The sequence below is a fragment of the Diadema antillarum genome, unplaced genomic scaffold (genome assembly GCF_040938485.1).
Source record: "Diadema antillarum isolate AM-2024a unplaced genomic scaffold, OU_Dant_1.0 scf00000028, whole genome shotgun sequence".
Taxonomy (NCBI): domain Eukaryota; kingdom Metazoa; phylum Echinodermata; class Echinoidea; order Diadematoida; family Diadematidae; genus Diadema; species Diadema antillarum.
This window is the reverse complement of record NW_027270917.1, coordinates 1,699,213-1,815,006: the sequence shown is the minus strand read 5'-3', so window position 1 is coordinate 1,815,006 and position 115,794 is coordinate 1,699,213. Positions and strand designations below refer to the sequence as shown.

Genomic DNA, 115,794 nt, shown 5'->3' with positions numbered 1-115,794 from the left:
TGCAGTGATATCACGAACTGTTGTAGTCTTTCCATTCAGCGACTGCGGCACTGAAACTTTAAAAAATCATTAACTTTTTCACGAATTCATTATCCAATTTTCCTCAAACTTTTACTGATACAAACATTGCTGCCTTAACTCACTCCGTAACTATTTGGGCACCATTCCTTCTTAAAAGCATTATTTACCATTTGCAGATGAAACAAAACCCAGCTTTAGTGCAAGTAATGTAAGTGAGGGATAGAAACAACCAATATAAAAAAGCTAATCAGTATATCAATGTTAAGTATTGTTAAATATAAAAATGTGAACAATAGTTATAACAATTTTTTTTTTCTAGACTAAACCGTCTACAGTTACGGTTTAGAGAGAAAGATAGCGATATCTCCTTATACTTTAGGCTTTATTGCAAAATCTATATATGGTAGGATGTTTTGTGATCCAACTGACCTACACATATGCATCAAATGTGATAACTTGAACATTTTTGAAATCACTGTTCCCAATGTTAAACAATGCCTTTAAGTGCATTTTCTTACGAGTGTATTGTTGTTATAAGGGTATACGGAAAGGTTAGTCTATCCAGCGGAGTTCCTGGACCACAGCGAACAGATTAGTGAATACCAGCAGTGTGTAATGAAACCGGACTAATGACGTGTCATGTACAATGAAACACGGAAACTCTTTATAGTAAAAGAGAAATCATTTCGGAAAAATAACCCTAAAAGTATATAACTTTAGATGAGATCTCATGGGCAGCTAAAAATAGTCATCTACTTCATAACAAGTCATAGCCCACATATTTTGTTCGGGATCCTAAAATGCCAGCGTTGTCTCATTATCTCATTTTTGAAAGAACCTACATTCATATTGACTCCGCATGTATCAAAATGTTTAAAAAAAAATAAAGGAAACAGACTTTGATACATTCTTCCTCTTACAACGGCTTCGGTTCATTTACAAAGAATGGATGATGAAAATTCCGGGTATTGTAAATTCATCATTGAATCACTTCATGCAACGCAAAGTGACATCATAAACGCATGACTATTATTTTTAAAAAATAACTATAACTATCACATAAGTCAAGCTATAATTTCCCTCGCCAATGCGAAATGATTTTTGATGCATAACTTAATTTCATTCTCTTCGAACTATACGTTTTAGCAGACATTGCCATCTCTTTCTGAAAGTGTCCGAATGCCCTATGTCATCTTCATGCAGGGTGGTCCACGAGGGGTTTTAGCATGTCGCTGCAACATGCTAAAATTCTTGTGCAACATCCTAAAAAGCCAGCAACATGCTATGCAACATCCTCAAGAATTTGCAACAAGCTCAAAGTAAAAGTATTCAAAAATGTGCAAAACATGTGCATAACATAAGAAACATCAAACTACCAGGTACTTTAGATATTTGTGTGCAAAACATGAGAGAGAACATTGAATGTAAGCAGCACAAAGAGAGATAAGCAGCAAAATATTGCGTACTATGTACTCATCGTGTGCGCTCCGCGCATATTCAATTTCTGCAATATTTTTCAGATTCTGAGCTTGCAACATGCTAAAATTTAAAGTTGTGGACCACCCTGTTCATGTATAGTAAAAAGCGTGCTATGTGTGATGTGTGTATCCATTATAGAAACTGTGTCGTCATAACATATAGATACAATCGATTTTGACACATTCCGTTGGGTCTTTTGTTCTGTTGGGTCGTGGTGACACGTCCCACTGAAAATAATCTATTATAAAATGGGTTCAAGAATGTAGCCAATAGGAAGCGCTGAAATGAGTCACATGTGCTTCCTTTATTCTAGTCCCATTGCACTGCGTGTTAAATCCTATTGCCGATCGTCTGTGCGCGTTGCGGCTCCTCTGATGAATTGCATGCATACGCGCTGTCAATCCTGTAAACAACTTCTAGTTCGGGCTGCCGGTGTCACAGTCGATCCGTTCCGGGTTCCGGGGGAACCGGCCGGCCTTTCTTCCCTTGTGCATAACATGTGTACGTATACTCTACATACACTTTGTACAGTACAGTAGACCAAGCGTTGTGGGACCGGACGCGTATATGGAGTCACTTTGAAGGGCAAATCCAACGATTTAGCAGGTTAATTCTCACGCCGTTTTCAGAGTATGTTGTCTAGTAGGCCTATATGAGGAGTATATATCAAGTCTTTAAGGTAAAGGGTGCATATTCTATGTAAAATAAGTAAGTTTTCATGCGGGAACTTAAGTGTCCGGAAACCCAACCCCCCATTATACTTAGACGTCTATACTGTATGTGCGGGATTTCCGAGTGCGACGTGCGTAAATGTTTGGGACGAACATATTCGGACGTCTTGACCCACAAAGGTACGTGAAAAACGCTGAAAAATGCTGTTAGTTTTCGAATTTTCGACCCATTTTATAAAACAAATGATGCACAGGATTATTTCGTGGCGTTAGTGGAGGCGTAGCTCACTCTCGGGTATTTACAATGTAGTGCATGTTTCACAATTGTAAATACCCTTGAGTGCACTATACGCCTACACTAACGCACTCTATCCTGTGCATCATTTGTATTATAAAATCACAGGTGGTGTGAGATTTGCACTGAGTAACCCCGCCTTCAATCAAGACACATTCGTTTATTTTATTTTGACCCCCACCGCATACAATGCTTTTTGTGTCCCTCCGAGAGGAAGTACATGCTTTTGTATACCAACCTTCTTGATTAAAGGATTTATACCGCAGGAGTAAAGGGATCAGACAAACTGTTTTGGTTTGTTTGTTTGTTTGTTTCATTTCCATCTGGAAGGTGGCTGGATAGCACATATTCAGCTACAATAGCTGGTCTTCCATGGGGTCCATCAGTTGGATGTAAGGCGGGACCACTTTCCCGGTTTTATACCGTGCTCTTTGCGATGAATATATGAAGCGGGATCTTTTACGTGCATGAGTTGTGACTCTCTCCCACACGGGACCTCCATTTTAAAATGTCCTATCCAAAGGACAGGGTGTTTTGCCTCCTATTACTATATAGAAGGGACTGTATGATTACACACAACTTTGCTCAGTGGGACCTGGGAATCGAACCGAGGTCCTTTGGATCGTGAGGCAGACGCGCTACCGACTGAGCTAACTCACCGCCAGCAGTAATACTCTGAATACTAAGTAATTTGGATAGACCTTTATCATCAAAATTATATCGAAGGGAGATATTACAATGACTGGGAATTCCATGCAGATACACAGTTCATTGAGATATCGACGGATTGTTTGAATATTGAATAAATATTGTGTGCTTTGGCATATGCGTAATATATAGCAAACAGATAAAACACAGCAGGGAATCCCAGCATGATTGGAAGTAGGAAGGTGATACGGGAGCTTATACTTCAAGTGGAAATACTGTAGTATTGTTTCGTCAGTATTGCGCAACAGCATAATATAGTCAAGACCAGATAATAATAATAATAATCATATTGATGATGATGATAATAATAATGATAATAATAATAATAATAATAATAATGATAACAATAATAATATTAATAATAATGATAATAATAACAATAATAATAATAATAATAACAATAATAACGTCGGTTGAGAATGATAAGGGCGTTAAGTTGTCCCTAAACCCATAGTGTTCAAGACCACTTAACACCCTTCTCATTCTCAACAGACGATAAGGTCTTATTTACCCTGGGTAGCCTCTTCAGTGTAGCCACTGTTCTACCACAGGGCCCTGCTATTATCACTACCCTAGCGCTGCCAGGTACCCATTTATACACCAGAGTCGAGAGGGACATTCCGTATAGAAGGTAAAAACATCTTGCCCAAGGACGTAAGCACTGGGCGGGATTCGAACTCGGGTCCTCCGATCGGGAGTCGGGAGTCTTATCCACTATATGCCACAGCATATCACCATTACTGATATCATTCTCAACGCAAAACACAAAACACACAAACAAACATGAAGAGTTAAATAGATACAGGTGTATTAGATGGAGTAGAGTGAGAGAGAGGGTGTGCGTTCCTTAATAGTGACAACGGTCATTGACGGTGCATGGTTGTTGTTTTTTCCGACGAGATTAGAAATATTCTTGAAAGACGAGAAATTGTTCCTCCACAGATATATCCAGGTCTTATCTTACGCTATCAATTATATTATCAAAAATGATGTAAACAGCCTGGAAACTAGAACAACAACGATGCAGAGAACACTGAACAGAGAGTTTCGTGATCAAACAGCTTGTATGGGGAACAGCCGCTGTTAGGTTATAATATCCATAGAGTAGGTATGACCAATTGTATTTGGGCCAACTTTCTTCTGGCAAAGTGTCTGAGGTATAATACGTGCATAGTGGCTGATTTAAAACCAAATCTTTATATTTCTCAGAAGGATTAAACATTCATCATCTCTGAATCATTTGGAATTTGCTGCGCAGGACATTGAAAGGGTTCTACTCCGAGAAAATTTGTCTCGCTGAGGCGATTTGCCCAGGATATCGAGTTGTTTTGTGAGTATATCCAGACCAAAGGTGTAAAATAGTTTCGATCGTAGTGCACGAGCTTTTATTCCCGAAAGGCCCTCACCATGCATTAGTACCAGGTAGGTAGAACGTTGTACGTGATGATCGATCGTGCCCTACAAATCAATCGTATTTTCCAATAAATTCCATTCGATGCACTGATTGCGGACAGATCGGTTGATGTACCTTACAATGTTACCCCGTTTATACTCCGGGCGGGTTTCAGATGCCTATAGTCCTCCGAGGAGATTCGAATGCCCACTCGAATAAGCGGTCTCTTGTCTGTTTATACTGTTCAGTATGAACGGGTCTACTATTGATGATCGATTTTGAAGTATTACGAAGCAACCAAGATCGAATATGCTCTGAGATTTTTGTTTACACTTCCGGCAATATGCACCCTTTCTGCCTGATTTGTTTGTTTTTTTTTTTCTAGTTATTTCTGTTTTTGTTTTTGTTTTTGTTTGGGTTGTTTTTGTTTTGTTTTGTTTTGTTGTTTTTTTTGCATTTCCGTCGCTATTCCCACGTAAAATTGTGTTATCACAGCGTTTAATATTTCACACATTTCGTATAAATACTTGTACATCTCTAGAGCAAAAATCGACAGTTCTGCTGGCAAAACTGTAGTTGAGAGAACAATGTTTTCCCTTTAACGAGAGGTGGATAACCTATACCTGGCTGAACTTTATCGTCAAACATAGCGAAGGAAGAAATACGAATGGGAATTCCAAGTTTGAGACAATTCAGATCACTATCGGGATATCAATAGATTACATGATTTAGTGAATCGCATGCTCTGGTAGGTGCAAGTAGCAATAGATAATAAGAAACTGGGAATACCAGCACCTTTGAAAGGTACATTATTCCTTATGGGTTTACCAGAGTATATCACTGGTGATGTTATTATGGCGTGTCGTTTTGCGCAACATCTTAAAGTGTCATTACTGTGGATAAGGCCAGGAAAGTCATAGCAGTTATAATGCCCACACACAATATGGGGCCTATACATAGTGCACAGACAGAGGTAGTGAAGGGGGGGGGGGGAGTGAATAATGTCATAAATACAATTATGTTCCCTATGTTACAACAACAAGAACAAGAACAACAGCTTTTCCTCCTGATATGAGAAGAGTATTCCAGAAAGATTTTAAAAATCTATACAAAATGATTATCATATTTTCCTGATCAATGCAAAACGATGCGAACTTCCGGTATATCAAACAGATTTTATACGCCACAATTACGTTTTGTATAATTAGAGCATTTATATTTTTATGTAAGTGGCGAGTTTTTTATCATAATATCATATTCAACTATGCAATATCCATTGTATTGTATTGTAGTGCATTAGTTTTCTGCATAAAATCAACATAATAATACACAAACGACAATCAAACAGTGTGGAATGTGATTAGATTGGCCTGCTCAACTGTTATACCTATACAAGACACAGCTGTTCCACCGAGGAGTACAGGAAAATATATAAACAGAAACATTTTACATCAAAAACTGAATTTCAGAAAACAATATATGCAGCGATAATAATTACAAGCAGAAAGAGGCCTACACGCTACCAAAATGAACTAGAAATATCACTTAAGGTGATTAATACCCCCGCCCCGTGACGACAGTCTTACCCAAGGAGTGATCTTTCCTTGATCTTCTGCCATTTAAATGCCGTTACCATGGCAACGCAGCTTCCGACACGTCCGAAAAATATGTCTTGCACATCTTCCCACCAAGACTATTGTGTGTGCCACATTTCATAAGCTTTTGTCAAAAACTGAGGAAGTAGTTCAATCCACAAGATCTTTCCTTGATCTTCCGCCATTAATATGCCGTTACCATGGCAACGCAGCTTCCGACACGTCCAAAAAAATATGTCTTGCACATCTTCCCACCAAGACCAATGTGTGTGCCACATTTCATGAGCTTCAGTCGAATACAGAGGAAGTAGTTCAATCCGCAAGATCTTTCCTTGATCTTCTGCCATTTATATGCCGTTACCATGGCAACGCAGCTTCCGACACGTCCGAAAAATATGTCTTCCACATCTTCCCACCCAGATCAAGGTATGTGCCACATTTCATAAGCTTTGGTTAAAAAACTGAGGAAGTAGTTAAATCCGCAAGATCTTTCCTTGATCTTCTGCCATTAATATGCCGTTACCATGGCAACGTACTTTCGGGTACTGTCAAAAAATGCGTCTTGCACATCTACAACCAAAGGCACACATCTGTACCAAGTTTCATGGAAATTGGGCAAAAAACTGAGGAAGTAGTTTGCAACACAAAATTTTCCATCATTTTGGCTCATAATATGTGAGCTGTTACCATGGCAACATACTTTTTGTCACTGTCAAGAAATGTGTCATGCTGACCTATATCCTAAGACAAACATTCAATATGAATTCCATGAGAATTGGAAGAACACTGATGAAGCAGTTTTGCCATGAAGCATTTTGCCCTATATTTTACCAATAACATGCCGTTACCATGGCAACGCACTTTTTGCCACTGCGGAAATATGTGTCTTGCACATTAACATATTCAGATGAACATCTGTACCTAATTTCATAAAAATTGATCAAAAACTGTGGGAGGAGTTCGCGACGCAAGATTTGTACCCATTTTTGCCCATAATATGCCGTTACCATGGCAACGTACTTTTGGGTACTGTCAAAAAATACGTCTTGCACATCTACAACCCAAGGCACACATCTGTGCCAAGTTTTATGGGAATTGGTTGAAAACTGAGGAAGTAGTTCGCGACGCAAGATTTGCAACGGACCGACCGCCCGACCGCCCGCCCGACCGCCCGACCGTCCGCTGATTTCCTATATACCCCCTTCAAACTTCGTTTGGCGGGGGTATGATAATAAAAATAAAAACACTACACCCTTCCCCCCCCCCCCCACACACACACACACCTACAAAAGCTAAAGTTGAACAAAATGCTCTGCATTATTCAATATAAAGGTGAAAATATAGGTCTATGTTGTTGAATAATAAAAAAAAAGATCAGTTATCACTTTGTTGAAAACGTTTACATGTAAACTTGAATAAGACTTTCATTCTGGCTGTAAATCATTGTAGCTCCAAGTTCCCCTGTAAACATATACCAGGGGCGGATCCAGGAATTCTGTAAAGGGGGGGGGGGGGGGCGTGACTAATATTTCTGGTGCCACTTCCGGGTTTCATTTCCATTTTTTTTCCTTTTATTTCTTTTGTTTTTAACGAAAAATAAAGGGGGGGACGTGCGCCGGTTGCGCCCCCCTCTGGATCCGCCACTGTATACATAGTACATGTACATTATTCTACAGTATTCGGGCTTGTTCTTGGGTAGTGAAAGATTTCCATTCGAACGAAGGGTGTAGATATGCGTAATAACTTTGAACGAATCTTCAAGATAAGGAGCACATGATACAAATCAAGTAGACACTTAAAAAAACCCGGGAATATAATGTTGTTTGAAATTACGTCCTTTCATCAATTTCATTCTGTCAAATTAATCACCTGTCATTGATCATAATATACGGTTTATGGGGAAGTATACGGGGAAGATAACGTGTATACTCAGTAAATACAGTGTACAGGTAAAAAACAAACAAACTAACGAAAACCCTACTGACACACTCCGCGTGAAAGGTTAAGGAAGATTGTGCAATCCATTCAAAAGTTCGCATGCCGCCATCTATAGAGGAATTCAATACGCCCGCAAATTATTCGAGAACCTCCGCATTGATCTCTTCCGTATACGTTCAATTTGTTGTTTGTTTTTGCTTTTTTGTCTTCAGCGACTGCATACATGCATTTAGGAGAGAGAGAGAGAGAGAGACGCAAAATCTAGAACAATTCCATCTCTTTCAAGGAATGCGCAAGAAGAGATCATAAAGGAATGTACATGAACCCATCCTATTCAGGCCGCAGGACTCATTTACAAACATAACATGACATAAAATTTTGTAGGCGTTTTAAACGTTATTTACAAGTTTTATCGTCACTGTCTTGCGCAATATGCACAGGGCAAGTCATTAGACACGTGCGTGGAAATGCATTAAACTTATTAGAACGCACGCTCTATATTTGATTTAAAAAAAAAAACTGTACGATTCGATTACGGTTAATGAGAAGCACCCATATGCTCAGGCTTTAAAGGGATGGTACAGTATTGGTGGAGATGAGAATTGGGCTTTTAACTTTTTGCGAGATACCAAGAAAACACTTATGACATAGTACAGAGCGTCCCATTTTAAGAGGAATTCAAAGTTTATTTGATGAAAATCGGGTTTGGAATGACTGAAACATCCAAAAAAAGAGTAAAACAAAGCGATCGTAATAAAGCGTGAGTCCCACACTTTATTCCAATCGCTCTTTTTTGGATATCTTAGCCATTTCAAAACCAATTTTCATCAATAAACGTTGATTTCCTCATAGAATTACATAATCTTTCATATTTCATAAGAGGTTTCTCATTATCTCACCAAAAAATGTTAGAAACCTAAAATTAGGTCTCAACGCTGAGTTTATTGCCTCTTTTCAAGAAACACTGCCGACCATTGCTACATACTATATGATCTTAGGTTGTGAAGCATGGTAGAAAATAATGTTTGTTTGTTTTTTTGCTCATTTTATTATACATTGAGTTGAGTTGATATATTATGTACCACATGTTATTGTAATACACTGGTACCCCTCTAGTACCATTTGTGAATGTACTTGTAACTACTGTATATAATTCGTTTGTTTGTTTGTTTGTTTTTGTGTCGGTCACCTACTGTTTGTTTTTACCTGAAAGTTTATGTATGCATTGTATTATCGTATACAGGGCTTCCTTGAAAAGCAGGTCTGCTGGCTGTCAGCAGAACTGAACGGAATGTCCCTGTTAAAAGATGTTGTGAATAAATAAATAAATAAACCAAAACTATATGATCCCTTTATAGGAAAACATGTTAGAAACAAACAAAACAAAACAAAACAATCATGCGTCCCGTACAGCGGTCAACCTCAATCCATTAATGCTATGATATCCTTGTAGTCGTTTCGTACTATCAAACCGCTGCTCGTCCCCATCAATTTTTCATGCCATGTCGTAATCCGCTTAACCACCCACGTACTGCTTTTGCAAATTTCGTTTACATTAATTGCAAAAATTTGCCATCGGCTTCGTGAAATATTCATCCATGGAAGGAAGGCAATGTCTTGTCTCTTTCTCTCGATTAATTCATCGAAGCCTTATCAAACTGGCGCGCTTGCAATACCCGTAATGACTGTATACCAACCAACAAGAACCGGACGCCGCATGCCTCTTGCAACCTATTTTGACAGTGATGTTTACTGTGACGAAAGTTACTCGTCGATTGGAATGACCGCACGAAATAGGACCGGGGGGGGGGGGGGGGGAGGTGGTGATTGCTTGACCTCTGTTTTTTTTACCCCCCCGCGTGTTTGATCAAAAAGGCGTGCAAAGTGGGATGCAGGCTGCAGAATGAACGAAGCCATTGACAGAGCGCAGTCAAGGAGAACATCATTTTCTCATTATCGCCGACTCGGAACATGCCGGTTTCTTTTTTTTTTTTCTACTACGGTCCAAACTTAAGGTAAGTGATTTGTACATTATTATCTTGCACGTCATCTTTTTCCATGAATAATATGTACCTATTCACAGTTCGGAGAGCACACAAACGCCGACTGATATGATAATGAAAGTATTATTTTGATCGGCATTTTATCATATACATGTACGTACAGGCCTATAGTCAAAATTATTACTTGGTAGGGCTAACGATATCAGTCACTCATCTTTTTTGAAATCATTCCCTATGACCACGCTAGATACAACAGGGCTGATGGGAAATAATGTCACAAAGTTCCATGCTGTATCACTACAAAAATACTCTTCTTACATTAGGCTTGCACATCGATATCATTTAGCTCTAATGGTACGCATCTTAATATCTATTTTATGCATGATCGGGGGAAGGTTGATGCGTTTTTTGTTTTTTTGTTTATCTCGAGGACTAAGAAATTCGTAGAAGAAGTAACCACACGCAAAAAAAAAAAAAAAAAAAAAAAAAATGTGTCGCGTTATTCAGTCAGCAAGCTTGGTACCATAGCTCAAAAAAAAAAAAAAAGGGCAGGCACATACAGTTCTCTGAGAAAAAGAAAAAAGCACTGGTAACCGTATGAGGGCGCTCGTCTACAACAGACGAATGTGTTCATTGTCCTTCCCTCGCGCTCGCGTGCGACCCAACTACACAAAACACTGTAGAGTCCTATGGACGTTCCAGCAGATTACAAGAGCACATCACGGTCCCACCTGTCTGTCCAAGTTCGGGTTTTTTTTTTTTTTTTTCATTTGTTTGCTTGCTTGTTGTTGTTTTTTTAATTCGAAAACTTGTAGGAAAAAAATGCAGAAAATACCTCAACAGAAAATTGTCGATCTGTATAGTTGACATTTTTTAAGTGACAGAATGTGGCGTAAGAATTTCAATCCTCGTTGGAGTTATTACATGTTAATTGCATCCAGTGTGTCAACTTGATTTTGGGAGATGAGACAAAGTACTGAGATGCCACAGTCGGCTTTTTACACGTGTTGATTTATGAGTGCATAACACTTAAGGGGAAAGCAACACAGCAATACATGTTTGTGACTGTCATAAGCATCAATTTTATTGAAATCTTAGATTTTAATGAAATAGTTATGGTAAAAAAAAATGACCCCACATAATTTTATATTTCCAAGGGTGTTTATATTCTAAAATCCCTGGAAGGGTCTATTAACAAAACACATAGCTAACAAGGGTGGAACGTGTATGTGAAGGTAACATGGAATATGTAAGTACCCTACATCACACTAAAGTCCATCTGTCTTAGAGAGAGAGAAAAAAGAAATCTTACCGACAATGTATACAATTGCTTGCAAGTACCTGTAAACAGACAAAGTTATAAACTCTTTGAAGACTCATACTCGTATATTGGTGACTTGTGTATGAGGTAGATTATGAACTTGCTCAGATCTAGTTTGAAAGTTTCGGCCTGTCTCTTTGAAGGATATTATAAAAAAAAAAAACAGACACACACTAAATAATTATGAACCAATAAAGTTTAGAAAATAACCCAAATTGGCAACTCTGCATGACATAGGTATTGATCAGCTCTCCATTAGTTTTGTACACAAAATTTCATTGATATTCATCTTCTCAAATAATTTGGCAAATAGCTTATCCGCTGAGGAGTACATGCAAAAAGGTATTACAATATACTCTTATCATACAAAGTGTACACCAAGAACAGATCTGAAGAACATTCTTTTTTTCTCAAGAAAAAAAGAAGAGAATTTGTGACTTTTTGAGTACAGATAGAATGGATAGCTGCTGAGCATCTATGTCACACAGAGTTGCCAAACTGTTGTGCTCTTAAAAATTGAACATTTCAAAACTGTGTGTGTGTGTGTGTCTATTTTTCCCAAACTTTTCAATGATCTTCTTTTCTGATTCGTATGTTTTCACACCAACCACCTTGATATATGGGGGCATTTCATAAGCATGTTGTCAGATATTTTTTGACTCCTGACAAATTGTTTTAAGCTACTGAAATCCTTGCATCTGATTGGCCGAGAGCAAATTTCCCCTTTAACTTGACACCAGGGAGGTGAGTACAGGTGGACGCCCCCTCACTTACTTCCCCGCTGCATTAACAAGGGGTTTGTGCAGCCAGACTGCAGCATAATCCAGCTACTTTGGAGGCAGGGGCGGTGGTATGGCTCAGTTGGTTGCGCATCTACCTTCAGATCCAAGGGAACCGAATTTGATTCCCCGAGTCTCACTGAGCAATGTTGTCTGTATTGTAAAGCATTCTGTCCCCTCTTGTCAGAGGCAAACCAACCATTTCCCTCAGATACTGTACAAGCAGAAATTTTTGCGGTGATGAAATTTTCGTGCATTTCGCGCAACCAGAACCTAGCACCAAAATAAAAGCATGCGAATATTTTTACATGCTGTATGTTCCAGTAGTTGATGTCTTGATTCTGCGCAATTAAAAATATGCGAAACTCTTCTTGCCCGGCCGAGCGCGAAAAATCAGTCACATGAAAATATCCACTCTTAAAGTAGGACATTAAATGGAGGTCCTGTGTGTGAGTTAGCCATGACTCACGCACGTCCCACTTCATCCATTCATCGCACAGAGCAAGATACTAACTTGGTGAAGTGGTCCCCCTACCCATCCAAACAAGAAATTGGGCGAATGATGCGACCATTCTGGTTCGCCCTACGTGACTAGCAATAGTCAGCAAATGGTGTCAACCAGGCACATTGTGTCATATGCTTCAGAGAATGAATGAACCCCTGGAGAGACAGGCTGAAGTTTTCAGACCAGCTCAGACCCAGCTAGCCATCTTGAGACGAGACTACACCACCAGCCTTGCCAATGTGAGCTCAAATTTTGTCATATCAGAATATTGAGACACAAAATTATTCCCCCACTCTGTTTAATTGTACCGTGATGTTAATTACAATTTATAAACCTTGAACAATTTTTCATTGTGGTATAATACCAGAAGCAGAATGTGCATATAGTGTATTATATTCCACATACTAAGAATGTTGCAGTAGGATTGGTCCAGAGCTGATCACGTGATGAAGCGTAGTTTTGCCCATCACATCACCTGAGAAGAAAAGTTCGTTACACTCTATGTTGATAGTCCCTTTTGTTTCGCTGATCTCCACACAGTCCACACAGTCCTAACGCAAGATGAGTACGCGCGAAATAAAAGTGCGTTGCACTGTAAACTATCATGTGACCTAGGTCACTCGATAGTACACAGTGCAATGCACTTTCACTTCGGTGCCGCGCGGTGCTCGCAGCAAATTCATTGTTATGTCATCTACGCGCACACGTAGCCTAAGCCTTAGGGATACCTAAAGACAGCTAAAACGGTTTCAGATGTGGAATAAAATGGGAATTTCTAGGACCCTAGAAGTGGAATATTAGTTTCAGGCAATGAGACAAACTATCAGTCACTTCCTCGGCGATCTAAATGTGTACGCTATCTTTCCTCAGCTACATCCAGATCGCCTCGGAAGTGATAGTTTGTCCCATCACCTTCACCAACGTGGATTATTTGCTTACTATGCACTATGTTATGATTACAATGGTCAATGCACAAAATACATAATAAAAATGTGAGCAATTTTATTGCAATAAGGGACTAGGCCAAGGTGAAGTAAACTTACAAAGGACTGAATATGCAATTGGAATAGTTGCCGTCTAGAATAGAGTTTGACAGCGTGTGCATCATTTGTTGTTAATATGAACACAGTGTATTCATAAGACACCCTGGGCATCTGGCACTGGGTATAAAACACTTTGCAGTGTTACATTATTGATTGGAGAAATTTTTCCCCAATCCCCTCCCCAAGCCCCTTTCCTGACAAAGGGCTACATTCATTCTGCAAATGCTGTACAGACATTTCATTTGTATGATTGAGGTCCTCCTGTAGTTGTACCGACGGAGTTATATTTTGAAGAGTGAATTCAGTCATATGAAATGTTATTACTTAGCCATTTTGTTAAGTTTTAGCTATGTGATGAAATCAAACTTTCAAGAAGCTAGCTATACAGGGGCGGATCCAGGAATTCCGTAAAGAGGGGGCGCGTTTACAAAATTAAAGGGGGGCGCACGCACCCCTCCCCCATTTTTTTCCTTTTTATTTCTTTTTTTTTCAACAGAAAATAAAGGGGGGGGGGGCGTGCGCTGGTTGCGGTCCTCCCTGGATCCGCCCCTGCTATATAGACTAGATATGAAGCGCTTTTAATATTTCAATCTCTTCCAAGATATATCCGGGTATTAATTTGCAAGCTCGGGCTACTCTGTCATTGTAATGTATCAGACAGCGGCCCTGCTTCAACTTGTACGAAGGCCCTAATATTATAGTATACTTACAGTATACATAAAATATACATTCCAACAAGGCAAGGCCCAGGGTATGTTTATACATACAACTACTCAATCTAACACTAAACAGAGCAGAGAAGTACCACATGAAAACACATGTACCATACATAATTACTGAGTGTATGTGGTGCATTTACTCATCGTATATTTGTAATGTCCACAAATGGCAAGCATGATGTAGGCAATGAAAATCATGACTCACCGAAGTGGCACAACAAAGCCAGGTTTTCGATGATTGCCTCTGTTCTTGTGTTTATGTGGCAATCAAGGTACGGTGCGGTGCGACTGCCCCACGCTTTTTCGATGGAAACATACACACGCAAGGGAATAACTGACGACTTACGCACTGTCACTGATGACTCAGTACTCACTACACTGAGACTGAGTACACGATTTTTAACAAGCAATTCCACTCGATCACAACTCTCTGATAGGTGGTGTCTTTCGTCCGAAATATTCCTTAATGTATAACATCACTAAATGTCACAGAATGACATGCAGTATTGGCGTTTGTACTCACGAAGTTGGTTAACGTCTCGACATGCACTTACTCTCGACGTGTACTACACGTTGATTGCAGCTAGCTTGCTAGGTATGTTTTTGCGATGGACCGTACCCGCGTTGGCAAAAAGGGATTTTACACACTACGTCACGGGGAATTCCCATTTCGCAACTAACAGACGTTATAGCGCCCTCTGTAATACCAAAACAAAATAGACCTACGTATAAACTGAGGTCAGAGACAATTGGGGATTCCCACCCAGGTGGAAGTCAATCTAAAAATACATGATACTTGTAAACATTAGGAGACTTTCTCATGTCCATAACATTGCGCACCAGCAGTGTCCAAGGAAGAATCTACTCGTTTGTTTTGTCTCTGTATCCAGATCAGTTGCATCACATCCGATCGTCTAAGGTCTAAGATTACACAGCCCAGTCGCTGTATAAATAGCGAGGCTTCGTCGAGCTAAGATTTCATGAGCGTGTTCTTCACAAGATTGTCTTGACTCGAAGAACAATGATTTCAGTTAAAATGATACATAGTTTATGAAGTTTGAAATTCAGTCTTTGGTAAGTTTTAGTTATGTATCACTTTAAGATGTTTGCAACATTCTTTTCCAATCATTGTTAGGCTGAGAAATATGGAACAATTCAATTGTATGATAATTCGAATGAATATGTCTCACAACTATACTTGGCTTTGCACATATGTATTATATATATATATATATATATATATATATATATATATATATATATATGACCATGAAAATATCATACATGAAACAAGAAATAACTCGGTAAAGAAGTATAATGAAGAAACATGAGAAAGGAATGTCATGCAATGCACAGGGAGTGTAGTTTTATGGAGCTATCTTATGTTTGTTTGTTTTTTTGTTCCTTCCTCCCCATTCCCTCGCCTACCCGCTCCCTCTCCCTCATTTCTCTCCCTCGTCTCTATCCCTCCCTTCCCTCTTTCCTCTCTCTCTCCCTATCCCCCCCCCTCTCTCTCTCCCTCTCGATCGATCGTTCGATCTCCTGCACAGCTTTGTAATCTTCCATTTGTAGACCATATTATTATCGACAACTAAAAGCATACCAACAACACTGATTCCACAGTCACACACTGAAGCACGCGCACGCACACTGATCATGACTCGTGTATAGTGAGAACACTTACAGGACATAAAACGAAAAAAAGACACACCAGGAAAAAAATACCAAAGCTCATTTCGAGTCATCCTCTTCCAAGGCTGCAAATTTATTTGACCACACCAGGAGTAACGGACACAGTGTTTCGTCTCCAGAACATAATAAGAATCTTAAAAACAGATCACTCTATAAGCTAAGAATATAGCTACGCCTTTACATGTAAATTCATTAGATATCATAAAGAGTTAAATCCTCACTTCAGGCAGTGATACGAGCAGAATAATACATAAGCAAAATATTGCTCTAAATCAAAGGTTCTGAAATAATTGTGCTATCCAAATTGACTGTTTAGACGCATTCATATCAATTATGACTACCTATGGAAATAAGAGATTAACTTCCTTCCGTATTTCCAGGGCAATTTGACATTCTCATATCCTATAAAATCCACGAATATCAGATTAGCACTTTTCTCTTATATGCATGTGTCCTAAAAGATTTTAATGCAACATTATCCCGTAACAGACCTGTTATAGTTGTTTCCAGATTGTTAAAATGTTACCTTTACCAATAACGAAGACAATATACATGCGCGTGGGCTTATACTGGTCCCTGTTTTTAGTCTGTAGTGATCAGGTTTACAGCATCGCCCCCTTTTTTCTATTACACTGAATATCTGTGATGTTCTTATGATCCTTACACAATTTTGACTAGCACCAATATCATTCAAAGATGCACTGTTCCTTTTTGGAAGCATACATGATACAAGTACAAGTGAAGTCTTTCCAATGACATCTATCATAAATCATGGAAAGTTCCCTAAAGATCAATAGATTGTAAATAAGAATGGACACAGATTCTACTGCAGTATTTTAACACAACGTGACAACAACAACAACAACGACAAAAAGCTCGACACATTCATAATCATCGTCAATATTACCAACTATAACGGTGTGTTGTTGAAGAATTAAGACACACATGTTCATATGTGTATTTTTTGTGGTACTAGACCAATTACACTTCGGATTCAAGATACACGCTAATTTCGATGGTCATTGCAAAGTCGTGTGTTTCTGTGCAAATCCAGACCTGTACTCACTATAAAGTCACTCATGTCAGTATACGTATAGGTAGATAAAACATTCAATATTTTAATATGCACTATTCCATCTAATAAAGCACGGTAGTTTTCTCTACTGAGTTCTGTAGTACATCCACTGCAAAAAATGAAACTCCGTATTTAGATTTCCAGTTTCTCATTCTTTGTTATCTTTTACTTGCAATTTACATTCTGATGACAACCACTGATCCTGCGTTCTGGAGGTTTTTAGTACATGCAGGTTAATAAAGAAAAAAATAATATAGGCAAATTCATGATATATTTCATTCTCAATTTACAGCATCGCTGTTCCGGGAACACTCTAATCTTGATGATGATGATGATGATGATGATGATATATATATATATATATATATATATATAACATGATATGCATACTGGCCTTAATTGTCGATGACGGAATATACAGGACAGTGAATTAACCATTGCTAAATCACTGTGCGATGTGTTTATACTAGAGTTCTGTTTATAAGCCAAAATTAAAGTAGAAATATACATTTTCACGAGGGTTTGAATCTTTATTTGATTTTCTACGAAATGTATGTGTTTGCGCACTCTGTTATGCAGGCCGATTCGTTCAATCGATTTGAGCATGGTTTTATTGTGTGAATCAATCGGTCACTATGATTCATTTTGTTTTGAATCATTGTGATCATAATCATTATTATTATCATTTTGGCTATGCGTACCACTGTAGAAAGAGGAAGGATCGAGAGCTAATGGCATCTATACATCTACAAGGTTCTGAAGCCGCGGGGCAAGGGCGCGTGTACCACCCAAAGCCCATGACCACACGTTTACGATATTCATAGTGTTATGTCTTACTTGGTTGATATCATACTATTACGATACTACGATCCAACGATACAGCGGACGCACTGCGTCAGTTGGTCGCTCATTCCATCATGGGCACATCTTCCATTTCCTGCTGGGGCCTCTCCTCAAGTGAGAAGTGGAACTGGTCGCTATGAAGTGATTCGTAGTGTTCCAAGGGTTTGATGTCCGCGTCGTCCCGGCTGATACCCGTCACCACCTCCTCGGCTTGCAGGTGCTGGATCCTCGCCCAGACCAGCTTGGTGGTCAGGGGAGAGGATGAGCTATCCCACTTCTCCGCGAAGACCAGCCACACGGCCGGCAGCCGTTGGCCCTCCATGCTCTTGTTGGCGTACCGCCACCGCTGCTCCTGCTTGAAGGCATTGTAGTCGAAGATCTTGGTCGCAGCACCTCGCTCAAGCGGCTGCGCCTGAGAATGGGCGCACGCTGTGCTCAACCAAAATATCTTCGTCAGGCACATGCGCTTGGCGAACAGATTCCCTTCTTCATCAGTGTATACCAAGATCCTGCAAACAAAAATAGATATGCAAAAATGATCAAGAGTTTTGTGTAGTTCCTTTTTTTTCGTGAAATTTCGTTTAGAGCTCTGCTAGCACGCTTAATGGTTTTCGCCTTAAACTGGGTAATCATCTCAGTTTGTTTTTGAGGAAAACAATAAAAGTATACTCTTATACCAATATCCATGAGATGAAAAGTGCAGATTTTGATTTGTAATGATACTCAATAAGCATCATCCAAAGAAAGCCAGAAACCACCTAATGATATAAAGATGTCCTGACGTGCCCCATCAGTGCATGGGATTATTATGGTTTTTGGTCCGATCAGCAAATAATTGGCACAAATCGAAAACGCCCTGATGATCGACCTGCACATGCTAACTGAGATAAAGCCAATGCCCGTGGGTTAGAAGCGGGGAGATGGAGACGTTTCACCTTCCTGTTAATTATTTATAATAATAATAACAATAAGGTCTTATTTACCCAGGGTAGCCTCTTCAGTGTTGCCACCGTTCTACCAGAGGGCACTGCTGTTATTATTACCCTATAGCGTTGCCAGGTACCCATTTATACACCTGGGTCGAGAGGGACACAGTGGGTAAAACATCTCGTCCAAGGACGAAAGCACTGGGCGGGATTCGAACTCGGGTCCTCCGATTGGGAGTCGGGAGTCTTATCCACTATACCACAGCGCCCCCAATTATTACATTATCTAAATCATTAAGAAATACTTGAATTGAATTGAAGAGCAATATTCTTGAGTAAGTGGAACAAGATCGAGTAGTGATCCATTTTTCGAAGTTATACGTACTGTTATTTCATCTTTATCACTTCAGTTCTCCTGACAACAATATCACTACAAGGTTTTATACTCCTCAGTGTACTTTGTTTTGCTTATATGAAACCTTTATCTCTATTACCAAGGAAAGTGAAATTTCTATGTTCTTTTCGAAAAATAAAATGGAATTTGAATTGAGTTAAATTAAATTAGATTAGATCAAATTAGATTGAATTGAATTAAATCTAGATTAAATTAAATCAAATCAAATCTAATTAGATTGAATTAAACTGAATATACCCTGCGCTGCATCCTTCCATTATCCGTCCCGTGTAGGTGCGATGCTTTTCGCTCGCCCACGTGATGTCGGATTCACTGTCGAGTCTTTTCTGTATCGACAGTGGGGTAGCAGAAACAGAACCAGACGGGTGGTTCGGACGAGGAGGGTGGTAGAACAGACACCCGTGCGGATTTTGGACTGTCTCATCCATCATTATGTTATCCCTGAACTTGATCGTAATCCGGAAGTGGCGCTCTTTGATCACAGAGAGAGAGAGAGAGAGAGAGAGAGAAGGGAGTCATCATCAAAATACACGAGTTCTGTCTTTGTGGTTCCTCCCTATTTTACATCTTATTGAAAATATCATTTTATTTAGATCTCGTATGCAGACACACTTTCTCGTTATATCTATAGGCATAACTCCACTGTTATATTTTGTCTTTTGTATTTTTTTTTGGTCTTCGGTTGGATATGACAGTATCAATTCAATGTCAAGTAAAATATTATGAAACTAAATGTGCTGAAACTGTCTACTGAGTTTCAAAATGTAAGACCGGGGCAATTTAAGTGATCAGCTCAGATAACGACATGCATAAATCAAAACTTTTATCTATTTGGATCTGGTGATACATCTCTATGTTTGACTTGGTCGTCTTCAGATTGATTTTTGCTGTGTGTGTGTGTGTGTGTGTGTGTGTGTGTTTTATGTGTTTTAATGTATGTATTTTATGAGATTAAAGAAAATATGCAGTGCAATTTCATGTTGTTGTGAGGGGTGAACGAGCTGACAGGACGTGGATTTGCGCATTTGCACTTCGGCAACGTGCGGTTATAATCTAATATTATAGTCTTTGTTAAGAACCCTGAGGGTATTATGTCTATGTCTCCCTGATAAGACTCTTTAACCTCTGCTTGCCTTATTAATTTCCTGCCCAAATGTATGTGTGATAAATTTTACACGTTATTGTCCAACTTGCACAGAAAGGGCAAATAAATTCGTCACTGGGTGTGGAATAACCAAAAACAGCCCAGGCCACGGTGTGTTTTCAAAAGCTCAGACACAATAACAGTTACACAATCAAAATTATTATTTCTATATGCGCTTCCTTCTCGTATCATTGGATTTTGGCACATCAGTAACTGGTGCTTGAGAAAATGTCATCATAAATACTTGCCACTGGTTAAAGTGAAATTTTTCGGAATGCCTCCCGTATCATCACACGAGCTACTCTGGGCCCCTTCAGTCCCATTCGTTGCCATCGGTGGCCGCTGACTCTGAACTTGCTTCTGCCTGTTGGCTCGCTGAGAATTTCGGCGTTCTCGACCACTCGTCGAGGCACGTTGCGGTCTGCGATCACCGTTTTCAGGTGCTGAATTATGTGATCAAGGTAAATGAAATTCACAATCACATAAACCAGCAATTATGGAAGTCGCCATACACTCTATTTGATCTTTCAGTGTGTGAATATTTGCTTATTTTGACTGCTCGCTATAGGTCGTGATACACATAACCATATTGCTAAAAATAATGATTTCATGAGCTTCAGGAGATTTGATTTATTTTTCCATTATTTTTATATGATTTACAAATATTGAAACAAAACTATTATTGATTGATTAGAGACAGATGCTTTCATTCCCTGATCATTATCTTTGCAATTGTTCACTGTCCTCACACAAAATGATAGTCACGTCAATCCGAAATTGTCAAAAGCCGACAATTTGAATTAAATTAATGACAAGATCCATCAAATCCATGCAGTAACGATATTCGAGCATGGTCTGACTTACTAGTCAGAATCTGAGAGATTCTATACGATTTACATTGTATGAAAATAATATCATCGCCTATAATGCTGATCAACGTACCTTCAACTGGAACGCTGTAGTTTGGCGGCGAAGATATCTGGATGGTGAGTGTTCAAAAAAGTTGGGACAAGTCGATTATGAAGGGTGGTATACAACAATATGCACCGAATCTGAGAAAAACTGAAACTTATATCCATTCATTTTCAATTGATTTTATTTTTATCTAGCGTAACCCCGTTAGGGTGCAAAAACATGCTGATACATTGTAGTTTGAATCTGAACAAGATATTCAGTCTACCATAGATTCAATTGAGTGCGTTGTAACATGAAATATATAAGAGTTGTCAGATTCCAAATAAAGCTGAAAAAAGTAAACGTTATTGAGGGTTGGTCATCTCGACATCTGAAAGAACTGTCGGTAATACGTGAGTATCTATACAGCTGTGAAGTACGCTCTGAGAATATCACTGTTTCGTGTGTGTGAAGAAAATATCCACAAGAGTTAGATTATAATTGTTATTATTATAATTATATGAATAAATACGAACTGAAACAAAATAAGCCCATTTCATCGACGTAATGTAAATTCATATAACTCACTCAATATCCATCCATGGGTGTGTCCCTATCTCATAATGTAAATATCAACCATGTTAGATGTCATTATAACCAAGGAGAAAATAGGGCACATTGTGAGTATTACCACATAAACCACACTGTGTGACCGTGTGTTTGTTCCATAAAGGTTGTCTGGGTTGTCTGGTCTCTGATTGACTTATTTTCCAGATCGACTCTGAATAATAAGAGCGAACGTCTGGAAGTGAGAATCGGGCCTGCGGTTTCATAATGAACGTCTGTCTACCAGCGCGATAGTGACAGACTTTTATAATCACACAATATGGTGTGATTTCTCCGATCACAGGCAGAGATGGACATAATCCACAAACAGGGGCGGATCCAGGAATTCCTTAAAGAGGGGGCGCCTTTACCAAATTAAAAGGGGGCGCACGCGCCCCACCCCAATTTTTTCTTTTTATTTCTTTTGTTTTACCCAAAAATAAAGGGGGGCGCCCGATGCACCCCCGCCTGGATCCGCCACTGATAAAGATATCTTACTACATTGTATTTCTGTCAGTGCTTCATCATCAATTGCCACACTGTTTCATATGATAATAATTGTAGAGTGCTTTTCAAGATCAAACCTGTATATGGACAGTTACGATTGCCGAAGCTATACAATGTAGATTACATTCCAGTTCTGGGTTTTGCTCAAAGGGAAATGGATTAAATCAAGGCAGAATAAGCTGAGGAGGGAGAGGGAGAAAAAGATGAATACAGAAGATGAGAGATAAAATGATGAGAAAGCTTGATGATTGTTCTTGAGCAATAGAGGGAGACATCCCGGAAGTGGGTATATTTTTGTTTTTATTTTTCCTGTTTTAATATTCATGTGCATTCCTAGCTTCCGGCACTCAATATCATTCTGTTTGATTACTCACCGGCAGGCCAAGGTTGTTTAAAAAAATCCTTTCCAGTTCTGGATCTGCGAGTAACGGAAAATATAAACAAATTGAGGCTCTAACATGAACTCACATTATCAATTATTAATGTTCCGAATCAGAAATTTATAGCGCGTTATTTCGAAACACCGCACTGTAAAAACATCGGTATTAGATTTAACACCACGGGTGTTAAATCTAACACCGATCAAACTTCAATAAAGGACCACACCCACAGGTGTTAAAAATGCACTGTGATGGTGTTGAAAAGTGTTCACCTGACACTTCTTGGTGTTAATTTGACACTGTACCTGGTGTTATTTTGACTTTTAATTCAAAAATGACACCACACGGTGTTGATTTGATATTTGCTGGTGTTAATATCAATGGTTTAACACCCTACCAGCTTCAATAAGGGACCACACCAGCTGGTGTTACTTTGGTGTAAATTCATTTTCACATTTTTTCAAAAATCTAGTATTTTAATGTAAAATTCTTGATCGTCTTGTTTAAATTAAAAATCAACAAGAAGCGCAGTTACTAAGAAACTCTTCAAAAAACAGTTTAAAATTTGAAAATGACACCCGTAGGTGTTAATTTAACACCATAAATAAGCACCGAAAATTTAACACCAGCTCGGTGTTCACTATTTAACACCGGACTTTTTGCAGTGCGGGCTGATGTAAAAAGGCCCTGCCCGAGCGTACTTAAGAATTGTTGAAGGAATTGTATAGTAGTACTGACATGTGGCAGTAAAAGTTGTTATTTGACAGTTGTTTGAAAAAAAAGAATGGGTAATTGTATTTAAATTAAAAAAATCAAAGTTGCAATTCAAACAATTGTCGTTAGAATATTTTCATACACACCTGCCCTTGCTTTTATTGTGTATGATCATAATTATATACAGGCACCTTCAATACTATTTATCGCAAAGCACTGGCTTTTAAGCCAATAAGTCTCGATTTCATATGGACATAATGTGACTGATAAAATTTGCTCTTCTGATTATTAGAAGTAAACAATAGTTGAATGTACAGTATACATTTGAGGTTTAACTAAAGAGTTAAAGGCATATATACTAGTTTCAAACCAAACTTGTTACATGATCTATGCTCTGAGGAAAGGCAAAAAAAATTATCTTAATATTATAAAAAATGCACTCCAAATGTATTATCAACCTTCATGCCTTTCTGTCTCACGATCTGAACTAAAACTGCTGCTGTTTCGTTTGTTTTGTTTTTGTATTATCGTGAGCTATTATGATGCAATATGGAAAATCGCATGGATTGGAAAGACATCTTTATTTTTCCAGAAAATGAGTGAATTTGGAGAAACATCTCCAATTGTAGCCTGAAATACCGAAGGCTAAAGCAGCTCTGTAAGAAAACAGTATTTCTTGTATTTTATATCAGCTATTGTTCTTGAGTAACATACATTATGTTAGTAAAAAAAAAGGTTTTTATTTAATTTTTTGAATTAATGTAGCAATGATAGTTTATAATTACTGTATCTTTATTTTATCTATATACAACTTATGATTAAAGGGAAGGAATAGTATTGGTTGAGGCGAGAATTCATCTTATAACTGTATGTGAGATATTTAGAAACCACTTCATGAAATGCTAAGAAACCTACAATTCTAAAAGGAATTAAATGTTTATTTGAGGAAAATGAGTTTTGAAATGGTTGAGATATCCAAAACAGAGCAAAACAAATCGATCCTAACAAAATATTGGTCCCACCTTTTATTAGGAGTGCTTTGTCTTGGATACCTCAACAATTTTAAAAACAATTTTCTTCAAATATACTTTGAATTCCTTTTAGAATCATAATTATGCCTTTTTATATATCACAAGAGGCTTCTCACTATCTCAAAAAAATCATCATAAAAAAAAAAAAACACACGTTGGAAATCTCATGCCCCATCTCAACGGAAACTTTACCATCCCTTTAAGCTGTCATCTGTAGCTACAATGTATCGATTTTTATTTATCAATATCCCCCTTTCCTAAATTCACAATGCTAATCATTACATGCTGTGTTATGAAATTTGAGACAGTCACCAAATGGCGCAGACAACGAGCCACTGGCACTGTAATATCAAGGCGGTTAACACTCCTTGGTGAACATATCAATACATATTGAGTCTTGATCTTTGTAAAAGTTACCAAGCGATTCTGCTTCTGTCAAAGAAATAGCCCTTATTTAGACTTTATGAAATCCTAACACTGTGGAAAAAATGATAAAAATACAGCATATTGACAAAACATGTCATATCATAAGCGGCACAATATTGAATGAGTTGAAGTTAAAACAAAACAGTAAACTAAGAGGAAATAAAAAAAAAAACGATTCAGATTTGTATGGCCAACTCACCGCAGTACAAGATTGAAATTGTGTCTTGCAAAATGCTGATCTTGAACAGGTAATGTTCCTAAAGACTTCGTACAGAATGTATGAAATGCGAATCTGTTCGACACTTGACTTAATAGACTTCGGAATTCCCAGAGCTCTGATTTGTTTGTTTCTTTGTCGTTTTACTACACGTCGTGCTTCCTTTGAACCCACAAATATGATTAAGACAAGATAAGGCAGTACCCTCAATCAAGAGTTCAAAAAAAAAAAGAAATGCAAAATCTCTCTGGTAGGCCTGACATATCGCTCTTTTCAATGACTACTAGTGAAGTTGGACAGCATTCGCACAGCAAGGGCATGAACTGAGCCGAGCAAATATTTACGGGCAGGGAATGGTGCGCGCGCTGCCTTGCGCAGTGGCGAGTCGTGTGTGACTATGTAGATGCGATTTCTGCGGTTTGCTCGGTCGGTAGTCGAGATTGCGCAAAGCGATTGGCACAGATCAGTGCGGTTGCTTCATCGAGTTGCTTCACCACTTAGATGAAGCAATAGGCTGTGAAGAAAAATGGATTTCAATGCCCTCCTCACAAACACATACACACAAATACATGCACACATACCAGTCAGATAGTAGGCCTACATGTACATGGTCGCATAATAAAAACATTACAGACTATTACAGTTAAACTGAATAATTTAAACGAACATGAACAGTGCAGGAAAACAATGTACGACCGCTAGATGCTATAGGACCTACTAGTACTTAAGTAGCTCTTTACAACATTGTTATGTTAAAGTCTATGCACCCACCTCTTCTGTGTACAGAATAAACGTTGTAAACGATTGCAAACGATTGGCTTCAAGCAATGTGTTTTCATTCGGTAGACGTGTATGGACTGAACACAGTAAATTTAACCTCAACTTTATTACGTCGTTCTATGCATTATTAATACAAAACAGAAAACATGCTTTGTTTTCTTTTGTACAGCGTGGATGTGTTGTGTGTGCGAAAGGTGTGCAAATTAAGGTGATAAAGGAGAGACCGTATTTCCATAATGAATTTCGATTGAACTGTTGCTTTTCGCTTTGTCAATTTTTTTTTTATTTATTCAGGACGAAGGTGTCAGACGGTCAAAGAATCGAGGAATGGGGTAAAGGTTACCTACCTATTTCTACATCGTCGTTGAAACCAGGCGGAATGTCTGGATTCATGACGTCATCGGTATGGTCGAATCCATTGGATGCCATTATGCTGACCAGTTAGATTATTTGGAAGTAGATGGTAGGTTGTTCGTAGCACTTCTTTCCACTGAAATACAAAGGAACAGTAATCAATGATGTAGTAAGATACTGGCAAAGAGGGAAAGAGTAAGAGTGATTGATAGATTGGCAGATAGATAGAAATATAGATAGATTGTGAGAGACTTAATGACTCCCACGTAGCTGCGAAAGATTCTACCGTGACTTTTTTTAATAGACACGCTAACACACGGGCCTACAAAAGAATTATCTAAATATACGTTGTGCGTGCTTTACAGAGAGAGAGAGTTTGTGTGTGTGTGGGGGGGGGGGGGGCTGAGGAGATATATATGAATGATCAAAATGATGATTTAATGAATATTTTCTTGATAGGGTAATAGAGAGGACGAAATAATAATGCATTGATACGCTCATTGGTACGCTCTCTAACGGCACTTCCAAATGCATGGGACGTATACTTTCCGCACGACTTGCAAATTTAGTAACTCCATGAATCCACGATTCTGAGGCTAAAATGTAAACAACAACAACAACAACAACAACAACAGATCCAACTGCAGGGACAGTATAAAGATCTACTACTTGGAAATAATGAACGGGATACAATTGCAGATATCGATATGACGGGTCGGATACAGTGACAACTATAACTGAAAAAAAGAACTTGCCTCATGCATGCAAGAACATTTAAGCAAAACGAACAAACAAACAAACAAACAAACAAACAAACAAACTAGCAACCAACAAACTAACAAAGAGATCATTGTCGACTCTTAAACAAGACGAAATTGCATCATTTCTATCCGTTGATGTTCTTCGAGTAACGCCTGTGAGCTACAACGAGTCCACAGAGTACAACAAGCACCTCAGTATGTCGTGTGTGGTCTAGTCTTTTATTTTTCCAGACTCCTTGGCAACTTTAGTCCCTTCCACAAAATGCGCCCTCCGCGGGGACGGAGGTAAAACAGGAACATTCAGCTCTCACTCTAAATTCTTTACATAGAAATGGGAGATGATTTCAGATTGAAAATCTGAATTTGATGGATTTAGAAGTCAATCTTTTTTCTCAATCTTAATTTGGATTGGTCCCTCACAACAATCTTATATTAGACACTGATTTCCAATCTATGGAATTTTAGAGAGGCAACATGCTACATGTACTTCTTTCGTCGTTAGAGAGGGTGTGAATATTCTGGATGGGAAATTATAGTACGGACAGATGGTCTGAAAGCAAGACTCTCTGATGTAGTCACACATGTATTGACAACACTTGAAGAGCATGGGATGAGGCATTGCGAAATTTCAGTCTGCTTTGAAACATCCGACTGCAATGGCACTCACATTACAAGCATCGGACTTTAAAAATTGCATGCAAATTTACGATTGCAAGTCGGGGCAAAACCGACAAATCTCTTTCAATGAATGAATGAATGAATAAATAAATAAAATAAAATACAGGGATTCGTGGCATGATTCGTACTTGATCTTAAGACTAACTGGAATGAAAGGATTTTCTTTAATGATACAATTATTTTGCCATTGCATCAAAACTTTATATTTACATTTAAAGAGCAAGTATGATTACATCACAAACTGGAAATTTAATATATAAAAAAGAAAACTTAGAATGCGCTCAATCGCATAGAAATTGTACACAAAAGATAAATGATAGAGAGGAAGGGAGAGAAAAAAAGATAGAGCACAGCAGGTATCATTAATGCTGATGAGCTATGTAATTTCAGGAGTACTACACACACATGAACACTAAATCAATGGAATGAAATATTCACACTCGAGCCCTTCTCATAATAATAATATACACACAGACAAAATGCGTAATATCCATATGCATACATTAATACACTTATTCAAACATATACCGTACAGAGATGCGAACACCACACACATCGAAATATGGACACATAAATGAATACTAAAACATTCTGTGATAGCTATCACGAATTTGTCCCTTCATCGGGACAGATACAGGGAATGATACAGTTGGACGTGTAGAAGAAGGGGTATATGGAGCCGACGTGGGCTATTCTTGAAATTTGGACGGAATTAGCCTATCAAAAAGAAAACACAGGTGATAAATGTATCTGTACTTATCGATCTAGTACAACGATACTAACCTGGTGGTGACTGCTGAGGCAATGTCCAACCAACGATGCGGGTATGAATGTAGGTCTAAGAGTCGTCTGCTGTCGATCGATATCGGTGGGCGCGAAAAATGTGAAGTACTTTCTGCTCACCGCTATCATGGATGTCTGATCCGTCTTATTTATATATTTCTCGAATGCAGCAAAAGCTACATGTTCATTGATCTTGTCGTTGTTGTTATGGTATGCTAATGTTAAGATTGGCTCAATGTCAACGTCATTAGTTTTCACTTTATCCATGTTCTGATTTCGTCCCTCCCTTTTTTTTCTTTTTTTTCAACAAAAAGGAAAACAACGACTAGGGCCCAGTAGCTCCTCCCTAACATTCAACTTTGTATTTCCTTTATAATGTATTTTAGGGTATTTTTGTTGAAACGTCATTTTTAAAAACAGAAACCAGCGGTATCTGGGACAAGGGACTTTTGACGCTTTTCATGCACTTGATTCACATTACTCACCGGGACTTGCCCTTTTTTCGACTACTAGTATTCAGATGAGATGCCATCTTTTGGTTTTGCGGCGTAAGTCGGTTGAGGATGTATTCATTCAAGTTGTGCTTGTTTTATCTCATGGTGTAGTGATATGAATTCTCCCAAGTAACCGTTTTTGGATGACATGATTTTTTAAACAAGTTTTGAATATCGTGCTTCTTGAAGACAGGTATAGATGCTGCCGACGGGAGATGGAAGGTTTCGTTGCTTAAAAAAAGACGGAGGCAAACAAATAGTATATGATCTTTGAAGGTGGAGGTTTGCATGGTGGTGTCGGTAAAGGAGATTGAGTTCACGGTTCACCTTGTGGTAAGTCCTAAAAAGGACTGTTGGAAGAGGAGATAGTAGAAGTGAAGAGAGAGAGAGAGAGAGAGAGAGAGATGAGAAAAGGAGATGTGAGGTGGAGAGTAAGCGAAAGCAGAGGTAGTAGTCTTTCTTGAAAATGTGTGAAGTCCGTACAAGGACTGTGAATCAGAAGAGAGGGCGAAGAGAAGAAAAGAGAAGGCTCGACGTTCCGGATAGCTTGACTGTCCGTCCTCAGGAGTCAAACAGATACTACTGGACAAACCAACAAAAAATCAAACAAAAAGCCATTAATCATGGTACCTGAATGTATTGTACGGTTATGCAACAGCGATTTTTTCTCTTATTTGTGGATACCTCTTTCAAACTTCGTAATCATCTTCATCCTTAAGAGGATTGAGAAAATTTCACATTAATGTGATATAGATCAGCCGTAACGACAATCTTTTGGCGAATGGTTTGTAATGCTTACCCTCAAAAAAATCTCTGAAAGGCTGTGACCGAAATGCACTTTGTACCAATGAGATAACCTGAAATCCAGTATTAAAATGTGTGTGTCAGTTTGCCAAATTGGTTTGCATAGACAATTTATTTCTTCCACTTCCATTGTCCTGCGTCATGTTGTATTATTATTTTCAGCATGATCCCAGCAACACTCGGCCTTCTGACTATAAAATGCTCATCCCACTTTAAAACTGTTTTTTTTTTCAAATCTCTGCTCCTTTGAATGATGTCCACATTTTCATGCATCACCTGTCATTATCTCCTTCTTGTCAAGTTTGTTGACTATTTCCCATTAATGATCCAAACTGTCGCTAAACACACAAAAATATCCCCCGAGGAACCCGAGGTCAGTACTTTTTCGTCAACCTGTCGTCACACAAGAGTCGAATTGGAAAGAGCGCCCTCTTTATAGTGTTACAGTGTTCAACCCTTTTGCGTACTGTCTTATGGGTTGGCCAGCCGTGTAATGACACCCCCCCCCCCCCCCCCCCCCCCACACACACACACATAAAACGAAATATACGACAATTCACTTTTGTGGAATTATTCGTCATGATTTAAATGTTTAAGCCAATTGCTTACAGGAGCCTTACGTACATGTACCATGCATGGAATTTGCGGGTAAAGACCGTACACTTTTGTGAAATTATTCTTTATGAATAAAAGGATTACGGTGTGCCAAAATAATTGCTAACGGGAGCCCAGTTAGGTAGATAATCTATGCGTGGCATAAGGTGAAGTATCATTCTTTTCACATAGCTAGCGTGATTAAAACCACGGAGGTAAATGTACATAATTATGTCTCTTTCTACGCCTTACGTGTCTCATCCTTTGCATTATCAATCGGCCTCTTGTGTGGCTTGTCTGATAGAAAGAGCGCAGGGAGAGGGAGAGAGAGGGGAAGAGAGGGAGAGTAAGAACGTGAGAGATTGAGAGAGAGAGAGAGAGAGAGGGGGGGGGGAGGTGCTTGACTACCGTTTCCCTTGTGTTCGAAAACAAAACATCGTTAAAACCAATAAAGCAAACGCTCAGTATATAGCTGACAGGAATTTTCACATGTCATAAAAAAAGTTATTACATCAGATCTCATCATGTTGTATCTTCATATTAATCATCCTTCCGTTTCCTTCTTCTTCCTCTTCTTTTTGGGCTCACTTCTTCCACGCATATACTTCTTTTTGTTTTCCGACAGAATAAACTAAACATTGCGTGAGTAACGAGAAAGCACATTGCAGTGTAACTGTACTAAATTCAAGCGGGACAGCAATAATAAACCTGATTGACAAATTGCCTTACATCAACGTAGATTAGCGCGTTTTAGTTTTTTTAGTAGGGTTTTAGTAGTATATTCATGATAAAAGAAATCATGGGCGTACGTACTCGAGCAGGATTCGAACCTACGACCTCCTGATCACGGTCCAGGCGTCTTATCCACTAGACCACCGAGCTTCCACCCGACAGCCAGTAAGCATGCAGCGGGTACTGCGTGAATAGTTCGATAAGACGCCTGGACCGAGATCAGGAGGTCGTAGGTTCGAATCCTGCCTGAGTACCAGTACGCCCATAATTTCTTTTTCTGTATTTTACTCAACTACTAAAACTAAAACTCGCTAATTACGTCTGTGTAAGGCAATTTGTCAATCAGTTGCAATAAAAACAATTCGACGCAGGAATTTCATGAATTTGAACAATAAACCTGCATATTACAAGACATAGTCTGGTCTCGCTCAGTTCATTCATTAGAGTAGTCATTTGTCTTTTCTTGGTGCATATATACTCGTCAGCTCATTTTATCTATGAATGGCTAAACATCTTTACTCACTTCAAGAATGCTTTATTTTTTTTTAAATCAAATAAAATTGTAGTGGAGATAATGAAATGGAATGAAAAAAAATGGAATGATACATGCATGAGACTTACAGAAATGTTGATTTCTTCTGGAATTTCTGTTTTGAATGTTCTGGACAAAGATTCTTCATATTATGTGTTTAGAAATTTCCTCCTTCTAGCACACGCACACACACATACACACACACACTTAAACAGACGGAAAACAAAATTACAACACTAGCAAAAAAAAAGTAGACTGCGGTGTGTTTGATCTTGTTTGCATGATTTAATAATAATAATAATAATCATAATCATAATCATAATCACAATCATAATCATTACCATAACCATAATCATGATAATAATAATAATAATAATAATAATAATAATAACAATGATAATGTTAATAATAATAATAATAATAATAATAATATTGACAATAATGATAATAATAATGATAACAATGACAAATAATAGTAACAGTAATAATCATCATCATCATCATCATTTCTTGAGGGCAGAAACTATATCTATAATTGATATTCAACTGCTCTGCAAGAGCCTTTTAATACTATCTTGCTCCACTGAGCTGAATAATAGATATTGAATGAATATAAAAATTATTCAACATGTTGAACCGCGTTTATTTTACATGTTGAACCGTGTCAACAGGTCTATCAAATTGTAACTTCGTAGATTTCGAAGTCCCCGAATGACGTCCTGGCGTAGCTCATTTAAAGCCCCTCACCATGTCCCTCAGCATATTTTTGCCAGGATGCACAATAGCAGACAGTCGAGAATCAATGGACTATTGTCCTCGCGTTTATTGAGCCATGTAACCGCGCGCTTCTGTGGAACTCGTTGTAAAGCAGTTAAACAGGTCTTTACGTAGTAAACAAAGAAGCATGGCAAAGTCTATTGCATGGGCCTCGCCCCTTTACCCGAACTATACTAGCTATACCGGTAGGCCCTACATTGGATTGCAACTTCTGATCAATCACACATCGGGGCAGAATATCGCGGTGGATTAATTCACTAAGCAAAGTGGTCCACCTTATTATTCGGATTGTTTCATCGTGAGACTGGAACCCGCTACCATGGACTGAACGTATAACTATTTCATGACGGTAAGCTAAGTCAACAACTTAAATCTTAGTCTTTAGATATAAGTAGCGAATGAATCCGACCCCTCGTGGTTCGACCCAGATGACTGAGCAGTAGGCCTAGTCAGCAAACGGTATCAACCAGGCACACTGCGTTATGTGAAAAATTGGCGAAGAAGCGGACCCTTACAACTTGCTTTAACTGCATTTCAAAGCTCGCATGCATACAAAACCACTAGTAAACTTCATCATTCGCAAGCTTTATCATAAAGGAAAACAACAATATGATTCGCACCTAAATCTTTTATAGTGCCATAATAACGGTTTGTACACCACTCTGCTGTGCGCTGATCTTCAACTTTGAAGGATGCACTTTTACAGAAGAAGGAGAAGGAGAAGAAGAAAAGATCACAGAATGCGATGTGATGCAAGGGCCAGTATAACATGAACCATTCGATATGCATGCAAAATACTATGGATCTACAATACAGTATAGCACCATGGTAATATCAAAAAGACAGTGCTATTCGACATCGGATTTTGATTTGAAGGAGTAGTCACGGTTTCTCATTCATCTACTAAGTACTCAGTTATCTACTTGGAAATTGATACATTATTTTTCTGTGTTGTTCAAAAGCTTACATGCCATATGAGGAAGCAGTTTGTGGTAACACCATGTGTATGTATTCTGTAAAGAAGAAAGCCACCCAAAAAATAAATAAATAGATTTCAAAGGAAAGAGAAAAATATTCTCTACAAAATGATACAAAATGACAAATATTGGATAAGAAATAAGGAAGATGTGACATTTTGAAATTTCACATTTTTTGGATAACATTACTTCACCAGTCCTTATGAATATTCAAATCAGCAAGTTGACGATGTCATGCTCTCACAATTTCTTATTCATTTCATGTACAGAAATGACTAAAATCCCATATTTCAACTGTATAATTATAAAACTTGCCTAAAAACACTCAATATGAAAAAAATAATAAATGTTTGCTTTAATATGTCTTGGTATTGGAACATACTTTTACTTATATTAGCTAAAAATAACAATTTTTCTGAATTTAATTTAGAACATACAAGAAAAATTATAAGGGTATGACATCATCGATTCGCTCATTTTGACATTCATAAGGACTGGTCAAAAATATTTTCCAAAAAATGTGAAACTTAAAAAAGTCACATCTTCCTTACGTTTATCTAATTTTTGTCATTTTTATATCATTCTGTCATAGGGAATATTTTCTCTTTCTTTTGAAGTTTATTTATTTTTGGAGTGGATTTCTTCTTTAAAAGGACTGTTGGTTGTCGAAGGGAGAACCTAGAAAGGGGAGCGTAGAGGTGGGAAGCGACGTAGGGAGATTGTTAGGAAGGCAAATAGTAACAGTCGAAAGGCAGCGGTGAGTTAGGAAGTTGAGGTTCACGAATGGAGACTGCAATAATCTATAGGAGACAGGGGCAGTTGTAAGGAAGAACAGAGTGAGAAAAAAGAAAAGAAGAGTGGATTTTTTTTTGCCTCTCAATATGGTTTATTTCTATCGAACGTGAATGAGTAGATCATGCCAGAAATGAATACGTGATAACATTAATGGCAATGGCAAAACTGATACCGTAATGATAATCATAATATTTGGAAGAAATCAAATCTACATTGTAGAATCTCAAAGTAGTAGTCCAGTGCGGCAGTGCTAGCCCCTTTCGAGAAACGTTCTCTGTGAAGAAGGTGAAAGGGAATAGAACGGCAAATGAACGTGAACCAATGAAGATAACCATTAGAGCAGGAATGGGAAAAGCCAAGAGACATCAAAAGATCAAGTCTGTAAGAAAACAACAACAACAACAACAACAACAACAACAACAACAACAACAACAACAACAACAATACGAATTTAACGAGGCGCGGTATACTTTCCAAACCATCATACATTGTAGGTCTCTGACACAGGAATAATCATGAATTTACCAATGACCTTAATTATGTTATGTTACTGCATGATACATTGATTAATTCTATCTGCATAAGATATAAGTGTGATGAAAATCAAGAACCGATAACCAGTGATGATCGCATCACATCGGACTTTTTTACCACGTCATGTTGAGCACCCATCTTTTACATTGCCTGTCTTGTTGCCCGCATGTCTATCTTAATTGTATGCTTTCGATTGCGCATTCTATCGATCTGTATTGTTCTCATCCCATACTCATGTTGTCTCTCTTAATAACATAGCTCTCCTTCTTTGTAACAGCTTCATTTTTCACAGGGTGTTGCCGTCTCCTTTATCCCACGAACACCACGACACCACCATCATCAACTTCCCTCTTCCTGCTCTCCTAATTACTTCTTCTTGTCGACCATCACCACCACTGGTACCAGACTACCACCAGTCTCTACGTTCCTCCACCGAAAATTCCACCATCGATGTCACCTATTGGTGCTCCTCCTTCCCCTTTTCACCTCTCCTTCCCTCCTCCCTCTTCGTCTTCCCCTTCCTCAACATCTTCTTCCCCCTTTAATCGTCTTCTCCCGCCCCTGCCGCATGCAGCCATTATAATTTTGATAAGGAATGACACCGGAGACATTATATTGGATTTTTCAGGGGTATAGGTCGACTTGAAATCGATCCGGCGGCGTCTCTTGAGAGATGTTCTACGTTCCAAACAAACCTTCGTGCGAGTGCGTTGGTTGCAAATACAATTTCTGCTACTGGAGAGTCGGACATACACGAGCTCTGTATCAGCCAGAGTGATGGCCCGTTCATTGACTTAGCTCCGGAAGCTGCTTGCACGAAAAGGTCTGTGGCGGGATCATGCATCGGTGTTTTTTGTACGGAATAAGAATGCGGTAAATAATAGTTAAGCTTCAACATAGGATGATGATGATGCGTCACATTTATACAGGTATGTAACATAGTTCGTCGAGGAACTCCGAAGAATAATAATCTCACTTGGCTTGTGTATATAGAAGGCAAAGTGGATCGCCCTCCTGCTGTCCTTAAACAACTTCATTGCATTGACGTATTTTAAGTGTAGGCCTATGTCGGCCTATTAACGTAGAGTCGTCATATCGTCGGGATTTAACTTCATGTAAGGAATTATACATAGGAGTGTGTTCATGGTTTCTAGTTCTACATGGTTAACAAAAACAAAGGCATTCCTTATAGTGATGATAGTGATGATGATTTGATGATTTTGATGAAAACCATGACGACCTCTTGTTGTTCAGGTTTGAGATGATACCAGTGTCTTATGAAGTGGAGAGCGACATGCGTCTAGAATGGAAAGGTGTTCTGGATATGTCATTTCCACGTCGAGTTCCAACACAATTAATGATTATGAACGTATCACTCTTTTTGTTAATCGAGAGATGTAATAGGTATTTATAGGTATGATGATACCCGACTTTTTATTACCTGTTTGAACATTTTTAGTTATAGCTGTAGGCCTACTGAATGTATACCATTATGTTCTCACTGCTTTAAATAATGAGTAGATATTCTGGTAGTTAATTTCTCGGCGTCAACCATTGAACGTGTTCCCGATAATATAGAGCTTCAATAATCTTAGATGCCGCCGCGGTGGTATGATGATGATGATGATGATGGTGATGATGATGATGATGATGGTGATGATGATGATGATATGATGATGATGATGACGATGATTACGATGATGATAGTGGTATCCTTCGACTCGAGGCTGTTATTATAGCGGGTCATTCATCCGAAGTTCAATAAACCACTGTATTCTCATATTGTGACTGTAAATTTCTACGATTGTATGCCTCCCTGCTTGGATTCTGTGTATGGTTCTCCCGCATTGCACACATATTTCCAGAGGACAACGTCAGAGATCGAGAATAACATTACAGCGCACAGAAACTAATCCCTGCTAAATCAAACAATCACACACACACGCACACGCACGAACAAACATGGCAACTGGAGACCGTTCGGCCCCATTAGTCCGAAAGACAAACTTGACTTTTGCACCTTGCCTAAATGAAAAAAAAAAATATAGAGGAGCATACCTCTATCATGGCAACGTATAGTACCAGTGAGGTGACCGCTATGGTATTACAATATCCAAACAGCCGAAAAAGATCAAGTCGACCTCATAAATTTACAGAAATTTAAAGGTGCAGTGTGATTATTTTGTGTGATTTACGTCGAAATCTCAAGAATCTATCATGATAACGACTGAATGAAACATCAGTTTGGGAAGCTCCTATATCAACGGTATTTTTTTTTTCTTACGCAGAGAACAAAGATCCACGTCAGTGACACACAAACATGTTTTACAGAATAATTGTGATCGTTGTAATCAATGCAGCAGCATAATCAATGGATATAATAATGATAATGATTTATATCATGCCATGCATTTTCATTTCGAGCCGCATTACTTTGGACCGGATCTAAAGTGCGGACCATGTTCGCGATGGCTGTATCAAATCTATAGAATAAAATCGCAACGAGAGATGATTCATCAACATCAGAATGAAAAGAAAGTTGTGATATTTATACGTTTTTGCCCCAGTTTATTTCATAAGATTCCTTCGGTGATTTTAACGTGTGTGTGTGTAGGTACAGTGTACGAGTTCTACAACATAATGTGGTTGGCACAGTAAAGAATTTGACCAAAATATTATATACAAGCCTGCACACACACACACACATACACACACACACACACACACACACACACACACACACACACACACACACACAAACAAACAAAATGAATGAAGCCGGTCAATCATTAAGACTCCTATACCTCATTAAGATGTTTTACATTGTATACGGAAATCCCGTGTCGTTAGTTTTAAAAGTTAAATTACCATTTAATGATCTTACTAAAAAAATAAAGTTGAGACAGAAGATGGATTTGTCAGTGGTTCGACGTCGCACAGCACCTACCTCTATTTTTGTTGACTTCCTTGAAAATACCAAGGTGTTAAACGTGTTATTTCCTCATTTAGCTTTATGAGGACTTGTGCACACAATTCCTTTAAATAGTCCTGAGGGTGTACTGCGCCTTTAAAACAAGAATAATAGATCACTGCTTTTGAATACTAGTACAACGTATATAAAGTCCTAGTGTATTTTGTATCTCCGCGTGATACCTTGTGCAAGCACTTGACGAGAAATTCCAATTAATTTTTGCGTGGAATAGAAGCTCTACATATAGGCAGGTATGCTCGCATCCAGGGTCTGATCAAAGCGTTCTCTGTAGACCGTTTCTCCTTCTTTCACAATAATTATGGAGCAGAATTCAGTTTCTGGGCGTGATACTTCTTGTCACCAGCCATCCCGTGACCGGGTTCCCATGTATGTTGCGTGGATCATCAGCATTTTGAATGCTCTTCTCAAATCGGAGTGTCAAGGGATTTTGCATTTATATTTTTCCACGACAGATTTCCGTACAGCAGGGGAGTGAATATTTTCTTATATGTATCCTAAACTTACTTCATAGCTCGATCGTATCAACTTGACTCAGAAGCTTGGAGTTGGCTGTACGAATTGCTTCTCTTATGATAATGTAAACTCAACGCGCAAATGGCGTTTGAGATTTTTTTTTTTTTTGTCGTTGTGACATTGTTTGGATCGAAGCATATGACATTGTCAGTATTTTCCTCACACAAGAGAGTATGAGATGGTTAGATTTTGATTAAAAGCGATTTTGTTTTTATTACGTGGAAATTCTGAAACTAATCTATATGTTCATTATTTTACATAACATTCATTGGGCGTGTTATTCGTTTCAAAATCATTTATGTAATGATAATGATTTCATTGTTACCCCCACGTGCAAAACAAGTTCAAGAGAATGCAGTACCTTGAACAATTCTCTGTGAAGACTCTTATTGTCTCAGTGAGTTTAGACGTATAAGTTGCTAATTATTCCAGCGGAGTTTACGTCTGTTTGCAAATTCATTTTAGTAAGAGAAAAGTTGCATTGTAACCCGAAGGTTCACTACTGGTGAAAAACAGAAATGGCAGCATGTCTCTAGACGATGTCCTTGTTGTTGTTGTTGTTTATGATATTGTTCATGTTTCTATCACCGTTCTGAAGGGCCTGCTCAGCATGTTTACAGGGATGCGGCGATCACATCTCCGTCCCGTCGCCACAGACTGACCGTCACTCTGTAACGGATCGGTCGCGCGAACTCGTCTGCAGGCACGATATCGACAGAAGAAGAGACCGCGAGGAAACTGGGGGATCATCTTCTCGTCGTCCGTGTGAACGCACCAGTTCCGTGACCGTTTTCATCGTGGTACGACAGCCGACCAAAGTCAGCATGGGTTACGATCAAGACCGGTTCGTTAGCCCAGTCAAGGACGGACTCATGTGCGGCATCTGCAAAGACGTTCTGGAGGACCCGCTACAGGCGCCGTGTGAACACGCCTTCTGCGCCACGTGTATACACGGATGGCTGGTGCACGAGCGAACCTGTCCTGAAGATCGCAAGGTAATCGATGAGCCATTTCTTTAATGTATAGTAGGTTTTAATTACGTATCATGAATTCACGTGAACAAATTGCGAATTTCCAATATGTTAAAAGAAATGCACAGACTTTTTGTGATTTCTTCAAGAATATTACATTTACAGACTTACACCTACATGTATGATACGATAACAGACATCATTACCAAACGTCAGCAATATCATTGACGTCGAACCGTTTGTTGACCTTCTTATCAGACACTGATTCAGGCAGGAAACACGTTTGTATTCATGCACTAACATTGTAGGCTTATGTATGAATTAGATTTGTCGAAGATAGACATCGATTCGATGTCGATAAGAAAGCAAAGTCGAACATGGATGATGTGTTCCAACCAAAGAAAAAGTTATTGGCTTGACATTCGATGTATTCTGGTGGCAGTCAAAATCAGCAATCAACTATGATGTTTGCAAGGGAGTTAAGTGGTATTTACGAACATACACAAACTAGACAAGAAAAAGAAAAAGGTTCGCAGAGTGTACCTCTGTGTGAAAAGAGGTTTGATTTGGCTTCTGCCTTTATCGACCCGTAACAATGGGATTGGAATGTTTCAAGAAAGCTGGAGTCGTGAAAGGACAGTACATGTACATGATTTCCTTTCGGTAACTGGGGTATTCAACAGTTATGCACTGGGTTACAGGATACAACAGTGACACCAGGCGGTCCTCTTTTGTCGTGATTCTGTCTGGGGTGTGAACGGAAAAAAAAAATGCAAGGGTAGTTTTCCTTCATTTTTGGACCAGCTATGAAGGGGATGCATGGCTGTCAACCTGTTTGCTTCCTTTTTGTGCGAGCTCATGTTTTTGTTGTTTTATAATAAGACGCTGCATTGTTGGAATATATGATTTCAGTATTCATTCGACCTGTTTGTCAGCATCATCTGGCAAGCTTATTCACAGTTTGCACATGAATTTAATTTTGTTTTTCAAGATCCATAAAAGCCAATAAAAAATAAGCCAATAAAAAAAATTTACACACACACACAAAAAAAAAAATCGAGATAGCGATATTTGACGAAAATTCGGCAATCGATCCCATGGTCATTTTTGGATGATTATTGAAACACGACGTTGGTTGCAGATAAAACTAGTGGATGACGACAAGGTAATTCAGGTATACTCTAAAATGTCAGCGCGTATTGCTAGGCTTCCTATACAATCATTTATGTTATTATTATGTTTCTTAGATCTTCATACATAATTTTGGTTTCTCTATTTTGTGTGATTTATGTGCTTAGAATCTGAACGAATCTGACCTTCGACCCCTCTTCCGGTACATGCGCAATGACCTCAACCAGCTGCAGCTCCGCTGCATCAATTCGGACAACGGCTGCGAGGAGGTGACCAGCCTAGAGGTCATCGCCCGCCACGAGCGCGAGTGCGCTTACGGTGTCGCCGAGTGTCCCAACAAGTCGCGAGGCTGCGACGCGGTGCTCGAGCGTCGCCTGCTCGACTCCCACCTGTCCGCCTGCCACTATCGCAGCTCCAAGTGCCAGCGCGGCTGCGGACTCACGATCCTCAGCTCCGAGGTGGACTCGCACAACTGCGTGGCCGAGCTGCGCACTGAGCTGGAGCTACTGCGGTCGGAGATGATCTGCAAGCAGGAGGACATGCGGCATGAGATGCAGCTGCGGCTGGACTCGCAGCGAGCCCATATGGTCGAGAAGGTAGCCATCATGCACCAAACCATGGACCAACTCAGAGGTATAGCAACAAACTTGCATACACCCTTTACAAGAACTCCATTGATTATGCTCACAGAAAATAGATGATTTGGCAATGATATCTGCATCTATACTTCGTATTGGCAAAGCAACATATGCCAACCCCATCTCCCATCAAGACAGGATATGAATACGAAAAGTGTAAAGATCCCCGATTAGGAAACAACTACTATAACAGTTTTTGTCCAGGTAGGCCTCAGATATGATGAAGACAACAATCATAACTGTAGCTTAATACCAGTTATTTCTGTCAAACCTTTCTTATCCCAGTTAACTGTTTTTCGACATAATATTTCAACTTCGACTTGAGACTTTTTTTTTGGGTGGGGGGCGATTATGCCGTATCTCCACCTAGAATATATATTTTTTTTGTCCTGCATTTCTAATCAGTCACATCATTTTTCTGCTACAATGTTCTCTTTCATTATCGTTTCCCTTTAAACTATCATTTTCGTCTCCTTTCGACGCCAGTTTGCCTTCCGCTCAAACATCGTCATTACATTTTACCCTAATCATCTGTGATCGTCTGCCATCTAGGTGACATCACGAGTCTCCAACACGAGCTCAGGGTGTTGAACGCGCTGGAGACGCAGCGGAGACAGCACATGGAAGCGCTGGAGCTGGAGCGGAAGGAACTCATGGAACTGCTGAAATCTTTGAAGGAAGGGGAGACCGCCAAGAACACGTGTAGGATGTGCACGCGGACGGAGAAGATCACTGCGCTATAGAGTCTGCGCGTAGGTCTGAACTTGGTGTGGACCAAAGAGACCCTTATAAAATCTCTTTGGTCAAAATGCATCGCCCGATGAATCTGCGACATCTAATTCATACCTCACTCGTCCCCTGTAGAATTTTGATTTCCCATTCACATTGCAAGTTTTTAAAGTTATCTTCCAGGAACATCACACATGATTAGGTAAACGTGGAACTGCAGGGGTTTTGCCTTGGAAATTGAACTACATCCGGGGCAAAGGTTATCATTGTATTAATTTCATCATTGTACTTCTGTGGACATCAGTTTTTTTAAGGACATATTTTGAACAATATGTTCTCGCTTCGTTTATCTTTTCATGAGGTACAACGGATTATACGAATAATAATGACAAGGTATAATCCTGTTCTCATAATGTTCTTGCCTTCTGTAGATAGAAGATTATTTTAGTGAGGGGGTGTAACTGTGATCCTTGCTTACTACTACTAATTAGAGATCGACGCCAATCATGACCAGTTATGTAGCTCTGATTTCATATCCAGACTCCGCACTGATTTGTAATCGCAATTCTGGCTTTACGAAAGACATCTGTCAGAACGAGTCCTGTTTTTCGTATACTGTATGCAAGGCAGCACGGCTGTCCTCGATCTCACAAATATCTTCGGGATTGCCTAGTGAAGTTGTAATTTACCATAATTTGTGTTAAAGGACAAGTTCACCTTCATAAACATAAGGATTGAGAGAATGTAGCAAATAGTAGAACACATCATTGAAAGTTTGAGGAAAATCAGACAATCCGTTCAAAAGTTATGAATTTTTGAAGTTTTTGTGCAGTAACCGCTGGATGAGAAGACTACTACAGTGTATGAATAACTTAGATGTCACATGCGTACAACAATATAAGGAAAATATAAAGAGAAATTCACAAAATTCCATCTTTTGAAAAAAGTACACATTCCCCTGACTCGTTACCGACAAATGTTATGGGTAATATTATTCCCCCTGCCTTTAGAAAGAGGCAACTCAAGTGCTCTTTTATTATGCGAAAAAAGTGAAAATATGTTGAATTTTCTTTTACATTTTCTTTATGCTGTTGTACGCATATGAATCACAAGCTGTAGTAGTCTCCTCATCCAGCGGTTCCAACACAAAAACTTTAAAAATTCATAACTTTTGCATCGATTGTCCAATTTTCCTCAAATTTTCACTGATGTGTTCTAATAATATTGTTGCATTCTCTCAATCCTTATGTTTATGAAGGTGAACTTGTCCTTTAAGAGAAACGCGCCCAGGCTACAGGAAGCCAGATTCTTTTGATGCTTGGTGAAGTAGACTTTGCGATGGCTCGCTATTTGCCTATTAGTATAAAAGTGTACGAGTGTGTGTAACTGCTGGCATGAGCGGTTGTGTTTTTGTCGTAGTGTTTGTGGTGGTGAGCTCTGTAAAAGATCTAAAGGCCGTTGTACTGACTTCTCCCAATACCTGATGCCAATGATCTTGAAGATTATAAGGCCAATGAACATTGGTCGAGCGACCGGGAAAAGACTCTTCAACCCGCGACATTTAAGAACTGTCTGAAATCTATGCGGGGCCTTAAGTTTGGAGTTAGAATGATTATATTACAACTAGCAGCACCCGTGGAAATCCACGGGTCTGAGGGGTTTTATTTTTTTTTTCTCATAATACGATTTTGCACATTTTTATTGAAGAAATAAAAAGAAAAGTCTTCTCATTCTTTCGTTAATTGTGCTGTTTTCTAAATGACCACCCTTCCCAGAAATTTTATAATACATTTTTGTAGTATATGCCAGGCGATCCGGTCCATTGGTAGGGATCATTCCCGCCACTACTTGCTTTTATTATAGAACTTGAGTTTCGAGGGGTTATTTGCACCCGTTGAAGTCCAACAGTTGTCTTGTTGCCCCTCATCCCTCCCCCCCCCCCCACGCACACACACATTTCCACCTCCGCAGGGCAAAAAACAAAAATATTCAGGGAAAAATTACCAAAAACGCAAATGAGATTCCCCGAAAGTTCTGCCCACAGGTTGTTCCCGTCGAAACGGGAAGATATTAACACTATGACTTTGATTACCCCCTGCTCTTGCATCCACGCGGGCACCCGCGGGAATCCACGGCTGGTCTCAAGGCCTCGGTTTGTTTTGTGTTTTTTTCATGTTTCTTTTCCCCACGTTATGAGAGAAAAATAAGATATTTTCGTCTTCATAATTTTGCTCCCTCCTTTTTGTTTTTAATCACCAAAACTTGGCTTGATATATCATATCAATATAGAACTACATCTGCTTCAGATTGTACATTATCATAATTAATATTTGGCCTACAATTATTGCTCCTATTATTGTTATTATTATATCATTATTATCATTATCCTTATCATTATTATTATTATTATTATTATCATCATTGTTATTATTTGGGGAGGGGGAGATCATAGTCATCAGGTTTAATAAGCACCCGTGGGAGTAGGTTCTCACGACCTCGTATTTTTTTTCTTTAATATTTTTCCCATGTTATGGAGGAAAGAAGAATATATACATCACTGCATTCGTCTTCATTTGCTCCCTCTTTTTTTGTCACCAAAACTTGGTTTGATAGACCATAGGAACCACACATTCTATTTCCACTTGCAATTTTAAAAATAGGCGGTCGGCAAAGCGAGGTTTTCCTCTACGTCCGCTCATCTTATGAATATGTATGATTACAGCAGCTCTGCATTAAACGAATGGACACAGCTGCGCGTGTAATCTGATATGTAAGGGTACGATCGGCAAATATATTTAGCCGCGTCCTAAACAGTCTGCGTACAATGACACCGGACTTGAGAGCAAACGGCGAGCAAACTAAATGACGTACCTGAGCTGCATATAGTATTCTGCAGTTGTGCAAAATACAATTACATAACCAACGTTCGTTGTTTTCATTTGGGGACGCCAATAATGGCGAACTGTACGTAAATGCCCTTGTAGTCCATATCACGCACACACAGATTCGTGTAACCATCGTCAATACATTCAGTACACGTAATGTTCAGGCGGAGGCAAAGGTACATCCAGGGAGGTGGTTCCACCTCCCTGGTACATCACAGAACTATATACACACAGTGTAGAGTGTGTATAGAGTTCTGCGAGGTACATTGTGTGTGTGCGTGCGCGTCCGTCGGAAGATGTCAGAGATTTCGCTGCACCATCATCTTTAGTATCCCCCAGTGTCTCTGCAAGCTAAAAGATGGAAGATCGAGAAAGCAGGAGGCCAGCGCAGGATCCGTGAATATTGAAACGCTCGGCTCTTTCGTCACGCACACAAATGCATTATGCATGTAGCTAATTAATTTTTCTTTTTCGTCCTCGACGTCGACACGGAGGCGGAGAGGGGACGAAACCCGCGCCATTCGATACAGGATACTCTCCTGCGGCCGACGGCACCGGTCGCAACTGCCCGGAGCCGACGGCTCGGGAGGAGATAGAGAAACCAGCAACGCCGAAATAAAACAGGAAATACATAAGGCCGCGACAACAACAACTTCGAGTATTATAGTATAGGACTAGCAGCACCCGTGGAAATCCACGGGTCTGAGGGGTTGTATTTTTTTTCTCATAATACGATTTTGCACATTTTTATTGAAGAAATAAAAAGAAAAGTCTTCTCATTCTTTCGTTAATTGTGCTGTCTTCTAAATGACCACCCTTCCCAGAAATTTTATAATACATTTTTGTAGTACAGTATTCATCGCATAATCGGGCATCTGATAATCGGGATCCTCGCTTAAATGATATACGCTTCCCAGAAACATTTCCAACGCACGTTATTTTCACTGGATAATCGGGCGGGGACCTCTGATAAACGGGACAATTTTTCTTCAAGCGATCTTTGATTTTGTTAATATTTTACACAAAAAATCTACCAAAATACCACAACAATATTTCAAAGATTCCCTATCAGTTGTTTACATCGAACTTACAAAGCAAGCTTCGGACTGGTGTGTTTTGACCTCCGTCCATCCAGTATACGTACATGCATAGCCACGAAAGCGCCGTGTATAAGTATCCATGCCATTACAAAGCACATGCCTTCGCGAACATTCTTCTCCCCTCTACATAAGCAAAGCCGTGTGCTCGCTTGCAATTCCTACTCGACTCACATCCAATAAAAAAACATGCCTCGCTCATACAGCCCAGGCTGTGTGCGTTGTTTAATCTCAGTCATACACTCTGAGGGCAAAGTCCATTGTTATCGCGCGCCTTCGTATCTTGTTATCTACTGTCTTTGGTTTCAACTTTCAATACAGCTGTACACTGTGATCTGTGTGTACGTCACAATCTTCCTCAGTTGTGACTGGGCAAAAGTTACGTGATTGAAATGAGGGCTATGAACAGTTACGTATTCTGTGAAATGGGGGAGAGAGTGGGAGGGAGAGCGTGAAGGATGAGAAGGGTTCAATGTATGTGCGAATACGTAACGTTTTATGAATCTAGACTATGAGCTGACATTGATTACGTGTACACGCGTGTTTGACAGAAGAATCGAACCCGGTTGCGATTACTCTACATCATTGCGAGAATGCAGGGAGAGCTGGATGTTCGCGCCGATGGGTAGCGTGTTGTGTATTCATGTACATGTACAGTACGTCAGTATGCATGTGTGTGTGTGTGTGTGTGTGTGTGCACTACATCTACATGTCGTATGCCATTAGTGTATGGTGAGTATTCATCGCGAAATCGGGCACCCTCGCTTAAAGGGGCCGTGTTTGTTACTCCCAACCTGTCCCGATTATGCGATGAATACTGTATATGCCAGGCGATCCGGTCCATTGGTAGGGATCATTCCCGCCACTACTTGCTTTTATTATAGAACTTGAGTTTCGAGGGGTTATTTGCACCCGTTGAAGTCCAACAGTTGTCTTGTTGCCCCTCACCCCTCCCCCCCCCCCTCACGCACACACACATTTCCACCTCCGCAGGGCAAAAAACAAAAACATTCAGGGAAAAATTACCAAAAACGCAAATGAGATTCCCCGAAAGTTCTGCCCACAGGTTGTTCCCGTTGAAACGGGAAGATATTAACACTATGACTTTGATTACCCCCTGCTCTTGCATCCACGCGGACACCCGCGGGAATCCACGGCTGGTCTCAAGGCCTCGGTTTGTTTTGTGTGTTTTTTTTTTCATGTTTCTTTTCCCCACGTTATGAGAGAAAAATAAGATATTTTCGTCTTCATAATTTTGCTCCCTCCTTGTTGTTTTTAATCACCAAAACTTGGCTTGATATATCATATCAATATAGAACTACATCTGCTTCAGATTGTACATTATCATAATTAATATTAGGCCTACAATTATTGCTCCTATTATTGTTATTATTATATCATTATTATCATTATCCTTATCATTATTATTTTATTATTATTATTATTATTATTATTATCATCATTGTTATTATTTGGGGAGGGGGAGATCATAGTCATCAGGTTTAATAGGCACCCGTGGGAGTAGGTTCTCACGACCTCGTATTTTTTTTCTTTAATATTTTTCCCATGTTATGGAAGAAAGAAGAATATATACATCACTGCATTCGTCTTCATTTGCTCCCTCTTTTTTTGTCACCAAAACTTGGTTTGATAGACCATAGAACCACACAGTCTATTTCCACTTGCAATTTTAAAAATAGGCGGTCGGCAAAGCGAGGTTTTCCTCTACGTCCGCTCATCTTATGAATATGTATGATTACAGCAGCTCTGCAGTAAACGAATGGACACAGCTGCGCGTGTAATCTGATATGTAAGGGTACGATCGGCAAATATATTTAGCCGCGTCCTAAACAGTCTGCGTACAATGACACCGGACTTGAGAGCAAACGGCGAGCAAACTAAATGACGTACCTGAGCTGCATATAGTATTCTGCAGTTGTGCAAAATACAATTACATAACCAACGTTCGTTGTTTTCATTTGGGGACGCCAATAATGGCGAACTGTACGTAAATGCTCTTGTAGTCCATGTCACGCACACACAGATTCGTGAAACCATCGTCAATACATTCAGTACACGTAACAGGCGGAGGCAAAGGTACATCACAGAACTATATACACACAGTGTAGAGTGTGTATAGAGTTCTGCGAGGTACATTGTGTGTGTGCGTGCGCGTCCGCCGGAAGATGTCAGAGATTTCGCTGCACCATCATCTTTAGTATCCCCCAGTGTCTCTGCAAGCTAAAAGATGGAAGATCGAGAAAGCAGGAGGCCAGCGCAGGTTCCGTGAATATTGAAACGCTCTTCTCTTTCGTCACGCACAAAAATGCATTATGCATGTAGCTAATTAATTTTTCTTTTTCGTCCTCGACGTCGACACGGAGGCGGAGAGGGGACGAAACCCACGCCATTCGATGTAGGATACTCTCCTGCGGCCGACGGCACCGGTCGCAACTGCCCGGAGCCGACGGCTCGGGAGGAGATAGAGAAACCAGCAACGCCGAAATAAAACAGGAAATACATAAGGCCGCGACAACAACAACAACTTCGAGTATTATAGTATAGGATTTATTTGCAGATGATCAAGGTATTCAGTCACACGCCATTACATTTATGGTTAAAAAACAAACAAACCGACAACGATCAATGAAAACTACGGACACCTTTCACTTTGCGAACAAGAGGGAAATTATGGGAGTTAGAAGGGTAGCTCTTCTCTTTAAAATGCCAAGTGATATTTGCGCTTAGAAGTCGACAGAAAGAATTGTCGAATTCCATGTAATATAGAACAAACAGTACTGTACTTTTCATTAATCGTGAAGTGCGGTATACAATAACACCAGGCGTGCGTGACAAAATGTCAACAGATAAACATTGTTGATATACTGGCGATGGAATGCGGCGCGGGTAAATGCACTAGATAGGAATTTGTTTTGTGTATACATGGTTGCCGCGACAACGCATCAACCCCATTACCTCTCGGGTCATGACTGGGGGCAAGTGGGCGAACGGGAGGTTGAGATCGGAATGCCCGCCCACAATGTATTCACTTCCAGACGGCGGGAGAAGAATATAAGGCTTGTAGGATTATATCAGTTTTCATCCAGGAAGGCAAAGTGATTAGATGGTAGTCAGAACCAAGCAATGATTCAGCAGAAATGTAAAGGAAATTGTTGTTGTTCGGATGTGATGTAATTCGAAACATATTATTTTACCACAATGGTGGCCATTCTTCTCTGGATGTCATTATCATTCTTCAACAACTACAACATTAAAAACAACAACAATGATAATGATATAATCATTATAATAATAATAATAACAATGATAATAATAATAATAATGATAGCTTAAATTAGTATTTCTACTTTTACTCAGTCACTGTAAATTCCTGAATTAAAACAGTGACGTTATACGTAGTGCATGGTGGTCCTGTCAGAATATTTTTGTTTGATATCTTTATAAGTATACAAATCTCTTACTTTAAGGGAAAGTTACGCCTCGGAGGGAGTCAGTTTGAGTGGAGAGTACGTCATAGTATAGGAACAGGAGTGTTGATTATGACTTTAGAGCACTGTAAAACCGAACAAATGAACAAATAATAGGGAATCATGTTATGATTGTTCGAGTCATAATAGACCGTGGGGCCTGTTGAGGTTCTTGCAAGATTACAGACGATATCGTATAGTTCCCACTTTCCGGTAGACACAACCATATTTTTAGCAGGGTCTTTGTGTTGTCCGTTGGTTATAAATGTCACTTTTCTTCTATGTTTTTCCCAGACTTTGAGCGATTTGCCTTCTGATTTTTGTAATGATTTCGTTCATGATTATGATCAATATCGTCTGTAGAACATAATCTCCTAACCTTTATCACTGTCACGTTTTATGTGAGAGCTGTACGTATAATGCTGAAATAAGTCAGAATGCTTGGGGGATTTTGTGGCGCTCCTCCTCCCAAGCCCCGCCTCCAGACTCGTCTCAAAAGTCTCGATCGATATTCCTTCAACCGGGCTTCTGGATGTGTTCAATAGAAACTGGGACTTTTACAGTCATTTTGCCATCTTGAATGCTCACATGCGGCTCTGACGAAATCTTTGATGTGAGGTTCGTGCCAACAAACGCTCTTTCAGCAGCACCGAAATATCCCTGGGGTTGACGTCCCGTTGAATCAAGGGTAGAGGTCTCATACATGTAAATAGAATGAGGGATCTATATAGAGCCACACCTCTCGTGTCATACCCACCGGGCATACCCATTACATACTTGAATTAGTCGGGGAATATTCTTTAAGAAACCCAAAGCTTGTTATAAACTGTTTTTTTTTTTACCTCGTGATTAATGAAAATGAATGATCATACAATAAATATATGATCCGAAGTATACCTCATTGGACAAGCTGTCCTCGAAGTTTAGAGGAACTGAATGCGTTTTGGTGGAAATTCATGAAACATGATATTTTCCTTTTAAGAGGTGGAATCATATGACCTTCTTTTAAACTAACTCAGAAAGGCTTTGGAGTAGACTTTCATCCTTGTAAAATTCCCCCATCTGAAAGTGGTCATTTTGTTTGCGTGTCAAATTCACATTGCAAGTGCATTATTGACGTCACAATGATTGTGTCAATCAGATGAAAATGACTTACACTGTTCTCCACATGACACGTGTCATAATCTGCAAAATCCCCACGATGCTTGCAAATCATTGCTGTGTGCACTTACCCTGTCAGTCATGATTTAATTGCATCCAATTATTTTGTCGAAGCCCGCATCAAGACACACGCGCATGTATCTCTCTATACAGAAAGTTCGTACTTCTACGTTTTTAATATTATGCAAATGTATCTCAGGGTTTGATTGGGGAAAAATCGCTGGTTGGTCGAGGCCAATCGCCGTTATTCATGGTGTGATGTTTGATGCCTACACAACATTTGATACCAGCATACAAGTTTATCATGACATGGTTTAAGCAGCAATGTTGTTAATATTGTGGACAATGTTGTGATGAGTTGTTGTCTTTCTCAAACTATTATATTATTGGCGACATAACAACGTAAATGTATACTCTAAAGGAGGTTCATCCATATAGAGACGCTTTTTCTGCGTACTTACTAATTAACATAATATTATCATAGTCAGTTGCATCGTAGCAATTCTAGACTTGGACATGAGCTTGATATAGGTACCTATACATGTATAATGTATTTTGGCCTCGATTTGAACGGGAAGCATTTGTGGCGGTGTCCAAACCTGTTACGACAACGATCGCTGTCACTTCCATATGCCGTGGGCACGAGAAACTGAATGTGTTTATATGCCAGGGCGATGAACATCATTATGCAGATCCGTCATGTACAATACGACTCCTGAAGTACATATGTATATGCACATACTTTAAAATAGGTGACCTGTGCAGGAGTGTGAGCGACGTGTAACCCAATTAGTGAGGTCATTGTGCCGCCCATTGGTCAGTGTCTTAAATATTTGTAGCAAAATTGCGTTACAAAAGTATCTCACTTATTATGGCTAGCTTCGCAGTATTTGTGTGCCTGAATAATGTACCCATTTCGGAGTTCATTATGTCGTCAGTGTGTGCTTGTGACAACGGGATTTATTTGTAGTTTTCTGTGTGCTGCATGCGTATATAATCATACGTTCCTATTTGTTTATTCTGAATTCCCGCTATCATCATTGATCATAATTGTTACCGTTATATGGCGACAATATCATAACTTTCTAGCTTCACCAAAGCCAACGTGCTTTCAATTAGACTAATCGTAACGTCGATCTTCCCATTTCTTTCTTTCTTTCTTTCTTTTTTTTTTTTTGTTCAAGTAGTCTCCCTATATGGAAAATGACATTAATTCTTGCTCCACAAAATATAAGAGTACCGATTATGTTGGGGAAAACCATGGAGTATTCACCATTCAGTCTTTGAATACCTCCGATAGGCAAGTTGCATGATGTTGAGGGGCTGCTCATGACGTGTCCACTTCCCATCAAGTTACCAGTGCAACTGCAATGTTGCTATACTGTATATTGACAATCAATTAAAGTCACAAAAAACCCCTTGCCATTAGTAAAGCTCTCTGGAACGACTTTCCAGTTTGTTATGTTGAATACCGAAAATAAAACAACTGTATATCGACTGCCATTTGCTCCTACAAGTCGGACAGCTTCAAATTTAACATAAGCAAAAGATAGAAACTGTCGTAATATCTCTTTCATATTACCTGTCCGCATATTGATACAAATATATCTGATGGTGCCGATGACTGTGTAGAATGATATGTTTTGTCAAAGCTATTTATTCATGCTCATGGTAATTAAATCATGTACGCTTTATCGAAAATGCTTAGTCTACTGGCTAATTTCAGAGGCATTTGGCTCAGTTGCCTGCAACTCCTACACGCTACACCAGCCCTGCGACGTGTCCTTGACATTTGATATTGTTGTTTTTATTGTCAGCAGTATGGGTGTTTGTGTTAGTGTTTGTGTTGGCATTGGCATTGGTGGAAGAGGTTATGTGTGCGAGGGTCAAAGTGTTCTAGACCTCTGAAGTTCGCTTACATTGTTGTTTGGAGCCGACAGTTGCTGTCTCAGAGATTTTGTTTGTTTGTTTGTTTGTTTGTTTGTTTGTTTGTTTGTTTGTTTGTTTGTTCGGTCGTTTGTTTTCTGCTACTCACCGTGAATAAGATCGCATGCTCGATCTGTATACATGTAAAGCATGAACAACCAAGTGGAAAAGAAGCAACTAGCGTGGGATTTAAACCCGAATCACATACTGCTTGCCGAGCAGCGGCACTACCACTGAGCCAGGACACGGAAGTGACATGATGATGTTTGATCAATACCCAATGCCTCACCTCTCTTTCATTCTCGCGGATCTTAAGTCTTATTTCGTAATTCATAAGCCTTCATAAGGCGAGTTAGAAGGATAAAAAAATCCCTTTATTCCTATAATTTCTGTCTCGTGTATAGTTATACTTTTTTTCTCACACCCTTCCCTGTCACTGCTCCCTTAATTTTCCTCTCCCCATGAGAGAGAGAGAGAAAAAAAAAATAGTGACATCCATTACAATAATGAACCAGACTCTCACGCAAGGTTTAAAATAAGCTTTTATCATGTTCATCCTGACTGTACTAAAACAGCGCGATAATTATAACGTGCCTGGGAGGCCAGGGGATTCCCCGAATACCTCACAGTGCAGCGAGTTTCTAAACGCGCCATAGGTGAGGCATGAATTGCAGTTTGCCGTGTCCTTGGACCTCGTGTGACACAGTGAGAACATGAACTGGGATTTCCACTCAGAGAAGGCCATAGAGAAGATAAAAAGTCAAAGAGAGAGAGAGAGATATGCAGACAGGAAGAGGAAAAAAAGGGTGAAGAAGAAAATGGAAATAAGCACACAAATATGGAAAAATATGTATTTTCATGTATGGAGCTGTACTTATCTTCATACATATAATATACATACATAATATTATATGAATATATGTATGATATGCATATGTATATCTATATAGAACTAATATATAACAGTGTCTACATGTATATATATATATATATATATATATAGAGAGAGAGAGAGAGAGAGAGAGAGAGGAAGAGATAGCTATACACATACATTTATATGAACATGTACATATTTATCTGTTTATAAACATTCATGTATGTAGGTCCCATGTATACATGAAAATTATGAAGAGAAGAAGAGAGAACGAAGAATGAAACAGAACGATCACGGTCTTTGTCGTCAATCTCAGGCTATCTTCCACTAAATGTCTTCCAAATCTTCCTGTCATGTGCTGCACCGACTTTGTGACTTGGCAGAGGACGGCCCTGTCCACTCCAGGATGTTATTATCCTCCCCTCCCCCTTCTTCCATCCACCTCTTTTGTCTTCCTCCTGGTACTGTGCCTTATAAGATGTTTTTCTTTCCAAGGCTGGTTAGTCTTGTCACCTGCCCCCCCCCCCCCCCCCCCCATCCCTCTTGCTCCTACCAGCTCCTGTTTCATGATGGTGTGGAGCAAGCTGTCATATGGTGCATAAGAAAATTCTGTCCCTGACTTCATCATTTGTGACGTTGTAATGGGATAGAAGAAGAGCCTAAATCATGGTAGTGGCATGGATTTGACAGGTAGATACAGATAAATTTATGATATCTTATCCTGGCACTAGCGAGGCCATTGTCCTCGTCAAGCATTTGCCTATGACGATGGTCTCCTGTATTTCTGTTACATCAAGAGTTGCTTAATTTGTCTTTGAACGACAGATACACAGGATCCTATGTTTGCATAATACTGTATACGCTATATATTTCGCGGGGGTTTTATTTTCGCGAATTTCGTGAGTCGGGAGCTATTCGCGAAATTAACAGCACGCGAAAATATTACCTTCCAAAATGAATCCCTTGCCTTGGTGATACGAACATTTCAGTACTAGTATACCATGTCACGGCTTACCGAACAGACCACACTGGCTAAGCTTGTTTACGCACGTCCACGTCAACTTACGAATACTGTAGAGAGCCAATCCATTATCGCAAGGGGACCACTCGTCAGAAATCTAGCGCAATGGACTTAACCACTTCAAAATGTTGAATTCTAACTTACTAGTTCGCAGAGTTTGGCAAGTCTTTTTCATGCAGTGTATAACTAGTGTCATTCTTACTTGCTAGTAAGTTGAAAATCCACACTTTCTTTGCCACTTCATATTTTCTCTGGTCCCCCAATCGCGAATTTAACCACTCGCGAAAATGTGTGACAGCGACAATTCGCGAAAATTTATGTACGCGAAAATTATAGCATATACAGTATGCATAAAATAATGCCCGTTTGTTTTTAATTCTGCATTGTGTTAGAAAAAATGTTGGATATTTCAATTAATCATTTATCTGTTTTAACTGTCAGATTCAAATTATACTGTCTTCAATTAGTTCATTCAATTGACTTTGTACGTATTTCATTTATGTATGAAAAAGACATTCAAAAATCAAATCAAAATCAAATCAAAATCAAATCAAATCAATTAGAAATTGAACTGAAGCATAAAGTTAGTGATATGATTGAATGCAAAGCTGGACACATTTCTTTCAGGCAAGTGAACAGACAGGCCTTGGGAATAAAATGTAGTTTCATTGTTTTCATGAAATGGCGAACTTCAGGTAATTCGATGCCATGAGCAATAGCAAAATTCCTTTGTGAATTGACATATACTTGGTTGCTGGATGTGACATGCTATATAATGACAATGTGGAAGACTTTTTAGCAAAAGTTGATGTTACATGTAACTCCATGCTCCATTCATTTGTTCTTATAAACCACCAAGCCATTGTTTCGAGAGAATTAAACCCTTTGTTGACAAAATGTTCATCAATGACAAAATATCTGTATTACATAGTCAAGAATTTAATTCTTCCATGAGGAAATAACAAGTGGCTCTCCTTTCCATACACAGTTGTTTGGTTCACCAGTGAATCGCACAATTCAATTTTCAGACATGGTAAGTACACATCTCACAGTCATGTTCTGCTCTGTCACACATTCTGCACAGCTGGTATGCAGAGACTCCAACCCCAAGCACCTTCTGATCTGGAGAACTCCCGCCTGAAACCCCAAGCAAACGGGAGACTCCAACTTGATGTGCGCGAAGCGCGCTGTTCCTTGTGGCCGGGGTCAAGCTGTAGAGTTCTAGACTTTATCTCGTGCTATCTAAGGCTTGTTTTTCAACATACAATGACACTAAGTAAGAAATCATTTCAAGCGGGAGAAATTAAATCTCAAGTGGGAGAACAGGAGATTTCGCAAAAATGGGCTTTTGGCGGGAGATCTCCCGTCGAAAACGGGAGAGTTGGAGTCTCTGGGTATGTTGGGAAGTACATGGAATACAAAGTCTGAATGATCTAGCTATACAATTGTACTTGTACACATATCTGTATTTCATACAGTTCATTTGAATCTCCTGTGTTTGGCTGTCCCTTTAAGAGAGAAAAATCAAGTTTAAAAAAAAGATATACAGAAGAGCAGTATGCAGAGCATCATGAGATTGCCTTCATAGTAAAAAATCACAATAAAATATCTAAATAATAACAGCAATAATGACAATAACATGGCTAACATCCTTCCCCAGTGTCATATGAGTGAGTGGGTGTCAATACTGTGACAGACCATTGTATGTTTTTCCCTTTGTTTCTCTGAGATCCATTGAATCAAAACTAGAAATGACATCTCAAGACTTTTATTATTTCATTGATCCCCTCTCCCCAAAGAGCAAGTAAACAAACAACAACAACAACAACAACAACAGGAAAATAGAACCCCCCCCCCCCCCGAAAAAAAAAAAAACAAAACAAAAAATAAAAAACCCCAGGCATATATGTATTTCCTTCTCAACTTGATTACCAATTTTGATTAAAAAAAAGAAAAGAAATTGTCTCTGGCACCTTTTGGGGAGGAGGCATAACAACCCCCCAGCGTGATGTATTTTCTTGATGGCTGTTTACTCAGTCCATTGTCAGTCCATTTATTCCCCTCAGTGAGGGAAATAAATGGACCGAGTAAAATAGCCGACAAGTCACCTGAATGTCATCATGGCATGCTTAATCACTGATGTAAAGCCCAACAGACAAAACTCAGAGGAGATTTTAGGAAAAACTCAGAGAAGATTTCAGGAAAAACAAACACACACCAAAGATTTGCAATACAAGTTTAAAATTGACAATCACAAAACAAGCTTTGCCATCTCATCACATTATTACACACTTGATTCTTGAAAGGGATGGTACAGTTTTGGTTGTGTTGGGGCTTCAGGTTTCTATTTTTTTTTTTTTTTTTTTTGTTGTTGATGATAATTGTTTGAGATAATGAGAAACGTTTTATGCTATATAAAAGAGCATATAATTCTAAGATTAATTCAAATTTTATTTGGTTAAAAATTTGTTTTGAAGTGGCTGAGATATCCAAAACAAAGCGATCCAAATAAAAGGTTGGACCCATCTTTTGTTTGGATTGCTTTGTTTTACTTTGTTTTTGGATATCTCAGCCATTTCAAAATTGATTTTCATCAAATAAACTTTGAATTCCTCTTTAATGGTATGCTCTGTATAACATTTCATAAAGTGGTTTCTAAGTATCTTGCAAAAAAAGTTGAAAGCTGAATCCTTACCTCCACCAATACTATACCATCCCTTTAACACTTCAGAACATAATGGTTATGTATACTCTCACAGTGCTACTGTACTGAAAGGGTTGCAGTGCGACGAGACAGAATCAGTGCACCATTGCGCAAGATATAGGAAGAGGTGTTAGCCGATTTCATCCCACCCCAGGCATGATCAGCCGGTCCGGTGAGAATCCCCTGGCAAGAAGCCAAGGGGACGAGTCCTTCAGGAATACTGGTGTGCTGTTGCACTTGGCTATGACTAATACTGCCTGCCATGTGCAACACTGGGGGCCTGACTGCTATTTCTGTGGCAAAACATCGGCAGCTGCTCTTGTGGAGTAAAAAAAAACCCATTCTGAAATCAGTACGTAGTAACTCTTCTTCTGGAGGTCATCCAGACTAGCAAATCTCACATGAAAGTGCCAGAATGTGCCAATTTCTGTCTCATTTTGTTAAATTGTTATCATTTTGGCTTACAAAATCAACAATGTTTTAATGATATTCATTTCATGATCATCAGAATGCATTAAAGTGTGTACACTACACAATAACAGTATTAAAAAAAAAAGTCTGCATGAAATTTCAATTCAAGAGTGTATAAAAATTGTACGAAGATAGTCTTTAATTTGCATTGAATTAGGAATTGCTCATGGGTTGATTCTGCAACAAAGATCCACTCAGTGTGGGATGAAATGGAATTAGTTTTCTTTGAATCGTGAAGACAGACTGTCATATGATATCAATGTACAATCTAAAAGTCACCACACCTTGCTGAAGTCTGAATGCAGCCTACACACCAGATTCTCTGCTAAGGGCAAAATAACTGTACCCCTGTCAGGAGTGATTTCGATGCGACAAAATGGAATTATTTTCTTTGAATCATGGAGACAGACTTTCATCCAATACGTACGATCCAAGCAGTCCCATTTTGCCAAAGTCCAAACGCAGATTGCACAGCCGATGCTCCATTGACCGCGAATCAACAGTACCCCTTCTTCTTCTTGTGTACGAGGTCTGCTGCTACACTGTGTCACAAAGAACAGTATCCCTGCCAAGCGTGACTTCAGTGGTTAAAAGTTTAGCAATGTCATATTGGTCTGAGGACCCAGGAGGAATTCCTGATTGTGAGCTGCAAAGACAATTTGAGTCTCTGCCAAACTTACTCCATCCTCCAACAAGGCAGACCACATTATTCTATTCTTGCTCTAACATTCAAGGTAGGTCACGGTGAGAATCAGTTGTGAGAGTTTTTTTTCTCAGAATTCGATACAAAAAATGTCACATACATGTAGTCATTTAGAAGCCACGAGGTTAAAGTTCACAGTAGAACAGCGTAGAGTGTCTTTGTGAAAACAAAAACACACATTGCTTTCATCTCGGGTAGCTGTGACTTGATAGATTCCCTGATTTGTTGCAGGAAAGGACAAACATGTCTTTTTCATGGTAATAATTTAGGTCAGGAGGTTCTGGGTTTCAGAGAGTCAGAGAAAGGAATGAGGTGTGCAACCGATGGGCAGATGATCATCTTCTACCCCGTATGACCCTTGCGCTAGCGGGTGAACGACCGGCTGTGCCTCCCCTGGCTGTCTCTGCTGCCGCCGCCTCCCATTCGGTTTCCTCGCATCGGCTTTGGAGACAGGAACCTGGACAAGCGTGAAAAACAGTGAAGCAAGAAGGCATTCATTTACACACATGTAAAGAGTACTTTCGTCTCATGTTAGAATATGAGGAGTACAATCGCAAAATGAATTAGCTCTATTCTTGTCAATTTGAGATATTTGCAATTACACCTCCATAAAAAAGAGAGAAAATAATAAGAAAATACAGGATATCTTTATTCATAACTCAAAGAATATTCCTTGTTATGCAACAAGTGAGGTACCATAGGAGAAGCTTTATTTTGCTCTATCTGATGGTCAGTGACCACTGGATGGCACAATTTCGACTACTTTTTCTGTGGCATTTAATTTTTGATCTTCTCTCTCGTTTTTGTTTTTTAATTTTGGCTAATTTTCCTGAAGTTTTGTCTTTCTTCTCACTGTTTCAAACAGAAGTGGCAGTTCCTTCTTTAGATTAGTCGCAACAATGCAATTATGAGGGTCTTGAGTCTACAATATCATAACTTATTCTCCACTATCATATTATGTGTCTGTGTGGTTGGAGAACTCTTGATGATTAAGCTGAAGTCCTTTTGCTTGCAATGTACATGACCACAGTGCATGTGACAAGACCAAGTCACATGGTAATTACAAAAGAACCTCATTGTAACGAGGACTTAAAATTCATAACAATCACCTTGTTATATCAGGTTTCTCACTATATCAGGGTACAAAAAATCAAAGAAATGTAAGGAGCTAGGACCCGCAAAATAACCCTGTTATAAGAGGGTTTTGTTTTGTCTGACCTCTTTATAACGAGGTTCCTCTGTACCAGTAAATATGTCCAGGGGGGTGTTTCATAAAGCTGTTTAAAAAGTTACAAATAACTTAAGAACAACTGGTGATCAGTTCTTGTGCTGAATTATTGAAATTCTGATAAGCATGGCACATCAGCACTGATCACCAGTCATTCTTAAGTCATTTGTGACTTTAACAACAGCTTTATGAAACACCCCCCTGGTAAGAAAAGTTGCCCTTCCTCACCTGCTTCCTCCTTCCATTCCTCCCCAGCGCTCGCCTCCCTGTGAGCTCCCAGGTCGGTAGCCTCCTCTTCCTCCTCCGCCTCCTCCTCCTCCTCCACTCCCTCCTCCTCCTCCACCTCTTCGAGGACTAAACATTCCTCTAGACATGCCACCACCACCACCACTGCTGCCACTTCCTCCTCCTCCCCCTCCTATCGGGCGGTTCCCTCCCCTCACTCCTCCACCACCCCGGGGCCCACCGTGCAGTGTGTAGCTCCGCTCATGGGCCCCATTGCGGTTGTACACCTGGTCCCGGGGCCCCATCCGGTTGTCGGGACCACCATCTGACCGACTATGCAGAGAACAAGCGAGAGATATTGCAGAGATTGGAATGTACATCTATAACGAAGCTGAGCTGAAGTTATTAATTGCATGTACATTGCAAAGCCTTTAGCCCATATAAAGTTTAGTCTCACTACATCGTCATCTTTTCATTGTCATGCTTACCAACATGCTTTGCAACATCATCAGCTTTTATATCAGGAGAGTCAGTGATATTTAGTGCAATAATCACCATCTTATTCACATTCAAGTGTTTGTCTATAATGAAGGTCGTGGAACAAGTGCATGGTGGTGTCAGATATTTTAATCTTAACATCTGAACATTTCACTTCAATCGTTACCACAAACATTGGAAATTTCTCCACCTCAGCAAATGACTTCACTAGAATAGATAATACATCCCTCAGTGTTATTGTATCACACATGATGATAGATTGTCTACACCAGGCCTGATCATTAGTAGTATCACCTCCATCCCTCCTTCTCCTCATCACCACTTAGATCTGTACATCAGTGTCATAACGTATAATCAAATTAAAAGTGTCATTATTGTTACATCCCCCATCATCATCGTTATCATCACCATCATCATCACCATCATCACCATCATCATCTCCAACACCGCCGTCATCATCGTCATTATCACCACCATCTTCACCATCATCATTATCATCATCACTATCATCATCACTGCCGGCATCATCATTAGCATCATCACCATTATCATCACCATCATCACCATCATCACCATCTTCACCATCATCACTATCATCATCACCATCATTATCATCATCATCATCATCACCATTATCATCATCATTATCACTGCCAGCATCATCATTATCATCATCACCATCATCACCATCATCACCATCATCATCATAATCACCTATGAGTAAGGCTTTTATGATTGCTCAAATCACCATCATTATTGTCATTATCATTATCATCATCATCATCATCATTATCACCACCATCACTGCCGTCATCATCATCATCATTATCATAATCACCATCATACTCATCATCATAATCATCATCATCATCATCATCATCATCATCACCATCACCCACGTGCAAGGCTTCTACGATAGCTCAAATAAGCTTGGGTAAAATCTTTGACATCAGAAATCATCATCTTCCTCACAATCAATTATAATTTTCACAATCACTGTCATCAAGATTTTTGTCATCATCTGTCAGCAAGATCATTATTATCTCATCATCACAGCAGCCAAAAACTCTATCCTGACCTCACAGGAACCTTACATAATCAGGGAACACAGGGCCGTCTCCGACTCACCTCCTCTGTGCAAAATTCCTCTGCCCACTGTCGAAGGGGCCTCTCTGCTGGCGATTACCCCACTGACCCCTGCCTCGCCCACCGCGACCCATGGGACTGCCTGAAATTCACAACAGAGTGCACAAATTCAAAACTTTCTCTACAAAAGTTCTATAACAAACTCCCCACAGTCCATGGTGCATATCCCTTATTGCCTTTCAGTTAAAGGGACTGTACAGTACTGGTGGAGGTGAGGATTCAGGTTTATAACATTCCTAAGTGAGATAATGAGAAACCTCTTATGAAATATGAAAGAGCATGTAATTTTAAGAGGGATTCAACGTTTATTTGATGAAAATTGGTTTTCAAATGGCTGAGATATCCAAAAAAGTAATAATAATAAAAGGCGACAGGCCATGTCTTTTATTAGGATTTCTTTATTTCACCTTGTTTGGGGGATATCTCAGCCATTTCAAAACCGATTTTCATCAAATAAACTTTTGATTCCCTTTAGAATTGCATGCTCTTTGACAGCTCATAGAGTGGTTTCTGAATATCCCGCATAACGTTAAAAGCTAAATCCTCACCTCAACCAGAACTGTACAGTCCCTTTGATGTATCATAAATAACATGTTAAATTTCATACTACTGTGTGTGAATGGATGCATTCAAAGATACACTTCTGACATTGCAATAATCATCACAAGGCCTTGAAAGTAGCAACCCTTATTTGATCAATACGACACAGCACTTGCATTCAAAGAAAAAGAGATGCGTCATAACTATTTAACTTAGTCCCATATATGCACAGCATAATAAATCATTTAAATCAAGCCCCACAATGTATTTGATACAGTAATGAAGAGAACCCCTTTTTATTTGTAAATCATAAGTAGAACCTTACCTCCATCTCGCCTGTAGTTTGGCGCATTCCAGGATCCTTGGTTGCCATGGAAACTGCCTCTCGTTCCTCCCATACCTCCTCGCTGGAAGTCACCCCTGCTGCTCCTTCCTGGTGGACCCTATATAAACAAAGATCATAAACATTACATACAAAACACTGTTTATTCAAAACCCAACCGTGAAAATGCAACACATGCTAGTAATAAATCCAATCCAAATCCAATCTAATCCAAAGGTCATTCATTCATTAATTAATTCATTCATTCACTTATTCATTCATTCATATTCATTCATTCATACATTCATTCATTCATTCATTCATTCATTCATTCACTTATTCATTCATTCATTCATTCATTTACTTATTCACTCATTCATTCATTCATTCATTCATTCATTCATTCATTCATTCATTCATTCATACAAAATGATATGTTATGTTGATATCATTTTCTGATTTTTGCTAGTCTTATCTCTGGAGTACATCATCAAGTAAGAGTCAACATCATTCCATCATTTCCCCATTTGTGTGTGAGCGTGGAATGAATTACTTCACCTGGTATGCATTCTGTTCTTTTAAAGAAATGAAGTTTCCCCCTCCCCCCCCCCCCCCCCATTAATTATGAGTGAGTTGTGGTTCTCTCTCACATGAGACCTCTAGTAAATGTCTTATCTGAAGGAACAGAGCAATTTTTTGTCTCTAACTATGAAGGGACTGCAGGACAACGCACAATTATAGCTCACCTAGACTCACCTGATTACAAGACTTGACTGAGCCATCTCCTGCTATACACAATTTGCAGAGTACGGGAAGACATACAGGAGAGTTTAAAAAACGTTGGTTGGACATGAGACTGTCCAACACAATAATGTCTGAAGATCTAAACCGATTGTCAAAAGGAGTCCTTCAAGGGAAAACTAAAATCATACATGTCACGTTACATCAAGACGAGGACCTACCCTTTGCTGCTTCTGTTGAGGACCCGTGTGGGCCTGTTCGGCAGCAACAAAGTCGTCCACATGCATGGATGGGGGGCGACTGGTGTTCTGGGCACGCTGACGAAATAGGTCATAGCCGCCCCGCCCTCGACCACTGAAGTCTGGTCTTCCATAGCCTCCTAGGCAAACACAAACAAAATGATTGTAACATATCGTGATAAAAAACTAGGCGAAAACATATATCTTCAAGTATGAATAGAACATGTCATAAATGACTTTGTTACAAATTTAGTTTTGGATGACTTATCTCCGATGTTATCTGCCTACTTTCAATTTTAAGCGTTGCAAATACAGCACAGGTCTCAAATTACGATAACTGATCTCATATCCATTGGAACATGCATGTCAAATATCAACTTGCACTATACTATTGGCAATGAAATACTTATATCTTAGATATCAACACCACCTCAAATAGATATTTGAAATTCTATTTGCATATTTGTCGCAGGGGTGACTTTTTTTGTTTTTTGTTTTTGTTGTTAAAACAAACAGAAAACAGTGAAATACAGAAACATAATCTAAATACAGACAGAAATACATACATATAGGAAATACCCCTGCAAGAATAATATATAATTCAATGAAAAAGTGAATTAAATGTAATACAGAAAATTATCTTTCAACCATCATTATTATCATCGCCATCATTGTTCCTAAAGAAACTTATGAATTTAGTTTCTTTATTTGAACTAGTTTACTTAAAGGTTTCCTTGACAAACCATATTCACATAATCATATCTCGGTTGCTCAAGGGAAAACACACAAAATGTAAAACTCACAAACATGTGTTTCATAAAGTGGTATAAGGTGGCAAGCCTTTCTCCTATGGGTAGGAGGGGGAGGGGTTAAGATTGGGGGCAACAAACTCTGAAAAGTGACAATTTCTGGCGCCCGACTACAACAGAAGAACAAAAAAGATAAAAAATCAATTCAAAGCTTTGAGGGTGACTATCACATACCAAGAATATCATTCATTCCACATTACCAAGACCAACAGGAACTAGAGGAAAACTCACTGTGTGCTCGACGTATTCCAGTCGCGACTTTATGGCCAGATCGGTAGGTCAGGGGATCATAGCGTCTGGTGAAACCCCTTTGAAGAGTCAAGAGAATGATATGTTTGTTTTCTTTATTTGGTTTACATGAATATATTTTTTCACACTTATAACTTACCACAACAAAAACAGGGTGTTGCTTTGTATTTCATTGTGTATGAAAGAGTGAAGTGTTATTGAAAACAAAACACATGTAAGACCAAAAACTGGCACACTCAAAGTATGCACTAACCTGAATCTATGCACACTAATATTTTTGCTTCATTCAATTGCAACAATGAAAGCATATAAAAACAGTTTCAGCCAGTTATCGATTTGTATTACATACAAACTAAGGGTTTGTCACAAAGAAATTAGAAAAAGGCATGCACTTGGTTCCTATCCTACGAATAAAAATATTCTACTTTAAATATCAGGCCAACAAACAGTAACTGATGCTGAAAATGGCTAACACCAATCACCTCTTCTTTTTATCTGGTGACACATCGTCTGTCCCAAGTCCCTTGGCCAGTTCCGCCTGGAGGTCAAAGGTCGGCAGGAGTTTGGAACGAATCTCTTCCAGGTCACATCTCACCTGCACAACCAAAACAAACACATTGACACACTTTGTTTTATTTTATTATCTGATACTTGAACACCTAGTCTTAGATAAAAATACAAACAGTGAGAAAATGTATCATTGTCTTCTATGCCTAAAGTAAGCCTTTGTGCAAAACAATTAATTCAATTCAATCTATCATCCAGCATCATCATTATCATATTATTCAGAAAGAAACATCTTTCTAATCTGATGTGTTAAAATGAGGTATCATCAGCATCATTGATCAAGACACTCAGAATGTATGAATAGAAGACTTTAAAAATATATATAAGAATCCATCAGCACTGCATCTATACAGAAATTCTATGGAAACATTTGTGACATCATGAATTTAGTGGATTCACAAAGTAGGCAACAAGCATGTTAGCAATTGGTCAATCAGCAAATGTTTGTGTTGCACAAACATACTCTATATATGCCATACATTTCAGGGTTTTTTATTTACTTTCACAAATTATACAGGCCAGGTGCTCTATGTGATTTTAACATGTAAAAATATTAACTCTTATCCAATGTAAATGCGCTGAGCAGTCAATCATTATTGTGTAAATCAATTCATGATGATTCATGACAAAAAGGGGAAGATGTGATCACCTCCTTTCAACAAGATTGCACCTTATATCCTAACACAGACTACTGTATACGGCATATATTTTAGCGAGTCTAAATTTTCATGAATTTGAATTTCCTGATGATTTTGCTAGTGAATGAATTCACAATTGTGGAATACTGTACTGAACGGAGAAATACATGTACGTGTGCGTCACATTCATATTGGGATCAGAGTCATTATTTTCATGTGTCTCAAATTTCGCAAATAGCACCTGACTCGCGAAATTCGTGAAAATAAAAACCTCACGAAATATTCAGCGTATACAGTATGTCTGTCGCGCTATCAGGTCACAAGTATTCCAAACTAAAGTTATACCACTATGGAGCTGAATCTGTAAACAACAATCACAAAGTCATGTCCACTACAGACACAGAATTCTTAGGAAATGTCTGTAAGCTTCACGTCCATGCATAAAATAAGGCTACCGGTACATGAACTCCAAATGCACAGCAGAGTGTCACTTCTAGATGACAAATCCCTTCAAAGATTTATGATATCAATTTACATTTGGTAACTCCACAGTTCAGTCTCCTTACTGAAAGAGTATGAGCAATTTTTTTCTCATTTCCCCACACCGCGCTATGATTATGCCTTTACATTGGAGAGAAAGCCAAAGGATTTCTTGGTCTTACCATCTCTGGGTCAGTGTCGAGCTCGTCCAGGGGAGGCAATCCCAGCCACATGCCGGAGGTGGGTCGCTCCTCGTCATCCTCCGTCACGTAGAAGACCAGGCGGGCGTTGAACTGGTCGTGGAGGCCCATCTCGGCAGGCAGTGGGGCGTAGGGCTGGTTCTCGGGCCGCGCCTCGGGACTGTCCAGGGCCTGGGACAGGGAGCTGACCGTATCCAGGAGGTGCTCCATTGTTTCATCATCCTTGCAGCAGTCCTGAATAGGGATAAAGGCAATGGCAATGAAAGCAAGATAACATCAATGCAGGCTATCCCCGATTGCCTTGAACTATCTAACATAACTAGAGACTCCAACTCTCCCATTTTCGACAGGAGATCTCCCGCCGAAAACCCATTTTTGCAAAATCTCCCGTTTTCCCGCTTGAGATTTAATTTCTCCCGCCCTGGCTCAATGTCTCCCGTTGGAAAGGATTTCTTATTTATTGCTATTGTATGTTGAAAAATTAAGCCTTAGACAGCACCAGAGAGCATCTATAACCCTAGGAACTTCATGCTTCGCAATAACACATAAACTTGGAGTCTCCCGTTTGCTAGGGGTTTCAGGCGGGAGAATCTCCAGATCAGAAGATACTTGGCATTGGAGTCTCTGCATAAAGATGTCAGAATTTCACAGCCTGTGTATTTGTTTGAAGTTCTTTGCGTCACTGCCAGCAACCAGGATAGCCTGGTGGTAGTGTTGCTGCCCATAAAGCAGTAGATGAGAGGTTTGATTCTCACTGGTCCTTTTTTCTGACATGTTTGTTAAAACGTATAATATCAACAGCTGTGATTTTACACATACATTTGTGCAGAGGGTGACAATTGATAAAAATTTGTCACAGCACAATAAAAGAGATATTGTCTGGATAGTTAGCAAGGTACTCTTCCAATCAATAATTAAATAATTTCTTTACCCTCCAAGTGCCCAGGCACTCACTGTAAAAGCTATACTTCAGTGAGGGTTTAATTTTGCAAATTTTACAAATCACACATGAAAATATTGCCACATGCTAGGGTACGCAGAATCTTTGTGCACTCTTTTTATAGTCACCGTGTCAAATCACAAAAACAACATCTCACGAAAATGTCTGTGACCTCCTAATTCGTGAAAAATCTGTAACACAATAAGAACAATTACAGCTTTTACAGTAGCTTAAATTGCACAGTTTTAGCATTAGTGTTCAATAATCTAACCAAACGTGACCTAGTGGTAAAGTCAGCAAGTCATAATCAGGTGTAGCAATGTGCTTCATTTTAACAAGAAGACCATGGTGACACAATAGGAATAAGGGGGATTCGGTCATTTTTATGACTGACAATTGGGTTTTGAGACATCTATGCCAATCTGCAAAAAGAAAGCACCCCAGTGTGCATACCAATTAGTGCACACAGCACAGTTAGGGTTGAATCAAGATGGAAACGTCACATGCCATGTATTGGAAATATGTCACTGACATTTGACAAACAGCAAGCAGACTTAGGTAACGTAAACCCTGATATTAAAAAACTAGACATATCGCTACGGCTACTGATATGCCTCCGCCATAATGCATGGTTCTCCTAATAGGTCTATAGTACAATGTCTTGACAATGTGTGATGACAGTTTCACACAACTGGCAAAATATTAAAAGGACAGGTTTGACACAAATGTGCTGAATGTTCACTTTCCTAGAACTAGGTTCAATTGGATGAATGATTAAAATGTCAGAGTGCAGGTATTTGGGGAACTGATGATTTTTACTTGACTTTTGACCCTTTTATAAGTTTATGCATTGAGTAATTTTCAAGGTATTGAGGAAAAGTATAATTTCAGTATCAAATGGGAAAATAGCATTATCTAAACCTGGCCTTTGACCTTTGACCTCACAGTTCCAAAGAGAATCACTGTTAGGTTGAACATGCATAAATATGTAAGTTTCATGATGATACCTGGAGTTACTTTCGAGATATGGAGAAAAAAGTGCAATTTAGCACTTTCACTTGACCTTTGACCTTTGACCTTTTGGAAAGAAACTTCCCCAAAAATATATATTGGGTAATACATGCCATACATCAAGTTTAAAAAAAAACAAACCTTCAGGCATATTGCATTCTAAGGAAAGTAGTGATATTTTGAGGAGTTGACCTTGACCTTTGACCCCCTGACCTTTGACCCACGACCCCAACTTCCCTAGATAATCACTGCCCATCAGTACAAGCATATATACCAAGTTCCATGAAGATACCTTGAACCATTTGCGAGATATGGAGAAAAAAATGAAATTTCAATTTTTTTTTTCACAAAATAACCTGTGACCTTTGACCTTTGACCCTGTGACCCTAAAATCCACACAAAGTATTATCCCCCAAGGATATACCCTCATACCAAGTTTGATGTAAAACAACCACACGGTTCTTGAGATATCGACAAAAACAAAACGGGACGGACGGACGTACGGACGGACGTACGGACGTACGGACGTACGGACGTACGGACGTACGGACGGACGGACGGACGGACGACCCGAAAACATAATGCCTCCGGCCACTTCGTTGCGGAGGCATAAAAAAGTATGATATGGATGAGGTTTGTATTTCCCACTGCAATGAAATCAGGAGCCTGCCTTGTCTTCAACTTTTTACAAAAAAAAAAGATTAAAAAAAATCCATTTTGTTTTATTACAAAAACACCAAATAAAAGTCCAAATACTAACTGTATTTGGTTTACGTCAAATTAAACCTGTTTAGGATGCAATGCAAAGACCAAGAATCTCACCACCAGGATCTTTTCAAGGCGCCTCAGTGGGTGGTTCTCGTCATCCGACCATCGCAGCGTCTCTCCCAGCTCCTTCACATCCATGGCCAGGGTGCGATAGGCCGCTGCACCTGCCCCATTACCACCACTACCTACCACACCTCCACCTCCTCCTCCTCCTCCTACGCTCCCTCCTCCCACTGCAGTGCCTCCGCCCCCGGTCCCTGCTCCTTCCTCCCCGACCACGCCCACTTCCTGATCGCCCTCCTTGGTGAGAAGGAGGTGCAGGAGGTCCAGGGTGTTGGAGAGGGTGGTGAGGTAGTCCGAGCTCTCCCGACTAAATGCCTCCATCAGTCGGGTCAGGAGGCTGTGGAAGGCTCCAGGCCGCTTGTCCAGGGAGCTAGGAGAAGAAGGGAAGGCAGGTGCACAAGTGCAAAAACTTAAAAAAATGCTTTTAAGGACACTAATCCTGTAGAGACTCAATTTCCTTTTTAATTTAGTCTTGTATTCTCATAATTTCAATTTCGAGAAGCTGATACCCTGTCGCAGACAGTGGATAGGAATTAGAACGGTCCAAACAAAAACACTAAAAACTTCACAATAGAACCATTGCAAATATCTTTTCAGCATTGGCAGCTTCACTCGAGTAAGTCAAAAGGTGATCATTATAGGTCACAATGGCACACCTAGAGCTGTGGCGCTCAAGCTTGCAGGGATGCCAACTTTGTATTCTGAGGGCTTAAAAAGCATATTTTTGGCGGCAAAACTGCAGTTTTACCCTTCATGCCATAAACACTATACAGGTGTATGGATACAATTTGAGAAAAAAAACCCCACAGTATTTTCCATGGAAACCTGCAGTATTTTTTGGGCAAAAATCAGAACAAAATACTGCAAAATTGTAACAGTTGGCATCTCTGAGCTTACACATTCCACGTTGACATGTGCTAATAACATTTTACACAGAAAATCAAAATTGGCTCAGCTGTGTATTCCTGGTGCTCATTCCACATTCAAGAGAACCATTATTAGACCTTGTAGTGTACAAAGACCACTGGTATCTGGTCAGCGATCCACTAAATGGATATCAACAAGAAAAGGATGAAAAGCAAAATGCCTGGGGAATAACTCTGAAGAGCAAAAAGAGACAATGGCACGACTGCCAATGTCCAGCCTGGGGGGCAGACTGACCTCTTGAGGTGAAAGAATCCGTAGTTGTGGTCAAGCAGCATGGTCAGCATGCGCAGGGCGGGCAGGATGCTGGCGTAGGAGTGGTCGGGGCTGGTCACGTGGTCCAGCAGAGCCCCACACACGGCCTCCATGTGGTCCTTTCCCGGCAGACTGCTGGCCAGGATCTCCTGGAAGGCGAGGGACTCCGAGGGCAGCAGAGTGATGTCTGCGTCGCACAGCGACTGCAGGAAGGTCTGTCGGGAGGATCACAAATAATCTTGGTGAAAGTTGATGGCATATAAGAATCATTTCTAACAATCTTCAGGACAGGATAGAAATCACAAGAAGAGAGGAAGAAGATGAAGAAGAAGAAGAAGAGGAAAGAAGAAGAAGAAAAAGAAGAGAAAGAAGAAGATGAAGAGCAAAAAGAAAAAGAGGAAGAAGGAAGAGGAGAAGCAGAACAGAAGGAGGAGAAATTACGGAAGAAAAAAAAAAACAAGAAAAAGAAGGAGAAGGATTGAGCGAACAAGAAAGAGTAGGGGTAGCAGAAAACACAGATGTTAAGAAAAAAAAAAGAGAAGTAGAGATGATGACGACAATCAAAACAAGATGAGGAAGAGCCATGTTATTCATTGTGATTTTACATGCAATAAAGGCGACTCTTGTTAGAATGAAGTCCTTGGGACCAGCAGTTATCTTTTGTTATACCCAAATTTCGTTATAGTCGTACACAAAAGATAAAGATACATAGATGATAATTTGGGACCTGAATTTTTACTATGTTGAAACGACGATTTCATTATAATTGTGTATGTTATGACGGGAGTGTAAAGTATTTGCATTTTCACAGGCTACTCTAACAGAGTAAAAAATTCATCTCTAGTTGCAACATCATAGAAAGAATACATTTCATTCTTATACCATATATATCACTAGAAAAACATCTCATGAATGTACAAAATTTATGGAAGTAGTCAACTCGGAGATAAAATGTTATGCCTATGCACGCTACAGTGCCCAAACTACTCACAACAATGCACTCCTGTGCTTGCTGATGGCTGGGACTTTGGGACGGAACATTCAGCAATGCCAGTAACCGTGGCAACACGTCAGCATATTGCTCATCAGATCTGGAGCTGATAGTGAGGAAAGAGGCATGGAAATACACCCTTATTATTAATGACATTTACAGGCAATAGCCCAGTAGAATGGATACCTGAGCAGGGGCCATTGACTAGCTGCAATAAAAACGAGGTGCTCTAAAAAAAAACGCTCAGAATAAGAGACAGGGCAGAGTTGCTCATTATAACTTTATTTTAACTGACATAAAAAGCACTCCAAGCAAAAGATATTGCGTGAAGCAAAATTATTATATACACAAATGCAATATGTTACCTAGTCAGAAGTACCAAGTACTAAAAGACAGTAAACTGGTGCTGTAAATGCAAGTTGCAATGCAAGAATTGTTTTCATCTAGCAGTATTATCAGCACTTCTACATGCATCCCAAACTTTACCCATTCCCTGGCTATCAAGTGTCACTTTGTTTTCATGCAGCAAAGCGATGGACAAAGTATGTTCAGTCCAAACATCTTTTCTGTTTTGGATGGCATGTAAAGTGTCCACACCAACAAAATATTCAGCAAGCTCATGTACTGAGAAGAGTATTCTTGTTTCCTCTGAAAACATTTTATTTGATTTGTCTCCAAGATTGGGTTCTACTTCAATGTCACTAGACCTGATAATGGCACACATGATGAATTTGTCTTGGCATATATGTGCCCTGATAACTTTGTAAAAGGCCATTGGTATGATGGAACAAATTCCTCCATGGAGTGATCCTCTCGAGATCCTATCAGATCAAAAGCTTTCTTTGAGAGAAATAACAGCACAATTTCTTTCAAGCAATAATTGATAGATAAAGAAAGGATAAGTCTAACAATACTATTCACATCAAAATTTTTCTTCAAAAATGATTCATTTATTTATTTATTTCTATTCTTCCATGATTCAGAAAAAAAATGGTCATTCAGGTTGCTTGATGGGAGAGCTCGTTACCATGACTACACAGACTGAGGAGACCTCACCTGGACCGGCCTAGATGGAGGAAAGCCACCTTGATGGCGGGCTGTGAGATCAGATAGACAAGTCCAGTCAGAGTTCTGGTGGCATCCGGGCCACATGGTTTCTCTCTTTTAGTGCCCTCTTCTCTCTGCTCCAAACAGGACAGGAATGCCTGTAGGTGGGACCTGTGTCAGAGAAAGAATATATCTTGCATATGATGTAGGGGGAAAAATAATTAGTTTGCTCTAATTCCTTCAATTCCAAAAGCATTACTTTGTTGATATACAGTATGGGCAATATAAAAATCATCATCATCATCATTATCATACACACACAGGTACATGATGACCACACCCGAGGTGAAGAGAGAAAAAGCGCACACATGAAAGACACACACCTGACGACGAGAAGGGCGGTGGGACCAGCCAGATCCGCCAGCTGGCAGCTCACCCTCCTCAGGAAGTGCTGGAGCAAAGGGGAGCTGGAGAGGGACAGCTCTGTCAAGATGGCCTGGATCTGGGCCATGTTGGGGTGCAGGTGGAGGCTCCAGAGGCGCCTCAGGTTCAGGGCCTGCTGGACCTCGGCTTCCGACAGGACCTGGACAAATCAAAGAAACGACTGCATCATGCCACTGTCAAATGTGATCGCCCAGCTCAAAACCCACAAAAAAGTCGCAGATTAGGATTATCTGTAATGGAACAAATCATGGCATTTGGGTTGACTGACTCAAATTTTTCAAGTTTGTCTCACCTAGAAGAGTAATCTTTTCTGTATGTACTGTCAAAATGTGGTGGCTTAAAATAAAACCAGAATCAAAATAGTAGCAGTTTTTTCTGGACCATATTTTTGTGGACAGGCGCTGCTTTCACAGAGAAAAAGAACATGCTTTCATTGATCACTTCTTCGCAGTACACCTGACTGAGTGACCCTACTCTTTAAATCCTGTTTTCTCCCTTTTCAATAAACTGCACCTCTTAACTCTTTCTCATTTCATTCCCTGTTTTGAATGGGTAAGAATGGTCCAATTTTGCTGAGTTACAATGTGTATGCATCATTTTAAAGCCTAGAACTTATACTCTTTTATACTACGCAGAAAGGCAGAATTTCATTTTGGGCTATTGTTTGTGGGTTTCGAGCTGAGTGATCGCCAATGCCACATCACTGACTTTACTTGCAGATGACAGGTCAAGCAGCTAAATCACCTCTCATGCATGAAAAACTATGACCTGCTATTATGTTTGCTTTTGACATACAATACAATGACACTGCTCTGAATGCTACAATATGTGTCCTCCTTGAGAAATTGATGAGAGTAATAATAAACATTTCTTGTTATAGGTGTCCCAAGGTCAATGAGTGAAAAATGATTAATAGAAGAAGTATCATACACAAACAGCAGCGATCTAGAAACATTGATAATTACAATATGAAGAACCGTATGATTACAATAAGAAATATTGATATGTACTATTATTGTTTATTATTATTTTCATTATTATCATCATTTCTATTATCATTACTACCAATATTATTACCATTATTATCATTATCATTATTATTATTATCATCATCATTGTCATTATTGTTATTATTATTAGTATCATTATTATTGTTATTATTATCATTACAATTATAATCATTATTATCATTATTATTATCATTATTACTGTTATTACTGTTATCATTATTATTATTATCATCATTATCATTGTACTCATCATTATTATCATTGTAATCATCATTATTATCATAATCGTCATAATGATACTGCATACCTCTTGTGTCTGCATGGGCAAGGGCAGTGGTAGCATCTCAGAGAGGAGCTGGAGACCACCCACGTAGGAGTAGGGAGCTGATGGGATGTACTCCAGTACTGTTCCCAGCATCACCGTCCACGAGCTCTTCTTGATTTCTGACAGGGAAGATGGGACAGTGTAGGCCTATACTGTGAGAGGGTTATTCAACTCAAATTGCTTGCAAATTGCACTCGGGACAATTTGGGTTGTGAGAGAAGCAAAACAGGGTCCCTTGATCAACTATCAGGCTGATAAGAATTTGGCATCCATTCGGGGTTCATTTTCAAAACTTACACAAATTCAAGTACATGGTGCTGCAGGACACTGCTGTTACAGTAGCATATTTTTGTTTCAACATAAACCTACACAAGGAAGACAAATCTAATTTCTGATGTCCTATACTCCTCTTTAAAGGACAAGTTCACCTTCATATACATGTGGATTGAGTGAAGGCAACAATATTAGTAGAACACATCAGTGAGAGTTTGGGGAAAATCCGACAATCCATTCAAAAGTTATGAATTTTTAGAATATCTGTGCAATCTCTGCTGGAGGAGAAGACTACTACGTTGTATGATTGAGTGTTCTTTTATTATGTGAGAAAAGTGAGAATATCTTGAATTTTCTTTACACTTTCTTTATATAGTTGTACTCATATGACATCACAAGCTATAGTAGTCATCTCATCTAGCCATGACTGAGCAGAAATTTCAAAAATTCATAACTTTTGAACGGATTGTGCGATTTTCCTCAAACTCTCATTGATGTGTTCTACTAATATTGCTGCATTCACTCAACCCACATGTCTATGAAGGTGAACTTGTCCTTTAAGTCACATTAAAGGTCCAGTTTACCGTTGGGAGCAGTGATCTTAAAATGTTCAAGATATCACATTTGATGCATATGTGTAGGTTTGTTGTATCACAAAACATACATATACAATTTTCACAGTAAAGCCTAAAATATAAGGAGATAACAGTATTTTTCTCAATAAACCATAACTGTAGACGGTTTCGTCTAGAAGCATTCTTATCATAACTATTGTTCACATTTTGTGTATTTAACAATGCTTAACATCAATTACACGGATTCAAATTTTTACAGTGGTTATTTCAAAGCACTAATGTCAGGTTTTTGTGTCACCTGCAAATGGTGGATTATGCCTTTAAGCATCGGAAACATACAACAATAGGCATGTTCACCCAGTAAGATGACAAATTAATAGCTTTGGGTCTGTGCATTTTATGTCCTTGCAATCTACTGGGAAAAATCTATAAGGAAGGAAGCCAGACAACAAAAACTGTTGGTGAGTGTATACAGTGTTCCATAATCTTAATTAGTGCACTATGCCTGCTGACAAATGACCTTCTGGTTATGCCAGATTACATGCTTTAGCTCACACAATTAAAGTTTTCTCCTTGAAGGTTTTAAGAAGTGGCTTGCATGATCAGCTGAGTTCTTATATGACAAGCCAAATCCCAACGTGATTAAAATTTCACCAGTTGATTAATAACTCTCTCGTTGCCAACCGCAGTGTTAATACACAAGTAATTCACTTCCATTCCATACAATAGACACATACAATGTTAGCGTCAAACCTGATGAAAATGGAGAAAATCCATATTGAGAAATGTGCATTATCAATGGGAAATTAATCATTATCAGTAATGGAATGGATGAGAGCACAATATGTGGTTCTTTTTTCCTCCCTTGATTTTCCTCATTAGAGAAAGGATTTGCAATGTGAATTTACAGCATAAAAAATGCTGAAAAAGCAGCAATATTGAGTTCATACTGTCACTCCATTCATAGCAATCTCACGCTTCATCATTACTTTTTCCTTGATGTGAAGAGCTTCATCCATCTTCATTATCATACACACAAACATCGGATGCATATCCACTGAATTATCACATTAAAAAAAACAAAAACTCTCATCTGTACACATCACTGGTAATAAAACAAAACGATTTCCCAACTTACATGCCACACGTGAAGAGAGCCAGCATTCATTTTCTTTCATTTGTAAACATAAAAGTTGTCTCTTGTGATTCAATCACTTATTTGCACCAAAATTGTCCTCACTTGCTTGAAATGTGGCCTTTGATATTAGAAACAGGTTAAAGGGACTGTACAGTACTGGTTGAGGTAGGGATTCATGTTTTGAACATTCCTAAGTGAGATAATGAAAAGCCTCTTATGAAATATGAAAGAGCATGTAATTTTAAGAAGGATTCAACATTTATTTGATGAAAATTGGTTTTCAAATGGCTGAGATATCCAAAAAAGTGCTAGTAATAAAAGGCGACATGCCACAACTTTATTAGGATCTCTTTGTTTCACCTTGTTTTTGGATATCTCAGCCATTTCAAACCCGATTTTCATCGAATAAGCTTTTGATACCCCTTAGAACTGCATGCTCTTTGACAGCTCATACAGTGGTTTCTGAATATCTCACAAAACGTTAAAAGCTAAATCCTCACCTCGACCAGAACTGTACACACCCTTTAAATACACACTGACTTGAAAGCTACATGCCAACAAGGCGTCACAGCCTGCTGAAGACCTGTTCAGTTTGGGCTCTGTTTTCTTATGGTAATGTCTACTGTAAACGTCAATATTTTCGCGCGATTAATTTTTCGCGCTGAGCGGCTCGAAAACGTATTCGCGGGTTCTTAAATTCGCGCTCCGCAGCAGGTTACTTTACTGTAGTACACATTCACTGCTTTCATCCAAAGCCTCTGCTACATAGCTTGCTATGCCAGCGTACGACAAGCGACGTAGCGAGCGGCTCGACTGCAAGTACAAGCACTCAAATACGTAGTACAGCTGTGACTCTAGTACCGTAGTCACGGGGGACTGTAGCATCGATGCGTGCGGTGCACACATGCATGCTACAGTACACAGCAATCTAGGGTATCGTCTCTTCGCACAGTACTAGTAGCGTAAACATGCCTGTACATTGTACTACGTAGCAGGATCATCGATGAAGCGCACACAATTCATCCCGTTCAAAATGTGCGTAGAAAATTGTGAAGATATATTCGCGCGTTTTTGAATTCGCGCTAGCCGAGCGTAGCGCGAAATCCGCGAAAATTAATGTACCGCGAAAATTTCCACGTTTACAGTATTTCAATCATAACTGGGGGGGGGGGGGGCTCCAGCAAGTCTAACAATTGTTGATTTATGCACAGACATAAAGACATAGCAATGCACTGAACCCATTGAATCATCTTTTTTTTCTTACTTTAAAATCCCCTTCCCCCCCCCCTTTATGGCTGACATGAGTTACAGTACTTTAAAACCAATAGGTCTATACGATTTGGAGTTGTGACTTTGTGTACATGTGCAGTGATTGATTGGTTATTACGTTGGTCTTGGGCATTCCTTGCTGGATGATGGGGGAACTGACCTTCTTCCTTGCCCTCGGCAATGTCCAGCGTGGGCTGGGTAAAGGTCAGCAGGACGTCCACTATACCGGCCTGGATGCGGGACTCCACGTCGCTGAGGATACCAGTGGCCGGGGCAGAGCAAATGACCGTGTGTAGAGGAAGGAGGTTGCTAACGATGCGCTCGTCACAGTACTGCAGAAGAACACACAAACGGATACAAAACAAGGAGATTGAAAAAACAACAACATATCGTACAGATTTCTACATTTTCAAGATATGAATATTAAAGACTCCTGGAAAGACTGAGAATGGTGGTGGAATCAAGTGTAAATGAAGGGAAAAGAACAAGTAAAAAGAAACTTAAATCAAATTCTTCCATGCTTTGTACAAAAGAATATTTTAAAAAAAAAATTTAAATGCTCTATTGTCTTCTCGTGAAAAAAGCAAATACAAGGAAATGTGAATTACACTCTAGAAATCCTAACAGGCTTGCGCCTCACTCGACAAAATAGAGCTATGATTACAGTTTGCAGGTCAAAAGACACGTCGTTGGGAGTGCACGACCAAGTGAAAAGCATTGGTACATACATTGTACCTTTCTTCATGCATTCATGGTCTGCACTGAAACTACAGAGCAGAAAATTACATATATTTCACTAACTCTTGCCCTACAAAATTTGTGTGAGATGTGGTTTCTTTGTCTTTATGTGGAAAGTGATTTGTCCTCGTAAGTGATGGTTGACATTGCCAATGCCTACAAAAATTATCTACTAGAGAGCCCAAAGAAAACACATGACTGGTAAGAAAGTTATTTGAATTGTGAGTGCCAGGACGAATATGAATCTCATACAGTTTCTCTCATAATGCACATCTGTTTCTGTGGATACTGATATTTAAAGAAAAAAGATGATTCACACAATTTAAAGGTAAAACATGGTTTCCATATGACTGGAGAAAGTGATAAGTTTTGTTCTAGAACAGAGACAGAGGCACAAGAAATGGGTGTAATAATGCTGTGATAATACAATTTCCGTTGGGTAATGACAAAAATGTCACGTACGTACTAAAAAGGTTAGGCAGAAGTATTGCAATCACATCGCATTCCCCGATTGTCGTTGCTACATGATGTTTTTGAATCAATTACATTGATCACAATACAGCGCGCTAAGGCAGTATCTATTGCCCGAGAGTGAAACACACAGCTGCACGTGATTCATTACAAGAGCTAGGGCACATTTCAATCGTCACAAACCACTAATGACACCGACTTTTATTACTTCACACTCTTTATCTCAAATACTCCAAACAAAGCAAGTCATTAACCCGGCAAATCATATCAGCCAGACAAGTTTCATGATAGACCCTTTCGATGTATTGCATGCAAATTCCAAAAGGGGGATGTTGAATTTTGAGCAATTCTGAGAACTATGTTTTGGCTTTAAGGGAGACGGCCTAGAGTTTTTTGTACTGCGCAGTAGAGTATATTATTATAATAGCTGCGCAATATAAATGTCCTCTATTGCTTATCATTATTAGAGTGGATGGCCTTGCGGTCACTCACCTGCATGCTTTTGTTGTCTAGCAGCTGAACCAGCATGGTGCGGATGAGGTTCAGCAGACACTGGGTGATGGACTCCAACATGTGGGTGTGGCCACTGGACAGGCTGATGCCCTGTTGCCACGGACGCAGCATGTAATCTGACACTTTCTACAGAGATCGAGGGACAAGGAAGATGAGGTAGTTGAAGAGAGGAAGAGGAGGATGAGGAAGATGAAGATGAAGAGGAGGATGAAGAGAAAGAGAGAGGGGTAAAAAAAAGAAGAGGATGAGGAATAGGAAGAGGAGGAGGGGGAGGAAGAGGAGGATAAGGGAAGAGGAGGAGGAGGAGCAGGAGGAAGAGGAAGAGGAGGAGGAGGAGGAGAAGGAGGAGGAGGGGGAGGAGGAAGAGGAATATAATAAGGGAGGAGGATAGGGAACAGGAAGAGGAGTAGGAGGAAGAGGAACAAGAGGAGGAAGGTGAAGAGGCATAGGACGAAGAGGAGGGAGGGGGAGGAGGAGCAGGAGGAGGAGCAGGAGGAGGAGCAGGACGAAGAGGAGGAAGAAGCGGATGAGGAAGAGGAAGAGGAGGAAGAGGAGAAAAAGGAAGTGGAAGAGGAGTAGGAGGAAGAGGAAAAAGTGGAGGAAGGTGAAGAGGCACAGGATGAAGAGAAGGGAGGAGGGGGGAAGTGGAGGAGGAGGAAAAAGAAGAATAGGAGGGAGACATGGGAGGAGGAAGAGGAGAAAGAGAAGGAGAGAAGGGGAGGAAGAGAAAGAAGAGGAAAAGGATTAGTCACAAGGGGTCGCCTTATACTTCACACAAATGGAGAGGTCAGGCAGTATTATGGATGCAAGTTTGAGAGAAACAAAGATTTTTTCAATTCCTTTTCCTTCCTTTACGTACTGTTTACAGACAGTCACATCTACCTGTTAAACGATAACAAAAAGTCTCAAAGACAAATCAAACTTTCTGAATATCATAAAAACTTAGCAGAACTGGAACCCCCCTAAAAACAAACAAAACAAACAAACAAACAAACAAAACAAAACAAAAACAAACACTGAAGGAGTATGAGGGGGAATCTAAAGGCAAAGTAACATGACAAGAATATTGAAACCACAAAAGACCATAGAAAGGTCTCCCACATATGGATATCAAAACAAAGAAGCCAAACAAATGTCTGTGCTCTGAACCAAGCTAAGAAAATCTTTCAGTCATCCCTACCTTGGTGCATGCGATGAAAGTACTGAGAGCACCGCTGGAGTACAGCTGCATCGTTGCAACTTTGTACTTGAGGTCTGTTGGCTGTACTGTAAGGACAATAGGAAATGCATATGATTATATATATGATTGGAAAATATGATACTGGAGAAAAACTTGACAGGTGCCTTTGGATTAAGTCTGATGAGTTCATTTTGGGGCAATTTTTGTGTGTGTGTGTGCATTTGTTTATTTGTTTGTTTGGATATTAACATTGTGAGGGGTGTAGAATCTAATCTAACATATGGAGACAACAGCGTCACAACAGCTACTGATCACTGCATCTTTGGAGACATGATTTTATGAGGGTCTTTACAACAAAAAACAGTTTCTGAGGACATGTAATACTCAAGTGGACATGAGCTCCTGTAAGTTTGGATAATAACATTCTTAAATTCACTTTTTTCTAGGACATCAACTATTTTTTGTTGATATGATCTCCAGAGGGCAAACCATGTGCTGCAGAGCTCAAAGACAGGTCAGGATGGTGGGGACATGTTATTCAATAGGACATGAGCTTCTGTAGGTTTGCATACTAACATTCTTAATTTGTTTGTTTTTTTCGGACATGATTTTTTGTTTCCAGGACATCAACTGGTCACTACCTTTGGTGGACATGGTCTCAGGGAGACAGACCATGTGCTGCAGAGCTCGGAGGCAGGTCAGGATGGTGGGGGCCGTGGCATTCAGGTTGGAGGTCAGCTGGCCCTCGCTCTGGTTGATGTGATCCACCAGGGTACCGACGCAGCTGGAGTCCAGACGGATGCCCTTCAGGGGCTGGACCCACTTACGAACAACTGAGAAAAAGAAGAAGGGACATGGGTCTCCTTACGGGATGGCATGAAGACATTAAATATTAATCATTAGTGTTTCCCCTGCTGAAAACCAAACCAGTAGCTGAGATATCCAATTTGCATGCTGTATTATAAAAGTGGACATTTTTGCAGTGTTGAAATTTCTGCGCACTTTGTGCAACCAGAAGCTAGCGCAAAAATAAAAGCACACAAATATTTTTGCTCGCCATATGTTCCAGTAGCTAATGTCTTGATTTTGCGGAATTAAAAACACGTGAAACTTTTCTAACATGGCCAAGCACGTAAAATTAGTCACACAAAAATATCCACTTTTACAGTAAGTATCTGATTCACAACTCTTTTTGTTAGTGGGAGTGGGGAGACATGTACTAAAAATCATTATTTTTACATTGGTCATCAAGACTTATAAGAATCAATGAAGAACTATGCAGAAGCATCACAATACTCAAAATCAGGAGAAATCTGCAGGAGCGAAACTCTCACCGACTTCGAATTGACCAAGGACACTCACCATGCTCCTCGGTACAGCTGTCCATCAAGAGCGGGGCATACTTGTGCAGGAATCTCACATCTTCAGAGTACTGGACGATGATGGACAAGAGCTGGGCGGCATAGCCGTAGGTGGCTGTCTTCTTGCTGGCTAGCGCCACCTTCTCATCACCTGGGGGGTTAAATGTGACACAAAGGGCAGAGAGGCTAAATGGCAGGAATATTTTGTGATTCTTACTTGCACATGTTACAACACAGTCATGTTTGATTCAAGACGTTGTAGTTTTGAATCAATGCAACCTACGACACTCTTGTTGAAAAATGAACACAGATTACATAGCACCACAGGCAGGAATGAGAAATAATGGACACCTCCGGTCACCTGCATTACTTGTCTCTGTCAGGTGAGCCAACGGCAGCAGACACTCCAGGTTGTCGGTCATTCCAAACACCCGGGCCAGGGCCAGCCGTCCGTGTGGGCCCCCGGCCATCAAGTAGGCCCCGCTCAGTGCTGCAAGCACCCCCTCATTCTCCACGTGGGTGGCGAGGTCGTGGACCGCCGTCCGGTGCTGCCGGATCAGGTCGGCGTACTGCAGCGCACTCAGCGTGTAGATCAGACGGAAGCCGAGTTGTTGGAGGTTGGTCTGGCACTCGGATGGTTCTTCGTCGTCATAGTTACTGGTCAGCGTCTGTAGTAATGCTTTGCTCGTCTCTAGCTGACTGAAGAGGTAGAGAAGACCTGGAGGGAAAATAAAATGGGATCTTTTTTTTTACCTCACTGTAACCTGTCATCTAAGAATCAGCTACATGCATCAGCGAGAAATAAACATTTTCTCTTTTGCTGTCAGTCTTACACCTGTATACAGGACAAATTTTTTCATTGTGTTAATCAAATCATGGTGTCTGCAATTGTGACAGCTTTTTAGTATGTTCTCTACTGAGAAAAAAAAAATGGACTGAATTGCATGAAATTAACTGAACTGCACCTTTATCTAATAGTCCCTAATTTTGAGGATATACCTTCTGGTATATGTTGGGTACAATTTGATGAATTCTTCCTTTGCCTCACAATGTGACATTATGTTACATCAACAACAGATCTATTTTGATAATCATTATGTCAGATGGTGATTTTTGACAAAGAAGGGAGAATCACAATCAAAACATGCTAATCCAAAGAGTACGCAGGATGGAGGACAGGTCTGAAAGGCCTCGGTAAAATATTCCCCACAGCTTGAGCAAAACCATTGGTTTTCCAATCCATGCATTGCACTTTCAGATGAATGAATGTATGTGAAATTCCTTGTACAGTTGAACCTCTCTTATCCGGCCTCCCTTTATCCGGATCTCTCTATTATACGGACGCAATCTCGCCATGATTTTTTTAAAAATAATTACGGGGGGAAAGGGGGATTCCTAACTCCTTGAGAACTCCTACACAAACACACATGAATTACATATTACTTCCAACATGATTAACATACATTAAATCAAATTTCCTTCCAAATTGCTTACCTTCAGACATTTTAACATCCCCAAACATCCCCAAATGTAACAACGAAAAGGTTGCAGCATACACATTACTACATGTGGTACTACAATGGGCTACATCAGTACATGTGTATGTATATGTACATGTATAAAGCATTGAGTCTCCCGTATCCGGCCAAATCCCTTATCCGGATGAGCCCCGGTCCCGACTTGTCCGGATACGAGAGGTTCAACTGTATGTCTTTCTTTACGTCATTTACCATAATTGTGGTATCACCAAAGAGATTTTCCCCAGTGACTGCTAGAGTGCGGGGTCTTCATACGCCCTGTACCATTGTTTTGTGAGCGCAAGGGGAGCATTGGATGACAACGAGGCGGTAGGCTCACCCCTCGTGCTAACACGCTAGCAAACGAGCAACCGAGGAGCAGCCAAAATCAAGTGCGTACTTGCGTAAAAGTTCAGAAGTTCGCGTAATACGCGCTGTAGAAATGTATAATTAGTACGCAAAGTCCGCCATTACTAAGTGGAACAATGGCGGCCCCCATGAAATCACTGACTCCATTGTAGAGTCCGCCCTCTAGTGGTGGGGAGGAGAAAAATCTCTTTGGGTATCACTAACTGTTGCAGATTTTTAGTCCAAAGAGGGCAGCACATACAATTGAGCAAAACTTTGAAATTCATAACTTTTGACACAAGTTGGACATTGCCTGAGTGCTTTATAACTGTTTTGCATTTTGAAGCAAGTTGCCCTTCAAAGCATTCTTCCTTTTGGCTGCACAGAGCACTTAAAACACTGGCTGCTCTGAGAATTGGGATCTTCACACAGCAATGTGCAAAGGTCTCCTTTCCTGGTTTGCTCACCAGACCAGTGACTGAGAATCTCCTCCAAGACGTCGACGATGATGCTGGTGATGCTGTCATTGGAGGAGGTTGCTGGGCAAGACAGCAAGAAGAGGATGCACTCCAACAGATTCCTGGGGAAAAAAAGGGAATGACCAAAAAAAAAAAAAAGAATGTTTGCCAAGAAACACTCCACAACTGTGATCCCCTTTTGTCACAGATGTAAACAACAGTAAACAAAATTAACCCATCGGATGCTTCGAGTGGAGACTGGCACAGAAAACCCTGTGGTGTTGTACACCGTCCGATATCCCAGGCACAGAAAGGGTTAACACACAATAAAATGTGAATTGATAACATGCTGATTGTCATAACTATACTGTTATCCACACTGTCATATTACCCTTACTTTAGAAAAATGCAGTCCTTGAATGGCACTTGTTCCAATGTCCATGTCAAAGTTTGCTCGGATTAATAACAAAGAACCTGAATACAATCCACTAGATACCACACTAAAGTAAATCAACAGCGAAATTTACCCACTTTATATACATGTGGATTCGGCAAATGCAAAAAAGTTTAGTGAAAACTGAGTGAAGGTTTGAGGAAAGCTTGATAATCCTTTAAGAAGTCATACAAGTCAATTAATATAGCCCTCTCCTTCCATTAATCCCCCTTTCTACTCTTTCTACCTGTACCCAAGAAAAAAACAATTTCAAAAGTTTCTAATTTCAGTAATGGGAGACTGAACTGCCCCAGATCACGCCTCAGGAATAGAAACATCTCTTACCTGGCCCTAAACATGTGGCACATGACCGGCCAGGGGTTCCCCTGGGGTGGACTGTTGATGGTGACTGAGGTGGGGAATACCCTGGGATGAGGCTGCACCTAAAAATAGAACACAGCACCATGGTGACATTGATGATGATGGCATGGTCCGTTTGTCACAGCTTGCACTACAGCATCACTCTGAGTTTAAGGCTGCGTTCATGCGAAACTAGAATTGCGTTTCTAAACACGTTTAGTCGCTAAACGTGTTTAGTTGCGTTGCGTTCATGCGATTTTTCCATTTAAACGCGTTTCAAAACGCCGATCTGAAACGCGGAAAATAGGGCGTTTTGAATCATGATTCAGCCAGAATCACGATCGCAGAAACCGCATGAACGCAACCGTGATTTCAATCATGATTCTATGACGTCATTGTGCGTTGTGCGCATGCGTGTCTCGAGGGGTATCCCACAGCTTCTTGCTCTGTTCGCGTGCTTGTGTACGTCTTATGAATCGTGTGTTTCGGTACCATACTTGCACTTATTTGTTTACATCAACGCCATACACCGATTCTATGCTAGTATCTAACGTTAGCTGTTTAATATGATAATACATGTAATTACTCTCCGATTTAGTTGATAAAAGTAATGCCTGCAGCGCTGTGTCTACCTAGGGAAACGATTGGAGAGACGAAGAATTAGGATTATTCCCTTCTGTGGGCAGAGCCTGAATGCCACACCTTAGTATCGGAAAGTATTCACTGAAATTAAAACGTAAAGGCCTATAATAACTGACTGATCAGTTGGCATAAGGAGGTCTGGCTCGAGTTGCAGAAACTGCGCAGTGCGCTGCGCAATGGCAAAGGATGAGCAGAGCCAGAATCAGCATTGCGAAAGCCCGCATGAACGCTCTTCCGCTGAGACCGTGATTTGAAACGCCGTTTTGAATCATGATTCATGTTTGTGATTCTGGCTACGAAATTCGCATGAACGCGGCCTAAGTTGGTTGCATCCCATTGCATTGATAGCAGTGTGACAACAGGCAATCATAGAGAAAGCAATTTCTGTCTGTAAATGTCATCATGATAAAAACAGATACAAATATATATACTTTGTACATTTTACAATCCCCCGTAATTAATCCAGTGCAATATATTTGAATAGGTATACATTGTACATATCTCCTGAGAAGAATCTCATTGATCAGTATAGGCTTTGATGATCAGGTGTACCTGAGTGAGCACTGGTGTGTAACGAGAGTAGGAAATCAGCAGGTCTGATAATGTACCAATATGTTGTGTGAGCGTAGTGGTGCATATGCAAAAACATGAGAGAAAGAGTGAGTGAAAATGACAAAGAGCGAAAGGGTGTGTGACAGTGTGTGAGACAGGTGTCGAAAGACAGAGTGTGAATACCGAACCCTGATCATCTGTGTTTTTGTCATGATGTTATGTTTACGGCTTGCTCAGTTTGTAGGTCTACATGTTCTGTCGTATGACCTCGTTTCTCAATGTCAGTATTTTACGTGTTTCTTTTGTATGGATACTTGTTTTGTAATATTTGTTGTCTCTTTTACGATGTAATTCTATGTGCAATTCAGTCATATGACTGCGAGACATGAATACTTCAATATAATACCATTTATCAAAATAAAGAAAGAAATATGCTGACATTTTTTGTAAAGCTATATCATTGAAAATAGACTATTATGTATGGGGTATTTGTTGACTCCTGGCTAGTATCTTGTTTTGTTTTGTTTTCTATTTTCATCTTTGGTTATTATCAGGGGCCAAAGGTTATAGTGACTCCTGTCACCCAGCTCATAATTACAAACCGCCTGCCGGGTATAGTAAATGCAGCAAGATTGAGGCAACTTGTCAGAGCAAATGAAATTGAATGCAGATGAACACAGAAAGGTATTTCTATTTAAATCATAATGTAGAATCTGTGTGTGTTTTTCTTTTGTGTTGTCTGACAACCTCCTAGTCTGTCTCTCCAGACCATTTTCTTGGTGCCTCTATTTGATTACAACACCTCATTGACAAAAGTGAGCTAGGACTAATGACATTTACCTCATAGCTTGTCTCCTCAGGTCATTTTCTTGGTGCTTTATGCGACCACAACACCACACTAACAAATGTGAGCTATTCAAGACTAATCATATCAGCCTCCTAGTCTGCTTCCTCAGGCCATTTTGGTGGTACATTACTTGATCCCACAACCTCACTCAGAAATGTGAGATAAGATTAACATTATTAACTGAGGCTGACACATGAGTCTCCGCTTGATCTTACAATTGTGTGCGGGGCCGTCCTGATGATGGTCAGCAGCTCGCTCAGGCAGCCGACCACCTTCTCGACGTCGCCGGCGTTGATGGAGGCGCCGTCGCCGTCCATCCGCTCCTCCTCCAGACTGCTGGACTCCACGGTGTCGATGGTCTCCTCTCCAGCCTCGGCTGGGGGCTTGACCTCTCCCTTCATCTCGTCCATCCCGTCCTCACCTGCCTGGTAGGCCTCCTGATCCACCTCCACCTCGGAGGCGGGGACCTTCTCCACAATGCTGGAGGGAAGAAGGGGAGGATCAATGTCTTGAATTAACAAAGGAAAGCCTGAAGAAAAGTGTTAGCTAAAACACAAAGCCAAACCTACCATAAAATATCAAATTCGTATCCCCCCTAAAAAAACAAAAAAAACAAAACAAAAGTGAGACAAGAGCCTACATGTTTTGTTCTAATCTATCAGTTTATAGATCATGCTTTGACCTAATCCTATCCCACATTCCTACTCACTGCACATCTGCGCTTCATCGCATGAATGTATTATCCAGTAATCAAAACATCACACTTCCACCAACACTGCATACCAACCCATTTCTTCTACTAGTCCAACCTGTCCCTGTTACACCAGTAGATGGCCACTTTTTGTGTTTTTTACTGGTCCAAACCTTAAAATTTACTGGTCCTGTTCTTTTTCTTTTTTTTTTTACTGGCTCTGTCAATGTATTAAACTTTCTTTTTTACTGCTCATGTCAGACCAGTAAATTTGGCAAGATACGGGCCTGACAGTGATTTTTAATGGTCTGGAACCATCGGACCAGTGCCAGTGTTATTAGTTAAGCGTTGCTTTGATGGAGACAATTAGACCTTAAAGGAAACCAAAGCTCATATATAAATGTGGATTGAGTAAAAGCCGCAATATTAGTAGAACATCAGTTGAAGTTTGAGAAAAATTGGACAATCCATTCAAAAGTTATGGCATCTGAACAAAAAGTCCAGAGCACTAACAAGATAATAAACAGACATATTCCACTGAAAATGCAACAGAAAGAAAAAAAGTGGAGAAGCAATGATCCAGCCACAGATACGATATATGATTTCCTTCAAAGCAGAATGAGAAGTATGTCGCATCGATGATTTCTATCTACTTCCAGCTCAGGGATGAAAAAGCAGCCCTTCCCTGTTCTTACAAACATGACTTATGACAGCAGCTGCACCAATCACATTCCATGATCAAGGTTTCCAGGAAAAAAACAAACCAAGAAAAAGGCATGACAATGGAAGTAACTTGACAGAAGCAGACAAGCCACTTAACCCATTGAGGACGGGCTGATTTTGCTACAAAATGCATTTCCCAAAGACACCTGCCCGAGTATACTCGGGACTCATCTTTAACGGGTAAAGAGATCAGTGTTTGCCAGAAAGGGAGATGTTTCATTCTCCCACAAGTCTGCGGGTGAAATGGGAGCTTCTTAGAATGGGGATCTGACAGACATGATTCTAATTAGGTCAATTGATCATGAGAGAAGGACAATTTCTCTATCGCTGTAAATAATGTTAAATAGGTCTGGCAATAGATCTTCCAGTGCAATCATCTGCACGGAGATTTTTCTCCAGTCTTCTTCCCACTGAACGGGTGCACCTGGGGGTGTTGCACAAAGAATTTAAGTCCAGTTAGGATCAACTTAAAATTATGGTATACTGTGGGTGTCATCAATGGTTTTCTTACTTCCTAATGAAAATTAACATTTTGGAATATTTTTAATGCAGCCATTAATATACAAAATAAAACAACTGACAAAGGATCTTTTTTCTGAAAGTTTTCATAACAATTTGAAGTAGATTCTGAAAGGCTAATAAAACTGAACAGAGAAACAAGAGGCATATAATTCCACAATTTGAAGTTGATCTTAACTTTTAAGATGGACTTACAATCTCTGTAAAACACCCCCCTGGAATAGCGAGTGGCTATCCATCCATGAATGACTGCAATTCTTCATCGACACAAATGCGAGGTACTCGAAAAGACAACATCACATTCAGGGCGGGGCAGGGCAGGGTGGGCTGAGGGAAGGGGGTGTTTTGCTATACTGACCTCTCAGTGACATCGCCAAGTCTGGACAGGACCTCAAAGAGGTGCAGCTTGTTGAGCAGAGAGGCGGCAGCCGTCACCACGCGGACTGTCTGCTCTGCCAGGAGCAGTTTCAACAGACGCTGGTAGCAGCTTGACACCGCATCCTCTGGGGGCTGCTCACCTCCGAGGAACTGCTCTATGCCCACCTGCCAGTTGGTTGTAGAGTCCAGGGCTGGGGAATTTGGAGGATTAGAGATCAATGTGGCATTACAGAGGGTAACACTTGCATGTCATCCACAAATTCTTGGAGAAGTGGTATTCAACAGACATAGGTCTGTCAATGATGACAATGATGACTGGCATTAAGAAAACAGCAAAACAGCAAAAATTTTAAATTACAAAAGTTAGGCTTTATGTTAATTCTACCAATCTTGGAGCCTAAATTGTGACAGGTATACATTGCAAATGTACTGAGAAACAGTGTAGTGCTATCAGTAATTACAAAATGTACTAATGAAATATCAATGAAATCAGCTAAAAGTCTGTAAAATTTCCTAATATTGACCATCCAATAGAAGATGCACCCTGTCATTATCTTCAGCTGATGCACTGAAATATAGAATGTTCAAACAAAATTCAAAGCAGTGTTAAAGGGACATTCCAGACGATTTTCGTAATTTCACATCACGTAGCACATAAATCGACAACTACATGTATAGATTTGTGGAGTCTATTGTGGTTCTTAATCAGAGAAACAATACCTTGAAAACCTCAAACAAATTACACTGAACAAGGATGATGACATAGGAGGTTCACATATTTCAGAAATGTAGCAGTGTAATTCCGTTGCAATACCATTTGCTTGTGAGTTCACCTGTGTATAATCTATGCATGCCTTCTTCTTTTGTTCTGCTTCCTTGAGCCCCAACTCATGCATACTTAGGGTGGGATTTCACGGAGCACGCGAACGATTTGCGAAGGACGCGAATGGCAAAATCCAGCATTCGTATTTTATTCTGCAAAAGATCGCAAAACGAACGTGAGGGTTCGTAAGCGTCGTCAATTGTTCGCGAATGTCGTTTTTACTTCGGCGATGATTTCAAAAAAGTTTGAAATTTTTTGCGAAGCTTTTCCGCACACTTGGTCGTGATTTGCCCGCGAATTGTTCTCGAAAGTGTCTTTAAAGCCTCGTCATATGATCAAGACCTTCGCAAGACACGCGCGATGTTCGCAAAATGTTCGTGAAACCCAAGACAGACTCCGAAACTTTGAAGAATGTCTCGCGTATGTTACGCGAAATCTGCGAAGTTTTTCCGATCATTTTACGACGTAATCGCAAACTGTTCGCGTACCTTTTGAGACATTCTCGCGAACGTTTGCCGCACGTTTGGGGATGTATGACCTATACATCCTGTCTACAAATAAAAATAATACCATACATCCAAACATCAATTATTAACAACTACAGTAACAAAACAAATTAAAGACTACCAAAGAAAAAGACATGTTTGATATACAAAAAAAAAATCGCAGAATACACTTAATATTAATCTAAAGTATGCAAAATTTCATTTGAACTGTATATAGAGATTATGTGTTGGCGGAACTGCAAAAAAAAAAAAATCAAATGCTTTACTAGTGGAGATAGGTCCTAGGGAAAAAAAATGTAGGCAAGCACTCAATAGAAAAATGAGAGAAAAAGAAAGGAGAAATAGAGGAAAGAAAAAAAAATCAACTCAAGTCAGCTTCCACCTCTCCTTGGGTAGATCTTATCCCATGACTATTGAAAATTTTTCGTTGTTCGCATTTCCGTCGCATGTTCTTCGTGTAGGTAACATGCTGTACTTTAGCAATGATACACACGACATTCACACATACGTCGTGGAAACTTCGCACAAATTGCGCACGAATATTTTTCGGCTTCTTTGTCGGAACGCATTCGGAGAAAAACTTTTCCGAATGTTGGATTTTGTCATTCGCGTCCTTCGCAAATCGTTCGCGTGCTCCGTGAAATCCCACCCTTATGGTGACTCTGCCATGTCATCATCCTTGTTCATTGCAATTTGTTCTAAATTTTGAAAACATTCTTATTCTTCATCCCAGGTATCATAATTTATGAAACTCTGTCCTCAGTGTAACCAATTTATAGTTGTTCAAATGCAAAAATCTGAAAATCATCCGGAGGTCTCCTTTAAGCTTACTTGAAAACTCATATCACCAAACCTCTCAAAATGCAAAACCACTCCTTCATGTAAGAGAACACCCAAGAGTTTGAGGATTTATATTTTCTCACGGGAGTGGGTTAGTGCTGCCAAAACCCACAACACTTTTTCACAACAATGTTAATTTTCTTTTCTCTTATTTCAGAGGGATGAGCCAAATAGTACACATACACAGACGGAATCATGCCTCTTTTATGCACAGGGTGACTCAGTCTCATGTTTCAATTTGTAACTTCATTTTCAGACTTATCGACAACCCTGCACTGTGATAAAGCGTATTCCAGTAACAGCATTGACAGTGAATCACACAAGTGTGGCATTTTGCAATGGAGTTACAAATTATATTTCACTTTTTTTTTCCCTCCGAATTTCGATTCCGGGGGTTGCCATGACCTTCCCCACTCAGGTCACATGCAAGAGGATTCAGAGGTTTACGGATGAGGACAAGGAATGGGGCTGAAAAGATTCAAAGGTCACTACTCTGGAGATTCTGATGCAGAGGCAGTGACTTCCACTCACTGGAAAAAAAAAAAAATCCTCTCAATCCAACAAAGTAAAAGGATTAGGTGGAGGAGGAGGATCTATGGGATTTACCTGTGCATACTTGCTTGGTAACTGCATCCTTACCGGACTGAACAGGTGTACTGTTTAATGTTTCCTCTTCTCTTATATCTGGCTTCATGCCAAAATTGATTCATCATCTCATCACGCAGAACTATCGTTTCCAACCTGAACAAATTCCTCAATTAATCGATCAAATATTTCATGTATCAAAACTGCTGGCACGTGTCATGGTCATCGGTTTCCTTCTTTTCGATTTTTTCATTCCTGCACGTCTTCAATCCAGCTGGAGATGATATTTTGTGCATGCGATGATGATGATGATAATGCCGGAAGGAGAAGATGCCAAACTCCTCTTGGCAAGTTTCCTTTGCAGAGTTCACATTCTTATTTCCTGGTACAAGGTCACAGTCTACAGCAATGGAATGTGCCACAGCTTGTTCGTGTGGATACAACAGACTCTGTCGCTCTTTGCCAAAAATAATTAAAATAATGATAATGATAATAATGATAATTTGAGACAAATATTACCATGTAACTTGAGCTGTGAACCTCTTGTCTCTCATAACTTCCCTAATTGCAAAACCCTTGTCATCATAACTTCACTTGGTGTCCGATAAAGTATGTCATCTAACCATAAAGTGGAACCAACCTTTGATTGCAAGAAGCTTCAGTGACGAGGCCATGTTGTCTCTGGAGATCAAATCTAGCAGACCATGCTGCACATTTGCGTTCTGCATAATGTACATGAACATAAGATATGAGAATCAGCATGTATACATGAAGGTAGTTCAGAAATGATGCAAAAATTCTGCCAATGTCACATGGTTAACAGTGGCTGGTAGGGTACAAGATAACCAAGGCAAGCTTTACAGCAAGCCTTGAAATACAAGTGTAGCCAAACAGCTCTCAAAGGTACATCCATGGGTAGATTACAGTTGTCTAGATAATTTATCATGGGAAGTACATGTATGCTGATTTCTACAGCACAAACAAAACAAAACCAAGGTTAACATAGAAAGGGTTTGGCACCTATTTCAACGAAGGTGAGTAAATAATATAGCACTCTTTGTAGTAACAGCACATCTAGCACATTTACAGGGATGGTATAGTTTTGGGTGAAATGGGGACTCAGATTTTAGCTTCTAATGACAAACCTCTTACAAAATTATATGAAAGAGCATATAATTCTCAGAAGAATTCAAAGTCTATTTCATGAAAATTGGTTTTGATATGGATGAGATATCAAAGAACAAAGTAATACAAAGTGATCGTAACAAAAGGTGGGTCCCATCTTTTATTAGGATCTTTATTTTTGCATACATTTGTACAGTATCTCAGTCATTCTAAAATGAATTTTCATTAAATAAACTTTGGATTCCTCTTAGAATTGTATGCTCTTCAATATCTCATAAGAGATTTTTCATTATCTCACAAAAAGCTATAATCAGCAACCCCCATCTCAACCAAAAATGTATGATCCCTTTAACAGTTGATCCCTTATAAGTCTTCACATTAGAATTCCTCTCACTGCACACCTACAGTAGGTGGCTCATTTATGACAGTTGCACCTTAATTTTTTGCCTCCTAAGATAAACATTTAACAAAACTGAACGATAACAAAGTCTCAGTAAAATTGTCCGAGGAGAAAAAAATCTTTAAGTGTTTTCAATGCTTAAAGGACCAAGTAAAAATGTCTATTCCAATTAAACAAGACACTCTCACAAATACACCAACTAAGCATGATTACTATACTAACAAGTATTCAATGAACACCTCCAATAGGCCTTCTTGGCAGCATGACTGCAAGGTTACTGCACTTTTTCGCCATGTGCCAGAATGTCACTACCTTCATATTGCAGCAGAAGAGATATTCAATCTCCTCTCTGACCCTGGTTTAGAGGTATCAAGGACTTTCTGCCACTATAAGACTGCAGGACAAAAAGGAGCTACTTGATTCAAGCGTATGACTTTCAGAAATTTTGAATGTGTGGCTTTAAAATGGAGATCTCTGTAAAATGGTGTCCCTCACATGACCAGCATACACATCTAAAGGTCTCCGTACCAATATCTGCAGAGGTTTGCAATGATTGAAAGTTGCCGCTATTGCAGTTACCACAGTTCTGACTCAAACAATCACATCTCACTGGTTGCACGGCTGCAGTCATAGAAACTGCAATTACTGTAAAGTGGAAATCTTCACACAAGTAATTTTTTGTGCTCAGTTGGGTAAAATCAATTTTGCATGTTTTAAATTCTGCAGAATCAAAATGTGAAAAAGTGTTGCATTCAACGAGCAAAATATTTTGCATGCTTTTATCTTATGCTGGTTTCTTGTAGTATGAAATGCGCAAAAATTCCACACTGCAAAAACTGTCCACTTTTACAGTATTGCAACTTATAATCAGTGTGTGGAAAGAGATTTGTTAAACAGTGTGGATGCCATGCTAGATGATTTATCTCGATTCAAAGTGACATAGCATTAATCACATCTTTGTAATTTGGCTCAGACCTTCATGGGAAGTAATACTTTGATGGCATCACTGTCTTTTAAAGTAACCCTGTCTTTAGTACAAGATTATTATTTTTTTTTTAATCATTTCTTCAATTTCTTTTGGTAACATGGCACCAGGAACATATTCTGTTCCGCAAGTCTGACTGGCTGCACTGTCTGCTATGTTGCTCCATAAAATAATGATGATAATGATAATACTACTACTAATAAAAAATCATCATCAACATCATCATCACCTTCGTCGTCACCACCATTATCATCACTATTATTACTATGTTAATAATAATAACATAATAACAAAAAAAAAAACATTATGATGATGATGATGATGATGATGATGATGATAATGATGATGATGAGGCTTTGCTGGAGGAGAAAACAAAAACAAAACAAAGGCGACAGTGTCCAAGGACATTCCTGAGGTAGTGCAGACCACCAAACCTCAAAACTCACCAGCAGCCTCTCGGTCATCGTCGGTCCAGCATCACAGAGGAGCCCCACCAGCTTCGTGCCCGCCTTCAGCTGCCTGATGTTGATGGCGATGGCCTGCTGGAGCGCCACATCGTAGTCCAGGGCTGCCACAGTCCAGCCGACGATCACCTTCAGGACGCCCTCACTCACATAGGCCAGGCCGAGGGGGAGGTGCAACGAGAGTTCCTCCAATGTCGCTACCCACCTGCAATAGACGCACGACAATATACGTACGAGTTTAAGGCAAATCAGAATATTACATTTCACCTTACAAGAAATCATTGCAAAGCATTTTCCATTCTTTCTTTTTAAAACAAAACATAAGATTAACAATCATATGAAATGAAGAGGTACTTAAACATATCAATACCTGTGTCAACTAAATACAGAAGTTGTAAGCATTATAGAATGGAATATATGAAATACATGGTATAACTGTATGAAATATCTATGGTTTCTGCATCATTCCAACATATTGTGAATTAGTTATAAAACTTCAAATATGTACACTTTCTAGAATTTGTGTTGCGGGACATGGTGCCCATTTCTTCTTCTTCTTTTTTTTGTCAATCTATCACTCTATCAACAACACATTTGGTGACTTACTTGACTGTGCATTTTCAAGAAGATGAAAATGTAAAAAATTGGAGCCAGTTTGGTCCCCCTGAACCTCACTCATAAACATGATCATGGCTTTATCATTTCTAGTTTCATAGAAGATTTTTTTTTCTCTTTTTTTTTAAGATTCTCTAATTTGGGGGTTCTTGGAAACTACAATTTGTACTCCTGTCTGCTAGTTTTATAAAAGATTTTTTTTTTGAAGATTCTCTAATTTGGGGGTTCTTAGAAAGTACAATAATCAATGTACTCCTGTTTGTTGCTTTTATAGAAGAAGATGTTTTTTTTTAAGATTCTCAATCAAATTTGGGGGTTCTTAGAAGCTACAATCATCAATGTATTCCTGTCTGCTTTCTATAATATACAAACTCTTCCAACATCTTTCTGGTTTCAACAGATAAACTGATAAAGTCTTGGCCTCTAAAACACTTACTTGGTGTTGTAGTCAGCTCCTTTCAGATCTCCACCATCTCTGTAATGGCTAGAGCCTCTTTAGGTAATTCTTCCGGCTTGTTTTCCTCCATCTTCATCTTCTCTTCCTCATAGAACGTCAGATCTGGATCAGTGTAAGTCTGTACAAACATATGGAAACAAAAAAAAAGAAAAAACTAGAAATGTCGCTATGGCGACTGATGCCTCCGCCATAATGCACGATTCTCCCAACAGGCGTATAGTACAATGTCTTCACAATGTGTGATCCATGACAGTTTCACATAACTGGCAAAATATTGATATGACAGGTTTGTCAGAAATGACTTGAATGTTCACTTTCCTTGAACTGGGTTTGCTATAACTGTCGAAGAGTGCAGGTACACATATTTTGGGAAGTGAGAATTTTTACTTGAATTCTGACGGACCCTTTTATAAGTTTATGCATTGAGTAATTTCCAAGGTATGAAGAAAGAATGTAATTGCAGTACAAAATAGTTTTTTTTTTTTTTTTTTTTTTTTTTTTTTTTGGGGGGGGGGGGGCATTGAAACCTGGCCTTTGACCCTTAACCTTTGACCTTTGACATTCTGGCTGGAAATTTCCTGGAGAATCTCCATCAGGTAATGCATGTATATATTAAGTTTGAAAACTAATAATGCAAGCATTTCATATACTAGTGTATGAGGGAAATAGTAAAATATTGAGGAGTTGACCTTGACCTTTGACCCCATGACTATTGACCTATGACCCGTAAATTCCCTAGATAATCTCTGCCAGTCAGTACATGCGTATGTACCAAGTTCCATGAAGATACATTGAACCATTTGTGAGAAAAGTGATATTACATTTTCACCTAACCTTTGACCTTTTGACCTTTGACCTTATGACATGAAACTCTCTCTGGAGAATCTTTATGCAGTAGTACATGTCTACACCAAGTTTCAAGAAAATACCTTAGGGCATTGCATAGATATTGGGGGAATAGCAACATTTTTAGCATTTGACCTTGACCTTTTGACCTTTGACCTCTTGCCAATGTCACTAAAATCTACTCAAGTAATTGCCCCATCATATATCATCCTTGGACCAAGTTTGGTGAAAGCTGCTTCATCCAGTTTTGAGTTATCACGTAAACAGATAAATTTCAGGATTTGACCTTGATCTTTGACCTTTGACCTTAGTCCGATTTCACTAAAAAACTAATCAAGTAATTGTCCCATCATACATCATCCTCCGACAAAGTTTGGTGAAATCTGCTCAATCCAGTCTTGAGTTATCGCGTAAACGGATACAATTTCATGATTTGACCTTGACCTTTGACCTTTGACCTTTGGCGGATTTCACCCAAAATCTAATCAACTAGTTGCCCCATCATACTTCATACTTGGACCAAGTTTGGTAGAATTCAAGTCAATATTACTTAAGTTATCGCGTAAACGAAAGCGGACGGACGTACGGACGTACGGACGTACAGACGTACGTACGGACGTATGTACGGATGGACGGACAACCCGAAAACATAATGCCTCCGGCACCACTTCGTGGCGGAGGCATAAAAAAGCATTAGAAGATGGGGAGGGGGTAACCAAGCTCTATTATAACCCAAGGTACTCCAAAATATGTCTGGCCGAAGGTGTTCAATAACAGGACATCGTGCTTAGGGGAAAGCAATTATGATATACAGTGCACTCCCGTTATAATGAACACGGTTATAACGAAATTCCGGTTACAACGAAGTAAGAATTCAGGCCACAACATTATCCGGTCTTTGTATTTCTATTGTTTATTTGTTCGGTTATAATGAAAGAAAACTGCCGGTCCCGAGGACTTCACTAACGGGAGTCCACTGTATTGCACAAAAAGTGTGAGAATAATCATGGTGGCAAAGCTAAAAGTGCTGATTGACGCTGACCTTGAGGGGTAGCAGTTCGTGCTGAAAGGGGTCGTAAGGAGTGATGTCTGGCCAGCTATCGTCCTCCAGCCCTTCAAGGTCCACTCCGGCTTCCAGCAGTCCTCTCAAGCTGTCCACGTCCTCCAGCGCCTCCTCGTCACTCAGAATGTCCTCGTAGCTCTGGCCGATGCTGTCCACATCATCGTTCTCTTGTGGTCTCTGTCTCTCTGCTGAGAATGTTAGAACAGATTGTTTATATAAGGATCAGAATCCTCATTTGATCTCCTCATCCTTCCCTCTGTTTCACTTTCAAAGTAAAACGGTCACTATTCAAAGGAAGCTTACTCTTGCAGGATTAGAGAGAGTGATGTCACCCTTGCATCCACCTGGAAAAGTTACATTAAATACTGTAAAACACAATATTTTCGCAGCATGAAATTTTCGCGAATTGGAGCCTACAGCCTTTTTCGCGGCATGAAATTTTCTTGAGTTGCACTCTAACATGCAATGCATAAAGTGTATACAAGAATTTTCATGTGTATTTTAATCTTGCAAATCTTGGCTCCCGTGAAATTTGCAAAATTAAAATGCATGCGAACATTCCTTGTTTTACAGTATCCGTAACAGTTACAACAACACACTCCACAGCTAAATCATTCCCATCCGAATGACATAACTCCCACTAAAACTTTGCCCCACATTCGCTGATCTTATCTATTGATTCACGCATCAAGAATGTAACTTAACAAGGAAATATCATAAATTTCCTCTCCTCTGTCATCATCTAAAGCAAATTCCTTAAAACAAAAGAATTAAAATGGAACACACCTTCGGCAATATTCTCGAGGTCCTGACGAGTATATTTCCTGTGTTGCGGCACTTCCTCTGGTGACAATGGCTCAAATAGTTCCGCCTCATCTTGGCCCCTATCAATTCCATCTTCCTCGTCATCACTGCTACCCGCTCTTCCCCGTGATGCTTTGTCGCCACCATCCTCCCTCCCTCCTTCAACAAAGTCTGGCGATTGCAACTCGGGCTCTCCCGGGGGAGTCCTGGGACCACGGTGGATCCTCTCTCTCCGGTCCTCAGCCCACTCTTCCTCATTACCCTCGTCCCACCACGAATCGGTGGTCTCCCATCTCTCTCCTCCGTCGCCGGGCTCTGGAGGGGCGGGCGGCCCACCCTCTCCCGCCCACGAGTCTGTGGTCTGCCACTCCCCTCTCCCTTCACCCGCACCTCCCTGCCACATGTGGGGCGGGCCACCATCCTTGCCCTGAGGGGGCGGTGGCGGCTGTTCCCACAATTCTCCCCCGCTCCCAGCCGGGTGGGGCGGAGAGGGCGTCCGCGGACCCTTCTTCTGCGGAATCGGCTGGGGCATGCTGGTGGTGGTGGGAATCGGGCTGGGCTCTGAGATGGGCTCTGGCTGGGGTTCGCTGTAGCGTGGCCGTTTTGGTAGGGCTTCTCGCTCGTGCGACCAGGGCTCCCACTCAGATGGCTTGTTCTGCTCTGGTTGGTGAGGATGGACCGGCTCGGGTGAAATAACCGTCTCAACTAGAGGAGTGAAAAAAAAAAAGAAGATTTATGAACACTTCATCCCATGTGTACAAGGTGTAAGACACTGTGACAAATGTATGTACACTTCACAATCTACATTGTACACTTTAGACATCTGTCAAGATAGACTTCAAGGATGAGTTAGACCAGTCCCCTCTCTAACTTACTTGGCCTTTTGCTTGGCTGAGGTACTTGCTTCGGTGGTGGGGGAGGTGGTGGAGGTGGAGAGGGGGACCTCTGTGGTTTTGTGCCACTGGATGCTAGTTTTCCAATCACCATCAATGTCAGGCAAGCGTAGTTTCCCCGGACGACCATCCTTTCTGTTGCTTCCTGAATTGTCAAGCATGAAGATGTCAGCTTTTCTTTTTCTCTTCATTTCATAATCAACATATGATCACAATCCTATCATCGTCATCATCATCAGCAACAGCATCATCATCATCACCATCATCATCACCATCCCCATTATCATCATCACCATCATCATCACCACATTACTAAATGTATTTTATCACAGTTACCACAGTCACTTCCATCAATCACATCTTAGGGTTAATGAAATTACACTAACAAATAAGATTATGAAATATATTTATGAGATGAAAATATAATTTGAATGACTCAAACAAAAGCAACACCACAGCAACAAATGAATTACAAATATTATCAATGATACTACATTTTGACTGCTTGTACGGTGGCTAATATGGCATCTAGAGGGTGTCTCAAAAATGGTCATTGCAGTCTAGTGATTGTGGCAATGCTCTCCTCATCTCAGTTGAATTGTGCATAACAGGTCTCTTATATCTTTTTTTAAACAACATTTCTCTATGACCTTGCTCACGTCATATCATGGACTCTACATATCATACATCTTCCATGATCAAAATTAATCTTTTTCTATGGCAAGTGTGTTTGCTGGCTTGAGTATAAGTTGAGTTTCTCGTATAAACACGACTGTGATATGAAAACACAGCTGTATAGCCTAGTGCAATCATCACCTTGCATTGTATGGTTTTATGCATTCATTAAAACAACTTTAAATCACTATGGTATGATAAGCCATGCTTAGTTCATTACCACTGGTACAATGTGTCTTCCCCAATGATATTTTCCTCTTCTTTTTTTCTTTCTAACAAATAGCATCAACCCTTTGCCTTACTGTGATGAGAGGAAAGAAAATAATAAGGCGACACCTTTGATTTCGTCAGAAGCTGTATATCACAGCCCTCCTTGTATTCCAGTGTACCAAGCCTCTCAAAGGTTGCGTTGGAGTTGCTCATGTTGTGAAAAAATGTCTCCAGTTTGAAGCTTGGAGGTGACGTTTGTCTACAGAAATCAACATAGGGGGAAGGAGAACAAAAATCAACATTGTAATTTCTGCTCAAAATGCCAACAATACAAATTCAACTTTATGTTCTATTCATTTAGTATTACCTGAAGAATACCTTAAAAATTCAATTAGCACTAACAGTTATTTCTCTAATTTGGTATACAACATTGACTACATGTAGGTTACTTATGCTACAATGACTCGGGTTTGATGACAAAATCAGAAGTACATGTATTCACATGTGTGCCTATTCCACTGTAAGTTCAGGATTTCAGTTGAAAAAAACAAATACAAAAAATCTATATATCCAAGAAATTCCTACTCTGTATGCTTATTGGATAATGGTCAAATTGTTATCATTTAATTCCGATAATGTCTTACTCCATAAATGCCTTCGTTCTTTGCATACATGTATGTTTCCATGCTAATCCACATATTGACCGATTCTGTGACGCGCTATGTGTATTTTTGGCACTGGGCGCAGCCATAGTGGGTGTCTCAGCCGACCCCCCCTTCCCACTCCCCACCCCTCTCCCTACATTAGCACGCGTGCAGAATGAAAAACTGCTTTAGCCAATCGGCGTCTCGTACTGAGTGCGCGAATGCTTGCTTAGTGCGCGAACCTTTGTTACAAGTGCGTGATAAACATGTTGCCCGGGGTGGGGGAGAGCAGGGGGGGTCGGCTGAGACACCCACTATGGCTTCGCCCAGTGCCATGAAATGTCTGCTGCCCTCAACGAACCCGAATCAGTCAATATTTGTGTCTTGGAGAACCAGCAGCAAGGGGATATCATGCAATAGGAAGGCTGGCCCAACCTGGGTGTACTCGGGGAATCCCCTTTACGAATTGTGAATTGTGAATCCGAATTACAAATATAGTGAATTGTGTTTCATCATCTATCTCTATTGAAGTACAAATGCAGTCAAAGAATCTCGACTGGGGTCGAATGTCACTGATCAATGAGCATACGCTTTGATGCACATATTTGCTGACAGCCGATTCCATTCTTACAGGCTTTCACTCATCACGGTCTTTAAAGGACAAGTCCACCTTCATATACATGTGGATTGAGTGCATGCAGCAATGAAAGTTTGGGGAAAATCGGACAATCCATTCAAAAGTTATGAATTTTTTATGAATCTGCGCAGCCACTGCTGGTTGAGAAGACTACCATGGTGTATGATGTCACATGCGTACAACGATATAAGGAAAATATAAAGAGAATTTCACAAAATTTTTGTTTTTGAAAAAGGTGCACATTTCCTCGACTTGTCACTGATAAAAGTTAAGGGTAATATTATTTCCCTTGCCTACTGAAAGAGGGAAGCCAAGGGTTCTTTTATTATGCGAGAAAAGTGAAAACATCTTGCATCTTCCTTAAACTGTAAAAGTGAATATTTTCAGGTGACAAATTTTTCGCGCTCAGCCGGGTAAGAAGAGTTTCGCATGTTTTTAATTCCGCGGAATCAAACCTCAACTACAGGAACATACAGCATGCAAAAATATTTGCATGCTTTCATTTTCGCGCTAGTTTCTGGTTGTGCAAAATGCGCAAAAATTTAAACGGCCCGAAAATTTCCACTTTTACAGTACTTTCTTTATATTGTTGTACTCATGTGACATCACAAGCTGTAGTAGTCTTCTCATTCAGCAGTGACTAAGCAGAAACTTCAAAAAATCATAACTTTTAAATGGATTGTCCGATTTTCCTCAAACTATTGCTGATATGTTCTATTGATACTGCTGCATTCACCTAATCCACATGTCTCTGAAGGTGAACTTGTCCTATAATTCAATGTACAGTGTACCCAGGTGGGCAGCAAATGAAGATGGATGCAATCAGGTCAACCTTCCCTTCTCTCCCCATGCTACCAGGTTCTTAACCTGTTGAGGAGGGGCTGATTTTGCTACAACACGCATTTTCCATAGACCCCTGCCCGAGTATACAGTACTTGGGACTCGTCCTAAACGGGTTAAAAAGCTGTGTACATTCATCTATTCAGGTTCTCTCTCTCCGACAACGGCACCAGACTTACCCAAGCCTTGAGTCATCTCGGATGCTTGGATGGATGGCATATCCCCTTGGAATGACACGAACCTCAGTAATAAAGACTGGCATTGAAAAATGGACTAAGTCCATGTTCACCTCCTGTTGATGAGCAAGAAAAAATACAATATGGGTCATCGTCAGAATACTTCTGACGCCATTGGTTGCCACTGATGGTCTAAATCCACGCACTATATCCTAATGTAATGAGGTAATTTTAAATGGCATACTACAGTGGGCTGTGTGTGATGGACAGTGCAAGACACACTAACTCATCACAATGAAAGCCAATTAAACTCAATTATATTTCTGATGCGGTAAATTATTCTCACATTGGTCAGGAAGACTTCCAATGTCTAGCATTTGGGGTGGACCATTTCACCATACACTACGCTTTGGAGCTTGGGTTTTGCACCGGCTTTTTGCATTGAAAGAATGAAGCGGGAACTTAGATAATGAGTCATGAGTTGTTACTCTCTTACATACGCTGGATACAGCCTCAGGACCTCCTATATACATGTATATGTCCTATCCAAGGGACAGAGTGTGCTTTGCCTCTACTGGAGGGGACATCATGATAACACACATGTGGCATTGATCAGTAAGAATGTTAAGACTCACTTGGATTAAAACCCACACTCAAACCCAAGCCATTCAATTGAAAGGCAGTTATGCTACCAATCCTGGCCTGAGCCACCTTGCTGCCCTGGCCCTGGGACTGGGTTTCCTAGACCTATGGTAGTGAAAATCTGTTGTTTTCCTGTGAACCACAAGTTCATGTTTGTATTGTGGATGTTTATTTAGATCTGAAATTTGTTTAGACTGGCATGACTAGAGTCTAGAGTAGGGTAAGCCTACCAGTATTCGGTCACCTACCAAAATTCTGTCACTTATCACTAATCACAAGCCAGTAAGTTCTACTGTCACAACACACACAAATCACATCATTTCACATTCTGGCACAGTCATTCACAACAAGAAAGTCCCACAGTCCCCTCCAAAAATCCATTCAAAATCCAAAATTTTGCTGTTAAAAATGTAGAATCGGCACAACTTTTCCAAAGCGTGCACGAGTTAAGCCAAGTTGTAAGAGTACGGGTCACCCCAAAAAAGGGCTAAAAATCCAGAAATACGCTGTTCTCTTGCGAGATTTTTTGCTTATCGCAAGCTCAGAGTGTGATGGTATCTGCAAATATGCAAGAGAAAAACAAAATCTCCATACGTGACGATGCAGTGACTCAATGTACAAGGGTTGAATGTAAGTGCCGACTTGCCAGAATTCGGTCACCAACGGGCGCTGCAAGTTCCCGATGTAATTTTGCGCCAACAAGGTACAATTGTATGGCACAGCACATTTTTCAGTGGCCTTGAATGGGTATTGACATTGAATGCGCATATCGCCTGACCGAATTCTGATCCCGCTGACCGTATTCTGGGGGATTTTCAAGGTGAGATATTTGGGGATTCTGTGAAAATCTATGATGTATTCAACAAAACAAACATTGCGATTAGACCTAAAGAAATTTTATCAATACATTGCTGTAGATATGATTTGTGTATGTATTATTTTAGTTTAAAAAATATTGCAGATTGCAGAAAAGCTTAGATGACCGAATACTGGGGGTTTTACCCTACTTTATATTCAGTTCACTCTCACCAGAATTCTATATTCTAGTGCGTGGTGTGCACCCTAATACTATGTGCACTCTAATACTATTAATTCATTGGCAAAATCGTGAAATAGGCCCCACCGCAGTGTGCGTGCACCCTTGCGTTACAAGCAAGGGTAGGTCCTAGGGTTAGGGTTAGGGTTAGGGTTCAGGGTTAGGTAGGGTTGTATTTATGGTTAAATTGGCCGTTACATTAGTCGAGGGACATTAGGGAGTCCTTCCGAGAAGAAAGGGAGGGCGAAGATGCTATGCTGTGGAAATCGGCCCCACCGCTGTATCAATTTCGTGTAAACGCCGTTTGGTGGGGCCGCATTCACGAGTATTATACTGTGGAAGGAAGCCCTACCGCCGTGCTTACCTACCGATGAACGCCACACGGTGGGGCTGAATTCACAAGTATAATATAGGCGAGCCGTCGTAGTATTAGTACGGACACGCAGTGGTGGGGCCTATTTCACGAGTATGCCAATTCACTAGTACATTTATCTATTCTATTCTTTTTTTAGTACCAGTATTATTCTATTAACAATTAAATTTACTGAGTTTTCTAACTTTCCGTTGAACGGCCCGTTGCCTAATCTTGTTTCGAATACACTTTTTTAAATAAATAAGCCAAAGTCAGCTGTGGAAACAACTACAATTAACAGATTCAAGTCAGAAGTTGATGCATTCTTGTCAAAGAAGTTAAGTTTGAAGAATTACTGTAAAGTTTACAGGAGAAACAGATTCACTTAATCACATGCAGTAGAAATTTATTCCTACTGGCCACTTACTGCAGCTGCAGCAGAGCAGTCAAAAATAAATTATTGCAATAAAGAAGTCAAGGTACTCAAATTTAATATACAGTGGAAGTTTGCTGAAAGTGGGAGGGCACTACAAGACTACCGTCTTTCCAGAAGCCCGACAAGACAGGTGAATACATGTGAAAATTACCAGTCGCTACCCATGTATACCAAGACTCGAGGAGGAAGATACTAATTAACACGACATAAATTTGAATACGTGGGACTTACCTCACTGGAGTCGTGCACTAGCGTGTCCACAAATAGGACCTCCATACTGTATTATTTCGCCGCTAGCTAGGCCTTGTGGATGTTACAAAGTAAGAGGAAACGACATTAAATACTGCAATATCCCTCGATCACCTAAACTCCCAGAGAAAAGCTTCTGTTTGATGACATTTCGTTTGACGACAGCTTGCGACAGCTCTAAAGTCTAGCAAGCGATTCCAGATTCTTTCCACCTACCGTATAAACCGCGCACATATCACAGTTGATGATGCATACTAGTAGCATGCAGTGTGGATTTGGATAGTAGCGAAGATCGTAAAAAGATCGATTGTAGTCTTTAGTAGGGGTATAAAAACCACTGAAACGCTGTGTTATGCACTTTCTAGTACTTTGTACTGATGTTTCCCGGTGCTATTCGAAAATTTTCATCCAAAGAGACACTATGCATCTATGCAGATAAGCCTTAATTTGCATATTTTATGAAAAATGATAGGTAAAATCATTTAAAAATATGATTATGTGGATCCAATTAAAACGTCTAATTTGGTAGAAATAAATTTCATTGAATATCACCAATTCATGCACGATTTTATAAATGTATCCATGTAGGGCCTTGCCTATAATGATGAAATTTGCGTAATCATGCAAAAATGTGAATTGTTATAAGGATATCTACGTTTTTAAGCACGTCATTTTGTAGTACAATCATGTCCTTACCTGAGATGTATGTTACGTGGGTCACTGAAGAAAATGTTTCATTTAAAGAAACAAATTGTCTTTATTTGTGCAAATAACCTGTTATGATCCTTAACATCAACTTCGTTGTATAGGTAAATCAGGAATTAAACAAACTAAATGTCTTAATAGCTTTGTACTTCAAATCCGAAAAAAAAAATTGTAAAAAGGCAATATTATACCTACATGACTCTTCAGTTGCTTAAAATTGTTTCATTGTACTTTAAGTATACATAACTTAGGCCTACATGATTTTTTTTTTTTTTTTTGCATTCATGAACTATGAATTAGTATAATAATGCAAAAAATTTCGAAACCTAATTTATTTTTGAAATCATGTCACTACATTTCCTTCGGATTGCACATTAAATGCTTTGAGATGAGAACAATAACGATCAATAATGTCACTCTGTATTCATGCATAACAGTATTCTGAAATCAGCTTTTAATTCATGCAAATTGGAACATATTGTTTACAGAGTGAACTTTCTTTTTTGCGAAAAAATACAATGTAATGAGGTCGTGATTTGGCTAACATTGCAAAATAATCAATAGCTGGGGAAAACGTGAATTATGTATACTTAAAGGACAAGTGCACCTTCATAGACCTGTGGGTTTAGTGAATGCAGCAATATTAGTAAAACACAGCAGTGAGAGTTTGAGGAAAATCGGACATTCCGTTCAAAAGTCATGAATTTTTGAAATTTCTGCTCAGTCTCGGCTGGATGAGAAGACTACCATAGCTTGTGATGTCACATGTGTACAACGATATAAAGAAAGAATAAAGAAAATTCAACATTCTCGCATAACAAAAGAACACTCGATTTCTCTCTTTCAGGATGCAAAGGGAATAATTATTATACCCTTAGGGCCTAGCATACGTCAGTAACAAGTCGGAGAAATGTGCAATTCATTCAAAAAGCCAAAGTTTTGTGAAATTCTCTTTTTATTTTCCTTATATCGTTGTACGCATGTGACATCATACACTGTCCAGTATAGTCTTCTGAATTACTTTTCCTTTCTTACGTGTATCTTTCTTACAAGTTATACATTACCATGATGTTCTTACTTTTTTTGACTGAAAAATAAAATTGCCCACCAAAAGTGTGCCCCAGATTGTTGAATTTCAATTCTGTTCAAAATGGAAAAGCTCTCTCGAATCATGGACCTACAAGTAATGTTGTAGGTCCATGCTCGAATGTATAGGAAGGTGCATAGTGCAATGGGCAACACCCCCTTTCATATCATACCCCCCCCCACCCCCTTCGCTTGCGTGTTCCCAGACCGTATCGGCTGGGAGGGGTCAATAGATGTTCCATTATCATTTCCAATTTTGAAGCCCCCATAAGAAGCCTATAATAAATTATCTAAAATTACGGACCTGCATACGGAAATGAAAACCACGAAGTTGAATCAGGGAGGAATGCCATCACTATCTTTGTGTTTCCACTGGTTTCCATCACGAAAATATGCCTACTCTGTGAATTTCAAGTTTTCCCCTTCAGTCATGTTAAAAATATTAAACAATCACCGTCTTTAATTTGTTGTTTACTTCATTCCTTACGTTGATTGAAGCGTTTCATCCTACGTCGTGCACTGATAGTATTTCACTCTTGGCGTCGTATTCAATATCAGATGTTTAGAGAGTTTGGTTTCATTTTGTTTGGCGTTTCTATGTAGCGCATAAAGGTGTCTTGTGGCATAGGGATGTTCGCCTTCTCTCGGTTTGCGTTGTTGGATACATGACAAAGTATTCTTCTTCCCGTTTCTATTCATGCGCTGGGATTAAATCGCCAAGTCGAATTCAAATAGATGTTAATCAGTAATAAGATAAGGACAATTAAATTGATATATATTATAGGTTCTTTCCGTATTGCCAATGCGTTTGCTTCATACGCGGCAGCACAAAATTGAGTGCTGGGTCACTATCTTGCAAGTAAGTGAACTATAATTATTCCTCGCTCTTCACTGCTTATACCTATTTCAATGCCTTGCGTTACATGATGTCACTCTACCAATCTCAGTCAGTGGAGTGATCAATTTATTTCCTTCACGTTTTGATCTTTGCATGTAACATAAGGCAGCAGTTATAAAGAGAGTGATAATGTATAATCAATTCATTAATGACCTGTATATCTGAGGAGTGTTCTGTACAGTGTCATCTCTTCATGGTGATGCTGTTCGTCATCCACTCGGTCTCCCATATATAGGTCTCATTAAATCATAACATGACAATAATCTAATTTTTGCTGAGGATAGAATAACAACTTTTGTTGCATAGCAACAACCAATCAGGAAGCATGCTGCATGGCTACTTCCACATTGCTGAAAGATCGGTGTAAAATATAACATCATGGGTGTTAAAATGTAACTCAAATCAGTGTCAATACATGTAGAAAGTATAAAATGTTGTTGATGGTGATGAAAAGTGTTCAACTGGCACTTCTTGGTGTTGTTTTAGCACTGTAACACTGGCGATATCTTTGACACTGCGCTGGTGTCAATTGACGCGGAGTATGTATTATATATATATATATATATATATATATATATATATATAAAACCTATGTATATATATATATATATATATATATATAGGTTATATATATATGTATATATATATATATGTATGTAAACCTATATATATATATATATATATATATATATATATATATGGTGTTGATTTGACATACCTGTGTTAATTTTGATGGTTAACACCCGCCCAGTGTGAATAAAAGACCATACACTCTGGTGTTACTGTGGTGTAAATTTTTTCACAATCTCTTTTTTTTTTCTTTAAAAATCAACTTCTTTATCGGGAAGTTCTTGTTCGTCTTGTTGAAGTTCACATTCTTATAATACTTATGATATAAATAAATAAATATATATATATATATATATTGAAGTGACACGCGTGTGTATGTTAGTGTGAAACCACAAAATGAGGACTGGAAATTCATTAATTAACACCAGCTCGTTGTTTCATATCTAACACCTGACTTTTTGCAGTGGATGACACTTGCAATCACTGATATAGCAACTTGTGTGTGTAATAAATGGGGCCGTGGTGATATCCTTCCTAAAGCAGATGCGAACTATCACCTTTCTGAAATCAGATCAGGTCATCATTATCAAGTACAGTACATGATAGTGGCTTATAGTGTCAGCCAGGGAAAAGATGATTCGCCTACAATCGAAGTGCAAAATGAAATCATTTCTGACTCTTAATGTGAGTTACGATAGTATACCTCGCATTTTTCGAATTCATTGTTGTGTAATCTTTCCAAAAAAGATGTCACAAAACTTCAACGGTTGCAAAATTCTGCTGCCCGATTGTTAACTTTTACTAATAAGTTTGATTCCATGTCACCAGTTCTCCGTTCCTTACATTGGTTACCTGTAGAAAAAAGGATTATTTTCAAGATTCTGTTATTAGTACATCATTCAGTCCATTCTTTTTCCCCAATATACATAAGTAATTCTGTTCAAAAATACAATCCGACACGAAGGCTACGTTCATCATCAGATGCATTCTTACTCCAAACACCCAGAGTAAAACATAGGTATGGTGATCGTGCTTTTTCCGTTATGGGACCAAAATTGTGGAATCAGTTACCTCTTCAGTTAAGGGAACTGTCATCTACAGAATCATTCAAATCCAAACTTAAACTTATCTGTTCCTTTCATACTGAGGACTGTAATTGCTGTATGTCATTAACATTGGATCAATATTGTGTTTTTAATTGGTATATGTTGTATTCTTTATTTGGTATATATTTGTTTTTGTTTACCATTTTCTTCTTTGTTGAAATGTTTGCATATGTATATGCATGTAAATATATGATATCTTTTCATTTTTGAAGCGCCATGAGCACTGAAAAGTGGACCTGTGCGCTATACAAGTAGCCACTATTATTATTATTATTATTATTATTATTATGTCTGCTAATGACGCCATAAATGTGTTTAGAAACAAAATAGTAAGTCTGTAAATAGGAAGTGAATTCAAATGGTTGACCAATATTATTAATCCATTTCTGGTTCATTCAGGTATAACGTTCAGTAAAGGGCATTTTGATGGCTAAAAATGCAAGAATTTCCATTTTGTTTCTCGTCTGGTGTGAAGATAAAATAACTTCAAAATCGTTATGATCAGTCTGTTCTATGGGCTAATATTGATATATTACAATGAGAAAATATTGACAGACTATAAACAAATCATGATAATTAGAAAGTGATATGTACATCCACAGTAAATATTCCTAAGCATTGCGAAATTCGGGTGATTTTCGTTATTCCGAAGGTTTGCTATTCCTGAACACACAAAGTCCGTATACCTAGATGTTAATGTTAATCCGAAAATGAAAATGATTCGTTATTTCGATGGTTCGTTGATCTGGAAATGACAAATCCTGTGCTTTACTAACGAGCCTTCGAAATTACGAACCTTTCCGGATTATCGAACTGATAATTCGGAACATATTACAGTAATTTATCTGTCGGATTAACGAAATGTACATGCAAAATTTAACGCATTCATATTTCCTTTCTCCTCGTGGCTTCTTGGAAATATCGCTTTGTGTGTGTGTGTGTGTGTGTGTGTGTGTATTCATCTGAAGTGTGTTTAAAGTGAAAACTAAGTTTCGGTAAGTGCTTGAGAACCCGTCTAGCACCATTTCATTTTTTCTTGCAATATATCGAAAGAGTCCACTAAGAAACTTACCTGGCTGACGCGGTTTGCCGGAATGATGAGTCGGTTTGGAGTATTTTGAGAAAAATAACAATAGTAGGAAAACCGACTTTTATTCCAGAAGGCTCCAGACTAACTCGGTCTCGGGAAAAATTCGACCCTACTTCAGACAATTCACACGCAGTTCGTGATCGCCACATTCTACTGGCCACTGCATAATACATGTACCAAATGAGGCCTAACTGAATGGACAGGAAAGTGCATGCTAACGTAATCCTGTACAAATCAAAACAAAAATGACAGCGCGCGGTCTTCATTGCTGAGACGCGCGGTCTTTGGAGTTTTTGTTGTTGTTTATCAAACACCTGATTGTTTTAGAGGTGCTTGATCGACGCGCACACTAATTTTGCATGCGCGCAAAAGAGGTTTTTGATGCGCGCGTTGTAACTCGGACCATTACTGTTTAGATTATTAGTATTTTTTATCCTTTTTGCAAATACTACATGCCTTTTTTACAGGCTGTGCCTTCTTTACAATTGATTTGTAACTTATTTGTCTTTTCATTCTCTCCTCCTTTTTTCTTCCCCTCTCTACTTCTTCTTCTTCTCGTCCATATTTCCTTCCTTCTTGTTCACTTAGCGTATGAATTCATTTCCATGTCTTTGTGTGTTTTCTTTTTTTTTCTGTTTCTTTTTTTCGTTTTTTCCTGAACCAAAAGTCACTCGTATATCCTTTGTTAATTCACCAGTCTTGTGTCCTTCTCACTCTCCCTCTTCACCTCCATATATCCCTTCTTTCTCTCTCCTCTCTCTCTCTCTCTCTCTCGTCATATTTCCCTTTCTTTGTTTTTTTTCACTATATATCGTGTATATATTGTATATTTCTGTACATTTTTTTTTTCTTTTCATCAATCGCATTTCATTCTTATTTTGTTTGTTATAGTTGTTTTGTACACTTTTCAGAGTTATTTGCAATTATTATTTATTGATATTATAATGTGCTATATGTTTTTCATTGGACTCCGATACCCAGAGTTTGGGTTGTGAGTAAATAAACTTTCAACTTTCAACTTTCAACTTTTTGCGAGTAGCCAGAACACGAAGCGCTAGTTTATACAGGCCGCTCCCATAGGACAACACTGTACAATCAGAGGGACAACCATTACAACTCATCCCGCCGTCAAAGCGAAGCCGAGTTATCCCCGAGTCCGAGTTTAGCCTGACCCCGTTAGCGTTCGGGTAAGTACCGAGACTGAACCGTTTTGGTTAATATTTCGCATTTTCGTCGTTACCCGTCGAATATCTTGTCATAACATCGTTATCCTGCACATTTCCTAAGCATACGTTCACATCTGGGAGCGAAATTTGACAACTTTTGCAGGCGTACCAGAACTTTGTTTGGGCTTTAATGGATATATCACGTGCGAAACAAACTGACTATAGGTTTTCCGGGGAGTTCCCTTTAATGGGGTTGGGGGGGGGGGGGGTTCTTGCAACTTGTCTCATTACGCGTTCAACGCGTGTACGCGAACCAACGCGCACAGTTACAGTAGACATGACCCTTTGGACATGACCGACATGGCATTCCATGCTGCCATGCCTGAATAATACATTGCTAATACATGTTTTGGTACCTGGATCCATACCATACCCGGTAGTCTCCGTGTTCGAAGCCCGCTGCCGTCGCAAAATATCGTCAGTCGATCGAGTGTCGGTTATAATTATCGAGTCTAGTGTAGACCTGTATCGTCTACACTATAAGAGCTGATAAGAACTCTCATTTTGACTTGTCAGTCTGGTCAAGATATGCACAGGTAGAAAATAAAGGACTCGGACATTATCTATAACCAGATAATTTAATGCGGAGTTAATGTGTATCGGTTGCCCTCTACCTGTCCTTTGAACTTCTCAGTGCAGTGTAGGCGGCAAAGGGGGCGTTTCCACCTCGCTGATAGGACGGTAGCCTACCCAGCGGCTGAAGAACCCCATATCGTCTGCTAAAGTGGTTATGGATCAATGATGCCCTTACCAGACCTCTTCCAAGGTTTGTAGCAGCTGTAAGATATTCGTAGATTACGTAGCAGCGGCAATGCACAGGCTATTTATCAATACATACGGCCTATACTATTCCTCCTTGCTGGCCAACGATCGAGCAATTGTTTTTAGGCGCACTCACTCCAGCTTGTTCATAAATGATTGAGAAGTTTCAATCTTTATTTCTTACAAGAATTAACGTCAAAAGTGTTTTGCACTGACTGTTATGTTTTTCATGCGTGATTTCAGGATTGTGAACAAAGTAGAGTTTCCGAATAACGCAAGGTACGTCGTAGCCAGTGACCATTCTCCCATCTGGTAGCCTCCGTTCGACGAGTAAGTTCCGTACTGCACCCGTTATTTGCTGAATCACTTTACTTAACATCCGATTGTTTGCAAAGGTTTACATTAACAAGTTCTATATTTGGCAGCATGGCCAAATTAGATTCATTGTGTATATTTTCAGATCCCATTGCAAGATCTGAAATATTGCATTATCTGTCAAGGAACGCATGAAGCTACAAATTTAGTACATTGCAAAATATTAAATGGGCAACTGCTATCTGATGCTGCATGCCTTACTGCTTCAGTGATTTAGATTGTCATACTTACATTACAATATCTGTTCCATCTTTAATTATCTTAGGTAAAGTAAAGAATCCTTTTTCTATCAATAAAGTGTCGAGAAAATCAACGTTCGTCACGCCCAAACTATCATCATTTTGCATCTGCAATTCAATAGCAGGCATGGCAGGCGGGAATTAATAAAACAAGCACTCGTTGATCCAAGCTCAAAGCGTGAATGCAGCGATTTACGTTGTTTAGCTCATAATTGAGAGAACATAAAGAGAGAAATATAAAAAGATAGGGGAAAATCCGACAGAGGACGCGGCTGGGGGGGGGGGGGGGGGGGACATTCCCACCTCATTTCCGCTGCGGGTACCAACTGCAGAATCTTGCATTGTTGCGAAACTTTGCCCAAAACCAGATTCGCACTCTCCATGCAACTACAACTTTTTTTTTTTGTCTCAATGCGTGGAAAGTGGGCGTATTGGAAGGAGAAACAATTAATCATAGGCAAGGAAAATGTTTCTGTGTATACAGTAACAACAGATAGACCAGATCTAAAACGGCATTTTCTAGAATGATGATCCAAGGCTTCGTTTCTTTCGACTAAACTGTTCCAGGTGTCTGATTGGACTTTTCCCCGTGAACGATCCGTATCGAACTTAAAAAAGGCCCACTATTTCTAGACAGAACATGGCGGGAGGAAGAATATCGGTGAGAGACGAACTGCGCTCCGTCATCTTCTGGCAGGCTGTCCTGGCCGAGTTCGTCGGGATGTTTTTCTTCATCTTCATCGGCGTCTCGTCCATATCGGCTTGGGACCGTCCCAACATCCCAAGCCAGGTCCAGATCTCGTTGGCCTTTGGCCTTGGACTGGCCACGTTCGTGCACGTCACGGCTCACATCAGCGGCGGGCATCTTAATCCAGCCGTGTCGCTGGCCTTTCTAGCCATGCACAAGATCTCGCCCGTACGGTGTCTGGCCTACACGCTAGCCCAGATCGTAGGCGCCATCATCGCGGCCGGCATGGTCAAGGCCGTGACGCCGGCAGCCGTTGCCGGTGGCATCGGCGCTACCACACCTGGTACGGACGTGGCCGATTGGCAGGCGTTTTTAATGGAAGTCTTCCTGACTGCACAATTGGTTATCGTCATCTTCGCCACCGTAGACAGTCGACGAAAGAGTCCCGGAGGTTCGGGCCCTCTGGCCATTGGCATCTCCGTCGCAGTGGCACACCTTGCCGCGGTGAGTATACCTTAAAGTGGTAACGTCATCAAAATAATCACCAATAACCTATACGGTTTATATGAAAAAGGCTTTTGACAAGACAGTCTCTGGCTTTTAGAAATGTTGTGTATACTTTCATATCCCAAATAAATTTCATTCAAATTTTGTATTCTTTCACATGGTTTTTAAGCGCGTTAACTAAGCAACCGATCGGAATCCACATAGTCTTTAGACAATTTCTTTGTGTTATACCCTTTTAAGTTTATTGATTTGTTCGCTATTCCACTCATCAGTATCTTTCCTATCATATCCTAAAAGCATTTTTTTTTTTTAACAGAGACTGTCTTTCAAGCAAGGTTATATGATGTGTTTTTGAATTTTGAACTTTGGTCAGAAATGGTTTTGTTAGCCAAAACTTCATGTGAGAATGTTTTGTGATATCTATTTGGTTTGGAAGGGTAGAAATGAATGGACAATATGATTTATATAATATTGCTCCATGAAAGTAATGTAAGCCTACAGTGGCGGAATTATCCATAAGGTCAGATGTCAACCTCAAAGCTCACTGTACTTTTCGCCGTCAAAGGTCACTGTACTTTATTGGTTTAAAATGTCATTTTATAGATCACATTAAACCTTGGCGAGGAATATCCACGGGTGAAATTATTTTGTTTCGAAGATAAAAATGAGTCAAGAGTTAATTGCCTGAAAGTGTCAGAGGTCGTGGCTAGGATCTTCTGACATGTCTGATCCGGCTTATACAAAATTTCTGCTTGACCATTATGACTCTTTATCTGGCTGTAAATCCAGTGATTTCTTTATTTAGTGTAATATGGCTAGAAGGGAACTGGAAAATATTTTCTTTGTTGCTAATGTGTAGAGAGAGGTGAAGTTTATTCCTAGGTCAGTGCAAATCTTGTCAAAAGCAATGAACTTTATCAAGATGTAACGAAGTGTCGTATTCTCATAATTATTATGGCAGATACATGTATAAAGTATGATACAGGGATTGCTTGGGAAGTGGAAGCATTACTGGCGATCGAAAGTTCATGTACATAGCATTCTATTGCAAGATATAATTATAACATAATTACGTAAATATAATCTAATGGGCATATTACATGCTAATGGGCATACTCACATGTCTCTTGAATCTCATCTCTTCCATCATTGTCGCAATCAAGATCATAATTATTAGAATGGGTCTTTCTCAGAGACTCCAACCCCAAGCACCTTCTGATCTGGAGATTCTCCCGCCTGAAACTCCAAGCAAACGGGAGACCCAAGTTTATGTGTGCGAAGCGCGAAGTTCCTAGGGTTATAGATGCTCTCTGGTGCTATCTAAGGCTTATTTTTGCAACATACGATAGCTATA

The 115,794-nt window shown here is 39.7% G+C and overlaps 3 protein-coding genes across 3 annotated transcripts; 2 read left to right on the top strand and 1 right to left on the bottom strand.

The window, feature by feature from the left end:
- Window positions 1-39,184: 39,184 nt before the first annotated feature.
- On the top strand, window positions 39,185-41,923 carry LOC139736618 (E3 ubiquitin-protein ligase NRDP1-like). Its single transcript, XM_071647368.1, has 3 exons — window positions 39,185-39,435; window positions 40,710-41,175; window positions 41,733-41,923. Exons 1-3 carry the CDS (start codon window positions 39,265-39,267, stop codon window positions 41,921-41,923), a joined length of 828 nt encoding a protein of 275 aa, XP_071503469.1. The 5' UTR covers window positions 39,185-39,264.
- Window positions 41,924-56,183: 14,260 nt separating this feature from the next.
- LOC139737123 (protein virilizer homolog) lies at window positions 56,184-105,290 on the bottom strand. Its single transcript, XM_071647804.1, is given in 35 exon segments — window positions 56,184-58,696; window positions 59,696-60,025; window positions 61,319-61,418; window positions 62,202-62,319; window positions 63,161-63,318; window positions 64,219-64,295; window positions 64,719-64,831; window positions 66,104-66,355; window positions 68,895-69,004; window positions 69,083-69,273; window positions 70,065-70,297; window positions 71,074-71,179; window positions 72,130-72,291; window positions 72,504-72,703; window positions 73,882-74,018; window positions 77,315-77,486; window positions 78,856-79,002; window positions 80,057-80,142; window positions 80,695-80,889; window positions 81,419-81,568; window positions 81,779-82,135; window positions 83,750-83,862; window positions 84,519-84,616; window positions 86,790-87,054; window positions 88,866-89,076; window positions 92,280-92,361; window positions 94,596-94,818; window positions 95,665-95,695; window positions 95,698-95,803; window positions 97,574-97,782; window positions 98,381-99,103; window positions 99,274-99,436; window positions 100,303-100,435; window positions 102,477-102,589; window positions 105,171-105,290. Coding segments are annotated over 35 exon segments (6,003 nt in total). The 5' UTR covers window positions 105,216-105,290; the 3' UTR covers window positions 56,184-58,602.
- Window positions 105,291-113,885: 8,595 nt separating this feature from the next.
- Window positions 113,886-114,452, top strand: LOC139735735 (lens fiber major intrinsic protein-like). Its single transcript, XM_071646487.1, has one exon. The coding sequence runs from the start codon at window positions 113,886-113,888 to the stop codon at window positions 114,450-114,452; it is 567 nt and encodes a 188-aa protein (XP_071502588.1).
- Window positions 114,453-115,794: the final 1,342 nt, after the last annotated feature.

What these genes read in the sequence shown, in the direction of transcription:
- LOC139736618 (XM_071647368.1), top strand. Translation starts at nt 39,265, where the DNA reads ATGGGTTACGATCAAGACCGGTTCGTTAGCCCAGTCAAGGACGGACTC. An exon ending in CCTGTCCTGAAGATCGCAAG is followed by an intron (nt 39,436 to 40,709) that starts GTAATCGATGAG and finishes TTATGTGCTTAG; the next exon opens with AATCTGAACGAATCTGACCT. An exon ending in AACCATGGACCAACTCAGAG is followed by an intron (nt 41,176 to 41,732) that starts GTATAGCAACAA and finishes TCTGCCATCTAG; the next exon opens with GTGACATCACGAGTCTCCAA.
- LOC139735735 (XM_071646487.1), top strand. Translation starts at nt 113,886, where the DNA reads ATGGCGGGAGGAAGAATATCGGTGAGAGACGAACTGCGCTCCGTCATC.